This window comes from Python bivittatus, unplaced genomic scaffold (genome assembly GCF_059951505.1).
Source record: "Python bivittatus isolate LINGU-HERP-01145 unplaced genomic scaffold, Pbiv_v1 ctg000650_np1212, whole genome shotgun sequence".
Classification (NCBI taxonomy): Eukaryota; Metazoa; Chordata; class Lepidosauria; order Squamata; family Pythonidae; genus Python; species Python bivittatus.
The window spans coordinates 1,909,976-2,041,009 of NW_028277093.1; the positions used below are offsets into that span (position 1 = coordinate 1,909,976).

The 131,034-nt window shown below is 45.5% G+C and overlaps 6 protein-coding genes across 6 annotated transcripts in view; 2 read left to right on the plus strand and 4 right to left on the minus strand.

Moving 5' to 3' along the window:
- LOC107326789 (vomeronasal type-2 receptor 26-like) overlaps nt 1-3,478 on the minus strand; it is an 8,676-nt gene extending 5,198 nt beyond the window's left edge. Inside the window, exons 1-4 of the mRNA XM_088151204.1 lie at nt 3,240-3,478; nt 2,659-2,950; nt 1,209-2,009; nt 731-961 (exon numbers count right to left, since the gene is read on the minus strand). Of these exons, the coding sequence (XP_088007330.1) occupies nt 731-961; nt 1,209-2,009; nt 2,659-2,950; nt 3,240-3,478 (1,563 nt within the window). The remainder of the gene's footprint in view (nt 1-730; nt 962-1,208; nt 2,010-2,658; nt 2,951-3,239) is intronic.
- An 18,610-nt stretch (nt 3,479-22,088) lies between these two features.
- LOC148214485 (vomeronasal type-2 receptor 26-like) lies at nt 22,089-35,223 on the plus strand. The gene is made up of 5 exons (XM_088151359.1): nt 22,089-22,250; nt 22,954-23,769; nt 31,313-31,537; nt 33,251-33,377; nt 34,298-35,223. The coding sequence occupies exons 1-5, from the start codon at nt 22,089-22,091 to the stop codon at nt 35,221-35,223; spliced, it is 2,256 nt and encodes a 751-aa protein (XP_088007485.1).
- A 3,699-nt stretch (nt 35,224-38,922) lies between these two features.
- On the minus strand, nt 38,923-46,280 carry LOC148214486 (vomeronasal type-2 receptor 26-like). Its single transcript, XM_088151205.1, has 6 exons — nt 46,234-46,280; nt 44,529-44,820; nt 43,079-43,879; nt 42,601-42,831; nt 41,561-41,687; nt 38,923-39,848 (listed from the first exon to the last, which is right to left on the minus strand). The coding sequence occupies exons 1-6, from the start codon at nt 46,278-46,280 to the stop codon at nt 38,923-38,925; spliced, it is 2,424 nt and encodes an 807-aa protein (XP_088007331.1).
- Nucleotides 46,281-52,615: 6,335 nt separating this feature from the next.
- Nucleotides 52,616-60,440, plus strand: LOC103062752 (vomeronasal type-2 receptor 26-like). The gene is made up of 5 exons (XM_088151480.1): nt 52,616-52,949; nt 56,342-57,151; nt 58,069-58,293; nt 58,732-58,858; nt 59,515-60,440. Exons 1-5 carry the CDS (start codon nt 52,788-52,790, stop codon nt 60,438-60,440), a joined length of 2,250 nt encoding a protein of 749 aa, XP_088007606.1. The 5' UTR covers nt 52,616-52,787.
- A 2,416-nt stretch (nt 60,441-62,856) lies between these two features.
- LOC103062992 (uncharacterized) lies at nt 62,857-91,141 on the minus strand. Its single transcript, XM_088151206.1, is given in 11 exon segments — nt 62,857-62,940; nt 62,943-64,564; nt 66,092-66,218; nt 67,130-67,212; nt 68,482-68,977; nt 81,558-82,771; nt 87,232-87,361; nt 88,950-89,017; nt 89,145-89,259; nt 89,569-90,164; nt 90,791-91,141. Coding segments are annotated over 10 exon segments (4,356 nt in total). The 5' UTR covers nt 89,986-90,164; nt 90,791-91,141.
- Nucleotides 91,142-95,411: 4,270 nt separating this feature from the next.
- On the minus strand, nt 95,412-103,513 carry LOC112543022 (vomeronasal type-2 receptor 26-like). Its single transcript, XM_088151207.1, has 7 exons — nt 103,281-103,513; nt 102,624-102,915; nt 101,161-101,961; nt 100,681-100,911; nt 99,284-99,410; nt 98,996-99,003; nt 95,412-96,329 (listed from the first exon to the last, which is right to left on the minus strand). The coding sequence occupies exons 1-7, from the start codon at nt 103,511-103,513 to the stop codon at nt 95,412-95,414; spliced, it is 2,610 nt and encodes an 869-aa protein (XP_088007333.1).
- Between the last annotated feature and the right edge of the window lie 27,521 nt (nt 103,514-131,034).

Sequence of the window (131,034 nt, forward strand, 5' to 3'; positions counted from 1 at the left end):
TAAGTCGTGTCCGACTCTTTGTGTCCCCATGAACCATATTGCGCCAGCCCTTCTTGTCCTTCACTGCCTCCCTGAGTTTGCTCAGTTTCATCCTCATTGCTTCAGCAGTGTGGTACAGTGTTTAATCCATTTTGCTAGGACTAGAGAGAGGGGCTTGAGTTTACCCCATCCATAGGAACATCTGGGGGAAAGATGGAATCAAAGGCCAAATAATGACTACTGGTGTATAAACCACAATAACTGCTTTCCCAATAATCTAACCTTAATCAAATCAATGATCTAATGGCTGTGAAGTGTGAATTCAGCTTCTATATCAGCTCTAGGATTCAATGTCAGTAGGATTCTCCTTTGTATTTCCTGACCTTTGGCCTCACCTAACCTAGCTTTATTGTTTTAACTACTAGCCTACTAGGAGGGGGAATTTTGTTCACAAGCTGTAGACAGCAATCATCCAATCACAACTTGCTCTGTAAAGTAAGAACAGACATATGGAAGAAGGTCCAACTAGCAGTAAAACCTGGCTAATCCATGGTAGTCTTGACCATGGAGTCCCATTCTGTGATCCAATGAACCACATTCTCTGATCCACGGAGCCCAACAATGTCATTGGGAAAGACTGTGACCTCCAGAGAAGCTTCCTCCCAGCCCCACCCATTTTCCATCCCCTTCAAAACTGGTTGGAAAAATGAGATAAAGGTTGGAGGCCTTTAGATAAACAGCCTCAGCTCACCTGATTAAACCGCTGGGACCAATTTATGGCCTCCTGGTCTAAGATGAATTCCAAATCTTTGGACCCCCACGGTCTATCTATCCTCCCAAACTTCACAGCCCCGAAAGACTGATTGGGAAAGGGCATCCAATTCATGCTATTGAATCTGGCAGCCAGGTCCCCTTTCTCATCCAGAAACACTCCATCCATGCAAGTATTGTAGAAATGGGCATCTCTCAGGAAAGGATGAAGCTACAATGGCAGAGAAAAGAACAACATGAGAAAAGAGGAAACCAAAGGATGTTCTATAAATAGAGTTGACACCGTGCCATCTAATTCCAGATCAGGAATCTCCAGAAGGTGGTAGAGTGGGAGATTGCCTGCCCAGAAACTTCACAATGTGGTGGAGGAACATTGAAAGCCTAACCTCACCACTCCATCTAAAATATCCTCCCAGCCCGAAGGCTCATCTTCAGGATTTCTGAAGGAAACCAAATACCTGCCACGTATGAAGCGCCAGCCTGTGACCCCTTTCCTTCATTGCTTTCCTCTTGGACCGGGACAAGTAGGCAGCATGTGAAGCCCGAGCAACTGCCCAGGCAAGGTTGTAAATACTGTAGCCATCCAGAGAGAGGGTTTTTTCCATCACCTCTTCCGGCAGGGTCTCCAGGCCTTCATTCTCCTGGCACCTCATCCTTCCTTTCATGGAGAAGAGGTGTCTGGAATACAAACAATTGAATGCCTTACTGCCAAACCTTTGCATAGGAAGGAAAAATGTTTCATAAACATATTTTGGTCTTTTTTCAGTTGGGATTAAAAAAGAGAAGAAACCATGTTGATGCCGGGGAGACAGGATTTCGTAGGATAAATTCAGGGTGAGGTCCCACATTGCCGTGGTGACCCAAACTTTTGCCAGCAGAGGCTTGACGTGCCTTTCAACAAAGGCTTGCAATACGCTTATTAAGCTGTAGAAGTAGCGAAATTCCCCATAGCATAATAAAACGTTGACACGGTTCCACAAGTTAAATGGTGCACTCTGTGGGGACATCTCGTATGTCGTTGGCATGCTCACTGAGAAGGCAATGCAAATGGTGCTCCTGGTTAATATGGGGTTCAAAATCTGCAGGAATCTTTCTCCGTTGTCAGTGTCTGGCGCAAGGAGGCCTACCCAGTTCCATCCAAAATGGAGGAGCAATTTGGCAATTCCCCAATACAAGTAATCTTCTTTGGGGACCATCCGGTAGAGGAATGGGAACCGAGTTTTGTCATTCAAACTGTTGGACACAAAACCATAACTGACCTAGTAACAGAAAGTGGAAAAATTTTCAGGCAAAAACGTGGAGGGTTTCATCTTATGATGGAAGAAGATAATATTTTTAAAAAACCCTATTGGGAGCTTTATAGGTATTTAAACAGTGTCTTTTCAAGATGCTGGAGTAGTGGTTTCTGCAAAGGGCAGGAGGTGGAGCAGATGGCCTCATGCTCCATTCCACTCCATTCTTACAATCTATGGAAAAGTTATTTCATCAGAGCAGCCAAAGAATGGAAGGGACTGTCTCGGGAAGAGCTGGAGGCATTTTGACATGGGCTGACATGGGTTGACATCTGTTGAGGATGCTGTTCCAGGGGATTCCTGTATTGGCAGGGGTTGGGAAGAAGATCCCCAAACTTTCCATTTTGTGTTTCTAAGACTCTAAGGGATTGTAGAGATCACTTCCCTAGAAGTGTCCAAGGAAGGAAAATTCAGAAATGAGCATCCTTTGGTTTTGAAGGGTAATCAAAGGCCGGGGATAAGCTGAGCTTCACTGCCCTGTCTGACAGAAATGTGTCCTTCACCTTGATGTCTTGGTGGCCAGGACAGCTTCCTGGTGAGGGCGTCTGGATGGTCTCAGCATCTTCCTGCAGAGGACAGATCCAGGCTTGGCTTTTCTCCCCACCCCAATTCATACCTGTGGCATTTTGTAGAGGCTCGACATGGTGGAAATCTGCTCAGAAATGTCAGATTCAGCCCTTTCAATCACAGCCAGCAACCTCTTCTCTCTTCCACATCTGTAGTTTGGAACATTTGCCTGCCCAGTGGAGAGCAAGTCTGCCAGGGCATCAGCAGTTGTTCTTGTATGAAAATAGTTCTCGTAGATGTCATAACCCAGGGTGAGATTGGGCAAAACCCAGGGATTCTGGTTGATCTCATGAATGGCAAAAAGAAAGGACAGAAGGAACCAGCACGAATTATAGCCTTTCCTGCATTAAGAAGAAAACCACAAAGTAACAACACGCCTTTAAGATTGATCTAGTGTTTTAGCTAAGCTGTGTTGGATGAGATAACCACTGTGACCCTTTCTAACTCTACCATTACTACTACTGCTGCTGTACTAGTCATAATAATAATATGGTTTCATATGTGACTTTCCAGAAGGAAAACAGGCAAAAGAGACCACAAAACGTCCCGGAGGATTGTTGATGGTGGAGAAGGAAATGGAAGCAGGTTCTATGCAAAGTGGTACAAAATCCACCCCAGAGATTCACTTACAATACAGGCTGGTTAAAGTTAGGCTTGTTGAAATGTGCTGGCAAAATCCATCCTGTTCTTAGAGACACAATCCCACCCAGGTAGAGATCTCCTGGGCGGTAATAATTGTACACCCCATCCCGATCCTCGTTGAAATCAAGGGGGCATTTCCTCCCACCGGCTCCGCTTGGCAGCAGAAGCAGCAGCAGCAGCAGGAGCAGCAGGAGCAGCTTAGTCCTCGTGGCAGCGCTCGGTGGCATTTCAGGGAACAGAGGCATCTCCAGAAGAGACAGAATCCAATCACAGCTTCACAGGGATGGCAGGGAGTTAATTCTGCATCTCACACGGGTGCGCCTCTCCCTCTCCTCTCCAAACGCTTATCTGAACTTGATAGCTCAAGAGGAAGCATTTATCTGGTCATCTGTCTTTCCAGGCAAGATTCAAGGAGACGCTGCAGCAGGCTGCCCTCCCCGTTGAGGGATTCTGGGATGATGGCTGGGCAGAATCCCTTGAGGTTTGGAGAAGAGAAAGGGGCAGGTTTTTCCCAATTATGAGGTACAGAAGCATCAATTATCTTCAGCTCCAGAAGCAGCTGCAGGGATGGAAAACAGGTTTTGAAGATCTCAGACAAGTCACACACGGCTTATTGGTCTTTGTGAACTTTCCTTGACCTTTGATCACTTCCAGATCCAAGACGTTATTTCAGGATATTATGGCATCATCACACAAGGTGGAGTTCTACCCATTCTGCAGGTAAAGCCCTGCCTTGTGAAACTTTGTGAATCTGTGTAGGCAGATGTGTTCTCCCCTCTGCCAAAGTTGGTGACATCATGAGTACTTTTCGGCAAAAGCAGGAATGCAGGTGATGTCCCTCAAGTTGATTTACGTTTTGATGCCTCCTGTTCTGCAGAGAATCTTCATCAACACTCTCATGTCACCTTTGTGATCCTTGTTGTCTCATTGTGGAGAAATGGTTCAATTGATAGAGTTAGAGTCAAACTGGGGTCATAGACTATTGAGCTAATTCCCCCCTCAACAGAACATGCCAACAAGCTCTGTGGTTAAGTCTGCAAAAGAGTTGGAACAGGAAGATATTGATCAGGTGTGAAGTCAGTGAGCAGAAGAACAGGAACAGAGGTGTAGATGTGTATTCAGATAAAGCCCAAAATAAAGATGTTCTAAAACCACTAAGTGTCCCAGATACAGAAAACCACCAGCTGTCATGGACATCACTACATATGATTGGAAAATGTGTTATGTTATTATGGGATGTTAGTTATTAAGTGCACATGCTCAGCTATGTGACCAATCATGTAACCTCTGATTATGATGCTGTTTTTGAAAAGGTACAAAAGATTTATGCTTTCTATTTTGGGGGCTCTCTTCTTGGGAAGGGGTCCTCACTTACTAAGGTGCATTAATAAATCAGTAACTGAGTTTCTTGAGTCCAGTCTTTTATTGGATTAAAGGGCTGGGCTGAAACCACAATTTGTGGCCAACAGTAAGGAGATCAAACAAGTGAGGTCATTTAAGTATCTGGGTATCCCATTTACTGCAAGACTATCATGGAAAACCCACCAAGCATCAGGAGAACAGCGGCCCTGAGATCAATGAGCCATTTGCTGCTGCTTCTACTCAAAAGGAGGATGGTTAGCACAGTTTGCGCTTGAGATCTTCCAGGGGAAGTTGACATTTGGGGCCCCAATTTGGGGTTTCGGTAAACTAGAAGAATTTAGAAGTGGTCCAGAATAAATTCATGAGATCAATCTTAGCCTTACCCCCATGTATACCAGCAGCAACGCTGAGATGAGAAGTGGGCCTTCCATCAATTAATATAAAGGTAAAGAAAGCAATAATCTTCTATTATAGGAGACTAGTCCTCATGTCCAATGCTTTTTTAGCAAAACAATGCCTCAGCAAATAATTTAACAGTAGTAGATGGGTGAATTTGTGTCTAAAACTATTCTCACAATTATTGCTAGATCAGGAACTGTTGAATGAGATAAATTCTCATATGCCATTGTAGGATGACTTATTTTTTAAAGATTTTAGACACGATAGAGAGTGTAAGGTTTACCCCGTTCAGCTCCAAATAAGCTCTCGTGACATGCAAGTTCAGCAAAGAAGTTTACTAGAGTGTAACGTAGGTAGGTACACACAAAGCCAGGGTTGGCTTGGCATAGCTTACATGGTATTTTATAGGTTCCCGGTTACCATGCTTTATCCCGTTGCCCCATTACCGATTACCTGCAGTAATCCCCCCTTGCCCAAATGGCAGAGTTTGTCCGGTTCTTTTGTGCTGTTGATTGCTATCTATTGTTTGTGAAAACCCTTTGTTGGGTTTTCCTGTTGCGCGTAAAGCTGGGCATTCTTGATTGCGCACTGATTGCTGCGCTTCCAAGCCACTGCGCTTCCCTTTGTAGTGCTTGAGGGAAGCCGGCGGTGATACAATTAAGCCCCGCCACCTGTCAGCAATCAGTTTGCGGTTTGAACTTCCCCTTTCCGCTGCTAGTGCCTGGGGCGGTGAAATTGACTAGGTGAAACTGAGCAGCTGAGCAGTGGTGTTCACTGTGCCGTGCCGGCTGAATCTGACATACTGCCCCCCTGAAGAACCCCCCCACATTGGTTTTCTGGGGTGGCTTTTGTAGAAGTCCTTTACCAGTTCGGGTGCCCTGATGTGGGATTTGCTTACCCACTCACTGTAGGCTTTCGGGAAGTGTTTCCACTGCACCAACAGTTGGATCTGCCCCCTGTGCCTCCTGGCGTCCAAGATTTGTTTCACTTCGAAATGTTGTTCCCCGTTGACCATGATCGGTCCCGGGGCTGGCTCGTCCCTATGCCAGTCATTGGAGGGTCGGTGCGGGTTCAGCAAGCTGCAATGGAAGACTGGGTGGACCTTCCCAAGTGCTTTGGGGAGCTCCAGTCTGACGGTCACAGGGTTTATTATATCTGCAATGGGGAATGGCCCCACGAACTTCGGGCTGAGTTTTTTAGACGCTTGATGCATCTTGAGATTCTTTGTCGACAGGTACACTTGGTCTCCTACCTTCCACTGCCACTCAGGGAGCTGCTTGCGGTCTGCGTATTTTTTGTAGTCCGCTCTGGCTTCCTGCAGCACCGTTTGGACTGCCTGCTGCCTGGCGTCTATTTGGGCGAACCAATTGTCCAATGAGTCTATCCGGGATGCTGGTTGGGGCAGCTCTGGCATGGCTACGAATTCTTGACCAGTAGCCACCTTAAACGGGGTGAAACTGGTGGTCTTGTGGGCCATGTTGTTATCAGCTATCTCTGCAAACGGCAGCAGCTCTGCCCAATCGTCTTGTTGGTAGCCTACATAGCACTGTAAGTACTGTTCCAAGCCCCCGTTAAGGTGTTCCATGGCCCCATCCGTCTGCGGATGCACCCCTGAGGAGAGGGCTTGCTAAGTCCCTACTCGCTTCAGGAACTCTCACCAAAACTTTGCGATGAAGTTCCTGCCCCGATCGCTCACAATTTGTTGAGGGGCGCCATGCAATCGAGACACATGTTGCACGAACATCCGCGCCAGTCTCTCTGCCGTGGGGACCTGCTGGCATGCTACAAAGTGTGCTTGCTTAGAAAACAAGTCCGTCACTACCCAAATAGCCATCTTCCCCTTGCTCTCAGGTAACTCCACAATAAAGTCCATGGCGCCTTCTTGCCAAGGGGGGGTCTGGCATCACTACCAGCTGGAAGAGTCCCGGGGCTACCCCTTGCTCCCTTTGGCCATCGCGCAAGCCAGGCAGCCCGCCATGTACACTTCCACATCCTTCCGAAGGGTCGGCCACCAGAATTGCTTCCATATTGGATGGAGGGTTTTCACGAAGCCATAGTGCCCCGTGTTTTTATTGTCATGGGCTCTCTCCATTACCCCCCTCCAGCACCCCTCCGATACATACAGCTTGCCCTCCTGCCACCACAAGCCCCCATGCCCCGCAAAGAGTCCTTATTTGCCGCCACCCAAGAGTCTTTCTCACCGGCTTCCACGAAAGTCCATTTAAGTTCCGGTTCTGCGTCGCTTGCCCGCCTCCCCGTTGCAAGGTTTACCCCGTTTGTCTCAGAGAAACTCTTGTGACACATGTGTTCAGCAAGAAAGTTTACTCAAGCGTAATGTAAGTAAGTACAGACAAAGCCAGGATTGGCTTGACATAGCTTACATGGGATGCTATAGTTCCCCGTTCCCGTGCTTTACCCTGTTGCTTAGTTACAGATTACCTGCAGTAATCCCCCTCGCCCAAATGGCAGATTCAGCCTGGCGCTTTGTCTTTCTGATTGCCGTCTATGGGTTGTGCTGATATTGTCTTTGTTGGTTTCCCTGGTTGCTTGCAAAGCTGGGAGTTCTCAATCGCTCACTGATGGCTTCGCTTCAGAGTCTCTGCGCATTCCTTTCTCTTCAGCGCTCAAGGGAAACAGGCGCTGATACAAAGTATCCGCTTGCGGTTTGAGTTAAGTGCTGCTGGCTGCCAGTCATTAGTTCATGGTTTCACTTCCCCTTTTTCCCTGCTAGCGCCTACGTGGTGAAACTGGCTAGGCGAAGTTGAGTGGTGCTTTCGTCGTGCCATGCCAGCTGAGTCTGACATACCGCCCCCCTGAAGAGAAACCCCTCCCTTTACCTTGGTTTCCTGGGCTGCATCTTGTAAAAGTCCCTGACTAGTTCGGGCGCACTGACGTGGGACTTGTTTACCCACTCACTGTACACTCTTGGGAAATGTTTCCATTGCACTAGCAGCTGGATATGGCCTTTGTGTTTCCTGGCATCCAGGATTTGTTTTACTTCAAAGTGTCTTTCCCCGTCGACTATGATCGGTGCCAGGGCTGGCTCGTCTCTGTGCCATTCGTTGGACAGTCGGTGTGGCTTCAGTAGGCTGCAGGGGAAGACTGGATGGATCTTCCTGACTGCTTTTGGAAGCTTTAGTTTGATGGTTACTGGGTTTATTATCTCGATAATCGGGAATGGCCCCATGAACTTCGGGCTGAGTTTTTAGACGCTTGGTGTGTTTTCAGTTTTTTTGTGGACAGGTATACTTGATCCCCTACCTTCCACTGCCATTCGGGGAGTCGCTTTTGGTCAGCGTATTTTTTATAGTCCACTCTGGCTTCCCGCAGCGCCGTTTGGATGGCCTGCCTTGTGGCATCTATCTGGGTGAACAAAGCGTCCAATGAGCCAATCAGGGATGGCAGCTGGGGTAGCTCAGGCATAGCTATGAAGTCTTGCCCAGTTGCCACCTTGAATGGGGTGAAGCCAGTGCTTTTGTGGACTGCATTGTTATATGCTAATTCCTCAAACGGCAGCAGCTCTCCCCAGTCATCTTGCTGGTAGTCCATGTAGCACCATAGGTACTGCTCCAATCCCCCGTTGAGACGTTCCGTGGCCCCGTCCGTCTGCGGATGTGCCGCCGAGGAGAGGTGTCAAGGTTCCTGGAAGGTCAGGCTGCAGAATGGGTCGTAGAGATGCAGGAAACCGATGCAGGGGAAGTGAAAAATTTTGTCAATTTCATGAAGGCTTTGAGGGAGCGGTTCGAGGACACTTTCAGTGTTATACGGGCAAAGAAGAGCCTTGAGTGAATTAGACGGGGGCCCAGCCAGTCGTCGAGTATATGTTGGAGTTTAAGAGACTGGCCAGGTAAGCATGGAACTGGCCTGAAGAAGTCAAGATCAGACGTTTTCAACAAGGGCCACAGCCGGAGATCTTGGAGCATGCAGTAGGCAGGGGATGCCCTGAGACCCTGAGACAGTGGATCACCCTTACTGGAAAGGTGGAGACCGACTGGATGGTGGTCAAAAGGAGAAGTGGGAGCATTCAGATGCCACCCCTCCCCCCCGTTGGGCACAGGAACTAGGCAGGTACCTGGGAAGCAGGAGGGCAGCCAAGAGCCGCGACAAGGGACACACACTTGCTTTAAGTGTGGGGCAGAAGGCCACTGTGCAGCAAACTGCCTTCAGAGGTCAGACTGGTGAACTGCGGTGGGGAGCAAGCCAGTGGGGAAATCCACAGGAGGACCCAAACGAGAGAGGAAGGGGAGGGCGGCCTCAGGAAGGGAAGAACCAGTCCAGACCCCGGCGATGATGAAGAGTGACTCATCTGAAGAAGACCTTCTGCTGGTGGGAAACTCCAGCTGCCTGTTTTAAAGCAGGCCCCAGGGCAGGCGGAGAATCGGGCATGAAGAAATGGTGAGTGGGGAGTGTGATCCAATGATGGTTGGGGTAAGACTGAAGGTGTTAGGGACCAACCGCAAGGCAAATTTAACTGCACTAATGGACTCCAGGTGCACCTGTTGCCTGATTAGGCCAGTAATTGTGACTGGACTTGGACTGAGGGTGCAGACATTGGAAACCCCTATCATCTTCATGCAACAGGACGGGTCGACTGCAGGAGGAGGTCCTGTGGAATTTTATACCAAACCCATTGAGATGAAGATTGGAACCCACCGGGAGACTCTGAACTTCCTAGTAACCCAGATTGCCAACCACACTCTAATACTTGGGCTAGTGTGGTTGAAACAGAGGAATCCCAAAGTGAATTGGCAGGTGGGGAGTTTGAGGTTCAAGGATGGGGAATATCAAGCACCGGAGAGGGCTGGAGACCCATCAGAGGCAGCACTGGTGGCGGCGAGCATGAAGGTTCAGAAACCTAATGACACCGGAGATAACCCTTTAATCCCTGAGCAGTACAGGGGCCTGGGGCAGGTATTCAGTGAAGCAGAATCAGTCCAACTCCCTTCGGATTGGCAGGGCCCCCCGGGGTGTTTATGCAGCTGATAAATGAGGTGCTACATGAGTTTTTGTATGGGGGGTGTTGGTATATTTGGACGACATCCTGATTTACTCACAAATGATGGAGGAGCATGTAAAATTGGTCAGAGTGGTGATGAAAAAATTGTGAAAGGTGCAGCTGTATGCAAAGCTCTCCAAATGTGAGTTCCAAAAGGAGCGAATTATTTGGGGTACCGAATATCCAGTAGAGGGGTGGAAATGGATCCAGCTAAAGTGCGGAATGTGGTTGGATGGGAAGCACCGAAAACGCGGAGGCAGTTGCAATGTTTTTTCGGATTTGCCAATTTCTACCACCAGTTCATACCAAATTTTGCCCAGATTGCCCTCCCCTTTATGGGTCTGTTAAACATGAAGGGGAAGGACAATAAAGTGAAAGCCCAAAGACCAGGGTGCTGTTGAATTGGTCTGAGGAGTGCCAACAGGCCTTTGAGCAACTAAAAACCCTCTTTACGGCCAAGACGATCCTGAAGCACCCCGACCCGGAGAAGCTTTTTATAATCCAAGCAGATGCCTCTGAGATGGGGGTGGGGGTGGTTTTACTTCAGAGAATGGCAGGTGGGGTGTTGCATCCTTGTGCTTACATTTCACGGAAGTTTACTGAAACTCCCACTACTGCTGGTTAGTGTGGGAGAAGGAAGCGTTTGCTGTGCAGCGGGCATTGGTAAATTGGAGGCACCTACTGGAGGGGACGGCTCCTCCGTTTGAGGTTTGGACCAATCACAAACATCTGGAGACACTACAGTCGCTGAGGAAACTATCGCCAAAACTCATGAGGTGGGCACAATTCTTCAGTTGATTCATTTTCACAAGGGAAAGAATTTCTTAGCAGATGCCTTAACTAGATTGCCAAAGCATGTCAGCCAGAGGGAGACAGTGATTGCTGCCGTTACAACAGACCCCCAAACAGGACTGATGGTAGTGACCCAGGCAAAAAATAGACACCCAGGGGTTAAACCAGTGGGGACCTTTTGAGCGATCTAAACCACGAGTTGCAAGCCGAGTGGTTCCAAAAAAATAAAGAAGCTTTGGAAAACCACAATGGAGCGTGGTGGAGGGATGGGAGGTTATATGTCCTGACAGAAGCCAGAAAATTGGTGTTAGAGAGGGGCCATGATAGCAAGATGGCGGGCCACTTTGGGTTTGTGAAAACTTTGTACCTTTTACGCTGGCAATTCTGGTGGCCCTCTATGAGGAAAGACGTAGCCAAATATGTGACTGGTTGTCCTACCTGTACTATGGCAAAGAGGGTCAGGGGAAGCTGATGGGACTCCTACCAACCATAGTGAACCCGGAGAGACCTTGGAGTGAAATCACTATGGATTTCATTGTTGTTGTTGTTTAGTCGTTAAGTCGTGTCCGACTCTTCGTGACCCCATGAACCATATTGCGCCAGGCCTTCCTGTCCTTCACTGCCTCCCTGAGTTTGCTCGGTTTCATGCTCATTGTTTCAGTGATGCTATCTAACCATCTCATCCTCTGCCATCCTCTTCTCCTTTTGCCTTCAATCTTTCCCAGCATCAGGGTCTTCTCCAAAGAGATCTCTCTTTGCATTAGGTGACCAAAGTATCCGAGCTTGAGCTTCATTATCGATCCTTCCAATGAGAAATCAGGGTTGATTTCCTTTAAGATTGACTGGTTTGACCTCCTAGCAGTCCAGGGGACTCTCAAGAGTCTTCTCCAGCACCGGAGGGCGGAGCTGGCGTCGCGGCGATACGGCGGGCGATCCTGGGCTCCCAGGATCGCAGCCGATATCTCCCCCCCCGGATGGTCCCGAAGGACCTAAGCCGTCCCGTAGAGACGGTGATTGTAAAGGGCGCGTCCTGTGGATCTCAGGGACACCGCAAGTCCCAGATTGATCCCAGGAGAAGCTCTTGAAGCCGGCGGAGGAGAGGCAGCCATTTAATGACTGCGAAAGCCGGGACAGCTCCAAAGGAACAAGAAGGAGAGGGGTGTCAACTGGGTGAGATGGACCTTTACTATTCAACTATTCTTAGAGAACACCTTAAGTAACTTAAAGATTTTTTAAAAGTGAAGAAAAGTGGATTAAGCGGGGAGATTGAGCCTTATAAAAAAAAAGGGGGAATTTTTTTTTTGTTTTAACTCTCCCTTTTTAGTGGAATTGGCAAGATGTTTTTCTTTTAAAAAAATATATTTTTAACTGGACTGGCTTTTTCTTTTCAATACTCAATAATCTTTTATCTCAAGCTTCTTTTTTGATTAAGATTTTTTTTATTGTTATAAGAAACCTATATTTTTTGTTTTGGAAATGGGGAAAGTGGAGTTAAGAGAAAGTAAATGAAAGAAAGTTGCACTGCCATCTAGAGGCTTGATACAATGTGTTTTTTTTTTCATTGTGACGTATACTCAAGGACTTTGGGCTTTCTAAAAAGATAGTGAGATGTGCATGTTTATACAGGTGCCATCCGAATAACTATAAATAAGAAAGCGGAGTTGAAAGCGATTTTGAAAATATTCAAGATGGAAAGTTTGAGTTAGTCACAAGAGCCTTGTTTAGTGGCAGTAGCTCTTCTTTCTGATAGAAGCTTTGCTTTGCTCTCTATTCCCCCCCCCCCGCAGCTGGACTTTTAAAGAGACCTAGCCTTTCCCCTCCTCTTTTTTTTAATTTTTTTTTCTCTTTTTTTTCTTTCTCTTGGCAAGAACAAAGATAAAGAATCCTTTGACTTAATGAAGGTCTATACAAGGGGTTTGATAATAGACTATACGAGAAACATAATGCAGAAAAAGATTTTTAAACTATCGAGGATGACTATAAAAAACTGGAAGAAGAGCTGCAGAAATTCCCGCAAAAAAAAAAAAAAAGACATCAAAGCTAAAATGGACTAATTAAACATAAAATGGGATCAATGGAAAAGGAAGAAATAGCACAAGTAATTAGAAACACTAAACAGAACTATTTTGAGGCTTATAAACTGAGAATCAAAAAGGGTTAATCAATTGATAAATGAAGAGGGACAGACTTGTTCTTGGTAATGAGGGTGAGAAAAAGATTATACAAGATTATAATGGAAAATTGTACTAAGAGAATACTTAAGAAGAAGAAGTAAAACAATATTGAAAGAAACTACTCCAGTTGCCTAAAGAAAAAACGAGGGGAATACAACAATGATGGAACTGACAGAAGCTTCAAAAAGCAGAATGTTTGAAAGGACATTTATTATTGCTTTCTCTTATCCAATAATATAGAAAAAGGAATAAACAGCTAGATATTTTGGGATATTGAATGAAAAGGGTGAACTTAAAACTATGCAAGCGTTTGAATAAGGTATAAAACTGAGATATATAGTAAAGAATTGTATTTGATTGTAAATGTTTCAAGATATTAGACTAAAATTCATACATGGTTGGACATAGTAACATATAGATTTTAAACTAGAGATATTCTTGTTGAAACATGTAGTGAAGAATGAAGTATGTTTTGATAGTGGTTAGAACTGTAACTTTTAAGAATTGGAAGAATGAAAAAGTATCTATGCAGGAGGAAGTTATTGAAAATTATGGAATGTGCAGAGATGAGTTAAATTGATATTTGAAATTAGAGTAAGAAGATAAGCAATTTTATATGATACGGGATTTGTTTTATTAATGGTTGGATAAAATATAGTAATGTAATGGATTAGGAAATTTTATAATAGAAATTTGATATTAATTACTATATATATATACATATATAATAGATGGATAAAAATGTATTACTAATCCTATAATGAAAGCTAAAATTTCTTGTAATAAATGATTTTATAGACTAGCTACAAATGATTAATAATTGATAATTGATAAGTATACAAGTATATTTTGAATAGATGATATGAGAATTTATATAAATCAGTGAAGATTATGAAAGGGGCACCAATGATTTGGTAACTGGTTGACACACGGTATAAAATGGAAGATGTTTTTTTTTATGCCTTTGTATGTTCTTGTTTATGTATGTTTTGTGTTTGTTGTAAAGAATAAAAAATTTTATTAAAAAAAAAAAGTCTTCTCCAGCACCACAGTTCAAAGGCATCAATTCTTTGGCGCTCAGCCTTCTTTATGGTCCAGCTCTCACAGCCATACATTACTACTGGAAAAACCATAGCTTTGACTATGTGGATCTTTGTCGGCAAGGTGACGTCTCTGCTTTTTAATATGCTATCTAGGCTTGCCATAGCTTTCCTCCCAAGGAGCAAGCGTCTCTTAATTTCATGGCTGCAGTCTCCGTCTGCGGTGATCTTGGAGCCCAAATAAATGAAGTCTGTTACTGCTTCCATTTCTACCCCTTCTATTTGCCAGGAATTGATGGGTCCAGATGCCATGATCTTAGTTTTTTTAATGTTGAGTTTCAAGCCAGCTTTCACACTCTCCTCTTTCTTTAGTTCTTCTTCACTTTCTGCCATTAGGGTGGTATCGTCTGCATATCTGAGGTTGTTGATGATTCTCCCTGCAATCTTAATTCCGGCTTGTGATTCTTCCAACCTGGCATTTCTCATGATGTACTCTGCATATAGGTTAAATAAGCAGGGTGACAGTATACAGCCTTGTCGTACACCTTTCCCTATTTTGAACCAATCGGTTGTTCCATGACCGGTTCTAACTGTTGCTTCTTGGCCCGCATACAGATTTCTCAGGAGACAGGTAAGGTGGTCTGGTACTCCCATCTCTTTAAGAATTTGCCACAGTTTGTTGTGATCCACACAATCAAAGGCTTTTGCATAGTCAATGAAGCAGAAGTAGATATTTTTCTGGAACTCTCATGCTTTTTCCATGATCCAGTGAATGTTGGCGATTTGATCTCTAGTTCCTCTGCCTCTTCGAAACCTAGCTTGTACACGTAGTTCTAGGTTCATGTATTGCTGAAGCCTAGCTTGTAGGATTTTGAGCATAACCTTGCTAGCATGTGAAATGAGTGCAATTGTGCAATAGTTTATGCATTCTTTGGCATTGCCCTTCTTTGGAATTGGAACATAAACTGACCTTTTCCAATCCCGTGGCCACTGTTGCGTTTTCCAAACTTGCTGGCATATTGAGTGCAGCACTTTAACACCATTGTCTTTTAGTATTTTAAATAACTCAGCTGGAATACTGTCATCTCCACTAGCTTTGTTGTTAGCAATGCCTCCTAAGGCCCACTTGACTTCACTCTCTAGGATGTCTGGCTCAAGGTCAGTGATCGCACCAGCGTGGACATCAGGGACATTAGGATCTTTCTTGTATAGTTCTTCTGTGAATTCTTGCCACCTCTTCTTAATCTCGTCTGCTTCTGTTAGGTCCCTGCCTTTTTTGTCCTTTATCATGCCCATCTTTGCACTAAACGTTCCTTTCATATCTCCAATTTTCTTGAAGAGATCTCTAGTCTTCCCCATTCTATTGTTTTCCTCAATTTCTTTGCATTGTTAATTTAAGAAGGCTTTCTTATCTCTTCTTGCTATTCTCTGGAAATCTGCATTCAGTTGCTTATATCTTTCCCTTTCACCCTTGCTTTTCGCATTCCTTCTTTCCACAGCTATTTGTAAAGCCTCATCAGACAGCCATTTTGCTTTCTTGCATTTCTTTTTCTTTGGGATGGTTTTAGTTGCTGCCTCCTGTACAATGTTACGGACCTCCGTCCATAGTTCTTCAGGCACTCCGTCTACCAAATCTAATCCTCTAAATCTATTCATCACCTTCACTGTGTACTCACAAGGAATATGATCTAAGTCATACCTGAGTGGTCTAGTGGTTTTCCCTACATTCTTCAATTTAAGCCTAAATTTTGCAGTAAGAAGCTCATGATCTGAGCCACAGTCAGCTCCTGGTCTTGTTTTTGCTGTCTGTATAGAGCTTCTCCATCTTTGGCTGCAAAGTATGTAATCAATCTGGTTTCGGTATTGACCATCTGGTGATGTCCATGTGTAGAGTCGTCTCTTGTGTTGTTGGAAAAGAGTGTTTGCTATGACTAGCTTGTTCTCTTGACAGAACTCTATTAGCCTTTGCCCTGCTTCATTTTGTACTCCAAGGCCAAACTTGCCTGTTATTCCGATTACTCCTTGACTTCCTACTTTAGCATTCCAATCCCCTATGATGAAAAGGACATCTTTTTTTGGTGCTAGTTCTAGAAGGTGTTGTAGGTCTTCATACAACCAGTCAACTTCAGCTTCTTCAGCATCAGTGGTTGGGGCATAGACTTGGATGACTGTGATATTGAATGGTTTGCCTTGGATACGCACTGAGATCATTCTGTCGTTTTTGAGGTTGTACCCCATTACTGCCTTTCCCACTCTCTTATTCACTATGAGTGCAACTCCATTTTTTCTAAGGGTTTCTTGCCCACAGTAGTAGATATAATGGTCACCCGAATTAAATTCACCCATTCCCGTCCATTTCAGTTCACTGATTCCCAAGATGTCGATGTTCAATCTTGTCATCTCATGTTTGACCACATCCAGCTTGCCTTGGTTCATAGATCTTACATTCCAGGTACCTATACAATATTGTTCTTTACAGCATCGGACCTTCTTTTTGCTTCCAGATACATCCACAGCTGAACGTCCTTTCGGCTTTGGCCCAGCCGCTTCACTCTTTCTGGAGCTACTTGGAATTGCCCTCCACTCTTCCCCAGTAGCATATTGGACACCTTCCGACCTGAGGGGCTCATCTTCCGGCATCATATCTTTTAGCTTTTTAACATTGTCCATGGGGTTTTCTTGGCAAGGATACTGGAGTGGGTTGCCATTTCCTTCTCCAGTGGACCACATTTTGTCAGAACTCTCTCATGACCTGTCCGTCTTGGGTGGCCCTGCACAGTATAGCTCATGGCTTCACTGAGTTACGCAAGCCCCTTCGCCACGACAAGGCAGTGATCTATGAAGGGGGGATTTCATTGTAGACCTACCCAAGAGCAAGAAAAAGACAGTGATTTGGGTGGTAACAGACTTGTTTTCAAAACAAGACCATTTTGTAGCATGTGTCTCCATCCCCACAGTATACAAACTAGCTGAATTATTCATACAACACATTTATAGACTGCATGGAACCCCAACCAAAATAATTAGCGATCGTGGAGTACAGTTTGCCTCAAAGTTCTGGAGGGCGTTCTTAAAGCTAATTGGGTCGAGCCAAGCCCTGAGTTCAAATAACCACCCCCAGACAGATGGAGCCTCTGAACAACTGAACTCCATGTTGGAGCAATATTTAAGATGCTTCCTAAACTACCAGCAAGACAAATGGGCACAGTTGCTCCCATTCGCTGAAGCTGCATATAATAACGCGGTGCATCAGAGCACCAGACCTAGCCCGTTCAAAGTAGCTATCGGTCAGGACTTTGTTGCTTTCCCCAGGCTTCCTCAAGAAACCACCCACATATCTTTGATAGATGAGTGGGTCACACAGATAACAGACCTATGGCCAATAGTTAAATCAGCACTGTAAGATGCCCAGGATAATTATAAGTAGTATGCCGATCGCAAATGCTCCCTGGAGAAACCGTAGAAGTTGGGGGACCAGGTGTACTTGTCCACTAACTATCTTAAAATATTGCAGCCCTCAAAAAAGTTAGGATCCAAGTTTTTTGGTCCCTTTCTGACAGAGCTATTAACCCTGTTATGTTCTGACTCAAATTACCTAAGTCCCTCAGGAGGATTCATCCAGTTTTCCACTGTCGCCTCTTAAAACCATTTAAGAAATCGCCCAGATGGCACCCCATGCAAGGGCAACCAGACCCCACAATAGTTAACGGCCAGCAGCACTTTGAAGTGCAGGAAATTCTGGATGCCAGGATACGTAGAGGGAGATTGCAATTCCTCAAACACTTCCTGGGGGCACAGAGCAAGTTGGTGGCTGAGAGTGATGTCAGTGCCCCAGTTGATCAAAGACTTTTATAGCAAATACCCTGACAAACCTAAATAACAAGCGTGGTGGAATTGTGTATAAGTTTTATCCTCTTTCTCTAGTCTCTTTCCAGATTTGTGCCACGAAGACTGAAGCTGCTCCTCTTTCCGGAGGGGTGGCATGTCAGAATCCTTGTGACCATTACTTCGTACAACTGCTTTGTTTGCTGTGGTTCTACCATTCCAGCAGAATGGGGGGGGGGAGGTCAGAGCGAGGACTGCTAGGAGCTGATGAACCATTTCCAAATGCTCAGGAACAATTAAGGGCACAGGAATGGAAGAAATCTAAGAGTCCCGACAACCTGCTCAGGAAGGATTTGATGATCAGAGGGGAGAGGGCAATGAGAGGACTTTAAATTGGGGTTTAGCACGTGTGGAATTTAGTTCCAGCTATTTCGTTTTGCCTTAGAACTGTATACTACTGTTTTCTCAATACATCTACTTGTCTCTGAACATCCATCAGTTTCGATGAGAGTTGCATTCATTGAGGACTGAGTACAGCGGTTCTTACAGGGGCTAATCCCCAGAACCGCCAGTGCCTCAAAGGAATACGACTATCACATGGGATCTTTGGGAGTCACATCTTTGACCTTTGAAGCTGAGAAGGAGAACGAAACAGAAGAGAGTTGGCCAGTCTAAAATTAGTAGAAATTTCCATGGAAGTTTATTTATTTATTTATTCACTTTCTAAGGCTGCCCATCTCAAGCAAGGGACTCAAGCAAGGGAAAGTCTTTTATCTCAAAGTGTTGTTTGCCTTGAATCATTTAAGGTTCTGGCGTGGGTGGTGTGGGATGCCATTTAGCAGATTCTTTATATGGCTTCAATAAATCACTGTGAAATACAGGATTGATCTTACTTTGGTTTTTTGGTAATTTAAGACGAACCCACACAGGGTTAATTACTTTCTCAATCTCAAATGGCCCTAAATATTTACAGCCTAATTTCTTGGATGCCTGTGAAGATTTTAATTCTTTGTTGATAACCAGACCTTTTCTCCCACCTTCCATTTCTCTTCAGGGACCCTCTTTCTGTTTGCATACTTTTAATAACTTTCTCTCGCTTTAACCAGAGCTTTTTGCGTGACTGGCCACAGGCCTCACATCTATTTAACCCATTCATCCACTGAGGTGACTCCTGTTTCTTCATGAGGCAGTTCCGGGATTGGCACAAAGTCTTGCCCTGTAGCAATTTTGAAAGGCGAAAATCCTGTACTGTCATGAACAGCGTTATTATATGCCACCTCTGCATAAGGTAGCAAGTCCACCCAATTGTCCTGTTGGCAATTTACAAAACACCTCAAATATTGCTCCAGTCCAGCATCCCGTCGTTCACTCGCCCCGTCCGTCTGTGGATGAAAACTCGAACTCAGACCCTGCTTAGTCCCAATCAGCCTCAAGAACGCCCTCCAGAATTTCAAAGTGAACTGTATTCTGCGGTCACTGGCCACCCTTTCGGGACATCCATGAAGTCGATAGATGTGTTGGATGAACAGGCTGCTAATTCAGATGCTGAGGGGATGGCTTTGCAAGCTATAAAGTGCGTCTGTTTGGAAAACACATCCGTAACTGTCCAAATCACTTTTGTTCTTTTTCTACCCTCTGGGAGATCGCAATGAAATCCATTGCAATCTGTTTCCAGGGTCTGGAAACAGTGGAAACACACCTTCCCCACAGCCCGAGAGCTCGTCCCCGCTCTTACGACTCTTATGGTCTGCTTCATTGCTGGTGGACGGGGAGAACTTGCCACCTTCAGTGCTGCTGCTGCACCAGTTCCCCGGAGAGTAGACAGTTGTGACTCTAGTACCAAGACATGAGCGATCCATCCGCTAGTGTGGTCGGGCAGCCTCGCACTACAGCCATTTCGCAGGGCTTTGGGTCCAGCCCTTTTTGGAATCGCTTAACTAGAAATGCCTTGGGCCAGTCATGAAGTTTAGCCGCTAGCCGCTGGAACTCCAGAGTGTATTCAGTCACCGAGCGGGAGCCTTGCTTGAGATCCACGATAGCATCCTCTGCCTGGGCACGGGCACAAGGGTCCTCGAACCGATTTCTCAGTGCTCTGATGAATCCTTGGAAGTCCTCTAACTCGGGCGCTTCTGCCTCCTGCAGGTCGACCACCCACTTGGCTACGCGGCCCACTAGGTATTGTGAGAAGTACAGGACCTGCCACTCATCATTTTGGAACAGCCGGCCACAAGTCCCCATGCAAATCCTGACTTGATTCAGGAAACTAGCCAACTCTCCCGGGTCCCCATTGTATTCTTTCCGCAACCCCCATCTCTTCAACGGGTCACCCTCTTCTCTACTGAAGTGTGGTGGCCATCCTCCGAAATCTTCGGGTTCCCTAGGCACCATCCTAATCTCTGGAGAGAGAATGTTCCAGAGGGCAGGGGCTACAGCAGAAAAGGCACACTTCCTAATTCCCACTAGCCACATTCCTTGGCTGACAGGACCTGGAGCATGCCCATCCTGACTCATTTGGAAGCAAGACAAGGAAAAAGGAATGCTCACGGCAACTCTGCCGAGAGAAAATCAAAGAAGAGATTCCCTGCTATCCTCCTGTGGCCTCCTTGGGCCTGGAGGTTTGGAGCCTGGGAAGTGGAAAATCATTCAAAAGAAGATTGTAAGAACTTTCATGAGGTTCTCCAAAAGTCTAAGACTGTTGAATGTCTTCCTAGATTCTCCTAGAGGAAGAGAAACACCCTGCTTCCCTGATCTTCTGGGATGCAAGCTGAAAGTGGGCATATGCCCTAACTCTTGGACCATGGTATCAGCATCCTTGTCCCACAGTTGCCTAAGGAGAAGCAGCTGAAGACAATCTTGGATGTCATTCAAGGTCATTACAATCTTACACAGATGCACATTTGACTTCTGTATTTTGTGAGTTTTCAAAAACATGTTGTCACCAGTCCTCCACCTGCTTCTGGAGCCACAGGGTAGCAGATGCTTCCTTCCCTTGTAATTAAACTAATTCATGGCCCTCTCATTCCTCCAAAGCTCAAGGGATTTTGGCCAAAGATCCTCCCGGAGTTCCCAAACGTGGAAAGCCATGTGCTGTAGTGTCTTGCCAAACCTTGCCTGGGAAGGCAGATGCCCAGATAAATTCTTCATCTTAGGCCACTGAGAATTCAGGAGGAGATTCGGAGCAGGCAGAGATAGCCTCCCACTTGATCTATTGGCTCCCCACTTTGCTGCCAAGCTGTCGTGGACACCTTCTCTTCTGCTGAGAGACAGAGCCTGCTTTCTCAAATGCCATCAAGTGTTACAATGAGAAAAGGGATTCTGGTGGGTGTAATCAAGACCCAGGAGCATCTTCTGCTGCTGCTGCTGCTGCTGCTGCTGCTTCTGCTGCCGCCCACTGCAACTGGTGGGAGAAGATGTCCCCTCAATTTCATCAAGGACCGGAATGCGATGCACAATTATTATCAGTCAGGAGATCTAAACATTGGTGGGATTGTTTCTGCAACACCAATTAAGTTCCACCCAGCAGTCTTCTATAAGCCTCCCATCACTAGTCTTGTTGGGTATGCCCTGAAAGGTTTTTTTTTAGATTAGATTAGATTAGATTAGATTAGATTAGATTAGATTAGATTTTTTTAGATTTAGATAAGGCAGCAAACTTATATACACCCTCCTCCTATTTTCCCCACAACAACAACCCTGTGCGGTGGGTTGGGCTGAGAGAGAATGACTGACTGGTTCTTTTTTCATAGACATGAACCACCCAGTCCATCAAGGACTATTCCGTTTTCCACTTTTCAGGGCCTACCAAGCTGGGCTCTGAAGGTTTTGGTTTTAGGGTTCCATGAAGTTTTTTACCTCAAAGAACAAGCCCTTCTGCTCCTAAATTAAGCCAAGGCCACACATGCTTTGTTGCCAAGAAGGGTCTGTCTTGGGGTCCTGCAATGCTGGTGAGTTGCCTCCCTCTTCTTGCCCGTAGAGCCAAGATGGCTCACTGTAATTTGCAGAATAAATACGCTGCAGATGTGTATAGGACTGTGCGTTGAAAGAGTGTCAGTGATGTTACAGATGTCATAAGTTGGCTTGCAATGGAAATTACCAGATGACCCCTGTGCTTTACTTCAGGGCGGGGCCATTTGTCTTCTGGTTTCTCCTGTCCTTCCTCTTTGCCACTGAGGAGATCAACCAAAACCCCAGGCTCCTATCCAATGTCACTCTGGGCTACAATTTCTATGATACCTATTATGATGCAAGGATGACCTATGATGCCATGGCAGACCTGCTCTCACCCGGGGAAGCAAGTGTTCCCAACTACAGCTGTGGAAGGAGGAGCAGCCTGGTGGCAGTGATTGAAGGGGCAGAAACTGATGCTTCCAGTCAGATTTCCATCATGTCGAGCATCTACAAAATCCCACAGGTATGAATCAAGGTAGGCTGGAACTGGGGTGTGCTCAGATTGGCCTAGAGAAGCCAAGGGGTGCATGGGAATGGCTAGTTTCCCCTTCTACATAAAGAAGGACAGCGCTGGGGAGGAGTTCCTATATTCTCTGTCTTGTGGACCCCTGGGAAGCCCAGTGTGCTCCTAGGCTGAGTTTGGTTTCTTGAAGTTGTCTCAGTGAAGGATCTTCTTGGTGTCCCTGCTAAGTGCCGGAATGAGAATGAAAGGATCTCCAAAGGATGGGTGTCCAGCGTATGCTTGAACATATATCTTTGTTTTTTAGCATAGCTGTTTTGTAACTTCAGTTCCTTCTTCCACATGTTGTGCTCTGGAACATCATTCCTTTGGCAATCTTCCAATCTATCCAATTCTTCCATTTTTTTCTTCTTTCTACAAAAAAGATGTTAAATTGTGGAAGAATAAATGGGTTCAAACTGAAGTTCTAAACATGTGCTTGGTGTGCTCGGTTTGGTCTTTGTGAATCAGCCCTTCTGTTGCTCTCCCTCTTCTCTCCTTCTCTCTCTTTCTCTTTTGGGAACCCACACCTTTCCCTCCATTCCATTCGCATCTCCTTCTCTCCATCTCCCAAGCTGCCAATATCCGATCTTCCCACGCTGGACCTTCCTGTCTCTCTCACCTGCATCATCTCTCCCCAGGAAATCCTTTTTCTGCTCCTTCTTAGGTCAGCTACGGTTTTGTTTCTGAAGCTCTGAGTGATAAAACTCACTTCCCGTTTGTCTATTGGGTGGTCCCCAAAGAAGAACATCTCTACCAAGTGATTGCCAAATTACTCGTGCACTTTGGGTGGAATTGGGTCAGCCTCGTTTCTCCAGACACTGAAAATGGAGAAAGGTTCACGAGGACTTTGACCCCAATCCTAACCAGGAATGCAATTTGTGTCGCCTTCTCATTGAGGATCCAAGGACTGAAGGTGGCAATCCCATTATTGCCCCTTGAAATATTATTCATGTGGAACAATGTCACTGTCTTCATTTATTATGGGGAGATACATTTCTTTTATGGTGTCATAAAAATTTTACAGATCATGGTCAATATATTCAGTATACCCATTGTGGGGAAAATCTGGATCACAACAGCTTTGTGGGACCTCACTTTGAATTTGTCTTATGACATGTTCTCCAACAAGCAAATCCATGGCTTTTTTTCTTTCTTAATTCATCAGGAGAAAAAGGTTAAAAATGAGAATTCTGAAGCATTTTACGGTGCTATGAACAAGTTTGGACTAGGAGCCTTTAAGTGCTTGCTTTCAAAACATGCTTTGTCAGTAAAATGGCGGAGAAGATGCAAGAAGGAGAGGATTCTGGAGGCCCTGACTGAAGAGTTTATTGACACCACTCTGTCCATGGACAGCCACCGCATTTCCAGTCTTGTGCAGGCTGTGGCAAGGGCCATCGATACAGCCCTCTCTTGGAGAACCCAAAGGATGAGACCTAGATGTGCAGACAGGCTCAGAGCACAAAATATCCCAGCATGGCAGGTACGGATTTTTCCTGAGAAATCATCCTGCTTTCTTGAGGTGCCATCCAAGGGTGGAGAGCAGCTGAGATGTTGTGGTAGGTTAAGCTCCTGAGATATCAAAGAAATCCATTTTGTAATTTCTTGGAGGAAGTTCAGTTTTTGGTGTCTCCTGGGCCTGGTGTCCATGTCATTGAGACAGCACTTGCTCCAAGCCATCCTGCTGATGCTCCTTCCACTCCAAAATCTTTTCCTCTGGGATAGTATTCAGGTTATGGGGAGTTCTGTGTCTCAGCAATTAGGAGGAATGTCACAGTCGTACTTGCCAAACTGCTTTTGTGTCACGGCTCTAACCTTCCCCAAAGTGCTGAATGAGAAGGAAGGGACTTACCCACTATTTGTCTCCAGCTGAAGGCAGAAGGGAAGCTCCTAATATCATAGGAAAGGTCAGAAGGAAAGAGCACAGCACTGAGAAGAAAACACCAACTGTTTATTCAGTGATAGTTGGGCCCCTGTTTTGCATGAAAGAGGACCCTGGAACAATGGGAAAGCAGGATCTGGGAAGCTACACAGGTCCTTGTGGATGTATATGGGCCATTCTCATTGTTAGGGAGAACGCCACGCTTTCAGAAGCAGCCACAGAGTGTGGACCTCCGTTGTTGGGGAGATGGAACCTCGAGATAATCAGGGGCGTGTCCTTGATTGAGGTTGGAATGTTGCGGTTTCTCACCTGGCTGCTGTGTTGTGCTTTCTTTCTTAGTGCTGCCATTGGACTGTGCTAGATGTGGGTGAGCGAGGCTCCTCCTCTCTTGGCCAGATAGGTTTACAGGGGACTTTCTCCACAGGCAGAGATGGTGAGTGTGGGTCTGGTCGGAGTAGGCAAAGAGCGGGTTCTGGGTCACATCAGAGAGGGGGGGAAGGAGTGCAGTCTCCATCTTTGTTACATTACAGGTAGTCCTCGCTGAAAGACCCTAATTGGGACTGGCAACTCTGCCCCTAAGGGAAACAGTCACTAAGTGGGAAATCACGTGACTGAGATTGTGCTTTCTGGCTGGAAAGAGACAACGCTGGTCAGTTTCACACCTTCGGCTTTTGTTTGCCTCCTAACCCTCCTCAGCCCTTCGGAATGCTTGAGTGCCTGCTTACTGTCTTGTACCCATCGAAAGCAATGCGATTGTGCTGGCAGCCCTGGGCTGGGAACTGTGAGCGCACTACACAAACAGCTTGCCTTCTTGAAATCTCTTCTTTTCCACTCTCTCCACTCTGCAAGGGGGAAGGAAGGAAAAAAGCAAGCAATTTCTGTAGGCAATCTCTCCTTTACCTGGCCCTTTCCCACAGGCGGCACGATCACGTTGGTTTGGATGTGTAGAAGAGGAAACAGCTTACTGTCTTGTAATCCCTTCCTCTCCAATCCATCTGATCTGCAAGGGCTGGGGGAGGGGGGGGGAGGAAGAATGACAGGTCAGGCACAGGACAATGCATACTGACTCTAATGGTGAGCATGTGACTGAGGGACATTGCGAAGGTCGTAAATGGTTGTAAAGTTATTTTTTCGGCACTGTCATAACTTCAAACAGTCACTGAATGAGTGGTCAGTAAGTGACAACTGCCTGTATTGTTGTTCTTGTTGGTTTCACAGTCAACCGGATGTTTAGACTGGATTTGGCATTTTTATCCGCCTATCGAGTCCTTCCCAAGGACCTGGGATAGGCAGAAGTTGTTTAATGGTGTTAAAGGTATCCTCACAGGATATTAGCTGTTCCAAGTAAGGCTGCCTTTTGCAATTGACTGATGGCGATTTTGTCAATGCCGATGGTGTTCAAGTGGTGCTCCAGATGTTTTGGGATTGCACCCGGGGCACCTATGACTATTGGTACTACCTTCGCTTTCTTTTGCCATAGTCGTTCTACTTCTATTTGCAGGTCTTTGTATTTCGTGATTTTCTCCCGTTCTTTCTCTTCTCTTCTACTATCTCCAGGTATTGCAAGGTCCACTATCCAGACTTCTTGTCTTTCTTCTCAACAATTGTTAAGTCTGGGTGTTGTGCCGCAGATGCTTGTCTGTCTGAATTCTGAAGTCCCAGAGCACTTTGTCTTCTTCATTTTCTATGACTTTGTCTCTTTTGTGATCCCACCAGTTCTTGCTTGCAGGCAAGTGGTATTTCTTGCAGAGATCCCAATGTGCCATTGTTGCTATTTGTCATGCTGTTGTTTGTCAACAGGCTGTGCGATCTTCTTGCAGCAGCTAACGAGGTGGTCCACTGTCTCTTCAGCTTCTTTGCAGAGGCGGCATTTGCTGCCTTCTCAATTCTGGCTTTGTATGGCGAGGCCTTGTGCAGCCAGAATTAGCCCCTCTGCCTCTTTCTTCAACTTTCCTGCTCTTAGCCGTTGCCAGGTCTTGTGGTTAAGCAGGTAACTGGCCTGTAGTTGCCTGGTGCTGCCTCTTTGCTGGATCTTTCAATATCAGGTAGGTTTTGCCAGATGTTAAGCAATCTTCAATTTCACCTCCTTGCAGTATCTTGTTCAACTGCTTGGCAATGAGTGGGTGCAGAGCAGTCAGATGTTTCAGCCAAAAACCATGCAGTTCATCTGATGAATTCTTGATCTTCCTTGCCCTTTTCTCCACCATTTCTGCTGTTCTTACAAGTTCTTTCATTTCAGCTTCTTTTTATTTTTATCTACCTCCTTTATCCAAGCCACATTCTTGTTGTATTTCTTTGGGTTTCTTTGTTTGTTTATTATTAAATTTGTATGCTGCCCATCTCCCCCAAGCGTGTGACTCTGGGTGGCTGAGTTAAAATCAGAAACCCCATCAACAATCAAAAATCTCTCAGAAATAGTTAAAGTAAATAATCCATTAAAAATCAAATCTAAACAACAAACCCTGTACATAAATGCTAAAAACATTCAAGATGACCGGGGGTGGGGGCAAGGTCAACCACCCCACAAGCCATCTCTGCTGGTGCGAGCCCCCATCTGGCCCCCAGGCCTTCTGGCAGAGCCAGGATTTTACCCCCTTTCTGAAGGCCATGAGGGAGGGGGCACACCGGACCTCTGGAGGCAGAACGTTCCTTAGGGTGGGGGCCACAACAGAAAAGGCCCTCTGCCTAGATCCCACCAGTCAAAATTCCTTGATGGGTGGGGGCTGCAACATGCCCCTTCTGCTGGACCGAGTGGGGTGGGCTGAAGTAACGGGCAATTTGGCTCCTCAGATAACCTGGTCCTGTGCCATGAAGGGCTTTAAAGGTGATGACCAACACCTTGAACTGGGCCTGGAAGCAGACTGGCAACCAATGCAGCTTGCGTAACAGCGGTGTTATATGTGCCCTCCTAGGGGCATTCAGAACTGTCCGCGCCACCGCATTCTGCACCAGCTGTAGCTACCGGATACTCTTCAAGGGTAGCCCCATGTAGAGCGCATTACAGTAATCCAACCAGGAGATGACCAGGGCATGAGTGACCATGCGGAGGGCCTCCTGATCAAGGAAGGGGCATAACTGCGGCACAACGCAAAGTTGCGCAAAGGCCCTTCTAGCCACGACTGCCACCTGCTCTTCGAGCAGGAGTCGTGAGTCCAGGAGAACCCCAGATTATGCACCGGGTCTGTCTGGGGTAGTGCGACCCCATCAAGAACCAAAGATGATAAACTCCTGGATCTTGAGTCTCCCCATACCCACAGCCATTCCATCTTATCAGGGTTCAGTTGAAGATTGTTGGCCCCCATCCAGGGCCCTACAGCCTCCAGGCACCGCAAGAGGGTAGTCACAGCATCACTTAGGTCACCCGGGATGGAGATGTATAATTGGGTATCATCAGCATACTGATGATACCTCATCTCATGGTGCCAGATGATCTCACGCAATGGTTTCATGTAGATGTTAAATAAGGGCGGTGAAAGCACTGAACCCTGAGGCACCCCACAGAGTAGGGGCCGTGGGTTGGACCTCTCGCTCCCTATCAACACCGATTGGGTTTGGCCTTTGAGAAAGGAGCTGAACCAGCACAGCACTGTACCACCCAGCCCCAACTCCTGCAGCCGACCCAAAAGGATACCATGGTGGTATCGAAAGCCACTGAGAGGTCAAGAAGAGCAAGGATGGATGCACTACCCCCATCCTGCTCTTGCCAGAGATCATCCAAAAGTGAGACCAATGCTGTTTCTATCCCATAACCAGGCCTGAACCCTCTGTCAGGATCTACCCAAACCAGAACCTTCAATTGTTTTTATTACTTTGACTTTTATTGCTAAGCATAGATCAATAGTAGAATAGTTGGAATGTTATTTTAAACCGGTTGCTTGACCTGCCATAAAAAGGGGGGAGAGGAGGCCAGGTGCCGTTATCTCTATCTTGAAACAGACAGCCAAGGCCAGGAGGTGTGAGAACTGGGGCAAGGCGCGAAGATTTGTAAGCGGGAAAGGAAACCTAGAAGGGGGGGAATTTGGGCTTAAAAGGACAAGGCCTTGCTTTGTAGATTTAGACTCAACAAACTATGATGCTGTATGCTTCTCCTGAATAAAGAAATCTCTGATGGAACTCTTGGTCTCCAGAGGATTTACTGAACTTTGGGATTGAGGGTGCAGACTCTGACATTTTGTTGAGTCCCACCCCTTTTCGACGGGGGATTTACCTGGGGAAGTATCCACCGTGGAAAACCCTCTTGAAAAACTTCCCGTGGCTGCGGAGATGGAAGAAGAAGGCCCCCTACTTGGAGCAGAAGGGGTGGTGGTGGAGGAAGAAGTAGGAACCCCAACAACCACCTACGCTCAGTTTCCACCACCTCGGAAACCCAACCGGCATGTGACCAAGTTATGGAGCATGGAGGAGTTGGCTGGGGGAATGTCGTTCCTGGATATGGCACCTGAACAACGCTGGGCACTGACTACGGGGAGAATCGAATCCACCCGAGTGGGAGCCCTGGAGGAGTGCGTGCAGATACTACAATCCGAGAACAGCATGATGAGGAGAGAATTGATGGGGATGAGTGACCTAATCCGGTACTCAGGTTTGTTCAGGGGTCCCGAAAGGGAGGGGGAATGCGGAGTAGAAGGGGCGGAAGAATCGCTACTGGCCCCCCACCACCCCAGCGATGGCAACCCCAGTGGCTCCGGCGGTGCAGGGACTCCTGGCTGCCCCAGCCGCGGCACCCACAGCCGCCCCGGGGGTCCAGCGACGAGTCTTCCCGGCCCAGACCAACCTAGATGTCCTCCTAAAATGGTGGGGGCTAACCGAGAAGTTTAGTGGTGAACCGAACAAAGTGCCGAGCTTTATGGCCCAGGTCACCATGTGCATGGAGCAAACGGGCCATCTATTCGCCTCTGACCGAGAGCGCGTGATCTACATTTGCAGAGCGCTCACTGGGAAAGCGGGAGAGTGGCTGATTCAACTTCGGGCAGCGCAAGCACCTGAACTACGCCACCTTGGCCGATTCCTAACTGCTCTGCGGCGGAGATTTGAAGATCCGGGAACAGTCGCCAAGGCCCGCTCAGCGCTGAATAAAGTGCGGCAGGGAAATCGCAGTGTCGGCGAGTACGGCCTGGAATTTCGCAACATTGCGGGGAAACTGCCGGATTGGCCGGAGCAGTTTAAGATCACCTGCTTCCAGCAAGGCATGCGGCGCGACTTGTGGAAATTAGCCTTCGCCCGAGGAAGCCCAAACACCCTAGATGGATGGATTGAGCACGCTGCAGAAGTAGAAGCTGAGTGGAAATCGGTGGATCCGGAGTTTGAGCGCAAAACCGGCGGCATTGCGCAGGCGCCCCGGAAACTGCCAGCGAGAGGAGGAGAGGAGGAGAACTGGGGCAAGGTGCAAAGATTTGCAAGCGGGAAAGGAAACCTAGAAGGGGGGGAATTTGGGCTTAAAAGGACAAGGCCTTGCTTTGTAGATTTAGACTTAACAAACTATGATGCTGTATGCTTCTCCTGAATAAAGAAATCTCTGATGGAACTCTTGGTCTCCAGAGGATTTACTGAACTTTGGGATTGAGGGTGCAGACTCTGACACCCTGACTGATTGGGTTGTCCCATAGCTGTGCCCAGAACTGCACTGTTTCTTCTTTGTCAGGTGTTGACTGCTTCATTGGAGTCTCTCCATTGATGGTTTGGTAGAAATGTTTCTGATTTGACCGAAATTGGAGATTCTGCCTGTAGTGTGCAAGTTGGGCTTCGTATCTGCTGATCTTCCTGGCTACGGCTGTTATTTGCTGCTTTATTATTTCCAGCACTTCCTTGATCTTCCTTGTTTCTAGGTGATATTTCTGGATCAGGTATCCTTTGGTCTTTTTGTTCTTCAGCTTCTTTTCTTTCCTCTGTTCTAGCTTGCTTGCATCTGATCTTAGCATGTGGATTTTAGTTTCCAACCCGAGCTTCCATTTGGGTGGTGCCTTGTTTGGCTTTCTTCCTTGTTTGTTGATTTTGCATCCAAGACATGCAGTTATAACTGCAGCCATGCGGTACATTAGTTGGTTTGTTTCTTGCAGTGAGCTGGTGCTTATATTTGATATTACAGTACTGGCATCTTTTCAAACTTGTGCTAGCTGTTTCTTTGTAACAAGCTTCAGTGCAGGCAACCTTATTCTGTTGTCTTTGTGCTGTTCTAGATGCTCGGTTATTCTTTGTTTCAATTCCTCTTGTTTTTCAGTGAGAGGGCTTTGTTCTTTCTGAGGAGAAGGCTCTACTGTCTGAGCTAATTCTAGCAAGGCTTCCATTTCTTTGCCCTGGGTAAACCTTTGCAGTTCTTCCAATTCCAGTTCTGTAAACACTTCATTTTGTGTTATAAATCAACATTGACCTGCTAGCCTCTCTTCTGTCATTTCTGATTCTGGATGTTCTTTCCAGAAGTGGTGCATTCTCTTCCGATATCCTCTTCTCATTGGACTTGATTTGTAACAGCAGATCATTATTTCTTTCTTTTCAGTCTTTGTATATTTGCGAGGGCTAATCAACTTTTCTTCCAGTAGTTGTGCAGCTGCTGGCCCTGGTTGCCCGGCCAACAGTCTGAGTCCTGTAGCCCACTTGTCACCAGATGTCCAGCAACTAGTACACCTAGCACAGTCCTTGTTGACCCAGGCGGCAGCTGATACAGTATTAGTTTCTGTAAATTACGTCTCACCATGTTGTTTATGGGAGAGACACACTTCGCCTGGCTCCTCTGATGAGATCTTTCCAGTATGCCTGGACCTCTGGCATAGCTCTCATCCTCCTCAGAGTACACAGGCCCCACAACCACGCCAAGGTAGTGCCTTACTGGGGGATGATGATGATGATGATGATGATGATGATTTATTTCTATTTCAAATTTAGTCACCATCCATCTCACTCTTATTATTTGATTTATTCAATTTACATAGATGCCCATCTCACATACCTGTCTCTGGACAGCTCACACAATTAAAAAAAAACATCATAAACGGTTACAAATAAACAACTAAAAATAAAAACTATTGGAAAAACCAATTAAAAGTTATTATCCTTTCCATGAGACCTAAGATGTTACAGTCAGACCAGGGTGGAAATATTAGACCTAGTTTCCTGTTTTCTGGACATTGTTGGTTTTTCTTCTTTGTAGCTTCATTGTTTCCTGGGAAACACCCATTTCTACAATTCCTCTCTGGAAGGAGTGTACTTGGATGAGAAAGGGGAGCTGAGGGCTGAATTTGATATTGTGAAGTGGGAGACATTCCCCAATGAGTCCAGCCATGCTGTGAAGTTTGGGCAGATAGACCAACGTTGGGGTTCCTCAGAGATGGATTTCACCCTGGACCAGGATGGGTGGTCCAGGCATTTTAATCAGGTAGGTATAATTCATTCATCTCACTTGGATGAAATTCTAATCATTGTTTTAATTTGTTAACATTCAAAAAGACTAGAAGGACCATTTTTTTTTTAAATAAGTATTAGTACGTAGTATTATATTTAAAGGAAATAGCAATGTTACTATATTACTATAATACTTCTGTTATATATAGTTTGAGAAAGAAATCTGTTTCACAGCTAGGGCTACATAGGGAAGAGGAAAGAGAAAAGAAAGAAGAACTCTATACTGAACTACCTAGAAAGAAAAATATCTAAGAAATAGGGGAAAAATGACAATCCAATGACAAAAACAACAAAAAGTCACTAAAGAAAACTAGAAACTCAGAAACCCACCCCAAATTCTTTCATATATGTATAGAAATGTCTAGAGTTGTCATAGTTTTTTCTCTCGAGTAGCAGATAGCTCTTTATTTCATGGCTACAGTCACCATCCCTAGCAATTTTTAAGCCAACAACCATCAAATCTGCTTCTTCAGTTTCTTCTCTGTTTATTTCCACTGGATTGGCCTTGCCTACAGATTAATTCTTGGCATTTTAAATACTGAGCAGACCACGTGGTTTACACTCTCTTCTTCCACCTTTAAGAAGAAAGTTCTGAAGTTTTCCTGAAGTCCAGGCGTCCAAGTGAAATCATCCATGTAGCTGTGGCTGATTTTTTTTCCTGGCAAGTTTAATTCCAATGTCTGTTTCTTCTAACCCAACATTTCTCCTGACCTATTCTGCAGAAAAGCTAAGTAAAGAAGGGGAATCCTCCTTTCCCAATTCTGAACTAGTTGCTCCTCCTAGCTAGTTGCTCCTTATTCCATTCCAACTGTTGCTTTGAAGCCATCACAACATTTCTTCAGTATACCCATATTTTAAGGGCCATTCCCAGTTCAGCATGGTCTGCACGCTCAAAAGCCTGTGCGTAATCAGTAAAGCAAAAATAGACGTATTTTGGAAGTCTCCTTCCCTTTGGCATTCCTAATGAACTCCAGGATAGAATTTATTATTATTTTTCCTCACAAAGCAGCCACACTCTGAGTTGATGTTTTTATCAAGCTCTCCTCTATAATGTCAAGGGGATCTTGCTGGATTACCCTGCAAGAGCCTGCAAGACTGGGTATTGAAATCAGAGCCCCATCCCCAGCACAACCTTAAGAGTAAATTGTTTGGAAGTTCTATCAAGTTCCAGTGTGATAGGGTAAAGTTTAAGGAGATTTGAGTGCAAGACCACTCTCAGTTGTGGAAACTCAATGAATTACTGTGGGTCCATCACTAATGCTCAACTTAATCAGCTTCATAGTGTTGTCGTGGGGAAAGCTGGGGAGGGAAGGCCACGTTCACCATCCTGAGATTCTGGAGGAAATGTGGGTTACATATTAAATAGATAAGCAATAAGAGCTATTCTGTTATACAAAGATGATAGTTAATGATGGGTTGAAGAGCCACAAGCATTCATTGGATTTAAAGGGGAGGCAAGAGAGAGCAAAATATATATTCTCAATCCTTGATTGAAATTCCAGCTGGGGATGGCAGAATTCTCTTTCTGTGGTGTCCGGGATTGCAAAAAGCATCCTACAAAAAAAACCCAGAAGAAAAGTGGTTCCCTGTCCTGCTGAATCTTTCCCCAATAAGGGGGGGATTTTCATGGACAGCATCTAGCAGGTGGTGGCAAAGCCTTTCTTGTTTTTTTGGTTCTTGTTGTTAGACATTTCGTCATTCCAGATGTACTGGGAGATGCCATCCTGGAGAGGCCAAGATGGTATTGGAGGGGAAGCCGCTTTGCTGCTACGGCTGCTCCTTGTGCGCAGAAGGGACCATCTCTACTCAGGAAGGTAGGTGTGTCCTGAACAAGGAGCAGGACTTTGTGAACTGGGCCAAGAATCACTGAGATGTATTCTGAGACAACATTCACTGTCTTGACTAATGAACATGTGAAATGTGTGGCCTAAGACATTTACAATTCAAGTATTCAATCCCATTGTTGCACTGAAAAATTTGGCAAGAGGAAATCCATTTACAATGATCAAAATGAAAATTTCACCAGAAGGTTAACAAAACAAAGTCAATATGGTCTCAACATCAGGAAATATTTCCTTAGGTCCCTTTAAACTGATTGAAACACAGTGTTTGAACCCAATGTCAGGGAGAGGCTCATGAAGCAGATAGACAGGGTGACTGCATAGGGGATGGAGGTCCTACACTAGAGAAAGTCCCTTTGTAGTCCACATGCAGCATGCTTCAGTTGACAGGTAAGAACAGTACGACCTCTCTTACTGGAGTGAGCTCTGAAAGAGGAGCTTAAAGCCTCCTGCTCCCAGACCATTGGATTGGGCTCCAAAACAAATTAGTAACTAGTATCTATAGCCCAATCCTCAAATGACACAATCAAAAGTACCCAACCAAAGTTTGCAGACACCATTTGTAGGATTTGGGATTTATAACATCACTGGGACCAAATGAAGCTGAGGACACTAGCCAGCACTTTCTAGCCCTTCTCTCCCTTAAGTCAACTTCTGGGTTTTCTTCATGTACCATTGCTTTGCTAGTGACAAAAGTGTGTTCATTACAATAATTTGATCAAGGTTCCTTGTACTCTGCATTTTCTCAATCAAGGAGCATATGTCAGTCAATGACCTGTCTGGGTTTTGTGCACCAGAACTCACCCAGAGATGGAAAATGTGTAGAGCAAAATACACAATTTATTCCAGAAGGATGGTATTAATCATGCTATGCTCATCTGTTTTCTTTTCAGATGCAGATCATTGCACCAAATGTGCTGATGATCAGCATCCAAATGAGGCCCAATGTCAATGTGTCCCCAAGTTCCATACCTTCCTGTCCTACAAAGAACATCTGGGGATCATCCTGATTTCCCTTGCCCTCTTCTTTGGCTTAATCGCAGCCTTTGTGTTAGTCATCTTCATTAAATTCCTGGAAATTCCTTTAGTCAAAGCCAACAATCAAGATCTCTCCTTTGTCCTCCTCGTGTCCCTCCTCTTTTCCTTCTTGTCCTCCTTCCTTTTCATTGGTCAGCCAAGGACTACCACTTGCCTCCTCCAACAAACTGTCTTTAACATCATCTTCTCAGTTGCTGTCTCTTCTGTCTTGGCCAAAATAGTCACAGTGGTGCTGGCCTTCTTGGAGACAAAGCCCAGGAGCAAGGCGAGGAGATGGCTAGGGAGGAGCTTGGCCAACTCCATTATTCTTTCTTGTTCTGGTATCGAAGTTGTCATCTGCACATTCTGGCTTGGAACTGCTCCTCCATTTCCTGAGTCTGACATGCAGTCCCAGCTCAGAGAGATCATCCTGCAATGCAACGAAGGCTCTGTCCCCATGTTTTATGGGGCCCTCGGCTACATGGGCTTCCTGGCTGCCGTCTGCTTCATGGTGGCTTTCCTGGCCAGGAACCTGCCTGGGGCCTTCAATGAAGCCAAGCTGATCACCTTCAGCATGCTGGTCTTCTGCAGCGTCTGGGTCTCCTTTGTGCCCACCTACCTGAGCACCAAAGGGAAGTTCATGGTGGCTGTGCAGGTCTTCTCCATCTTGGCCTCCAGTGCTGGCCTCCTGGGCTGCATCTTCATCCCCAAGTGCTACATTATCATTCTGAGGCCAGATCTAAATACAAAGGAGCAGCTAACGGCAAAAACTGGAGATGGCTTGAAAGTGAAGGCTAAATAATTGCAGTGGACTTACTGCTGGACATGTGTTAATTTAGCCATTTAATGTCTGCTAGGTATGCATTATTGTACTTGTGGGTGGTGGGGAAGTAGATTTGCTCTATATACTGTAGTGCTTAAAGGAATGACTGCTTCACCCTCCACAATCCATTGTAGCTGCTCCCTTTTTTCCCCAGTGAGAGTGCAAGGGGACCATAGCAAAGTTCCCACTCCAGCTTTGTGGACTGAAGACTTGCAAGGTTTGCTCTGCCAAAACTAAGCAAAGTCTGTGCCACACGGACAATATCTTGGGCAGCCAAGACAGGGCAGATTTTTCACGCAATTCCAGAGGAGCTGAATACAAAGGAGCATCACTATAAGAGAGCTCACTGAGGTTGAGACAGTTGTGACTATTTCCAAACATGACTCATGAAAAGCAGGTGGATGTTTCTGTCATGGGTTGTGAGAATAACCTTGAGAGATCGGAGGAAGATCCGCAGCCTGGAGAACGGTCTGATAAGAGAAATCTGAGTCCAAAGCAAGAATGTAATTGGAGAAACATCTCAGAGCTGACCCTCCCTAGTTCTTTTTAGGTTAAAGGCAGGGAGGGGGGAGACACATTCACAGTTGCAGGATTCTGTTACTGTAACCCTATAATAAAAGTAGTTTTAGTGTTCATGATATTGGTGTTCAAGTCTGGTCTACCTCAAAGGGCCATTTTCAATGCCAGGCTTATTTGTGGAAAAGGCAATTAGCCCTTCAGTTTTCCATACTTTTGTGAGGGGAAAAAATGATTTATTAATACTTAAGGTCTTTGTTAACTGAAACATACTAATAAAACTAGCTGTAAAGCAATAAATGCTAACAACAAATAAAAGAAGCTTACAGAGCAATAAATAAAATTGCTATGTGGACTAAAGTTTTCAGTCATGGACAGGAAGCTGGGAAATAGATGGACAAAGTCAAGTGCTGATAGAAGGTCTGTGGCAGGGGAAAGGAACAGGGAAGGGGTGTAAAATTAGCACCAAGGACGGTAGCTCATCCTGGGTGTCATAATTGTGGTTTATTGTTAAGTAAATTAAATAAATGTTAATGTTTAAAAATAAATATTACTAATAAATTAATCAAAATCTCATGAAATTTTAAATGGGAACATTTTGAACATTTTAGATTTTGTATTTTAGGTCTTACAACCAACCTCAAAGTTGTGTGTAAGTCAGTGCAACTTGACTAAATCCTATTTGCTTTGTTTTACCTGTCCTGCTCTAATGCAACATAAATGCAGTGTACTGTGCCTCGGACCTCACCTAGGATATAAAAAGACCAGGCATGTGCAAATATTCATTCCAAAGATTCATTTCATATTTGATTGAGCACTTGAATCAGACTTCCAAATTGAATAGGATGGCTCTGAATTGATGTGGTCAATTCAGATGATTCTGTCCACGTGCACACATGTTCTTCTCTAAATCTGATCAATTAAATTGAGATTCACTTTGTGGGAGATGAGTGGCCATATAAATTTGATTAATAAATACCTGAATTAAATAAATGAAGATTGGATCATGTGATTAGAATGGCAAGGTCGAATTGGCTCAATATTCCAAATTAAATCAGAAATATGAATCAAAGAGCAATAAAACTGAGAACTAATTACCGTTTCAAGGTAGATTTCACTGATTTGCACATCCCTAATGAATATTCATAGATTCCTTTTACCCCTGAATCTGAAATGCCCTGACATTAAAACAATGGACAGGACTGAGATATGTTGCTTGATTTTATTTAATTGAAAAGAATTTTCTACTGCCCCATCATGTGACATGGGGTGATGGCCGACATCTCCATAGTGTACACCATAACATAGACAAGGTAGTTCCTTAAAATCATCAGCCAGGCATCACCAGCAAAGACCTTTTCTGAAAGAATGTGGTGGGGTGTTCTGCTTAACCCTGGAGGTGAGGGGATCAAGTATCTCCCGGGGGCATCTTGGGGCTGCCACCAATGGAAAGAATTGTATTCTGGGACATGTCCCTCACTTCAGGTAGGGACAGGACACCACGCAGGCCTCCTCTATATGGACTCATATGATGGGCTAATTCTTTCTTGACAAGATACTCCCTAATGTAACAGGGACCCATTCAAATGGAACCGACAAGGCCGTTCCAGTCTGAGGAACCTCAAGGAGGCTGAGGACGTCAAAAGAAGGCTCAGGAACTCAATCTAGACCGGTCACGGGATGGCAGAGAGTTGAGTACCGTACAACAAGGCAGGGCAGTATCCAAAGCCAGAGAAGGACCCAGACTCCAGGGGAGGGGAGGGGAGGGGAGGGAAAGGATCAGCCAAGCTCAGGGGGACAGAAAAGTGAACTAAGAGACACAGAGGAAGGGAAAATTAGAACTACGTGGAGATGCAGAAAAAGAGATTGTTGCATGAGACAGAGTAAGTGGAAAGGATAGAGTAGAGTAGGAGAGGGATATTAGAAGTAATGGATATAATAGTAGGATAGTAGTGGTATAATATAAGGATAAGTAGCATAGTAGACTAGCAGTACAGCCTACATAATATAATAGTATGTCTGTAGTTATAAGAACAGAATAACTGACCCCCAGGAGGCAGGGTGTGACCAGTTTTGAAACATGACCAAGTAGGGTCCACTGATCGATTGATTCTGTGCCATCCTCGGTGTCTATCGTTAAGAACCACAAAGATATATTTTCTCCCTGACAATCTGTCCCCAACCTGGTCCTTCAGCTCTTCCAGCAGTGTACCATCCCCAATCAAAACCAATAATCTCCCTCACCCACATCTCAGAGTCATTGGTGCCGCTGCCCAGCTGCTCTCTCTTAGGAATTTGTTTCCTCCCATTCAACTGGAATCCACCTTCTTCGGCCTGAAATCCATCGTTCTTGGTCAGGATCTCCAAGAAGTAGAGCCAGTCTCTCTTCTTCTATGTGAGGAGAGTGATGTCAACTTCTGTATTTAAGGAGGATCCTTTAGGATCACATTTTACATCCTTAACTACTAAACTAAATATTGAATATCCAAATTTTCGAACATTCTCTGAGGAAACCAATCAACAGGAATCATTTCCCAATGAATGAAGTTTGCCAGAGTGTTTTAATGTTTGAAATTCTTTTTAACATTTCCATGTTGTCTTCAAGGTAAATTATCAGATCATTCTTTGGGCGGAGGGTCAGGAAATAGAGCTCTCGCTCCTCATGGCAACCCTTCCTAGATTACGTGCTTGGGTTGGGAAAAAATGAAGCTTTGATTGTGGGATTTCATGATTAGATGGTTTGTGTTGATAGAAATAATGTGAATTAGGATTAAATAGTGGTAAGGGATTAATTTTTTAAAAAATTGGTACTTATATCTGTATTGGAGATAGTCGGAAGTCACTTTCATCTTTCTACTTGATCTCACTTTCTTAGTTTTTGTCTTTTTCTATTAGTTCTATCTTCTCTCTCTTCTATACTTTCTGATTTGTATTTTAATTGTACTTTTTATATATCTTAATAAAAGTTTTGATCAAAAAAAAAAAGGAAATAGACCTCTCACAATGGTGTATTTCCCCAAGGGATCTAGGCACATTTGGTCCTATGCCCTTTCCCCAGTGGTGGAAGGCATGGGGCACTTCAAACAGATCCACTGAATTGCCTGGAATATCTAATCAAGCTGTGATGTGGTGGCACCTGAGAGGGTTATAACAACTGTAGGATTATTTTGCATTCACTTTCAAGCCATCTTTACTTTTTGCCGTTAGCTGCTCCTTTGTATTCAGGTCAGGTCGTAGCAGAATAATATAGCATTTGGGGAAGAAGATGCAGCCCAGCAGCCCAGCACTGGAGGCCAAGATGGAGAAGACCTGCACAGCCACCATGTATTTTCCCTTGGTGCTCAGGTAGGTGGGCACAAAGGAGACCCAGACACTGCAGAAGACTAGCATGCTGAAGGTGATCAGCTTGGCTTCGTTGAAGGCCCCAGGCAGGTTCCTGGCCAGGAAAGCCACCATGAAGCAGATGGCAGCCAGGAAGCCCATGTAGCCAAGGGCCCCATAAAACATGGTCAGAGAGCCTTCATTGCACTGCAAGACAATCTTTCCTGGCTGGGAGTGCATGTCAGACTCAGGAAATGGGGGAGAAACTCCCAGCCAGATGGTACAGATGAAAGCTTGGAGACCAGAGCAAGAAAGGACAAGAGAGTGGGCCAGAGTCTTTCCCAGCCATCTCCTCGTGGTGTTTCCAGGTTTCGTGGCCAGGAAGGCCAGCACCACCGTGATCGTTTTGGCTAAGAGGGAAGAGACAGCAATGGAGAAGATGACACCGAAGGACGTTTGCCTGAGAAGGCAGGTAGCTGGCCTTGGACGACCAATAAAGAGAAGGGAAGTCAAGAAGGAAAGCAGGAGAGAGACCAGGAGGATGTAGGAGAGGCCCCGGTTGTTGGCCTTGATGATGGGAGTTTCCAAGAATTTGATGAAGATTGCTAACACAAAGGCTGTCACCAGAGACAAGAAGAGGGCCAAGGAAGCCAGGATCATCCCCAAGTCTTCTTTGTAAGACAGGAAGGTTATCTCCTTGGGGATGCATTTGGTTTGGTCCAAATTTGGATGGTGATCTTCTGGACACCTTGTGCACTGCTCTGCATCTGGAGAGAAAACAGTCAAGACTTCTAATATTAATTTGACCAGGCCATAATGAAGCACTCCTTTTGAAGATGCATATAATCAGTTATGGGTAGGGTATTGTGCCTCAAAATCCAGGTCTGTCAAAAGAGAAGGTTTTGCTGAAAACTCCCTAGTAGGGATGAGGAAGGAGAACAGGCAAGATCAACAAAATGATGGGTTGAGTGAAGTCAGGAGCAGAAACAGGCTGGCTGGATTTGAGAGAAATGTCCCAAGGAGGGGAAGAGCCTCCTAGGAGCTATGTCACCAGGTAGGTTAATAGCCAAATTTATATGACTCCAGGTTCTGGTCAATCAGAACTCCATTGTCTCAATCCACGCTCCTTTCTCAATGATGTGGCTAGTGTGCTACTGGGGTCTCTTTCAGGAGAACTGGGTCACACAGGGAAGATATTTCATGCCCTAGCTGAATCAGGTTTCCCTACTGGGATATGTCCCCCTGACGGGATTCAGTTGGCAAAGTTACAGTGAAATCCTGGGATGGTGCAAGGACTTCTGATCAGCAGTGTCTGAGGTATGTGTCATGCCCTTCTGGCAGCCTGTCAAACTGGGCTGTTTAAGAACCCCTGAATGTTGTAGAGCTCCTGGTGCCAGGGATGCTAAAGTTTGTTTGTTTTTTTTACAATTGATTGTAAGCACCTAGCTGGCCTTCTTTCCCTGCAAAGACCAGGCTACACAGTCCTTGAGTGCATTCCTGTGCCAGCTCTTGCCTCAGCATTTACTCTCACATCACAGTCCATTCCCCCTTCCCCCTGGAAGGCAGTCCCCCTGTCTCTCAAGTCATCTCATAATGCCAAGCTCCAGTTAATAAAGCTTGCAAGAAAAAGAGAAAGAAAAATAGAAAGAAAAGGGAAAGAAAAAGAAAAAGAGCAGATCCTCTCCTTTTTGAGTCTCTGCTCCCAATTTTCATAGCCATGAGAGTCCACAACATGACATTGCAATACAAACCACTTATGCCCTTTTCTGCCATATTGCAACACAGCTACAAAAGGCTATGATTTGTGTTGTCATGTCACAATGCATGTTTGATTATTTTGACATCATGGTGATTCATGCCAGATGCCTGTGCTCACCCCTGAAGATCTCGAGGGGTGTTAGGCTGGGCCGATGTTCAACAGACAAGCTTCTGCAGAGACAGCTGGAAGGGCAGTGGTGACTCACCCAGCTTTTCTCCCAAAAGTTGCTTATTGATAAATTATTGTTTATAAATTAGTATTTATCTTATTTTGGAAACTGCCAGATCTGGGATACCTAAATGTAGACAACTACGTGATGGCAGCAAAAAACTCTTGGTGTCCGTCTTGTGATGATCCAGATGTTTGCCATTCAGATCTGGCAGCTTTCCTCTGTTGACTGATCCCATGGGGCTTTCTGGCCTTGCCCATCCCCGCTGATGCCCTGTGACTCCACAAGGTAGACCAGACCAGGAAATCATCTCCACGTGAGGTGTCTGTCTGACTCCTAAACATTATCTGAACGTTGTGGACTTCATAAATGCTTTACCCCTTTTGTCTTGGTAACGGTTCCTGCATACCTCCATCAAGGTCATCTACCTTCCTCTCTATAGACCCTTTGCCCAAGCTTGGCAAGCCTCTTTCTGAAAATGCCTAAACGAAAATGCTTCAGTGACTCTTCTGCTCATCGTAAAGGTCTGTCCCTCCCCTGCTGTCCCCTACCTTCCTGAGTGGAGATGGTGCCTTCTGCACACAAGACACACCCGTGGCAGCAAAGAGGCCTTCCTTCCGGGACCACCTTGGCTTGGCCAGGATGACAGCTTTCGGTACACCTGGAGCGAGGAAGGGACTGACCGAAAAGAGAAGGAGCATCAATCATGGATGAACCGCTTTTGTCACTGTCATGAGACACTCATCTATTCCATGGGCCTGTGTTTCCCTGGCCTGTCTCTCTTTATGTCAAAGGAGAGTTTATGCCTGCAGTGTGTGTGTGTGTGTGTGTGTGTGTCCTGCTTTGTGAAAAGTGTTGGCACTTTTTTCATCTTGTCATCTTCTCACAAGAGGACAAGCATGAAGACTTAAACATTGATGGACAGGTACAAAAATGGGAATTCCTAGCTCAGAAGAAGGCAAGTGAACCATTTTGTTCCTTTGCTGGAAGTTCTCAAAAGGAGGCTGAAAAAAGGAAAAGAAAAAGGAGTATCTGTCATAGATGCTTGAGTGGATCTTGCACTGAGGAAGGGATTGGAGTAGAGGATCCAATCCTTTCCAACTCAAGGATCAAATAATCAAGGAAGAGGCAGCATTGGGTGGGACAGGATGAAGATGTAAACACAATGCCTGATGTAGGGATGGGAGCTCGGCCATCCTAGGTGAACCAGTGGGGAGGCAGGAAGGAGATTCAGGAAGAAACAAAGGAGTGGCATCTTCAGCAGGAGCATCGTTAATCTGTGGAACTTTCTCCCAGAAGACATCTTGATGGACAAGAAGTGAGGTGGTTTTCAAAGTAAGAACAGACATATGGAAGAAGGTCCAACTGGCAGTTAAACCTGGCTAATCCATGGTAGTCTTGACCATGGAGTCCCATTCTGTGATCCAATGAACCACATTCTCTGATCCACGGAGCCCAACAATGTCACTGGGAAAGACTGTGACCCCCAGAGAAGCTTCATCCCAGTCCCACCCATTTTCCATCCCCTCCACAACTGGTTGGAAAAATGAGATAAAGGTTGGAGACCTTAAGATAAACAGCCTCAGCTCACCTGATTAAACCGCTGGGACCAATTTGTGGCCTCCTGGTCTAAGATGAATTCCAGATCTTTCGACCCCCATGGTCTATCTATCCTCCCAAACTTCACAGCCCCAAAAGACTGATTGGGAAAGGGCATCCAATTCATGCTATCGAATTTGGCAGCCAGGTCCCCTTTCTCATCCAGAAACACTCCATCCATGCAAGTATTGTAGAAGTGGGCATCTCTCAGGAAAGGATGAAGCTACAATGGCAGAGAAAAGAACAACATGAGAAAAGAGAAAACCAAAGGATGTTCTACAAGTAGAGTTGACACCATGCCATATAATTCCAGATCAGGAGTCTCCAGAAGGGGGTAGAGTGGGAGATTGCCTGCCCAGAAACTTCACAATGTGGTGGAGGAACATTGAAAGCCTAACCTCACCACTCCATCTAAAATATCCTCCCAGCCCAAAGGCTCATCTTCAGGATTTCTGAAGGAAACCAAATACCTGCCACGTCTGAAGCACCAGCCTGTGACCCCTTTCCTTCATTGCTTTCCTCTTGGACCGGGACAAGTAGGCAGCATGTGAAGCCCGAGCAACTGCCCAGGCAAGGTTGTAAATACCGTAGCCGTCCAGAGACAGGGTTTTTTCCATCATCTCTTCTGGCAGGGTCTCCAGGCCTTCCTTCTCCCGGCACCTCATCTTTCCTTTCACAGAGAAGAGGTGTCTGGAATACAAACAATTGAATGCCTTACTGCCAAACCTTTGCATAGGAAGAAAAAATGTTTCATAAACATATTTTGGTCTTTTTCCAGTCGGGATTAAAAAAGAGAAGAAACCATGTTGATGCCGGGGAGACAGGATTTCGTAGGATAAATTCAGGGTGAGGTCCCACATTGCTGTGGTGACCCAAACTTTTGCCAGCAGAGGCTTGACATGCCTTTCAACATATTCTTGCAATAGGCTTATTAAGCTGTAGAAGTAGCGACATTCCCCATAGTAAATAAAAACACTGACACGGTTCCACAAGTTAAATGGTGCACTCTGTGGGGACATGATATATGACATTGGAATGCTCACTGAGAAGGCAATGCAAATGGTGCTCCTGGTTAATATGGGGTTCAAAGTCTGCAGGAATCTTTCTCCGTTGTCAGTGTCTGGTGCAAGGAGACTGACCCAGTTCCATCCAAAATGGAGGAGCAATTTGGCAATTCCCCAATACAAGTAATCTTCTTTGGGGACCATCCGGTAGAGGAATGGGAACCGACTTTTGTCATTCAGAGTTTCCGACACGAAACCATAGCTGACCTAGTAACAGAAAGCAAAAAGTGGACAATTTTTCAGGCAAAAATGTGGAGGGTTTCATCTTATGATGGAAGAAGATAATATTTTTAAAAAACTATTGGCAACTGTATAGGTGTTTAAACAGAGTCTTTTCAAGATGCTGGAGTAGTGGTTTCTGCAAAGGGCAGGAAGTGGAGCAGATGGCCTCACGCTCCATTCCACTCCATTCTTACAATCTATGGAAGAGTTATCTCATCAGAGCAGCCAAAGAATGGAAGGGACTGTCTCGGGAAGAGCTGGAGGCATTTTGACATGGGCTGGGTGGCCATCTGTTGAGGACGCTGTTCCAGGGGATTCCTGTATTGGCAGGGGTTGGGAAGAAGATCCCCAGACTTTCCATTCTGTGCTTCTAAGACTCTAAGGGATTGTAGAGATCACTTCCCTAGAAGTGTCCAAGGAAGGAAAATTCAGAAATGAGCATCCTTTGGTTTTGAAAGGTAATCAAAGGCCGGGGATAAGGTGAGCTTCATTGCCCTGTCTGACAGAAACGTGTCCTTCAACTTGATGTCTTGGTGGCCAGGACAGCTTCCTGGTGAGGACATCTGGATGGTCATGGCATCTTCCTGCAGAGGAGAGATCCAGGCTTGGCTTTTCTCCCCACCCCAATTCATACCTGTGGCATTTTGTAGAGGCTTGACATGGTGGAAATCTGCTCAGAAATGTCGGATTCAGCCCCTTCAATCACAGCCAGCAACCTCTTCTCTCTTCCACATCTGTAGTTTGGAACATTTGCTTGTCCGATGGAGAGCAAGTCTGCCAGGGCATCAGCGGTTGTTCTTGTATGAAAATAGTTCTCGTAGATGTCATAACCCAGGGTGAGATTGGGCAAAACCCAGGGATTCTGGTTGATCTCATGAATGGCAAAAAGAAAGGACAGAAGGAGCCAGTACGAATTATAGCCTTTCCTGCATTAAGAAGAAAACCACAAAGTAACAACATGCCTTTAACATTGATCCAGTGTTTTAGCTAAGCTGTGTTGGATGAGATAACCACTGTGACCCTTTCTAACTCTACCATTACTACTACTGCTGCTACTACTAGTCATAATAATAATATGGTTTCACATGTTTCTTTCCAGGAGGAAAACAGGCAAAAGAGATCACAAAACGTCCCTGAGGTTTGCTGATGTGGTTCTTCTGGGCTGTGTGGCCGTGTTCTGGAAGTTTTGGCTCCTAACGTTTCGCCAGCATCTGTGACGGGCATCTTCAGAGGACAGGAGTGGTTCTCTTTGCGTCCTGTCTGTGCTACTGTCCTCTGAAGATGCTGGTCACAGATGCTGGCGAAACGTTAGGAACCAAAACTACCAGAACATCCCACACAGCTCGGAAGACCCACATCAGCCATCGTATTCCAGCCATGAAAGCCTTCAAGAATACATTCCCTGAGGATTGTTGATGGTGGAGAAGGAAACGGAAGCAGGTTCTATGCAAAGTGGTACAAAATCCACCCCAGAGATTTACTTACAATACAGTTTGGTTAAAGTTAGGCTTGTTGAAATGTGCTCGCAAAACCCATCCTGTTCTTAAAGGCACAATCCCACCCAGGTAGAGATCTCCTGGGCAGTAATAATTGTACACCCCATCCCGATCCTCATTGAAATCAAGGGGGCATTTCCTCCCACCGGCTCCGCTGGGCAGCAGAAGCAGCAGCAGCAGGAGCAGCTTAGTCCTCGTGGCAGCCCTCGGTGGCATTTCAGGGAACAGAGGCATCTCCAAAAGAGACAGAGTCCAAGCGCAGCTTCACAGGGATGACAGGGAGTTAATTCTGCATCTCACACGGGTGCGCCTCTCCCTCTTCTCTCCAAACGCTTATCTGAACTTGATAGCTCAAGAGGAAGCATTTATCTGGTCATCTGTCTTTCCAGGCAAGATTCAAGAAGACGCTGCAGCAGGCTGCCCTCCCTGTTGAGGGATTCTGGGATGATGGGTGGGCAGAATCCCTTGAGATTTGGAGGAGAGAAAGGGGCAGGTTATTCCCAATTACGAGGTAGAGAAGCATCAATTATCTTCAGCTCCAGAAGCAGCTGCAGGATTGGAAAAACAGGTTTCGAAGATCTCAGACAAGTCACACATGGCTTAGTGGTCTTTGTGAACTTTCCTTGACCTTTGATCACTTCCAGACCCAAGACGTTATTTCAGGATATTATGGCATCATCACACAAGGTGGACATCTACCCATTCTGCAGGTAAAGCCCTGCCTTGTGAACCTTTATGAATCTGTGTAAGCAGATGTGTTCCCCCCTCTGCCAAAGTTGGTGACACCATGAGTCCTTTTCGGCAAAAGCAGGAATGCAGGTGATGTCCCTCAAGTTGATTTACGTTTTGATGCCTCCTGCTCTGCAGAGAATCTCCGTCAACACTCTCATGTCACCTTTGTGATCCTTGTTTTCTCATTGTGGAGAAATGGTTCAATGATGAATTAGATTCACTGCCTGGGCCTTATTTTAGGTAGCTGAACAGCAGATGCAAGAGAAATTCTCCCAACTGCAAATGGAATCAGGAGGCCTTCTGGAGGGCCCTGTGGAGCCTGGCATGGGCCAAAAGATCCCTGCATGGCCCCCTGGAAATCTACCCAAGGACACCTCCAGGTGAGAGACTGTCCCTTTAATCTGGCACACAGCTGCCATCATACACCAAAGAAACATAGATGGACACTAGATGGTAAGGAGATCGAACAAGTGAGGTCATTTAAGTATTTGGGTATCCAGTTTACTACAACACTATCATGGAAAATCCATATAGAACAATGGCCCTGAGATCAATGAGAGCCATTTGCTGCTGCTTCTACTCAAATGGAACATGATTAGCACAGCCTGTCTCGTGGAGTTTCTTGACCTTAACCTGACAAGAATGATCTCAGTGCGAATCCAAAAGATGATGCCGTTGAAGTGCTGCATTCAATGGGCCAGCAAGTTTGGAAAACGCAACAGTGGCCATGGGATTGGACAAGGTCAGTTTATGTTCCAGTTCCAAAGAAGGGCAATGCCAAAAAGTGCTCAAACTACCGCACAATTGCACTCATTTCACATGCTAGCAAGGTTATGCTCAAAATCCTACAAGCTAGGCTTCAGCAGTACGTGAACCGAGAACTACCGGATGTACAAGCTGGGTTTTGAAGAGGCAGAGGAACTAGAGATCAAATTGCCAACGTTCACTGGATCATGGAGAAAGCACGAGAGTTCCAGAAAAACATCTACTTCTGCTTCATTGACTATGCAAAAGCCTTCGATTGTGTGGATCACAACAAACTGTGGCAAATTCTTAAAGAGATGGGGGTACCAGACCACCTCACCTGTCTCCTGAGAAATCCGTATGCGGGCCAAGAAGCAACAATTAGAACCAGTCACGGAACAACCGATTGGTTCAAAATAGGGAAAGGAGTATCACAAGCCTGTATACTGTCACCTTGCTTATTTAACTTATATGCAGAGTACATCATGAGAAATGCCAGGCTGGAAGAATCACAAGCTGGGATTAAGATTGCAGGGAGAAACATCAAAAACCTCAGATATGGGGAGGGCGGAGCTGGTGTCGCGGCGATACGGCGGGCGATCGCAGCCGATATCTCCCCCCCCCGGATGGTCCCGATGGACCTAAGCCGTCCCGTAGAGATGGTGATCGCAAAGGGCGTGTCCTGCGGATCTCAGGGACACCGCAAGTCCCAGATTGATCCCAGGAGAAGCTCTTGAAGCCGGCGGAGGAGAGGCAGCCATTTAATGACTGCGAAAGCCGGGACAGCTCCAAAGGAAGAAGAAAGAGAGGGGTGTCAACCGGGTGAGATGGACCTTTACTACTCAACTATTCTTAGAGAACACCTTAAGTAACTTAAAGAGATTTTTAAAAGTGAAGAAAAGTGGATTAAGCGGGGAGATTGAGCCTTATAAAAAAAAAGGGGGAAATCTTTGTTTTTTAACTTTCCCTTTTTAGTGGAATTGGCATGATGTTTTTCTTTTAAAAAAATATATTTTTAACTGGACTGGCTTTTTCTTTTCAATACTCAATAATCTTTTATCTCAAGCTTCTTTTTTGATTAAGATTTTTTTATTGTTATAAGAAACCTATATTTTTTGTTTTGGAAATGGGGAAAGTGGAGTTAAGAGAAAGTAAATGAAAAAAGTTGCACTGCCATCTAGAGGCTCGATATAGTGTCTTTTTTTTCATTGTGACGTATGCTCAAGGACCTTGGGCTTTCTAAAAAGATAGTGGGATGTGCATGTTTATACAGGTGCCATCCGAATAACTATAAACAAGAAAGCGGAGTTGAAAGCGACTTTGAAAATATTTAAGATGGAAAGTTTGAGTTAGTCACAAGAGCCTTGTTTAGTGGCAGTAGCTCTTCTTTCTGGTAGAAGCTTTGCTTTGCTCTCTATTCCCCCCCCCCCAGTTGGATTTTCAAAGAGACCTAGCCTTTCCCCTCCTCTTCTTTTTTTTTTTCTTTTGCTCTTTTTTTTTCTTTCTCTTGGCAAGAACAGAGATAAAGAATCCTTTGACTTAATGAAGGTTTATACAAGATAATAGACTATACGAGAAACAATGCAGAAAAAGATTTTTAAACTATCGAGGATGACTATAAAAAACTGGAAGAAGAGCTGCAGAAATTCCTGCAAGAAAAAAAAAAAAGATATCAAAGCTAAAATGGACTTAATTAAACATAAAACGGGATCAATGGAAAAGGAAGAAATAGCACAAGAAATCAGAAACAGTAAACAGAACTATTCTGAGGCTTATAAACTGAGAATCAAAAAGGGTTAATCAATTGATAAATGAAGAGGGACAGACTTGTTCTTGGTACTGAGGGTGAGAAAAAGATTATACAAGATTATAATGGAAAATCATACTAAGAGAATACTTAAAAAGAAGAAGTAAAACAATATTGAAAGAAACTACTCTAGATACCTAAAGAAAAAACGAGGGGAATACAACAATGATGGAACTGACAGAAGCTTCAAAAAGCAGAATGCTTGAAAGGACATTTATTATTGCTTTCTCTTATCCAATAATATAGAAAAAGGAATAAACAGCCAGATATTTTGGGATATTGAATGAAAAGGGTGAACTTAAAACTATGCAAGTGTTTGAATAAGGTATAAAACTGAGATATATAGTAAAGAATTGTATTTGATTGTAAATGTTTTAAGATATTAGATTAAAATTCATACATGGTTGGACATAGTAACATATAGATTTTAAACTAGAGATATTTTTGTTGAAACATGTAGTGAAGAATTAAGTATGTTTTGAGAGTGGTTAGAACTGTAACTTTTAAGAATTAGAAGAATGAAAAAGTACCTATGCAGGAGGAAGTTATTGAAAACTATGGAATGTGCAGAGATGAGTTAAATTGATATTTGAAATTAGAGTAAGAAGATAAGCAATTTTATATGACATGGGATTTGTTTTATTAATGATTGGATGAGAAAATATAGTAATGTAATGGATTAGGAAATTTTATAATAGAAATTTGATATTAATTACTATATATATATATACATATATAATCGATGGATAAAAATGTATTACTAATCCTATTGAAAGCTAAAATTTCTTGTAATAAATGATTTTATAGACTAGCTATGAATGATTAATAATTGATAATTGATAAGTATACAAGTATATTTTGAATAGATGATATGAGAATTTATATAAATGAGTGAAGATTATGAAAGGGGCACCAACGATTTGGTAACTGGTTGACACACGGTATAAAATGGAAGAAGTTTTTTTTTTATGCCTTTGTATGTTTTTGTTTGTTTATGTATGTTTTGTGTTTGTTGTAAAGAATAAAAAATTTTATTAAAAAAAAAACCAAAAACCTCAGATATGCAGACGATACCACCCTAATGGCAGAAAGTGAAGAACTAAAGAGCCTCTTGATGTTTTTCTGGAACTCTTGTGCTTTCTCCATGATCCAGTGAACGTTGGCAATTTGAAGAGTGAAAGAGGAGAGTGCAAAAGCTGGCTTGAAACTCAACATTAAAAAAACTAAGATCATGGCATCTGGACCCATTAATTCCTGGCAATTAGAAGGGGTAGAAATGGAAGCAGTAACAGACTTCATTTATTTGGGCTCCAAGATCACCTCAGATGGAGACTGCAGCCATGAAATTAAAAGACGCTTGCTTCTTGGAAGGAAAGCTATGGCAAACCTAAACAGCATATTAAAAAGTGGAGACATCACCTTGCTGACAAAGGTCTGCATAATCAAAGCTATGGTTTTTCCAGTAGTAATGTATGGCTGTGAGAGCTGGACCATAAGGAATGCTGAGTGCCAAAGAATTGATGCCTTTGAACTGTGGTGCTGGGGAAGTCTCTTCAGAGTCCCTTGGACTGCTAGGAGGTCAAACCAGTCAATCTTAAAGGAAATCAACCCTGACTGCTCATTGGAAGGATTGATACTGAAGCTCAAGCTCAGATACTTTGGCCACCTAATGCGAAGAGAGGACTCTGGAAAAGACCCTGATGCTGGGAAAGATTGAAGGCAAAAGGAGAAGGGGACGGCAGAGGATGAGATGGTTAGATAGCATCACTGCAGCAATGAGCATGAAACTGAGCAAACTCAGGGAGGCAGTGAAGGACAGGAAGGCCTGGCATGATATGGTTCATGGGGTCACAAAGAGTTGGACACAACTTAACGACTGAACAACAACAACAACAACAACGTAGTATTGTGTTTAAAGTAAATAGCGATATAACTATATTACTATATTACTACTGAGTTTGAGAAAGAAATCTATTTCACAAAAAGGGCTACATAGGAAAGAGGAAAGAGAAAAGAAAGAAAAACTGGTTCCCGCCAGTCGATATTCCTTGGCTGACAGGACCCAGAGCATGCCCATCCTGCTTTAGTTGGGACCAAGACAAGGAAAAACTCATGCTCAAGGCAACTCTGCAGAGAGGAAATCAAAGAAGAGATTCTCTGCTGTCCTCCTGTGGCCTCCTTGGGCCTGGAGGTTTGGAGCCTGTGAAGGGGAAGAACTTTCATGAGGTTCTCCAAAAGTCTAAGACTGTTGAATGTCTTGCTAGACTCTCCTACAGGAAGAGAAACGCCTTGCTTCCCTGATCTTCTGGGATGCAAGCTGAAAGTGGGCACATGCCCTAACCCTTGGACCATGGTATCAGCATCTGTCAGAGTCTGCACGCTCAGTTCCCAAGTCCAGTAAATCCTCTGGAGCCTGTTTGTTTCCAGCAAAGATTTCTTTATTGAGAAGCAGCATACAGCATTCCATAGATTGCTGAGTCTGACCCTCCCCAGCCAGAGCTCTCCTTTTAACCCCCCTCTATTCTAATTTTCCTGCTTGATTCCTTCACGCCTCTTCTTTGGTCCCACGACATCCGACCTTGCTGGCGCCTCTCAGTGAGATAAGAGTGCACCTGGCCTCTGTTGTTTATTGTCCATCCTCCCTCTTGACTGTTATGGCAGGAACAAGCAAGTGGGTATACAAGTTATGGTTCTTGTCTAGACTAACATTTGAACCTACTAGCTAATCAGCAGCTATTTGTCTACACTGTAAATTTTCTAATGACTTTCTAATAGCCTTTCAATAGTTGCTTGCGTAGATTCTGACAGCATCCTTGTCCCACAGTTGCCTAAGGAGAAGCAGCTGAAGGCAGTCTTGGATGTCATTCAAGGTCATTACAATCTTACACAGATGCACATTTGACTGTATTTTGTGAGTTTTCAAAGACATACTGTCACCAGTCCTCCACCTGCTTCTGGAGCCACAAGGCAGCAGATGCTTCCTTCCCCTGTAATAAACAAAATCATGGCCCTTTCATTCCTCCAAACCTCAAGGGATTTTGCCCAAGGATCCTCCCTGAATTCCCAAATGTGGAAAGCCATGTGCTATAATCTCTTGCCAAGTCTTGCCTGGAAAGGCAGATGCCCAAATAAATTCTTCAGGCCACTGAGAATTCAGGCAGAGATTCGGAGCAGGCAGAGACAGCCTCCCACTTCATTAGTGGCTCCCCACTTTGCTGTCAAGCTGTTGTGGACACCTTCTCTTCTGCTGAGAGACAGAGCCTGCTTTCTCAAATGCCATCAAGTGTTACAATGAGAAAAGGGATTCTGGTGGATGTAATCAAGACCCAGGAGCTGCTGCTGCTGCTGCTTCTTCTGCTGCTGCTCCTTCTGCTGCCCAGTGCAACAGGTGGGAGAACATGTCCCCTCAATTTCATCAAGGATCGGAATGCAATGTACAATTATTATCAGTCAGGAGATCTCAACATTGGTGGGCTTGTTTTTGCAACATCAATTAAGTTCCACCCAGCAGTCTTCTATAAGGCTCCTGTCACTAGTCTTGTTTGGTATGTCCTGAAAGTTCCTCTGCTGGTATTTCTTTCACAGATACTCAACCACCCGGTCTATCAAGGACGATTCCATTTTCCACTTTCCACTGCCTAACAAGCTGGATTCTGGAGGATGTGGTTTTACAGTTCTAGAGAGATTTTTTGACCTGAAAGAACAAGCACTTGTGCTCCTTCTAAATAAAGCCAAGAGCTCATGTGTTGTGTTGCTACGAAGGATCTGCCTTGGTGTCTTGGGTTGCTAGTGAGTTGTGTCCCTCTTCTTGAGAAGATTTCTGTCTCTAATTCTATACTAAGTACCTGGGAGAAAGCTTTATAGTAATCTAAAGATCAGCTTTTGGATAGATTTGTAATTAAAAGAGTGTCCATATTGTTGCAGATATCATGAGTTGGCTTGCAATGAAGGGAAACTGACCAGGTGACCTGTGTTTTGCTTCAGGGCAGGACCATTTATCTTCTGGTTTCTTCTGTCCTTCCTCTTTGCCACTGAGGAGATCAACCAAAACCCCAGGCTCCTATCCAATGTCACTCTGGGCTACAATTTCTATGATACCTATTATGATGCAAGGATGACCTATGATGCCATGGCAGACCTGCTCTCAACCGGGGAAGCAAGTGTTCCCAACTACAGCTGTGGAAGGAGGAGCAACCTGGTGGCAGTGATTGAAGGGGTGGAATCTGATGCTTCCAGTCAGATTTCCATCATGTCGAGCATCTACAAAATCCCACAGGTATGAATCAAGGTAGACTGGAATTAGTGTGTGTGTGTGTGTCTTAGTTTGTTCTAAGGAAGTCAAGGGGTGAATGGAAAAAGCCCCCTTCTGCATAAAGAAGGACAGCACTGGAACCGGCAAGGGAGAGGAAAGGAGTGGGTGTTACCTATGATGTCAGCTCCATCAGGTAAGCTCCATCAATCAACTCCACACAAGAAGTCAAAAACTACTTTTATTGAGATTAACTATAATAACAGAATTCTGCAAGCTTTATTGTGCTGTACCTCCTCCCCCTTCTTACACTCCTGAATTAATTAAGGAGGTATCTGTTTGAGCTTGTTCCACCTAAGTTCTGTCTGTTGTGCACTCAAGATATGTTTCATCCCTTGAGGTTTTGGTAACAGACCTTGCATGTCTCCATCAAAGCCATCTTCTTTACTCTCTTTATCTATTCTCTGCCTTTGGAAAACCCAACATGCACCTAGGTTGAGTTTGGTTTATTGAAGTTGTCCTAATGAAGAGTCTTTATGTGGTCCCTTCTAAGTGCAGGAATGTGAATGAAAGGATCTCCAAAACTGCAGCACAGCCTCTGCTTGACCATATCGCATCCTCGGATAACCCTCCGTTTTGTGCTACCAGGTCCCTCTTGGCCAAGGTGGGCCAGAGGGAGCCCTTGCAGGTTCGCCATGAAAAATGTTCTAGGTATCTGTCAGACAAAGTAGCTCGGCTTTGCTCTGTGTAGGACTCTGGCTTTGCAGATCCTTTGGAAGTGACTGAGACATGTCTGAGCCCTGTTATCTGGGAGGAGTTTGAGATGATTGATCCTAAGAAAGTGGACAGAGTCCTCATTGCTGTGGGTTCGGCAACCTGTGTTCTGGACACATGCCCCTCCTTATTGGTTAAGACCTCCTGGGAGGTAGCATGTGGTTGAGTTCAAGCAGTGGTTAATGCCTTTTTGTGGGAGGTTAATGTCACTTTGTGGGAGAGGGTGGTACCATGTGCTTTGAAGGAGGCAGTGGTGTACCCCCATCTCAAGAGGCCATTGTTAGACCCAACCATGTTAGACAAATTTCATCCAGAGGGTGGTGGGTGCTCAGCTTCAGAGGACCCTGGATGAAGCAGATTATCTGGACCTTTTTCAGTCTGAATTCAGTCCTGTGTACTGTACCAAGATGGCATTGATCGCACTTGTGGATGACCTCTGAAGAGCTCAGGATGGGGTTGGTACAACTGTCCTGGCCCTCCTGGAACTTTCAGTGACTTTTAATATCATCAACCATGGTATCCTTCTGAGCCGGCTTCAGGGAGTGGGAGTGGGAGTGGGAGGCACTGTTTTGTGGTAGTATTCCTCCTTTCTCCACATCTGGTTTCAGTTGGTGTTGGTGGGAAGAGGTCCAACTCTAGGTTCCTGCAATATGGGGTTACTCCCAGCTTGGGTCTCCCTCCTCTCCTTTTAACATTTAATGAAATCACTGGGTGAGGTCATTTGCTGGCATGGGATGTGGTATCATCAGTACGCTGATGATGCCCAGTTATAGATCTCCACACCTACCTGGAAAGGTGATGAGGTTGTGGTGCTGACTGAGGGCCTGGAGGGTACGAGGGTCAGGATCAGGAGGAACCAACTTTGACTCAGCCCTGGCAAGATGGAGTGGGTTTGGGTTTTCAGGGTCTGGTGTTATGTCATCTTTGACTCTGGACAGGGTTGCACTTCCCCAAACTGAGCTGGTGTGCAATTTCAGGGTCCTCCTGGATTCACAGCTCCTGCCCAAAGAGCAGGTGGTAGCTGTGGCTAGGGGGGCATTTGCAGAGATTCATCTTGTTTGCCAATTACATCCTTTCTTGGACTGGAGGCCTTGGTCACTTCCCTTTTGAATAATTGCAATATGCTCTACATGGGGCTACCCAGAAGCTACAACTGGTCAAGAATTCAATGACACGTTCAGTTATGGGCACCTCTAGGTTTGCCCACATTACAAACCTGTTGTGCTAGCTGCACTGGCTCCCAGTTTCCTTCCAGGAGTAATTCAAGGTGCTGATCATGACCTTTAAAGCCCTACATGGCCCAGGACCAGGCTATTTGCAGGACTGCCTTCCTGAGGGGATCTGCCTGCCCCACTAAATCAGATAGGGTGGGCATGCTTCAGGTCCCTTCCCTAAAATATTGCCATCTACAGGTAGTCCGCAACCATTTGTTAACATTAACATTAACAACCATTTGTTCAGTGACCGTTCAAAGCTATGATGGTGTTGAACAAATGGTAGTTACAACTGGTCCTCAAAGTTATGGCTGTTGCAGTGCCCCTGTAGTCATGTGATCAAAATGTGGGCGCTTGGCAGCCTGCCAGCCTTTATAACTGCAGCATGTGCTTCAGGTCCCCCTACCCACCTACCCACCCCCCCATCTCTACACTTTTGGCCAGCCTGAACTCCACCACTGCCGCCTAACCCTGATACCCTTCGCCGCCCCCAGCTGACCTTTGCTGTCTTCTTCCTGCTGCTGATGAAGCATGCCTGGCGTTGTGAGATGTCATGAAAGGCTTGCAAAGGGCCAGCAGCTCCCCCAGCAATCTAGCAGCCCCCTCCCCCCTCCCTTAGCCTTTTGGAAGGCCATTAAAACCTGGCTCTTTACCCAGGCACTGGGGTAGAATGGGGGAGCCTGCAGAGAGTTGTTGGGGCACCCTGGGAAGTTGATTGAGGCACACAGTTTTTGGTTTTTTATGGTTTTTATCGTGTCATTGTTGTGAGCCACCCAGAGTTGTTTTAAGATGGGTGGCCATACAGATCTTTTAAAATAAATGAATCAATAAGTACTCTTTAGGATATGTTCTCACCATTGGGCATCACTAACTGTATTTTTATTCTTAACAGAGGACACTCCCAGGATACTCCTGGGAGGCAACACTTTTATTTGGTACAGATTTTTTTAGCTCCTTGCTTGCAAGTAATTCTGAAGGATTATGATAAATATGAAAAGCCAGATAGAAGGAGCTGATTTCTCCATCAGTGGCTCTCTATCTTCTCTCTTCTTCCCCCCCCCCCACCCCCACCCTCACCCCAATATTTCTCTGCATGTAAAAAAGAAAATTCTGAACTTCTGCTCCTTCTTCCAAGTCTAGTGCTAGAGAACAGCATTCCACTGGCAATCTTCGGGCCTATCCAGTTACTTCTTCCATCTTTGCCTTTTGAATGTGAAATAGGGAAAGAATAAATGCTTTCAAAATGGCCTAGATCACAGGTACCATGAAGCCATAGACCATATGGTTGGCGTGCTTGATTTGAGCTGGGTGAATCCATTACCTCTGGTGCTCCTAGGCTGCCAGTACCTGAACCTCCCCATGCTACACCTTCCTGTCTCTCTCATGTGCAGCCTCATTTCCCCAGAAAATCCCTTTTCTGCTCCTTCTTAGGTCAGCTATGGTTTTGTTTCTGAAGCTCTGAGTGATAAAACTCACTTCCCGTTCATCTATCGGATGGTCCCCAAAGAAGAACATTTGTACCAAGTGATTGTCAAATTGCTCCTGCATTTCAGGTGGAATTGGGTTGGCCTTGTTGCTCCAGACACAGATAACGGAGAAAGGTTCATAAGGACTTTGACCCCAGTCCTAACCAGGAATGAGATTTGTGCTGCCTTTTCACTGAGGATCCAAGGACTGAAGATGGAAATCCCATTATTGCCTTTTGAAATACTAATCATGTGGAATAACGTCACCGTCTTCATTTATTACGGGGAGATACGTTTCTTTACCTCGATTATAAAAACTTTACAGGTCAGCGTCAGTATATATAGTATACCCATTGTGGGGAAAATCTGGATCACAACAGCTTTGTGGGACCTCACTTTGAATTTCTCTTATGACATATTCTCCAACAAGCAAATCCATGGCTTTTTTTCTTTCTTAGTTCATCAGGAGAAAAAGGTTAAAAATGAGAATTTTGAAGCATTTTACGATGCTATGAACGAGTTTGGACTGGGAGCCTTTAAATGCTTGCTTTCAAAACACGATTTGTCAGTAAAATGGCGGAGAAGGTGCAAGAAGGAGAGGATTCTGGAGGCCTTGACCGAAGAGTTTGTTGACACCACTCTGTCCATGGACAGCTACCGCATTTCCAGTCTTGTACAGGCTGTGGCAAGGGCCATCGATACGGCCCTCTCTTGGAGAACCCAAAGGATGAGACGTGCAAACAGGTTCAGATCACAAAATATTCCACCATGGCAGGTGTGAATTTTTCTGTGAGAAATACATTTTGTAATTTCTTGGAGAAAGTTAAATTTTTGGTGTCTCCTGGGCCTGGTCTCCATGTCATTGAGACAGCACTTGCTCCAAACCATCCTGCTGATGCTCCTTCCCCTTCAAAATCCTTTTTTCCTGGACAGTGTTCAGGTTATGGGAGTTCTATGTCTAAGCAATTAGGAGGAATGTCAGAGTTACACCTACTTGTCAAACAGTTTTTGTGTTGCAAAGTGTTCTGGCTCTAATCTTTCCCAAATGCTGATTGAGCAAGAAAGGACTTGCCCACTATCTATCTTCAGTTGAAGGTGGAGGCGAAATTCCTAATATCATAGAAAAGTTTGGAGGGAAGGACTACAACACAGAGGAGAGAGAACCAACCACTTACTCAAGCTAAAGAGGACCCCAGAAGAATGGAAAAACAGGATTTGGGGGAAAGCATTTCCTTGTGGATGTAAATGGGCCATTCTCATTGTTAGGGAAAATGCCATGCTTTCTGAAGCAGCCACCAAGTGGGGAACTAAGTTGTTAGGGAGATGGAACATTGAGATAATTGGGGGCATGTCCTAGATTGAGGATGGAATATTGCAGTTTCTCACCTGTTGTGGTTTCCTTCTTAGTGCTGCCCTTGGGCTGAACTGCAAGTGGCCAATGGAGGCTTGTCTTTTTAACTGGTTAGGCTTATTGGGGGCTTTGTCCACAGGTGGGGATGGTTAATGTGGGGTAATGAGATTAGGCAAAGCTGGGGAGCTGGGTCATGGGGAGGGAAGGAATTCAATCTCCATCTTGCGATGTTACTATTTAATTTTATTTCTTCTATTAGACCTAAGATTTTACGGTCAGACCAGGATGGAAATATTAGACTTTCCTATTTTCTGGACATTGTTGGTTTTTCTTCTCTTTAGCTTCACCCTTTCCTGGGAAACACCCACTTCTACAATTCCTCTCTGGAAGGAGTGTATTTGGATGAAAAAGGGGAGCTGAGTGCTGAATTTGATATTGTGAAGTGGGAGACATTCCCCAATCAGTCCACCCATGCCGTGAAGTTTGGACAAATACACCAATGTCAAGGATCTTCAGAAATGCATTTCACCCTAGACCAAGATGGGTGGTCCAGGCTTTTTAACCAGGTGGGTGCAACCCATTCCTCACACTTGGCTGAAATTCTAATAGATGATAATTATTTAATGTAACGTTGTGGGTAAAGAGTGAAGATTATGTTCACCATCTGAAGGAAAGGCGGGATATAAATCAGAAAATCAACAAGAACTATTCTATTATACAAAGATGATGGTTAATGCTGGATTGAAGAACCAGAACCATTTTAATCATGAGACAGAGAGAGAGAGGGACAGGAAATTAATTTCAATTTGGAATATGTTGAAAAATACCATGCCTGGTGTTCCTTCCATAGCATTAGAAATGGCAAGAAGCATCCTACAAAATGTACAGAATAAAAATGGTTCCATGACAGGATTCAAATGACCTGCTGAACCTTTCTCTTCTAAAGGCTCATTTCCATGGACAGCATCTAATGTTTGGTGGTAATGCTTTTTTGTTGTTGTTAGACATTTTGTCATTCCAGATGTACTGGAAGATGTCACCCTGGAGAGGCCAAGATGGTTCTGGAAGGAATGCCCCTTTGCTGCTACGGCTGTTCCATGTGTGCAGAAGGGACCATTTCCACTCAGGAAGGCAGGTGTCTCCAGAAGGAGCAGGACTTTATGAACTGAGCCCAACTAACTTTTCAGACTGATCAAGGATTCACTGGCTTAACCGATGGACATGTGAACAGAATGTGTGCTCCAAGAGATTTATAATTAAATTATTTCTATCTCATTGTGGGAAAGATTGAAGAAAGAGAAGAAATGAATTTACACTAACGTGAAAATGTCACCCAAAAGTTAACAGAATAAATTCAGTAAAAATGAAATTTAGTCCCAACATCAGGAAATACTTCCTTAGACCCCTTCCAACCAGTTGAAAGCCAAGTATTTAAAGCTAAACGTGGGTGAGAAAGCCATGAAGCATGGAAAAAGGCAGAAGACATGGCTTCTGAGGAGATCTTCTCTAACTTGGTATCTTCCTTTCATCACTAGCCAGCATTTTCTAAGTCAACTTCTGTGCTGTTTTCATCTACCATAGAATTGCTACTGAAAAAAAGTGGGTTCATTATAATAATCTGAGCAAGGTTCCACATACATCATATTTTCTAAATTGAGTAGCATTTGTCAATCAATGACCTCTCTGGGTTTTGTGCACCAGAGTTCACCTGCAGATGGATAATAGCAGAGATTATATCATTGATATTAATACAATTAAACATACTATGCCATCTGTTTTCCTTTCAGATGCAGATTATTGCGCCAACTGTCCAGATGATCAGCATCCAAATAAGGCTCAAGATCGATGTCTCCCCAGGATCCCAAACTTCCTGTCCTACAAAGAACATCTGGGGATCGTCCTGACTTCCCTTGCTCTATTCTTCTGCTTAATTACAGCCTTTGTGTTAGCCATCTTCATTAAATTCTTGGAAACTCCTTTAGTCAAAGCCAACAATCAAGATCTCTCCTTTGTCCTCCTCGTCTTCCTCTTCTTTTCCTTCTTGTCCTCCTTCCTTTTCATTGGTCAGCCAAAGACTACCACTTGCCTCCTCCGACAAACCGTCTTTAGCATCATCTTCTCAGTTGCTGTCTCTTCTGTTTTAGCCAAAACAGTCACGGTGGTGCTGGCCTTCTTGGCAACAAAGCCAGGGAGTAAGGCGAGGAGATGGCTGGGGAAGACCTTGGCCAATTCCATTATTCTTTCTTGTTCTGGTATCCAAGTTGTCATCTGCACATTTTGGCTGGGAACCTCTCCTCCATTTCCTGAGTCTGACATGCACTCCCAGCTCGGAGAGATCATCCTGCAATGCAACGAAGGCTCTGTCCCCATGTTTTATGGGGCCCTTGGCTACATGGGCTTCCTGGCTGCCGTCTGCTTCATGGTGGCTTTCCAGGCCAGGAACCTGCCTGGGGCCTTCAACGAAGCAAAGCTGATCACCTTCAGCATGCTGGTCTTCTGCAGCGTCTGGGTCTCCTTTGTGCCCACCTACCTGAGCACCAAAGGGAAGTACATGGTGGCTGTGCAGGTCTTCTCCATCTTGGCCTCCAATGCTGGGCTGCTGGGCTGCATCTTCTTCCCCAAATGCTATATTATTCTGCTACGACCTGACCTGAATACAAAGGAGCAGCTAACGGCAAAAAGTAAAGGTGTCTTGAAAGTGAAGGCTAAATAACTGCAGTGGACTTATGGCTGGACATGTCTTAATTCATCAGTTTAATTTCTGTTAGATATGCATTTCTGCCTTGGTGGGGGGATGGAGAAATAGATTTGCTTTCTGCTTCACCCTCTGCAAGCCATTTTAGCTGCTCCCCTTTTTTCCCCATGGCGGGTGAAGAACGATCATAACAAAGCCACCATTCCAGTTTTGTGGACTGAAGGCTTGCAAGGGTTGCTCTGCCCAAAGTCAGCAAAGTCTGTCCCATTTGGAGAAGATCTTAGGCAGCCAAGACACAGCTGATTTTGCAGGCAATCCTGCTAGAGCTGAAAGCAAAGGAGTAGGAGAAATCAAGGCTGGAAAAGAACAGTGCTTGCTTGAAAACATCACTGATGAAGAGCAGATGTTTTAATGCAGACTTATTTGGGAAAAAGGCATTTGGACTTTCAGTTTCCCTTTCTTCGGAAAAGAGGTTCAAACAACTCATTAAGATTCTGCCTTAATGAATTCACTCACAAAGGGCAGTTTTGCTTATTCACTTTCCAATATTGTTTATTGTAGCTATTTATTCCATGACATTAAACCTGATTAATGAAACTGTGTGAATCTTGCTTCTCTGGTCATTTGCTCCTGTAAGGGGTTTGACACATAAGCAGGAAACACAACACTTCTTCAAGGGGAGTGTAAACTTTAAAAATCCATTCATCCAGTAATTTATTTATGTACAGTATATACACCGACTTCTGTCAGAAAATCATGTTTATCCGAATCCATAGGCGGGCGGGCAGGCGGGCGGGCGGGCGGGCTATCTAGCTAAAGACTTATATGATCTCCCATCTTATATACAATAGTCCCGGGCATCTCACAACATAACAGTAAAATATAAAAACAAACAATGATCCTAACATAAAAAGCTACAGCTCATGGTCCTCCATACACCTTCTGGGCTCCTGTCTCACCCTTCCCCAATGCTTTTGGGAAAGGCCAGCTCTTCAAAAATGTCCAGATTAGGTGGGGAGAGGCCTGCTGGATCTCAAGGGGAAGGATGTTCCACAAGGCAAGGGCTGCTAGGGAGAAGGTGTGCTTCCTAGATCCCACCAGATGACTATATTTAAGAGAAGGGACCTGGAGCATACTCATCCTATCTGACCTTGAGGGTATCTGCCTGTTCCATCTGAATTGGTGGAATGAGCAGATAACACTCAAGGAACTTGGGTGTTCCATAAAGAACTTGGCCTTGTACTATTCAGGGCTTTAAAAGTGGTAACTGGTCCCTTGATTTGCACCTGGAAAAAAATGAGAAACTGTGCAGCGGTGGTGTAATATAAGCAACTCACAGGATGCCCAGAACCACACACACGGCTATATTCTGAACCAGTTCTAATTTCCAGATGGTCTTTATGGGCAGCCTGATGTAGGGTGCATGGCACTATTACTGCAAGCCTTCCTACTGGGAAGGGACCAAAGCATGAGTGACTGTGGTATCCTGTCAAGAGTCAAATATGACACCACTCTGGATCCAGGGGAGCCAAAAGCACAAAGCCACTCTATCTTGCTCGGGTTCCCATCACAGCCAGAGTGAGCTCCAGAACAGCATTGCCTAACTGGCCAGGGTGAAGATGTATAACTTAGTATCTTTGGCGTACTGGTGATAACACACCCTATGCTGCCAAATGACCTCACCCAGCAATTTCATGTTGTCTCCCTTGTGTGGATTCTCATATGGGAATTAAGTTCACCACTATTACTGCAAGCCTTCCCAAATTCCATACATTTATATGGTTTTAATATAGGATCATATAAAGTTTCTGCTATCACGGAAACCCTTTCCAGTCTACGCGCTTATATGGTTTCTCCCGAGTGAATCCTTCTGTGGATATTAAGTGCACAATTTTGACTAAAGCTTTTTCCATTCACATTTATATGGTTTCTCCCGTGTCGATCCTCTTGTGGTAACTGATGACTGCTGGTTCTGAAATTCTTTCTGCACTCCATGCACTTATATGGTTTCTCTCCAGCGTGAATCCTTTTATGGGAAGTAAGATCCCAAGAATCAGTGAAGCACGTTCCACACTCTGTGCATTTATATGGTTTCTCCTTGGAGTGGATCCTTTTATTTACTTTTTATTAGTCAAATGTATATGGCCACCCATCTCATGAAAAAGCAATTCTGGGCAGTGTACAATAAACTTAAAAAAACAATATATTAAAATATTAGTTAAAAAATTAAACTCAAGGCTAAGAGAGAACAGCAGATGTTAATAACAACGGAGCCACCTCAGTATCTCACCGGTCCCCTGGGGTCCCCAGGCCTGATTGCATAACCAGGTTTTGAGGGACTTTCAGAAAATCAACAGGTACGGAGTCAGCCTCACTTCCCACTTTTACAGGAAGGGAAGCAGATTCAGTGAAGCATTTTCCACACTCAGTGCATTTATATGATTTCTCCCCTGTGTGGATCCTCCTGTGGTGACTAAGCATACTGCTGGTTCTGAAACATTTTCCACACTCCACACACTTATATGGTTTCTCCCCTGTGTGGATCCTTTTATGGGAAGTGAGGGAACCTGACTCAGTGAAGCATTTTCCACACTCCATGCATTTATAGGGTTTCTCCCCAGTGTGGATTCTGTTATGTATAGTATAATGATGTTTTTGAGTGAAGCTCTTTCCACATTCCTTGCATTCAAATGGCTTCTCCCCAGTGTGGATCCTTTTATGGATAGTGAGGGAACCTGAGTTAGTGAAGCAGTTTCCACATTCTGTGCATTTATATGGTTTCTCCTCGGTGTGCAACCTTTTATGGGAAGTAAGGAAAGTTGAAGCTCTGAAACTCTTTCCACAATCCTGGCATTTATATGGTTTCTCCCCAGTGTGGATTCTGTTATGTACAGTATAATTATGTTTTTGACTGAAGCTCTTTCCACATTCCTTGCACTCATACGGTTTCTCCCCGGTGTGGATCCTTTTATGGGAAGTAAGGTGTTTTGCAGAACGGAAGCTCTTTCCACACTCCAGGCATTTATATGGTTTCTCCCCAGTGTGGATTCTGTTATGTTCAGTATAATGGTATTTTTGTCTAAAGCTCTTTGCACACTTCTTGCATTCATAAGGTTTCTCCCCAGTGTGGATCTTTCTATGGGAATTAAGATAACCTGAATCTCTGAAGCTCTTTCCACACTCCTGGCATTTATATGGTTTCTCCCCAGTGTGGTTCCTTTTATGGGAAATGAGGGAACCTGACTCAGTGAAGCGTTTTCCACACTCCTGGCATTCATATGGTTTCTCCCCCGTGTGGTTCCTTTTATGGGAAATAAGGTGTTTTGCAGAACGGAAGCTCTTTCCACATTCCATGCATTTATACGGTTTCTCCCCTGTGTGGATCCTCTTGTGGATACTAAGGTAACTGCTGGTTGTGAAAGTCTTTGCACATTCCATGCACTTATATGGTTTCTCCCCTGTGTGGATCCTTTTATGGGAAGTGAGGGAACCTGACTCAGTGAAGCTCTTTCCACATTCCTTGCATTTATATGGTTTTTCCCCGGTGTGGATCCTTTTATGGGAAGTGAGGGAACCTGACTCAGTGAAGTGTTTTCCACACTCCTCACATTTATATGGTTTCTCCCCAGTGTGGATCCTTTTATGGGAAGTGAGGGAACGCGATTCAGCAAAGTGTTTTCCACACTCCTCACATTTATATGGTTTCTCCCCTGTGTGGGTCCTTTTATGGGAAGTAAGATAACTTGGATTTTTGAAGCACTTTCCACATTCCAGGCATTTATATGGTTTTCCTTCTTCTTGTATTCTCTGACATAAAGTAAGAGGAAAGGTCCTTCTGGAGCGGTTCCCACTTTCATCTTGTTTCTCTACAGCATGGCTTCTGCAACAGTCACATAATCCTGATTCATCTCCGAGTATTTTTCCACACCCTGGACACACTCCTTTTTCTTGGTGATCGTCTTTGGCCCAGAAGACCCTGATATCTGCACACTGAAAAGTAGAGCATTTCCCCAGCCCCCCTTTTAACTGGTTTTCCTCAGCCCTTTGCTTTCCCAACAACCTTTCCACAACTTTCTTCCTGCCTTTTGGCAAAGGTGCTGCTGTCTCACTGCCAGAATCCTCCATCTCCCATCCGTCACCTGCTTGGAACAGAAAAAAAGAAACGTTGACGCAAACCGAGGTGCAAAAGGGATCAAGCTCCATTCTTGCATCCCTTATTTGGACATTATCAAAAGTCCCCCTCCCCCCAGCTCTTCTTCCCTTTATCTTTTTTTGTGATTCTTCTGCCTGCTTCTGTCAGGGTGTGTTCAGAACATGGCGCTATGCTTGGTATCAGGTTGATGTAAGATCTGTGATGGCTTCCCTCTTGCCCTCCATGGTGCAGAAGGCACACCTGAAACCTTTGGGGAAGATAATTTAGAGTCCCAGGGTAGGGCACCGTCAGCTCAACTGCTCCAGATTCAGTTCCAAGGAAGCACGAGGTGAGCATGAACAAGAATGAAGTACCCCACAAATTACTAACCCTTATAAGGATGCTTATAGAAAAATAAAATGACAGAAACTAGAAACTTGAAGGCAAAAGTTAGAAAAGCAGTGCAAAAGGTAAGCTTGCTAAAGGTAACCCCAAATGTATCATGACACAAGGCAAAAAGCTGGTAGACAGGAAACATGAAATGGGAAGTTGTGGTTGGATCAATGCTAGTAGACCACAGATACTGTTGCAATATGGTAAATATAGATTGGTAGAGGCGTTAGAAACGTTTATGTAATCTTAAACATGTCAAATATTGTATTACAAACTACTATATAAGACATAGCAGAAACAGCAGTTAGAGATCATCATCTAAGGGAAAGGTCAAAGTGTGACTGCAATGAGTCAGGTTTGTGGAGGAAAAAAACTATTAAAAATCACTGAACAACAGGGGGTTACAAAAGCTTTGAGGAAGACCTCCTTGCGCCCTTTCTCTGTGCAAAATAAAGTTTGCTTCAATCTCCACCTCGGTGTCTTTCTTTGGGCATCTGGCACACCAGGACTGAACCCAGATTTGGGCTAGGACAACAGAGGGACTCTTGTACACTGCCTCTGTTCTTGGACCTGGGAACTGAGCTTCAGCCTCTTTGCCATGAAGAAGCTCTCCCTTGAAAAAACTGGTTCTCGGTCTGGGTGTGTTCATTCATCCTCGGTTGTCCCTACATTTGCAGGCAGCTCCAAGAAAAGGGAAGCTTTGGAGAAAACGGGAGGAAGAGCCACCTGGGTGGAAGGTCCCATTTCTTGAAAACCCGGCCCATCAGACAGCCCAGTTCTCTAACAGTCACATCCTTGCAATAATCCCTGTGTATTAGGACTTCCAAATGCCACCATTATAGACAGAAAAACACAAAGAGGAAGAGAACACCTAAGGCTATCTACAAAGTGGGACAGGCAGGATGGGAAACTGGCTGGGATGGGAAACTGCACGGGAGGACTTCTCTCCTCTTTCAGGAGACAGCATGATGGTTTTAGCCCTTCTTAACAAAGCGAGTGGGAGGACGAATTCAGATGAGGACACTCTCCTCCGCTACAGGAAAAGAAGAGGCCAGCATTTCCCCTGAGAAACAAATCAGCTGCTTACAACTGGCTAGAAAATAGCTTCCACCACAATTTCAGCCCAGAAAACGGAGTCCCTTACTTAGGGAGGCCACGTTCCTTGCGTTTTCCAGCATAACCTCTCGATACAGGGTTTTTTGCTCAAAATCCAGCAGGGCCCACTCCTCCACAGAGAAAAACACAGCTACATCCTCAAAGGAGATAGAATTCTGAAACAGAAACAACACATTCTACGAATCTCCCTATTAAGAAACAGTTGAATAATGTATATGCAATTTTTTTTCCTTAAAGAACAAATCCTGCTTAGGACAATAAGTGACTTCCCTGGGGAAAGTGGGCTTTGCTCCAAGCCTCTGACTGAAAATACATCTGGGATAAAGTTTTGTTTGTTTGGCTAATTCTAAGCTATGTAATGTGTAGCTATGTAACTTGTTGTACACGCTTCCACAGACTCCAAGGACACAGGTGAAACATCAAACTACCTAGTTATAGTGGAGGCTGAGAAGAAGAAAATTAAATATACTTTTGCATGACTGGTTAAGGATAAAAATGAATCTTGATATGCTTTTACAGATCAAAGCATAGTTCAAGGAAGGACAGACCTGAAGGATGACTAGAAAAAGAGTAGATGTTGACTACATAGTATAAATATAAGCTTAAGAGGAAGCTTATGTGTCCTCTTAAGCAGAACACCTTAAACTACAGTGAATAAGAATTTTAATACGTTACACCACAGAACAATAAACTACAGTAGCCTCACTCACCCCGTCACCCTGATTTCTTTCTAGTTTTAACTTCCATACCTGCATGCAATGTACTGAGACAATTTTTAACCTGTGTTCTTTGAGACTGCTGAAGCAGTAATATTACATGCTCAGATATTACATGGTTGAGACCATAATTACAGTATAAAGTACATCCATTCAGCATCCGGGGGAACAGGGCGGCTTTGTATCGTAAGATGGTTCCTCGTGAAATACTGACCTCCACACATGCAGCCCTAGGTGACTTCCTATCAAAGTACCAGGAAGCTGCTCATGAAAGGGGATCCCCCCGTTTTGGACAGCGCTGGATCTCCCCAAATGACTTTTGCAGTTTGAGGAGGGAAAGATCTTCCTACCTTCATTGGAAGCACAGGAGCTGCTATTCCTCCACTACAGACAATAGATGTTTCAGAAGATACCATCAATGTTGTTCTGGTCACTGGGAGGGAGAAAAAAGCAGAGGAATTGTTTGTTATAAAAGCATCCCTCTATTCTGGAGCCTCAAATTCAGAAAATCCATTCTTGCACACAAATGTGTATGCTGACAAGGGAACAAGCAGGTATGAGTGCCTTGTGGCCAGAGAACAGCCCATCTGGGTTACTGAGATTGATGAAGTTGTGTGAAAGCTGGGAGGTAACAGAAGCCTAGGGATTGGGATTGGGCTGAGAGGCAGTTCTGTGGAGGCAGGAGGGATGGTGGTTACTCAAGTCCAACTCCACACAGGCCAGGTCTATGTACACGACAGAGACTATGAGCTCGGCAGCTTTGCTCATTCTGGAGGTGGCCGGGGAAGAAGGGGGGAACTGGCTGCATCAGGAAGCGAGAAAGGAGGAGTTTCCCCCGTCTTGAAATAGGTGGAGGAATGCTTCCTCTTGAAGAGGACCTCCCTAGAGGTCCTTAGCAGACGATTATTGCCCAGTTCCTACCCATCCCTTCTTAGCAAAGGTCATGGAGGGAGTAGCAGTGTCTCAACTACAAAGTGCTACAGAGGGATTACCTGGTGCCATTTTCATTGGGATTCAGGTGAGACCACTGGAAAGAGCCTGCGTTGGTCTCAATGGTGGATGACCACCACCAGACTTGGACAGCAGAGCGATCCCATTGTGTACTTTTAGATCTCTCAATAGTATGGAATGGAATCGACCATGAGGCCTTCTGGGTTGCCTGCAAAAGTTCCCAGCTGGGGACAGTGAGAGGGTCATGAAGGGGCAACCCCCAACCCAATTTGAGAGTGGAGACCACACAATCTCCTTGAGCAAAGTTTATTAAACTGCAGAGTTAAGAGGCAGCAAGGCAAAAGCTCATATGGTGAACTTGTTTACATAAATGAAAGCAACACCCCTTAGTGACAAATTCCCCCTCTCTAGTAACCCCAATTCCCCCTTTTCATTATTAGCCTTGACTTTGTTTATTCAGCGATCCTGGAGCAGCGATCCGGAATCGAGCCCTTCGGAACCGCCTGAAGGAACGCTCGACTCCGGATCCCCGCAAGCAGATCCCACCCACCCCATGCGGGAGCGCTGAGTCTCCCTCCCCCGTCAGATCCTCGGGGAGACGACCAAGCCTCCGTCGTCCCTCCGCGGGACTCGCCCTTCGGAGACTTTCCGGAGGGTGACGCGAAAACACCGTCAGGAAAAGGCCGCAAAGGGCTCCGGCGGGAGCTCGGGCGACGCGGTCCTGCGGACGGAGGGCGCCGGGGAGCCTCACCTGACGGCCTCTTCCGAGCGGGATCCTCCGGGGAGGGGCCGCCCCCCGCTCCTCCGGGCGGCTCAGCAGCCATGGGGCTCGCCGGCTCCCGGCCCGCGGGAGGGGCCCGCAGAAGACCCTCCCCGGGCAGGAGGCGGAGGCTGGACGCGGAATCTGGGAGCGCCCCCGGAGCAGGGGAGAGGCGGCTCTGCCCCGAGGCTGCCCCGGCCCGACTCCGCCGCCCGAGAGAGGCGCGCGGGGGTTGGGGGGGATGCGCGCCCCGCCTTCCGCGCAGGCCCGCGAGCGCCGCTCTCCCCGCCAGCCGCGCAGCCGCGCAGCCGCAGCCGCGCTCGTGCAGCTCCCGCCCTCCCCGGAAGGGCCTCCGCAAGGCCTCGGAGACTCCGAGGACAGCGAGCCTCTCCCTAGAAGGGCCTCTCGGCCACTTCCGCCCCCCCCCCGCCCAGGTCCTCCAAGAGCCTGGGGACTTTGTACTGCTGACTGGCGAGAGCAGGAGGCGCTTGGCGAGAGGGCGCCAATTCTATTAAGTCTCCCAGTTTCTAGCTTGCTGCCTTAACCACTGTACCAAGCTGGCTCTCATCCTGGTTATATCCTTCTTAAAATGGGCAACTAGAACTTAACAGAGTTCCAGAGATTGTAGATGGATGTAACAATCTTGGCAGTTTGGTTTTCAGGATCCAATCTCCCTCTCAAGTACCAGACACGGAGTTATGCTGCTTTTTTTGGCCCTACGCCAAGATCTTTCTCCAACCCCATCAGTACGTACCTCCATAGAGGGGCTGCTACAACATGCATCGTGTCCCACTTCCTTAATTAGAGCCACATTCTAAGCCCTCTTAGACCTTACAGAAAAGCACAGGAGCAGGGATGAGGCACACTCCCCCAGGTCCAGAGTTAGGATTAAGGATTTGGCTGCGTTCAAATACATTCAGAACCATGCCTGCAGCCATTCATACCTCCCCCCCGGCCCTTCCATTTCAAGTATGGACCCTCTTCTCAGTGAATGCGAGGAAACACCCTTTCTCCAATTTACCGATGATCATCTGGGGGGGGGGAAGTAATCTCCCTCCTTATAACTGGCATTCTTGTCTCACCAGTTTATGTATAAATGTTAGTAAGCTCGAGTTAAGCATGTTGGAGATTTTACACTGCAAAAGTGTATTTAGAGAGAAAGAAGGAGATATGGAGATTGACATTCATATAAAAGATTTCTGGAGACTTGTCCTGGAGAGAAAGGAAAAAAAAGGTAATCTTTACTTAGAAAGTTAACACGGTGATAGCAAAGCCAAGTTTGCCTTAGAGCCGGCATGGTGTTTTCTTCGTCAAGAAGAGTAAATACAAGAGAAGTGGAAATGTTGACACCCATCACAAATAGAGCCTACTCAATAGGAGGCATATTCTTGGAGATACGCACATTAAGCATCTGGATGCAAAGGAAGGTCGGAGCGCAGAGTCCTGGCACTGTCCCTAGTGCCCGTAGTGGTCCAAAATCACTTCGTGATTGCAATGCGAAGTCTTCCAAAAAGGCCACATTCAGCGCAGGGTATGGACAAATCCTTGGCATCCCAGCTTGTTTCAAGTAGCCAGTGGTAGCGAACTCTTGCAAGACTTTTCCTGTCCTCTCCTTGATCCCCTCTGAGGACACCACACTTCTCTCCTCTTGTCCTCACCAGCCAGTTGTTCGTTCCGATCTTCCATCCACCACCAGCAGATTATAATCAACAGCTCAGGACTGCAGTCTTTTCAGTTCCTTTGCGCACTCAATGCATTCGTATGTTTCTACCCTTTGTACATCTTTTTATGCAAAAGATCCCACTGCTTCCAAGGCACTTTTCACACTCCAGGCATTTATATGGTTTCATCCTTCCATGGGTATAAAGTGAATGATTGTGTGAAAATCCCTTCTGCGCTTGAGTCACATACGCAGTTTCTCCCCAGTATGTGTTCCCTTTATCTCTTTTTGTGAATCTTCTGCCTGCTTCTGTCAGGGCATGTTCAAAACATGGTGTTATGCTTGGTATCGGACTGATGTAAGATCTGCCATAGGCTTCCCTTTTGCCCTCCATGGTGCAGAAAGTACACCTGAAACCTTTGGGGAAGATCATTTAGAGTCTCAGGGTGGGGCACCATCAGCTCTACTGCTCCAGATTCAGTTCCAAGGAAACAGGAGGGACTCTTGTACGCTGCCTCTGTTCAATAACAGACTTGATGAGGGAGATCAGGTTCATTTAATTTCGATCTGAGAAGATGGAAGCGCTGATGGACTTGGACCTGGGAACTGAGCTTCAGCCTCCTTTCCATGAGGAAGCTGTCCCTTGAAAAAAAGTGGTTCTCAATCTGGGTGTGTTCATTCATCCTCAGTTGTCCTTGCATTTGCAGACAGCTCTAAGAAAAGGGAAGCCTTGGAGAAAATGGGAGGGAGAGCCATCTGGGTGGAAGGTCCCATCTCTTGAGAACCTGGCCCATCAGACAGCCCAATTCTCTAGCAGTCACATATTTGTGATGATCCCTGTGTGTTTGTTAGGACTTTCAAATGCCATCATTATAGACAGAAAAACATAAAGAGGAGTTAAGGAAGAATTAGGGGAAACATCCAGTTCTTTTATTAATCCTAAACAGCATATTTGCAATGGATCCTTTCTCCAGGATCCTCTGCCCAGTTCTTGCCCAGATCTCCCCACAGCTCCCAGGTTGAACAGCAGAAGGGCCTTTTCCAGTTCCCTCACTTGTGAAAGGTTGTCTCTCCATTCTTTCTCTATCCTGTCACGCAACTCCAAATTGGTCAGAGGAATCTTGTGGATCACCAAATGCCTTTTCATTTATAGGTTTGTTTCTGTAGCTGCAGGAATGACCACAGCAAGCGATTCAGCCCTCTTTGTCCAAGAGACACTTGTCTGTATGCAAGGACGTAGAAATGGCTTCCAGTTTGTGTATCTGAGATGGAAAAGAAAATGAATTCCAAGAATTAGAAAATGGTGGATTTAACCATTGAACAACACTCATCCCCATGGAAGGAACTATTTTTCTGAGCTGGTATAGGATGGCAGTGGCACTGAGCAGATAGGTCCTGTGTGTCTGTGTATGGTGCAAAATATGGAATTCACTTCCATCAAAGACTTGGAATACCCAATAAATGCATTTCAGAGGATTTTCTATTTTTTTTTCTCACAAAGAAGGGCTTGCTTTTTAAAATCCTAGATCTACACTCACCTACAAGCACAGTTCACACAACATGCCAAACACCAAACAGGTTAACAAATCATAAAACTTCAGTCCACATAAAATGAAATGCCAATGAAATCCTGGCTTGGGAGGTTCCATTTCTCTTTTTTCAGGGTTTGCTTTTCAAGAGCCAAGTCACACTATGACACGCAACCAGGTTTATACAACATGCCGTAAGCCCAAACAGATCCACAAACCGCAGGGGCCGAGTTCACACAAAGCCCAGGGCTTGAAAGAATGTAGCTTGAGATGACGTCCTGGTTCACTCACCCTCCTAAGACATGTTGAACTGCAGAGAATCCAACCCTATTTTAGCCCCATCCAGCACATGGCACAATCTCTGGCATCTCCTTCCTTACAAAGCTTTTCTTCTTTCCTGCTGGAGATTTGCAATGCTAACTCTCCCTCTCCCCCCACTCAGGGGCTCTTCCCAGGAAATGGGATGTGAAGGGCTTCTCAGATTTGTTCCTGGAGGCAACACGGTTGGTCTGGAGCTCTGCTTCCCCCCCTGCTGTTCCATGCATGGAAAGGGATGGCAGGGGAACATGGGATCTGGGTTCTCCCAGGACTCAGAAGATTGAACCTGGATGAGGGCTTGGCATGTATCTCTTCCTTCTCCATCATGAGAACCCTCTGCCTCCCTTTGCATCGGAAGAAGCCCCCCACTCATCCAGGGCCACATCTGGATCTCTCCCCGTAAGACTTTCCTGCAGGCTTTTTGCTGCCTGTGAAGCTCAAAAAGTTAAAGAAAGAGAGAGTGCAGCATCCTAGAGAGGCAAGATGTAGTGATGTCACTCCCTTCCCACCCTCCCTGGAAAGCCACCTCTGGCATTCGCCCTCCAGTGGCCCAATGCTGAAGTGCATGGTGTTCCCTTCTGTTTGCAGAAGGAGCCCTCTGGTGGATTCTGTATGCAATACACGTGCTCATGCAAAAAGGGGAGAAGGGGTGCATTTTCCATGGGGGGGCCAGGAGAAAGGAGGCTGTTGTGTCCCCCCTGATCGGGAAGCTTCTCAATCCAGCTATTTACGACAAGTTTAGAATGTCTCCAGCCTTCCATTTTTAAGAAAGGTTCTGGAAGGTTCTGGAGAAAGTCGCATCCCTGTGTACAGGGAGCAGAGGGAACAAAGGAACAGACAGGAAATGGAATTCAGCATTTTTCTTACTCCAGAGACTCAAAATAATCCTGCCTTGATTCTGCAACCTATAAAAGAAGTCAGCGGGAAACTGACAGGCTTTCAAGATTCTGTTCTTGTGCTCCATGACAATATCGTGGAGCTCCAATAGGCTTTGTAGTGTCCAATTCCTGACCTGGCTTGCCTGAAAGGGCTAATGCTCTGCAACTGCAGAGAGTCTTATTGGAAGCAGATGATTTGGCTCCTTGGGAATCAGTTTCCAGATGAGATACAGCATGGAAATTGCACTGGTTGGACTTATGGATGACTTATGGAGAGACTAGGATTGGGGGAGTGCAGCCCTCCTTGATCTCTCAGTGGCTTTCAGTACCCCTGACCATGGCCTTCTTCTGCAACATCTCTGAGGGAATGCACTGTTTTGCAGTGGTTCTCCTCCTTCCTGAGGTTGTGATGGTGGAAGAGAGATCTCTCCAGAGACATCTATTCTGTGCGTGCTCCAGGGATCTCTCCACTTAACACTCCCTTTTAAGATCTACATGGGACTGCTGTGGGAGGTCATCTGTTGGCCTAGAGTCTGGTATCCTCAATATACCCAGTTATTTTTCACATCCCCAGGCCAAACAGGTGAGATGGTGGAAGTGCTGACTTAGAGACTGTCAGAGTCTGAATGGGAAGCAACAGGCTGAGTGAATTTCTGCAAAATGGAGTAGTTCTGGGTTTGTAGATGTTACGATTCCAGGGAAATTCCATCTTTGACTTTGGACAGAGATGTACCAATGAATGATCCACCATTTGGGGTTTCTCCTAGACTCACTGAGAAGCCCTGCTCACAGTCACTCATTACCTAATCACGACAGTGCAGTTCTTGATATAAGAGAGGCTGCAGGAAGGAGGAGGAGGAAATCCATCTGAAGTGAGTCCTCTGCCTTTGCAGATGTAGGCTAAAGAAAACTGGGAGAGAGATTAAACCACCCAGTTGGACAAAAAACCATTTGAAGGGCAAGAAAAACTCCAAGCTGCAGAAAACCTTTGTTCTTGGGTAAGCTTCTCCACATAATTGCACTCTTCAACCTATTACCCGTTATGTGGGGTGCCGCAGGTTCGGTGCTCTCCCCCCTCCTATTTAACATCTACGTGAGGCCGCTGGGCGAGCTCATCCGTCGCCATGGGGTGAGGTATCATCACTATGCTGATGATACCCAATTATACATCTCTGCCCCTGGCAAATTAAGTGATGCTGTGAATGTCTTATCACGGTGCCTGGAGGGTGTGAGGGTTTGGATGGTGTACGAAACAAAGCGTAACAAACTTTTTCTGGGTTGATCAGCAGTAAAACTTTGTTTCAAGCGTTTGCAAAGGCTGGTGGACTCCTCAGCATCAAAGTAGGAAGCCACACCCACCTACAGATCTCAGCATAATTTACACATTTCTATCCCGTCGCTCAATCACTATCCTGTTTTGTTATTGGTCAGGCTTACATTCTTGTCCAGTATTACACATGCAAGACATGTAATTTAATATTCACTAGTTTAGTGCTCATGCTCAGTTCTACTCTTCAGCTGAAGGCTTTGGTTAGTTGATAAAAACTTCATTTAGATACTTTTAGTGAGTTCTAATACAGCGTTCTATTCATCCCTTATCTCTAGCTAGCGTCAACCTACGTTAACTCACCTAGAAGAAGAAGAGGCTTCTTTATTTTAGAAGGAAGACCTTTCTGTTCCAGCTACCTCCTGCTTTTGTTGCAACCAATCTTAAATGTGCTCACACAGCAGGACAAAAGAAAATTATTTCTTTGTCTGTTTAGGTTACATTATGCTCTTTCCCAGAAAGCCCCCCTTTTCTCAGATAGAAATTTTTCTATCTGACCTTTTTATAAAACAATTGAAATTTCCTTGTTAATGTCGGTCAAATAAAAGCTACCTTTTTGTCACTAATAACTATTACTTCTTTTTAGCATTTCTCACAATGGGTAACAACAGGCTTCAACTGAACCCTGGCAAGACTGAGTGGCTGTGGGTTTTGGGGCCTTCTGGTGCTAGGGCTATGCCATCTTTGGTACTGAATGGGGTTGCACTGCCCCAGACAGACCCTGTGCACAATCTGGGGGTCCTCCTGGACTCACGACTCCTGCTTGAAGAGCGGGTGGCAGTAGTGGCTAGGAGGGCCTTTGCACAGCTTCATGTTGTGCACCAGTTGTGCCCATTCCTAGATCAGAGGGACCTGATCACTGTCACTCATGCCCTGGTCACCACCCATTTGGATTTCTGTAATGCAGTCTACATGGGGCTGCCCTTGAAGAGTACTTGGAAGCTTCAGCTGGTGGAAAATGCAGCAGCACAGGCAGTTATGTGTGCCCCTAGGGCGATACATGTTACACCTCTGCTCTGCAAGCTGCACTGGTTGTCAGTTTGCTTCTGGGTCGAATTCAAGGTGCTGGTTTTGACCTTGAAAGCCCTTTATGGCATAGGGCTGGGTTACCTGAGGGACCACCTCTCCCCGATTACATCTGCCCGTCCCATCAGGTCTGGCAGAGAAGGCATGCTGTGGATCCTGTCTGCCAGAGAATTTCATTGGGCAGGTCCCAGGAGGCGGGGCTTCTCTGCCACGGCATCCATCTTGTGGAATCTTCTCCCCCTAGAAGTGAAGTTAGCTCCATCCCTCTTAACGTTCCGCAAGTCCCTCCAGACCTGGCTATGTGATCAGGCCTGGGGCTCCCAGGGGACCGGGGAGATTTTACGATGGCTCCCTTATTCATTTGTATTATTTATTTAATTTTATCCTCCCCTATTTTTATCCTCTCCTATTTTACAGTTTTTTATTTGTAATTATTTTTATGTATTTATTCTTTTTAATTGTTGTACTCCATCCAGAGTCACCTTGTGTGAGGTGAGCTATATAAATACGATAGATGGATGGATGGATGGATGGATGGATGGATGGATGGATGGATGGATGGATGGGCGGGCGGGCGAACGGACAGACAGACAGACAGACAGACAGACATTTGGTTATTGTTTAGTTAAATTATAGTTCTTGAAAGGACTATCCTGTAATCTCCTTGATTCTCTGCATCCATTTCTCTTTTGTTTTCCCTTTCGTCTCCTTCCTTCATCCATGCTGGGCATTAATTATTTTTTTCTAGTTAATCATTTATTCTCGTCACTTTCTGCAGACTGACCATCGCTTCAGAACTGGAGACCCTTCTTGGGCTTTCGAGGTTTAAGCCAATTTAGGATCTTTGTCCCCAGGGGGACAGCCACCACAGAAGACAACCACAGAATGCATTTCAGCAACGACTGCATAGGTTGATGGAGTCCAAGTCCCAGGAGAACGGCCCCTTTAGCGCACGTCTCAGTTCCAGCACCACCTTTGTTTTCTGCTCTGACTCCTTCCGGGCCCTTAGGGTTATTAATAATAATCATTGGCTTATTATTAATAATGAGCTCTGGATCTTTTACGAAGCCTGCTGAGTCTGTGTGTGTACCCATGGATTTTCTGAAACAAACAGCAAGGATCTGTGTCCTGTGGCAGCTACTACAAAGGCATCTTGTTGCCCTCCTGTTTTAGGGAGGCTGTTTAGTATCTGCTATTCACTTGTCATTGTTTGAAGCGTGTGTGTTGTTTTCATGCCATATCAAACAACTTCCCTTCTCTGCCACCCTAAGAAAGCTGCGTGAGGATAAGCGAGAAGCTCTCACCTCTGCTGGCCAGGGTTGTTTGTTTGATTTCTCAGCTGCCTGGGAGGAATTGAAGGCTGCCCATGTCCCAGTGGGCCGTGCTTGTTGGGACTTGCGTGAAATTGTGTCTGTTCTCCTTAACCTGGGATTCTATCTTCTTCTCCTTCTCCTTGTTATTGAATACGCAAGAAAAACGGTAAAGCATGTTGCTTTTGAATTGAAGGAAGCTAATGAATGTCATGGAAAACATTTGTGTGGGGCTTAGGAAAAGGTGTTCAGGAAACTGTGTGAACCCATTGGTTGCAAGCTCGAAAAATGTGGGAAACCCTGCGCTCGGTTTAGATGTGTGGCTCATGAGTGAGTGGCTAGGTGCCTGATGTCTCTCCAGAATAGCTTCAGCACTCAGACAAAAATTTGTGGTGGCATCTGGCTTTGGGCTCCATGTTTACATGCCCTAACTCCAAGCTGAGGCTCTTTGCCCCATCCAATGCCCCCACTTTACCCTTTTCCTGTTGAGACACCTATTTGCCTCAGCTTTTGCAGGATGTGCTCTCATCTTGCATGCTAGTTACATAGTTGGAGGTCAGGACCAATGGGGGAGGAAAATGAATGACAGACAGAGGGAGAATGCAAGGCCTCCACATACAACCGATGGGAGCTGACCTCTCATCCCCCCTTCAGGACATCTGCACTACTATTACAAACGGTGCTTTATGACTTCCTGAGATATGCTCCTTGCTTTGCAAGCCTCGTATTCATCGCAATCCAATCTTTTAAGTTTGCACCAAGATTTCACTGTGAGTCTGTACCTGTGCAGAGCGCAAACCTTGTGAGATTGAGATTCATTGACTTGATACTGGAGCTGCTGCTTCTTGACTGGCTGGGCACCCAGGAGAAACTGACTTGAAATTACAAGGATTAAAAAGGATAATTGGGGTGGGGGGAAAAGGATTGGATGTTGAAGAAACTTCTACATTGAGAAAGACTGGTCCATTGTCTTTAAAGCATGCCTTATTTTTAAGCTCACGACCATTGCAAGTAAATAAAGAAAATATTCCAACAGAAGTAGAAGGAAAGAATCCCTCTAACTTATTGCCTGTCTAAGAAAGGTGGTGGCATCTCCAGGATGTCACAGTTTCTAGATCTTCCTCTTATTAATGTCTAGGAACCATCTGTGAACTTGTGAACATTGAGAAAAATCTTTGTGGGGATCAAAACTCGCTTTCCTCAAGAATAGCCACTCTGGTCACTTCAGGTAAGAAAAGGTGAAGTGACATTCCATGGATCATGGGGGACATTATGGCCAAACAGGCAGCTGGATGCTGGATCCAGACTGCCGAAAATTCTCTCCAGATGTAGGAGAGATATTGAGATTACTCAGATAGGACAACCCCCTCACTCAAGGAAGAATTAACCACTGCTAGAATCCACTCACACAACACCCCCTAGGCCACTAACAAATCAGGAGGGGCATGGATCTAAAGAGCAGGTTGGTGAGCTCATAGTCCTAAGGACCCTGTCTACTTCCTCAGGTCCAACAGGTTCACACCATTCCCAGATAACTTGCCCAGTTATCTGGGAATGGTGTGAATCTGCGTGACTCCCACTACAGGCATCTCCTCTGGACCTGCAACAAGTCCAGCATCCAACTGCGAGCAAATCCAAGTGACTTTGTCAGACAGATCCAGAGCAAATTCCTCCACACGCCCCTGCAAAAGGTTCCCCAAGCACCCTTTACCCAAGAGGGCTCATGTCACCTGAAGCAGGGCTCCGGGGAAGCTATCTGCGGACCCAATAAGGGTGGAGAAGTATTGACTCTTCGCCACCTTTACCGCCACAAGGTAGGCTTTAATAGTGGCTCTAACCAGCGTCTGGTCGAGTTCATTCCCTGTAGAATGCCAGCGACGCTCCAGACATCTCTTCTCGTTTCATCTTCCTCAGCTCCTGTGAACCATAGGTGTGATCTGATCTAAAACCTCAGCCACCTTCTTATTCCAGGTGGCAGCCAAGGCTTTGGATGGACCATGCAGCAGACCAACAGGAACAACCCCCAGCTCCCTCTGAAACCCATCCAGCTCCCTCAGTCCCCAGGGGTAGACCAATCTAATGGGTCCAGCCTCCTTGCAGTGGATAGTGGCACTAGAGAATCCCATGGAAATCAGGGTCCAATCTGACCATAAGGGAGACACCAAAAGCTCCCCCAATTTCAGATCTCATAGCCACTGCTCTGACAGGAACCCCAGATCTGGTGTGTGACGACTGATTTTGTAGATTTTGTATCATTTTGTGTGGAACCTGCATTCATGTCCTTTTCCATCACGATGGCCACAAACTCTCAAGCTACCTCAGATCCCACTTCTAGAGAAGGCAGGTTGAAGTCCCCCAGAACCATAAGTCTGGGTAACCCCACTGCCAACCCAGAAATAGAGTCAAAGAACTCAGGCAGGAAGGTTGCTATGCAGCAATGAGGCTGGTACAACAGCAACAATCCCAACTGATTCCTAGAGCCCAATTTAATGAACAGGATTTCACATCCAGTGACCTGTGGTGCAGCAGATGCTCGCCCTGAAAGAAGAGATTCCCCGATGACAATCACTACACCCCCACCCCTGCCCTGGAGTCTCGGCTGATGCCGTACTGAAACCCAGCTGGGCATACCTACGAAAGGGCAACCCCCTCTTCCAGACCCAGCCAGATCTCGGTGATACACACCAGGTCAGCCCTCTCATCAATCATTAGATCACTGATGAGGGAGGCCTTATTACAGACTGACCTGGCATTCAGAAGCAACAGCCGGAAGCCACTGAAAGTCTGCTGATGTTGGGCAAAATCCTGGGGATTCTGGTTGATCTCATGAATGCCAAAAGCAAGGGCAGAAGGAACCAGCATGAATTATTCCCTTTCTTGCATTAAAAAGAAAACCACAAACCTACAAGTCATCTTTAATACTCATGTTAGTCGATCCTGTGGTTAAGCTGTGTTGGATCAGATAACCTTTGAGATCCCTCCTAATTACATTCTACTACAGCTACTAGTAGTAATAACACAGCTTTTTCTTCCTCTATAACAGGCAAAATAGATGAACTTTCTCTGAGGATTGTTCATCATGGAAAAGGACATGAATGCAGATTCCACACAAAATGATACAAAACCTACCCGAGATCTACTCACAAAGCTGGTTAGTTAAACAGAAGCACCACGAAGCTTGCCGGCAGAATCGAATCTGTTCTTGGTGACACAATCCCACTGAGGTAGAGATAATGGTACACCCCATCCTGATCCTTGGTGAAATCAAGGGGGCATTTTCCCCCACTGACTCCACTGGGAAGCAGAAGCCAAAGACGATGAAGGTGAGGGGTGGAGATCTTAGGAGAGAAGCATGAATAGATCTTTCAGAAAAGCCCTGTCCATGAAAAAAAATAAGATGTTTTTAACTATCTTGAAGGAGAAACAACAGAGAGAAAAAAAAGGAAGACTTGCTGCACTGGAAAAAGGCAAGAACAAAACTTGGCTGGCTGATTTGATTGGATGGAATTTAGTGATTACACGTAGTTCTTGACTTATGACAATTGGGACTGAAACTTCCATTGCTAAGCGATGCAGTCGTTAAGTGAGTCACACCAATTTTACTACCTTTTTACTGGTCATTAAGCAAATCACGTGGTCATTAAGTGAATCTGGCTTCCCCCATTGACATTGCTTGTTGGAAGCTCATTGGAAAGGTCGCAAATGGTGAATATGTGACCCCAGGATGCTGCTACCATTGCAAATACATGCCGTTTGCCAAGTGCCTGATTTTGATCACGTGACAGTGGGGATGGTGCAATGTCATAACTGTGAGGACTGGTCGTCACTTTTTTCGGTACCATCATAAATTTGAATGATTGTTAAATGAATGGCCATAAGTTGAGGACTACGTGTAATTTTTCTGGTTTGTAATGATAATCACAATCATATGTGGTTCAGGTGCTGGACTAGTCTCCCTTAGGCATGGATGTTGGCTGGGAGACTTTGGTCCTGTCATTCTCTCAGCCAACCTACCTCACAGGGCAGTGGTTGTGGGAAAAATAGAGAGGGTATTTACCTTGAGTGCTGATGCCCTTTTTAAAGGGAGGGCTTGCCTTGGCACCCATGGCCGGCTGAGCCAAGTAATCAGCCATCTTTCATCACAAGGTATTTTCTTTTCTAACTCAGAAAAACGTACATTGGATCAATCAGTAATGGTTCATACTCTCCTCTAAATCAGAGAATCTCTGCTTTGGATGGGATTCCTAAGTACTTATGGGGCTGGACTTCAACCCAAACCCTGGACACAACCATGGCTTCATAATTAAGTGGAGAGTATTATTTCGGATCTAGGGAAGAAAACCTTTTATCTCCCCCTTTGTAACTCTGGAACATTGCCGGTATTCCTCTCCTGCCCCACTGAATGTGTTAAAAGTGCATTTAGAGAGAATGATTGAAGATAGGAGACTGACACTTTGTAAAACAATTCTGGAGACTAGTCCATGAAAGAAAGAAAACCAAAAGATACACCTTTATTCAGGAAGTTACATGGCGGCAGCAAAACCGAGGTTGCCCATCTGTGCCTTAGAACCTGCATGGCATTTTCTTCATCCCAAGAGAGCAAGGAAGCCAGAAGAGTAAATACAATACTGAAAGTGCTGACAGCCCTCATAATTAACAGTCTGTTCAAGAGGAGGTGTAATATGAGAGATGAAGATTACACATTTGGCTGCAAAGAGAGCAAAGTCAAAGTGCAGAGTCCCTCTAATGTCTTTATGTTTGGTGCTTCTAGTGGCCAATAAATTGAGAGATGCAAAAAGCGAATGGTGCCAACGTAGGGTCTTCCAAGAAAGACTAGATTCAGGGCACTGTATGGACAAATGCTCAACATCGCTCAGGTAATCAGTTGTAGTTATTCTTCTCCATTCTCTTCGCCATCATTTCTTCTTATCTTCCATTCACTAACATTTCATTTCTCTGTGGTAATAAAAAACTTAGGACTCTAGTTTCCAAAATATTTGACACACAATTTATTTATGCGGTTCTATTCTGTTTTTTATTGGTTTCTCTTGAATGAATTTTTCTATGCTCATAAAGTGATTGATGTTGAGTAAATCTCTTTCCACACACCATACATTTATATGATTTCTCACCTGTGTGGATCTTTTTATGGGAAGTGAGGGAACTTGACTCAGTGAAGCATTTTCCACACTCCATGCATTTATATGGTTTCTCCCCAGTGTGGATTCTGTTATGTGCAGCATAATTATGTTTTTCACTGAAGCTCTTTCCACATTCCTTGCATTCATACGGTTTCTCCCCAGTGTGGATCCTTTTATGGGAAGGAAGGTGTTTTGCAGAACGGAAGCTCTTTCCGCACTCCAGACATTTATATGGTTTCTCCCCAGTGTGGATTCTGTTATGTACAATATACTGATATTTTTGTCTGAAGCGCTTTGCACAGTTCTTGCATTCATATGGTTTCTCCCCAGTATGGATCCTTTTATGGGAATTAAGAGAACTTGAAGCTCTGAAGCTTTTTCCACACTCCAGGCATTTATATGGTTTCTCCCCAGTGTGGATCCTTTTATGGGAAGTGAGGGAACCTGATACAGTGAAGCGTTTTCCACAATCCATGCATTTATATGGTTTCTCCCCAGTGTGGATTCTGTTATGTACAGTATACTGATATTTTTGACTGAAGCTCTTTTGACACTTGAGGCATTCATATGGTTTCTCACCTGTGTGAATCCTATTATGGGAAGTAAGGCTTGTTGCAAATCGGAAGCTCTTTCCACATTCCTTGCATTCATATGGCTTTTCCCCTGTGTGGATCCTTTTATGGGAAGTTAGATAACCTGAATCTCTGAAGCTCTTTCCACACTCTTGGCATTTATATGGTTTTCCTTCCTCTTGTATTCTCTGACATAAAGTAAGAGGAAGGGTCCTTCTGGAGCATTTCCCGCTTTCATTTTGTTTCTCTACAGCATGGCTTCTGCAACACTCGCATAATCCCGATTCATCTCTGAGTATTTTTCTGCGCCCTGTGTACACTCCTTTTTCTTGGTGATCTTCTTTAGCCAAGAAGACACTGACATCTGCACACTGAAAAGTAGAGCATTTTCCTAGCCCCCCTTTTAACTGGATTTCCTCAGGCCTTTGCTTTCCCAACATCCCTTCCGCAACTTCCTTTCCGCCTTTTGGCAAAGGTGCTGCCTCTTGGCCAGAATCCTCCATCTCCCATCCGTCACCTGCTTGGAACAGAAAAAAAGAAAAGGTGACACAAACCGAGGTGCAAAAGGGATCAAGCTCCATTGTTGCATCCCTTATTTTGACATTACCAAAAGTCCCCCCTGAGCTCTTCTTCCCTTTATCTCTTTTTGTGATCCTTCTGCCTGCTTCTGCCAGGGCGTGTTCGAAACACGGTCGGATGCTTGGTATCAGGTTGATGTAAGATCTGCCATAGACTTCCCTCTTGAAACCTTTGGGGAAGATCATTTCGAGTCTCAGGGTGGGGTACCATCAGCTCAACTGCTCCTTCAGATTCAGTTCCAAGGAAGCACGAGGTGATGAACAAGAATGAAGTACCTCCCAAATAACTAAGACTTGTAAGGATGCTTATAGAAAAATAAAATGATGTAGGACTGAACACAGATTTGGGCTAGGACAACAGAGGGACTCTTGTATGTTGCTTCTGTTCAATAATCAACCGTTGCTGGGGAGATGGGTGACATGCAAAATTAATAATAATAATAATAATAATAATAATAATAATAATAAATAAATAAATAAATAAATAAATAAATGACATGATGAGGCAGAACAGGTTCATTTAATTTCGATCTGAGAAGGTGGAAGTACTGATGGACTTGGACCTGGGAACTGAGCTTTAGCCTCCTTGCCATGAGGAAGCTCTCCCTTGAAAAAACTGGTTCTCAGTCTTGGTATGTTCATTCACCCCTTCGTGGATCACTACCTTGTCATGGTGAAGGGGCTTGCATAACACAGTGAAGCCATGAGCTATACTGTGCAGGGCCACCCAAGACGGACAGGTCATGAGAGAGTTCTGACAAAATGTGGTCCACTGGAGAAGGAAATGGCAACCCACTCCAGTATCCTTGCCAAGAAAACCCCATGGACAATGTTAAAAGGCTAAAAGATATGACGCCGGAAGATGAGCCCCTCAGGTCGGAAGGTGTCCAATATGCTACTGGGGAAGAGTGGAGGGCAATTCCAAGTAGCTCCAGAAAGAGTGAAGCGGCTGGGCCAAAGCCGAAAGGACGTTCAGCTGTGGATGTATCTGGAAGCGAACAGAAGGTCCGATGCTGTAAAGAACAATATTGTATAGGTACCTGGAATGTAAGATCTATGAACCAAGGCAAGCTGGATGTGGTCAAACATGAGATGACAAGATTGAACATCGACATCTTGGGAATCAGCAAACTGAAATGGACGGGAATGGGTGAATTTAATTCAGGTGACCATTATATCTACTACTGTGGGCAAGAAACCCTTAGAAGAAATGGAGTTGCACTATTAGTCAATAAGTGAGTGGGAAAGGCAGTAATGGGGTACAACCTCAAAAACGACAGAATGATCTCAGTGCATATCCAAGGCAAACCATTCAACATCACAGTAATCCAAGTCTATGCCCCAACCACTGATGCTGAAGAAGCTGAAGTTGACCGGTTCTATAAAGACCTAGACCTTCTAGGTCTTTATAGAACCTTCTAGAATTAGCACCTTCTAGAACTAGCACCAAAAAAAGATGTCCTTTTCATCATAGGGGATTGGAATGCTAAAGTAGGAAGTCAAGGAGTTTTTGGAATAACAGGCAAGTTTGGCCTTGGAGTACAAAATGAAGCAGGGCAAAGGCTAATAGAGTTCTGTCAAGAGAACAAGCTAGTCATAGCAAACACTCTTTTCCAACAACACAAGAGACGACTCTACACATGGACATCACCAGATGGTCAATACCGAAACCAGACTGATTATATACTTTGCAGCCAAAGATGGAGAAGCTCTATACAGACAGCAAAAATAGGAGCTGACTGTGGCTCAGATCATGAGCTTCTTACTGCAAAATTTAGGCTTAAATTGAAGAACGTAGGGAAAACCACTAGACCACTCAGGCATGACTTAGATCATGTTCCTTATGAGTACACAGTGAAGGTGATGAATAGATTTAGAGGATTAGATTTGGTAGACAGAGTGCCTGAAGAGCTATGGACGGAGGTCCGTAACATTGTACAGGAGGTAGCAACTAAAACCATCCCAAAGAAAAAGAAATGCAAGAAAGCAAAATGGCTATCTGATGAGGCTTTACAAATAGCTGTGGAAAGAAGGAATGTGAAAAGCAAGAGTGAAAGGGAAAGATATAAGCAACTGAATGCAGATTTCCAGAGAATAGCAAGAAGAGATAAGAAAGCCTTCTTAAATGAACAATGCAAAGAAATCGAGGAAAACGATAGAATGGGGAAGACTAGAGATCTCTTCAAGAAAATTGGAGATATCAAAGGAACGTTTAGTGCAAAGATGGACATGATAAAGGACAAAAAAGGCAGGGACCTAACAGAAGCAGAAGAGATTAAGAGGTGGCAAGAATACACAGAAGAACTATACAAGAAAGATCTTAATGTCCCTGATGTCCATGCTGGTGTGGTCACTGACCTTGAGCCAGACATCCTAGAGAGTGAAGTCAAGTGGGCCTTAAGAAGCATTGCTAACAACAAAGCTAGTGGAGATGACAGTATTCCAGCTGAGTTATTTAAAATACTAAAAGATGATGCTGTTAAAGTGCTGCACTCAATATGCCAGCAAGTTTGGAAAATGCAACAGTGGCCACGGGATTGGAAAAGGTCAGTTTATGTTCCAATTCCAAAGAAGGGCAATGCCAAAGAATGCTCAAACTATCGCACAATTGCGCTCATTTCACATGCTAGCAAGGTTATGCTCAAAATCCTACAAGCTAGGCTTCAGCAGGACACGAACCGAGAACTACCGGATGTACAAGCTGGGTTTCGAAGAGGCAGAGGAACTAGAGATCAAATTGCCAACATTCGCTGGATCATGGAGAAAGCACGAGAGTTCCAGAAAAATATCTACTTCTGCTTCATTGACTATGCAAAAGCCTTTGATTGTGTGGATCACAACAAACTGTGGCAAATTCTTAAAGAGATGGGGGTACCAGACCACCTTACCTGTCTCCTGAGAAATCTGTATGCGGGCCAAGAAGCAACAGTTAGAACTGGTCATGGAACAACCGATTGGTTCAAGATAGGGAAAGGAGTACGACAAGGCTGTATACTATCACCCTGCTTATTTAACCTATATGCAGAGTACATCATGAGAAATGCCAGGCTGGAAGAATCACAAGCCGGAATTAAGATTGCAGGGAGAATCATCAATAACCTCAGATATTCAGATGATACCACCCTAATGGCAGAAAGTGAAGAAAAATTAAAGAGCCTCTTGATGAGGGTGAAAGAAGAGAGTGTGAAAGCTGGCTTGAAACTCAACATTAAAAAAACTAAGATCATGGCATCTGGACCCATCAATTCCTGGCAAATAGAAGGGGTAGAAATGGAAGCAGTAACAGACTTCATTTATTTGGGCTCCAAGATCACCGCAGATGGAGACTGCAGCCATGAAATTAAGAGACGCTTGCTCCTTGGGAGGAAACCTATGGCAAACCTAGATAGCATATTAAAAATCAGAGACGTCACCTTGCCGACAAAGATCCGCATAGTCAAAGCTATGGTTTTTCCAGTAGTAATGTATGACTGTGAGAGCTGGACCATAAAGAAGACTGAGCACCAAAGAATTGATGCCTTTGAACTGTGGTGCTGGAGAAGACTCTTGAGAGTCCCCTGGACTGCTAGGAGGTCAAACCAGTCAATCTTAAAGGAAATCAACCCTGATTGCTCATTGGAAGGATCGATAATGAAGCTCAACCTCAGATACTTTGGCCACCTAATGCGAAGAGAGGACTCTTTGGAAAAGACCCTGATGCTGGGAAAGATTGAAGGCAAAATGAGAAGGGGACGGCAGAGGATGAGATGAAGCAATGAGCATGAAACTGAGCAAACTCAGGGAGGCAGTGAAGGACAGGAAGGCCTGGCGCAATATGGTTCATGGGGTCACGAAGAGTCGGACACGACTTAACGACTGAACAACAACAATGTTCATTCATCCCAGTTGTCCCTGCATTTGCAGGCAGCTCTAAGAAAAGAGAAGCCTTGGAGAAAATGGGAAGAAGAGTCATCTGGATGGAAGGTCCCATTTCATGAGAACCTGGCCCATCAGACAGCCCAATTCTCTAGTAGTCACATCCTTGCGATAATCCCTGTATGTCTATTAGGACTTCCAAATGCCATCATTATAGACAGAAAAACATAAAGAGGAGTTAAGGAAGAATCAGGGGAAACACCCAGTTCTTTTATTAATCCTAAACAGCATGTTTGGAATGGAAAACTGGCATCATCTTGCCCCGAATCCCAAGGCTCAGGATAGAAATGAAGAGGAAGAAAAGTCATTAACTCAAGAGCCTGAATAAATGACAGTCCTTCATGGGACAGTTAGGGAAGCATCTTTCTCTTCTCCCTCCCAAGAGATGGCATCTGGTTGGAGATTTTTTAAAATAAGAAATAGCTGATGGCATCTACCTACAAAATGTCCTCCTGAACTCTCCAACTGGAGAGTAGCAAACCCTTACCCAGAGAGGCCACGGTCCTACAATTTTCCAGCATGACTTCCCAATGCAGCGCTTTCTGGTGAGGATCCAGCTGAGACCACTCCTCCTCAGAGAAATACACAGCCACCTCCTCGAAGGACACAACACCCTCCTGAACAAAGAAAAAAGAACAGAAGAAGCCCAGGAGGATTTGCAAGATCTGTCCTATTCTTCACAAATTCCCAAAGCAAAGATATTGTGATGGAATGGTTTGGTGAAGGCCGCGCTTGGGGAGATAAGCATTTCCTTAGCCCCCAGAAAGAGCATGGGAAGGTGAAGAGGATGAGACTGGCACCACCCTAAGGAATTCGCAGTGTTTGCTGGCTGGCTTGGAAAGTTTAGATTCAGTCTGGCGAGACTGATGTCAGGTTCAGCCCAAGGAACTCCACAAGACAGTACAGATATAGTTCTATAGCATTTATTAGCTTTCACCTACAAGACAGAATCTTGTAGGGTGGTGCCAGTCTCATCCTCTTTACCTTCCCACGCTCTTTCTGGGGGCTAAGGAAATGCTTATCTCCCCAAGCGCGGCCTTCACCAAACCATTCCATCACAGATATGCACTAACCTAAATGGTTCTGCTTCATAGGATTCCAAAGTTTAAGTGAGAAAATGGACAGAGCCAAAAGCTTTTGACTGAAGAAATATTTCATGCAGGCTTTATCAACTTGACTGATCCTGCAGGACTTTCAGTGCCATTCAGTGAAAGTGATCCCAGTTTCCTTCTGGATCCACCCATCCAGTAGTCTGAACCATTGGCTGAATGGGAGATAAGAAACTGGAGAAAATTTTCTGGGAAGGACATTTCTCAGCCTTCACAAAGCTGCATTGTTTGGCCGCCAAATCCAGGCCCAAATCAGAGGATTAGAAATTACTTTGCAAGCCAAAAGTGCCTTGATTGTGTGCTCTTTCAGGACAATTTTTATTTAGAGACTTTTCTATCTGGCCACCTTCACTGGATTTTAGTAGTCTGCCTTTTATTTGATGTGCTTATTTCGCTTATCACTGGTTGTAAACAAGGCTTTTTAAAAATGGTAATGTGCCAGTATGGGTATTTACTTACTTTTGAAGAACAATACACAATTCCAAGTCAAAATATTACAAAATGAATGGGTCTCTTTTAGCAGTTGCTACCGCTGTGATAATGTTATTCCTATCTCTTAAAGAACTTTTAAAAAATTAGTTAATGTAATCTAATAGTAGGAAGAATAATTAGCAGAAAATTATTATTTTATTTTATTGATTTTGAATTAATAACAAAAAAGAAAAAACAAAATACAAAAATAATAATACACCATCAAGAAATTTTTTTAAAAAAAACTATTACAAAAAAGTGACAAAAACACAACAAAGGAAAAAAAAGCATGGCATAGTTTATAGATTTGTAACTATTTATTACTATAATGATATCCTTTGCAGAAGAAGAGCTAAGTACTGGTCTTTTAAAAAAAGACTTCCTAATAAGAATCTCAGGGTAGAAATTAAAAACTATTATATCCGAACCACAGACTTCAGAGGAGGCTAAGCTGACTGAGGGCAACTTGAATCTTCCGTTCCCTATTTCCACATTGCTCAGGAACACAAAAATAACTGAGCCCAAACAAGAGGGAAAAATGGAAAGAGAGAGTGCTGTGTATACTACCTTGACCTCCTAAAGAAAGGGAGAATATAATTCTAATACATAAATTTCCTCCTCTTACTTGAGCTGGAGATTCAACCACTGTTTCAGCTCCACCATAAAGAGCAGGCAACTTCATTCGAGTCTTCCCTGTGAGGGAGAGATAATTTTAAAATGCATAATTAATAAAATAGGGGGAGGTATTCTATAGAAGAGAAGACCTAGAGAAGATGAGATGGCTGGGATCTCTCTAGGGAATGGGAGGACCTTCGATTACCTCCTGAGGTGTCCTGACTTGGATCTTCCTGAGAGATCCCTCTGAAAAATAGCTCTTGAGGGGGATTTGATGAATTCCTCCTTCCCTGAGGCTCTCTGATGTCCACAGCGATGGACTTGAAATAGCAGCAGGAGAAAAGCAGAAGAATTAACGGATATCACACAAGATGAAGTGGATTCTTGTTCTCTGAACACAACTTCAAAGCCCCCCAATGTCCATCAGTGAGGCTGGAAAGTAAGAAAGGAACGGCTGTCCCAAATCTATCTTCTAGAATGGATAATAGAACAATGACCTACAAGAATTAGTGAAACATCTCCACATATTATGAATGCCAGAGTACTCTGGTCGGGAGGGGTTAAGAATTCAAACACATTGTTTATTCCATTCAAACCCCTTTTGGGCTCCCAAAATGAAGGTCTCTCACCTGCAACTCGACCTGCTCCTTCTGCTCCTCTGCCTGGCTCAGGAGGAAGCCTTCCACCAAGGCCACCGCCTGGGAGCTGGTCTCTGCCCCACATTCCCGCACCCAGCTCTCCATCTGCAGGGGCAGAAGGGCCAGGAACTGCTCCAGAACAACCAGGTCCAGCATCTGCGCTTTTGTGTGCTTTTCTGCTCTGAACCATTGACTACACAAGTAATAGAGTTGGCTGCAAAGTCCTCGGGGACCCTCAGCCTCCTGGTCGTGGACGCTCCTGAAGTTCTGGGGCTGAACTTCTGAATGGATGGTTTCTTTCTCCAGGATCTTCTGCCCAGTTCTTGCCCAGATTTCCCCACAGCTTCCAGGCTGAACAGCAGAAGGACTTTTTCCAGTTCCCACACCTGCTAAAGGTTCTCTCTCCATTCTTTCTCTATCCTGTCACGCAACTCCAAATTGGTCAGAGGTGGATCTCCAAATGCCTTTTCATTTATAGGTCTGTTTCTGTAGCTGCAGGAATGGCCACAGCAAGCGATTCAGCCCTCTTTGTCCAAGAGACACTTGTCTGTATGCAAGGACGTAGAAATGGCTTCCAGTTTGTGTATCTGAGATGGAAAAGAAAATGAATTCCAAGAATTAGAAAATGGTGGATTTAACCATTGAACAACACTCATCCCCATGGAAGGAACTATTTTTCTGAGCTGGTATAGGATGGCAGTGGCACTGAGCAGATAGGTCCTGTGTGTCTGTGTATGGTGCAAAATATGGAATTCACTTCCATCAAAGACTTGGAATACCCAATAAATGCATTTCAGAGGATTTTCTATTTTTTTTTCTCACAAAGAAGGGCTTGCTTTTTAAAATCCTAGATCTACACTCACCTACAAGCACAGTTCACACAACATGCCAAACACCAAACAGGTTAACAAATCATAAAACTTCAGTCCACATAAAATAAAATGGCAATCTGAACTGGCGCAAAAGCACCAGAGAGCTCGACTCCGGATCCCCGCAAGCAGATCCCACCCACCCCATGCGGGAGCGCTGAGTCTCCCTCCCCCGTCAGATCCTCGGGGAGACGACCAAGCCTCCGTCGTCCCTCCGCGGGACTCGCCCTTCGGAGACTTTCCGGAGGGTGACGCGAAAACACCGTCAGGAAAAGGCCGCAAAGGGCTCCGGCGGGAGCTCGGGCGACGCGGTCCTGCGGACGGAGGGCGCCGGGGAGCCTCACCTGACGGCCTCTTCCGAGCGGGATCCTCCGGGGAGGGGCCGCCCCCCGCTCCTCCGGGCGGCTCAGCAGCCATGGGGCTCGCCGGCTCCCGGCCCGCGGGAGGGGCCCGCAGAAGACCCTCCCCGGGCAGGAGGCGGAGGCTGGACGCGGAATCTGGGAGCGCCCCCGGAGCAGGGGAGAGGCGGCTCTGCCCCGAGGCTGCCCCGGCCCGACTCCGCCGCCCGAGAGAGGCGCGCGGGGGTTGGGGGGGATGCGCGCCCCGCCTTCCGCGCAGGCCCGCGAGCGCCGCTCTCCCCGCCAGCCGCGCAGCCGCAGCCGCAGCCGCGCTCGTGCAGCTCCCGCCCTCCCCGGAAGGGCCTCCGCGAGGCCTCGGAGACTCCGAGGAGAGCGAGCCTCTCCCTAGAGGGGCCCCTCGGCCACTTCCGTACCCCGCCCAGGTCCTCCCAGAGCCTGGGGGTTCCTCGCTGCTGACCGGCGAGAGCAGGAGGCGGTTGGCGGGAGGCGGATCCTGCTTCTCTTGCTGGGAAGGAAAGCGGAGCGCACGCCCAAGATGATCGTGGGGAGGACCGGGGGGGGGGGGAGGTTTGGAGCTTGAGGGGGAAATTTGGACTTTCTGCAGACAATTAGCTTCCCACCTATAGAGTAGGAGAATATAGAACTTGAATAAGACACCACCAGGAAATCCAAGGCGGAACTGGGAAATCAAAAGGACTTCCCAGAATTCTCGAGAGCTACCTATTTCCATGCCCGAGCCAAGGAGACTATATATATAGGGAGATTTCCATATAATGACCAGAAGATGAGCTTTACATTCCTTTAAATACATGTTTTTATCATGAATCTGAGCCATTTTTCACAAAAAAGGCCTGAGATTTGTGCCTCAGGTATCTTTATTAAAACCCCTTGGCCCCTCCAGAATATAGGGAACAGGAGAATTCTCTTTATAGATAATGCAGCAATAAAACGTTGGAAGTAGAATGAAGTTTGAACTTGGGGAACTCGCAAGCCAGGATAATCATCAGTGTTCAAACTCTAATTTCCTTTCTAACTCAGGAAAACTTCTGTCAGCTCAATGAGGAGTGGTTCCAACTCTCTCCTAAATGAGAGGATCTCTGATCTGGATGGGATTCCTTATGGGGCTGGATCACAATTCAACCCAACCCAACCCAGATGCTGGACTGAAATTGTCACATTCCTAACTCGGAAAAGCGCTCAAAAACATAATGTTCTAGAAAAGTTTACTATTTTAATTGCAGGAATGAGAGGGAGCATCAATTTTATGAAGAGTTGACTGGAGAACAATGGCACAATCCTCATAAAGTACGAACAAAAGAGAAAGAGGCCATAGAGGACAAAGGCTGAAGGAAAAAAAAATCATTCCCACATCATTCTGTCTCTTTTCTCTGCCTTTCATTTGGAAAACAACAAGGAATTTTCCTTTTTGTAACATACTTCACCAATTCTTACTTTATGCTTTAACCTTCCTGACTATTACCTATCTGCTGCCTCAGGACTTTTATCGCTCCTGCCTTTTCTACAGTGTCTGCATGGAAAACACCTCATCTGCACTTTCTTGATCCCAGTTGTCTTTCTCTGTGGGTGTGCGTGCCTTCGAGTCAGTGTTTGACTCCTGGTGACTGCCTGGACTGCACTTTTCTTGGCAAGGTTTTTCAGAAGTGGTTTGCCATTGCCTCCTTCCTAGGGCCCAGAGAGCATGACAGGCCCAAGGTCACCCAGCTGGCTTCATGCCTACAGCAGGACTGGAAATCACAGTCTCCCAGTTTCTAGCCTGATGCCTTAACCACTGTACCAAGCTGGCTCTCATCCTGGTCATATCTTTCTTAAAATGGGGAACCAGAACTTAACAAAGTGGTCCAGGTGCAGAAGTCCCATCAATACATACCTCAGTAGAGGGGCTGCTACAACATGCATCTTGTCCCACTTCCTTAATTAGAGCTACGTTCTAAGCCCTCTTAGACCATCAGCCGAAAAGCACAGGAGCAGGGACGAGGCACACTCGCCAGGTCCAGAGTTAGGATTAAGGATTTGCCTGCATTCAAATATGTTCAGATTCATGCCTGCAGCCATGCATACCTCCCCCACCCCCCAGCCCTTCCATTTCAAATAGGGACCTTCTTCTCAGTGACTATGAGGAAACACCCTTTCTCCAATTTACTGATAATCATCTGGGGGGGGAGTAATCTTCCTCCTTATAACTTCCTGGAAAATTGCTGGTATTCTTGTCTCACCAGTTCATGTATAAACATTAGTAAGCTAGAGTTAAGCATGTTGGAGATTTTACATGGTGCAAAAGTGTATTTAGAGAAGAAGAAGGAAATAGATTGACATTCATATAAAAGACTTCTGGAGACTTGTCCTTGAGAGAGAGAAAAAAGGTAATCTTTATTTAGGAAGTTAACACGGCCATAGCAAAGCTGAGTTTGCCTTAGAGCCGGCATGGTGTTTTCTTCGTCAAGAAGAGTAAATACAAGAGAAGTGGAAATGTTGACATCCATCACAAATAAAGCCTACTCAATAGGAGGCATCTTCTTGGAGATACGCACATTAAGCATCTGGATGCAAAGGAAGGTCGGAGCGCAGAGTCCTGGCACTGTCCCTAGTGCCCGTAGTGGTCCAAAATCACTTCGTGATTGCCATGCGAAGTCTTCCAAAAAGGCCACATTCAGCACACGGTATGGACAAATCCTTGGCATCCCAGCTTGTTTCAAGTAGCCAGTGGTAGCGAACTCTTGCAAGACTTTTCCTGTCCTCTCCTTGATCCCCTCTGAGGACACCACACTTCTCTCCTCTTGTCCTCACCAGCCAGTTGTTTGTTCCGATCTTCCATCCACCACCAGCAGATTATAATCAACAGCTCAGGACTGCAGTCTTTTCAGTTCCTTTGCGCACTCAATGCATTCGTATGTTTCTACCCTTTGTACATCTTTTTATGCAAAAACACTGCTTCCAAGGCACTTTTTACACTCCAGGCATTTATATGGTTTCATCCTTCCATTGGTATAAAGTGAATGATTGTGTGCAAATCCCTTCTGCGCTCAAGACATTTACATGGTTCTCCCCAGTATGTGTTCTCTGAATAGGAAACATCCCAGCCCTTGGAGTAGGGTGAATGCGGCCCCTCGTTACAGGTATTTCTTGATGTATTGTGTACTGTTTGCAGTGATGCTATGCTCTTTACTTATATTGTAATCTGTGTTTTTATTGTTGCTTGTTTAAATTCTGAGCTGCCCAGAGTTGTTCTGGAGTTCGGTGGTACTGAAATCTAATAATATCAATAAATCAGGTCACCAGAAACATAAGAAGAGCCTTGCCCAGAGCCCATGGCCAGTTCCTCCACCACATACTTTGATTCACATATTAAACTGACCATCAAGAGGCAGTATGTGACCATTTTTGAAACATGACAGGGGACCGCAGACGGACGGATTCTGTGCCATCAAGTCAGCGAGTACCATTAGCAACTGCAAGGATACATTTTCTCCATAACAATCTGTCCCCAACCTGCCTCCAGGATCTATAAAGAGGGGAAGGGCTGTGGTCCCTCTTTATAGACTTATGCAAATTGGAGTAGAGAAGTGACCAGAAGTCGCAGCAAGGTATTTGGGTACAGACGAAAGCAAGCTTTTGATTGGATATAGTACTTCATGTGTCTAGGGGGGGTCAGTGAGGCCATTCGGGTGTAACTATGAGGTAATGGGGCAGGATTTTTCAGTGAAAAATACAGAAAATTAAAAGAATATTAAAGTAATTGCCATCTTATTCCTTTACCTTTGTCTGTGACCCTTTTTAATCCTCAAATCCATAAATCATCAATTCAGTCTTTTTTCATTCAACAAAAAGTCCATATAAGGCTTCCAGTCTCTTAAAAAAGTCTTTACCCTTTTTTTCCCTGACCAAACTGGTCAGTGTTGCCATTTCTGCAAGCTCCATCAATTTTATAATCCAATCTTCAACTGTGGGTATTTCATTATTCTTCCATCTTTGTGCGTACAATTATCTTGTTGCAGTTACTATACACAATGTGAGTTTCCCATCTTTCTTTTCCAGTTCAGTTTCCATAAACCCCAATAAAAATAATTTCGGTTTCATGTTGATATTAGTGCTCAATACCTTTTGCATCATTGTGTGAATTTGCATCCAAAATTTCTTTGCTTTTTCACAAGTCACCATGCATGGTAAAAAGTCCCCTCTTCCTTTTCACACTTCCAACACTGGTTTGATGCTCCTTTATACATTTTTGATAGTTTAACCGGTGTCATATACCAACAATACATCATTTTATAAAAGTTCCCTCTTAAATTATGACCCAGTGTAAATTTAACACCAGTTCCCCACATTTTCTCCCATATACAGTATCTATATTTATATGATAAGCAAAGTTTCCATTTCACCATACCGTCTTTAACCAATTCATCCTTGGGAGAAGTTAAGCAGATCAGCCCTTGTAGCATTCTAGAGGCATTTTGGTCATCTGCACTTTCCACAGTAAAAAAAGTCATGGAGTGTTTCATATAGCTCCACAAATGTTTCCTCTCCCTGAATATCTAGAAAGAATCCATCTGTGATGAAGTGACACTCGAGGGTTATGGCAATTGCAGGATTACTTTCCATTCACTTTCAAGCCATCTTTAGTTTTTGCCGTTAGCTGCTCCTTTGTATTCAGGTCAGGTCTTAGCAAAACAATGTAGCACTTGGGGATGAAGATGCAGCCCAGCAGGCCCGTGCCAGAGGCCAGGATGGAGAAGACCTGCATGGCCACCATGTACTTGCCCTTGGTGCTCAGGTAGGTGGGCACAAAGGAGATCCAGACACTGCAGAAAACCAGCATGCTGAAGGTGATCAGCTTGGCTTCATTGAAGGCTGCAGGCAGATTCCTGGCCAGGAAAGCCACCGTGAAGCAGATGGTGGACAGGAAGCCCATGTAGGCAAGGGCACCATAAAACATGGCAATGGAGCCTTCATTGCATTGCAAGACAATCTGCTTCAGCTGGGAGTGCATGTCAGCCTCAGGGAATGGGGGAGAAACTTCCAGCCAGATGATACAGATGGTAACTTGGAGACTGGAGCAAGTAAGGACAATGGAGTTGGCCAGAGTTTTTCCCAGCCACCTCCTCGTGGTGTTCCCAGGCTTTGTGGCCAGGAAAGCCAGCACCACCGCGATTGTTTTGGCCAAGACGGAAGAGACGGCAACGGAGAAGATGATGCTGAAGGAGGTTTGTCGGAGAAGGCAGGTGGCTGGCTTTGGACGACCAATGAAAAGCAGGGAAGTCAAGAAGGAAAGCAGGAGAGAGACCAGGATGATGTAGGAGAGGTCCCGGTTATTGGCCTTGATTATGGGAGTGTCTTGAAATTTCATGAAGATTGCTAAAACAAAGGCTGTGACTGAAGACAAGAAGAGGGCAAAGGATGTCAGGATCATCCCCAAGTCGTCTTTGTATGACAGGAAGGTTATCTCCTTTGGGATGCATTTGTTTTGGTCTTTATTTGGATGGTGATCTTCTGGACATGTTCTGCAGTGCTCTGCATATGGGGAGAAGACAGTGAGGAACTTCATGACCCCTTGTATTAATATTACATGATCATAATAAAATGGTCTATTGAATATGGAAATAGTAAGTTTGGGCTAGGATATTGTGCCTCAAAATTCAGGTATGTCAAAGGAGAAGGATGAATTGAAAACTCTCTAGGAGGAAGGAGGACAGCTGGGATCAACAAAAAGAACGAGTTTGTTGAAGCCAAGAATAGAAACAGGCTGGCTGGAGCTGAGAGGAGGGACTCAAGGAGGGAAACAGCCTCTTAGGAGCTATATCACCAGACAGGCTAATCCCAAGAAATTATATGAGTCCAGATCCTGGTCAATTAGAACTCCATTCTCTGATTCCATACTCCTTTCTCAGTGATTTGGTTGGTGTGCTACTGGGGTCCCTTTCTGGAGAACCTGGCCACACAGGGAAGATATTTGATACCCTGGATTCAGCCAGTGGGATCACCCAGGTGGATTGCAGCAGAGAGCAAGGCTATCAGGAAGGAGGGGGTGCATTCCACAGAGGGCAAGGAGACAAAAGACAACACAGTCCAGAGGAGGAGCATGGGAAGCATAAGAGGCTCGGGATAGCCATTCCCTAGAGTCTCCCAGGGTATATCCACTAGTTTCAGTAGTATAGATTTAGTCTGGCAAGATTCCGTCTATAAGGTGTAAGCAAATAAAGGAACTGAACTCAAATGGACTGTTTCACCATTGTTCTTGGGCTGGGCCTGACAGTAGAGCTCCCAGTGCCAAAGATGTTAACATATTTCTTCTACAATAAATTGCAAGCAGCAAGCTGGCCTTCTTTCTCTTCAAAGGCCAGGTTGAAGCTTCCCCAGATCCCCTCTTCCTGCTCCTACTTCAGTTATTTCCTTCCAGGCCACTCTCCCTTCCCCCACTGTCTCCCAAAGACATCTCATAATGCCAAACCCCAGTTAAGAAAGCTTGAAAAAAGAAAAGAAAACAGAAAATGAAGAGGAGAGGAGAGGAGAGGAGAGGAGAGGAGAGGAGAGGAGAGGAGAGGAGAGGAGAGGAGAGGAGAGGAGAGGAGAGGAGAGGAGAGAAGAGAAGAGAAGAGAAGAGAAGAGAAGAGAAGAGAAGAGAAGAGAAGAGAAGAGAAGAGAGCAGGCCCTACCCAGTTTGAGTCTCAACTTCCAGTTCTCACACCCATCATAGTCCACAAGATGACATTGCAAGACAAACCATGTGTCTTATGCACTGGTTTGCAACTTCAAGTCACAAAGACAGAAGGCCAGGATTGGAATTGTGACATTGCAATGCATGTTTCAGCATTTTGACATTGTGGTGATTAGTACCAGATGCCTATGCTCAGCCCTGAAGACATAGAAGGGTGTTGAGCTGGGCTGATCTTCATCCGACAGGCTCCTGCAGAGAGAGCTGGAAGGGCAGTGATGACTCCCCCAGGTTTTCTCCCAAAAGTTTCCTATTTATAAATTAGGGGTGTGGGATGGAGATGGCATTGATTGCACTCTTGGATGAATTCTGGCTGGAGCGGGATGGGGGTAGTGTGTCCATCTTAGCTCTTCCTGACCTCTCAGTGGCTTTGGATAACATTGATCATGATATCTTGTGGACCATCTACGGGAGTTGTGGGTAGCTGGCACTGTGCTGTGTTGGTTCTCCTCCTTTCTCTGGGGCTGGTTCCAGTCAGTCTTGATAGGAGGGGAGAGATCCAGTCCGTGGCCCCTATTTTGTGGGGTGCCACAGGGCTTGGTCCTTTCTCCCTTCCTGTTTAACCTCCACATGAGGCCACCAGGTGAAGTCATCCAACAGTTTGGAGTGAGGTATCACCATTATGCTGATGATGCTCAGCTTTATATCTCCACTCCAGTCCGCCTGAGTGATGCTGTGGACATCCTGTCCCAGGATCTGGAAGCTGTGGGGGCCCTGATGGGGTGCAACAGGCTTCAGCTCACCCAAGCAAGACTGAGTGTCTTTGGGTGTTTGGACCTTCTGATGCTGGGGACCATTCATCATTGCTGTTGGATGAGGTGGCACTGCCTCAAACAGACCTGGTGTGCGGTCTGCAGGTCCTCCTGGACTCATAGTTCCCGCTTGAAGAGCAGGTGGCAGCTGTGGCTAGGAGGGCCTTTCCACACCTTGCCAGTTGCAACTGTTCCTGGAGCGGGAGGCCCTGCTCACTCTCACTCATGCCTGTGTGACTACTGTAATGCACTCTATGTGGTGCTGCCCTTGAACAGCATTTGGAAGCTTTAGCTGGTGCAGTTTCTTGGCTACAATGTATTTTAATTTTTGTATTGTTACAATTGTTTGTCCTTTATTTTAATATTGTTTGCCGCCCAGAGTCACTCGTTGAAATGGGCAGCTATACAAATTGAATTAATGTATGAATAAATTATTATTTATCTTACTGTTGGGACTACCAGATCTGGAATACAGAAATTTAGATAAGTGATGGCAGCAAAGAGATAAGGATACTAACTCTTGATTTCCATTTTGTGATGATTCAAATTTTGCAATCCAGATCTGGCAGCTTTCCTCTGCTTACCAACCCAGTGTGGCTTTCTGGCCCTGCCCATCCCCCATGAGGCCTTGTCTGCCCCACGATGTAGACCAGACCTGGAAATCAACTCCAAAGGAAGGCTAAAACTACTTTTATTGAGATTGGCGCTAACAACTGAATCTTGCAGATCTAATTGTCCTGTACCTCCTCCACCTTCTTATAGTCCAGAGAAGGGAGTTGTCTGTCTGAGCTGCTTCTGAATGTTATCTGCACATTCTAAAAAAAACACTTTAGCCCCTTGTGTCTTCCTGCATATCTCCATCAAGGTCATCTTCCTTCCTCTCTATAGACCCTTTGCCCAAGGTTGGCAAGCCTGTTTCTGAAAATGCCTGAATGGAAATGCTTCAGTGACTCTTCTGCCCATCCTTCAAGGTCTGCCCCTCCCCCTGGTGTCCCCTACCTTCCTGAGTGGAGATGGTGCCTTCTGCACATGAGACGCACGCGTGGCAGCAAAGAGGCCTTCCTTCCAGGACCACCTTGGCTTGGCCAGGATGACAGCTTTCGGTACACCTGGAGCGAGGAAGAGACTGACCAGAAAGAGAAGGGGCATCAGTCATGGATGAACAGGTTTTGCCACTGTCATGAGACACTCATCTATTCCATGGGCCTGGTTATCCCTGGGCTATTTCTCTTTCTGTCAAGGAAGAGCATTTGTCAGGGGTCGTGTGTTTTCTTTTAAGATTATACCTAGCTAAGAGGAAAAGGTTGGCACTTTATCCAGATGTAACATGAAGTGCCTGTTCCACTTTTGCTTCAAGGCGAGCCTGGATGGTCATCTATCAAAGATGATTCAGAGAATCCTGCACAGAGGAGAGGTTTGGAATAGATGAGAAGTCCACTTCCAGCTTTGGGGTTCCATGATTATGGAAGAGGCAGGGCTGGGTGGGACAGGATAAAGCTGTGAACACAATGCCTGATATGGGGATGGGAGCTCAGCCATCCTAGGAGAACCAGTGGGGCTTCCTGAAAGGAGGCAGGAAGGAGATTCAGGAAAAATCAAAGGAGTGGCATCTTCAGTGGGATCATCATTACTCTCTGGAAGATGTGTTGATGGGCAAACATTAGGTAGTTTTCAAAGGAAAAAGATACTAATGACACAGCTTTCAGTAGCTATGGCTGTGGTTGGATTCACTCATTACATGAATCCAAGGATTCTTTAATGATGTTGATTGAATTAACCACAACTGGCAAGATTTCTCCCTGTGGTTAATACATTTCCTAGGTCTGGGGAGAGAGAAGTTCAAGTCTACCCCAACAAGAGGAACTTTGGGAGCAAAGGTGGACTAAAAAACTAAATAATGAGTGCATTAGTTTATAAACCACAGTAACTCATTTACAAATAAGCTAACCCAAATCAAATCAACCATTTTATGGCTGTGAAATGTGAATTTAGCATATATCCCTACCAGGATTAATTGTCAGTAGAATTCTCCACTTTGTTTCCTGACCTTTGGACTCAACTAACCTGGTTTTACTGTTCTGACTGCAGGTCTACCATGAAGGGAAGTTTTCTTCATAAGCTGTCAAGAGCAATCATCCAATCATAGCTTGCTTCATAAAGTAAGAACAGGAATAAGGAAGAAAGTCCAACTAGCATCTGAATCTGGCTAATCCATGGTAGACCTCTTGACCATGGAGTCCCATTCTCTGATCCATGGAGCCCAGCAATGTCATTGGGAAAGACAGTGATCCCAAGAGAAGCTTCATCCCAGCCCCACCCATTTTCCATCCCCTTCACGACTGGTTGGAAGAATGAAAGAAAGGTTGGAGGCCATTTGATAAACAGTCTCAGCTCACCTGGTTAAATCTCTGGGACCAATTCATGGCCTCCTGGTCAAGGATGAATTCCAGATCTTTGGACCCCCATGGTCTATCTATCCTTCCAAACTTCACAGCCCCAAAAGACTGATTGGGAAAGGGCACCCAATTCACGCTATCAAATTTGGCAGCAAGGTCCCCTTTCTCATCCAGATATACTCCATCCATGCAAGTATTGTAGAAATGGGCATCTCCCAGGAAAGGATGAAGCTACAATAGCAGAGAAAAGAATAACATGAGAAAAGAGGAAACCAAAGGATGTCTTACAAGTAGAGTTGATATCATGACCTGTAACTCCAGTCCAGGAGTCACCAAAAAGGAGGTGGAGTGGGGGATTCCTTGCCCTAGAAACCTCACAAAATAGAAGAGCAATACTGAAAGTCTAATCTCACCACTCCATCTAAAATATCTTCCCAGCCTGAAGGCTCACCTTCAGGATTTCTGATGGACACCAAATACCTGCCACGTCTGAAGCACCAGCCTGTGATCCCTTTCCTTCATTGCTTTCCTCTTGGACCGGGACAAGTAAGCAGCGTGTGAAGCCCGAGCAACTGCCCAGGCAAGGTTGTAAATACCGTAGCCATCCAGAGAGAGGGTTTTTTCCATCACCTCTTCCGGCAGGGTCTCCAGGCCTTCCTTCTCCTGGCACCTCATCCTTCCTTTCACGGAGAAGAGGTGTCTGGAATACAGACAATTGAATGCCTTTCTGCCAAACCTTTGCATAGGAAGGAAAAATGTTTCATAAACATATTTTGGTCTTTTTTCAGTCGAGATTAAAAAAGAGAAGAAACTATGTTGATGCCGGGGAGACAGGATTTCGTAGGATAAATTCAGGGTGAGGTCCCACATTGCTGTGGTGACCCAAACTTTTGCCAGCAGAGGCTTGACGTGCCTTTCAACATAGTCTTGCAATAGGCTTATTAAGCTGTAGAAGTAGCGACATTCCCCATAGTAAATAAAAACACTGACATGGTTCCACAAGTTAAATGGTGCACTCTGTGGGGACATGATATATGACGTTGGAATGCTCACTGAGAAGGCAACGCAAATGGTGCTCCTGGTTAATATGGGGTTCAGAGTCTGCAGGAATCTTTCTCCGTTGTCAGTGTCTGGCGCAAGGAGACTGACCCAGTTCCATCCAAAATGGAGGAGCAATTTGGCAATTCCCCAATACAAGTAATCTTCTTTGGGGACCATCCGGTAGAGGAATGGGAACCGAGTTTTGTCATTCAGACTTTTGGACACAAAACCATAACTGACCTAGGAAGAGAAAGCAAAGACTGGGTAATTTTTCAGGCAAAAATTTGGAGGGTTTGATCTTTTGATGGAAGATCATTAATACATACAGATATAGATCTGTATAGGTGGGCCATCTTTCTCAGATGCTGGAGTAGTTGATTTCTGCACTAGGCAGGGTGATGGAGTAGATGGTCTCAAGATCCAATTCACCTCTTACAGGGCATGAACTGGAAGAATTCACTGATAATATGAGAGATCCACAGTGGAACAGACTGCCTTGTGAGTTGGTGGGCTTTCCTTTGCTGGAGCTCTTTTCGCAGGAGCTAAATGGTATTCTTTTGGGGATGCTGTTAGAGTGGATTCCTGTATTGGGGAGAGGTTGGAGTACATGATCTCCAAGACCCCTTCCCAACCTTCCATTCTGTGCTTCTAAGATTCTAAGGAATTATAGAAATAAGTTCCCTCGAAGTGCCCAAGGGATGAAGATTAGGAGATGAGCATCCTTCACTTTTGAAGGCTGATTGAAGGCAGGGGAGAAATTGAGCTCCAGTGCCCTCTCTGACAGAAGTCCAGGACACCTTAAATGCCAAGACAACTTTCTGCTGAGGACATCTGGATGGTCACAGCATCTTCCTGGGCAAGAGAGATCCAGGTTTGCCTTTTCTCCCCATCGCAATTCATACCTGTGGCATTTTATAGAGGCTCGACATGGTGGAAATCTGCTCAGAAATGTCAGATTCAGCCCCTTCAATCACAGCCAGCAACCTCTTCTCTCTTCCACATCTGTAGTTTGGAACATTTGCCTGTCCGGTGGAGAGCAAGTCTGCCAGGGCATCAGCAGTTGTTCTTGCATGATAATAGTTCTCATAGATGTCATAACCCAGGGTGAGATTGGGCAAAACCCAGGGATTCTGGTTGATCTCATGAATGGCAAAAAGGAAGGAGAGAAGGAACCCGTATGAATTATAGCCTTTCCTGCATAAAACAACAAAACAACAACACACCTTTAATATTCATTCAGTGTTTTAGAAGATCTTGCACTTGAGCAGGATGTTGGACTAAATAACTTTGGAGATCCATTCTAACTCTATCTTTACTACTGTTGCTGCTGCTGCTGCTGCTGCTTCTGCTACTACTACTACTACTAGTAATAGTAGTAGTAGTAGTAGTAATAATAATAATAATAATATGGTCTCAGATTTTTCTTCCCAGAAGCAGAAGAGACAAAATACATGAAGAAATTTCTGTTTGGATTGTTCATGGTGGAGAAGAACATTGGGTGTCCTTGAAAGCTGGGTCCATGCAAAATAGGACAAAATCCATGCCAGAGAGCTACTTACGAAGCTGGTTGATTAAAGAGAGGCTCCTGGAAGGTCACTGGCTGAACCTGACCTGGTCTGGGAGACACAATCCCACCCAGGTAGAGATCTCCTGGGTGGTAATAATTGTACACCCCGTCCCGATCCTTGGCGAAATTGAGGGGGCATTTTCTCCCATTGGCTATGCTGGGCAGCAGCAGCAGAAGGAACAGCAGGAGCAGCAGCTTTGTTCTCGTGGCAAAACTTGGTAGCATTTCAGGAAACAGAGCTCTCTCCAAAAGAAGATAGAGTGCAACCACAGCTTTACAGGCAAACCATGATCGTACATCTCTGTGTCCTCTCCAAATCTCCATCTGAACACATTGGCTCCAGAGGAAGCATTTATTTGGGGATCTGCCTTTTCAGGGAAGATTCAAGAAGATGTTGCAGCAGGTGGCTCTCCACGTTTAGGGATTCAGGGATGATGATTGGGCAAAATCCCTTGAGATTTGGAAGAGAGAAAGAACCATGATTTTCACAATTATAAGGCAGAGAAGTATCAGCGGCTCCAGGAGCAGGTGCAGGGGTGGAGGGACCTGGTCTGAAACCTCACAGACATGGAAACAAGACAAACCTGGGTCACTAGTGTTGGTGAATTTCCCTTGAACTTTGATGACTTCTAGAAATAAATTCTTTCAGGACATTTTGGCATCACCCATACGATGGAGTTCTAACTGTTGTGCAGGGAAAACCCTGCCTTGTGAACATCTCTGGATCCATTTAGGCAAATCTGGTCTTCTCTAAGGCCAAAGTTGTTTTTCCCAAAGTCAGGGGCATCTTTGGGCAAAAGTAAGAATCCAGGTGATACCCCTCAAGCTGATTTTCCTGTTGAAGCCTCCTGCTGTGGTGAGAATCTTCTTCAGTGCTCTCATGTCAGCCTTACAATGATCATCTTGTCATTTTGGAGAACTTCTTCAGTATTTCTTGGTGACTTTGAATGACATCGACTGCCCATGCATCATTTTAGGTAGCTGAATGGCAGATCCAATATAAATTCTCCCAAATGCAAGGGGCATCAGGGAATTTTCTGGAGCTCCATGTAGATGCTGGCACGTGCCCAAAGTCCTGTGAGCCATGTTGAATTTTTTATTTTTTATTACATTTGTATGCCGCCCATCTCCCCCAATACTTGATGCGCATGGCATCCTGGAAGTTTACCCAAGACCACCTGCACGTTGAGAGACTCTCTTTAATCTGTTACACAGCTGCCACCACACATTCGCTGGGCCCCATTTTATTCCTACATTCCCCACCTTCTGGTCTTGGAGAAAAGTTTCACAGGGGGAGGCATCCCTCAGTGGACCTGGCTGGCAAGCTGTCATTCTGTTTCTCTGCGACAGATGATCAGGAATTCAGAGCGTGGTGGAACGGAGGTAGTGTGAGACGAGGCTGCAGCTGCCATAACCTAAAGATGAAGCAGGCACGTAAGCAGAGAGGACAAAAGCCAGGAAACTTATCTATGGGATCCCCTCAGGGAGGTAGATAAGAAGGAAGCAAGTCGTTAAGGAAAATTAAGGAAAAAACAAAGGACCTGAACCAGAAAGAGGAGGTTGGGCCTGAGCACATGGAGGCCCTCGCCCCAATCCCATCAACTTGTACTTTTGGGGATAAAAGGGGTCCCAAAGCCCGCCCACTCGGAGTCGTCTGAGTCATCTGACTCTTCTTGGTCATCTGAGTCATCCAGACTTGGTGGCTTCCGTCCCTCTAGCTAGTGCCTGGCAGCCCAGTTGGGAAGGACTTGGGTAAGTGTGTGTGTGAGTGTATGAGGAAGAGCAAATATACCTTGCAACCAGTAAAGTTTTGCTGTTACTTTAAATTCACTGGGTCTCCGTGTATTACAAAGAACCTCTTGTGCCTCAGTGTTCGGTTGGAAGTGATTTGTGTGTATCCCCAATTATTTCCCAGCTGTTGACCAGGGCTGTGTGTCTGTCTGCTCCAGCCACACCTATCTGGAAACTCAGGTAGAAAGCAAGGGGGGCTGACAAGATCCCTGTGCCTCAACAGGCTGTGAGTGTGTGAGTGAGTGACCATAAGCCGAACCTGGGAGCAGCGTCTGTAACATTCTTATTGGTGTCAGGAGTGGGATACATGGTTTGGACCCTTTGAATTTATTATTTGAGGGATTAGTTATGCCTTTGTGGAAATTTGGAGATGCCCAACAAAAGGGTGCTTTGTCACTGCCTGCCTCCCAGGCGACAGCTCCACTGGAGAATCCTGAGGAGGGGGAAATGGGTTTGGTATATTGTGAAGTGATGCAGAAACTTGTTAAGAAGTTGGGATTGCCTCTTGGTGACTTGCAGGAGAAAATGAAGTCAGTGTATTCAGGGAGGGATGTTAGGATAGAATTTGGAAAGCTGTACAAATTAAGAGGAGGGAAGAAACAGAAAGATTTACTTGGAGTGTTGGCAGTAATATTGGGAGTTGGCTTGTCCCAGATGGATCAGCTCCTCACACAATTGCAGTCAGAGAAAATACCCACCATGTTTTGCAGGCTGATTACCAGCTGCAAAAGAGCCAAATGGTGGAACTAAGAGAGACCTTGGCTCAACTGAAGGATAGTGTAGAAAGGGAAGAGGAATGGCACCAAAAGCAGGCTGCGCAAGAACTAAACATTGAAGCTTTAAAGCACCTTGTGCAGACCTCTGCTAAGAATAAGGGCAGAGCATGTGGAGAATGTGGTAAGGTAGAGGAACTACGCAGACAAATAAGGCAGCAATCTTACCAAATTGCCTGCTTAACAGGCTCAGACCTAGATGAAACCCCAGACTTTCCCTTTGATGGGAAGGAGCCTTTTGAGGAATTAAGCCACAACCTCCCTAAGGCTTCAATAGCAGTAGTGGAAACCCGAGCACAAACAAGGCACAGAAATACCCAAAACCAGCAATGGGAAGAGTGGGAACAAGTAGTCACTCATACCCCTTTATCAGGAGGAGAGCTGAAACAGATTGAAGGGCATTATTTTAGTACACAATTTTATATTCTATATATATATATTTTATAGAGATATAGATATGTTTCACATAATGTATAACTATACCTGTAAGAGTGCACTCTATTCTAAAGGGTTAACTTACTTTATAAAGAGCACACCATTCTCCTATCCCATCTCCCTTAAAAGCAATTAACCAGAGGCCTGTAGCCATAAATTAATTCCATACCAGGCTGGTGTTAGGCCGATGTCCGGAGAGAAAGGTTTGGGATTCCAAAGGATAGATAAGAAGGAAAAAAAGTTAAACTTAGATTCAACTTTCAGGGACCACCTCAACCCCTCCTTAGACCATCCCCAAAACCCCATGTATGGATATAGGGGAATGTATCACCTGCATACATTAATGGATGTCTATAAAACTCTGATGTTTGCTTTGTGAGGTGTGATTCCTTCAACATTCCTTTCTAATGGGTGTTGATTGGAGTCACCCAGCTGTGTCTTGATCAATATACATCTGTTATCTTAAAGAAGCCTCGTCTCAAGTCTCTTTATTTGGCTTTATTGGAACTTAGGAAATAAAAGGTGCCATACAAGATTGTTACAGATCTGGGGGCCTTGAGCCCTGACCCCCTCAAATGGACTTTGAGGCTGCATCAACTCAGCCTCCAGTACAATTTGTCTGACCAAGAGATTGAGCGGGTCATATTAACATACCCTGAAGTTTGCACCAAGTGGCACACATACCGGCGACATCCTAATCCCCCCAATCCCGGTGACCGCCTTAGTGTCTTACAGGGGCTCCAAAACATGGTGCAGGACTTAATGACTGGTACCCAATTACGGCTTAAAGCCATTGGGGATCGGCAGGGGAAAGAGGACCCTTTAGAATTTTGCCATCGCTATTTATGGTATCAATTCATAGCCAGAACAGAGCCACCTAATAACAGGGATGAAGGGTGAACGATGGGTGACATCATGCAGCGCCCTTGGAGCAATCCGTCTCTAAAAGGCGTGCTGGGTGGGCTGCAGCGCCCCAAGCGAGCTTGGATCGGGCGAGTGGATGCAGCTTACCCATTAGACTTGGCCACCTTGGAAACAGATCTGCGAGAAGCAAGGAAAGCTGTTGGGAATGTTGGAGAGGAAAGTAAAGTAAAGACTGTGGGGGAGTGCGGTTCTGCTGTCCGCATCAGGGTGGGCCACTCATAGGGTCTCGACAGGCGAGAGTGAAGACAAACACGCAGGTTTTCCTCGAGGTGAGTGAGCCCAGAGCGTGTTCTGAACTACTCTTTTATTGGGTATTACAAATCAGGAAGCAGGTGGTGGGGGCAGGTGGTGGGGGCATATAGCCTTTTATAGTCATGCAACAGCTTTAAGCAACACTATTGGTTTATTCTATGTTTCCTGTATAGCCTGTCATGGTTATACGTTTCCCTACTTGCTTACGTAGCATCAGGTATTTCTCAAGCAGTGATCGCCTTATCGTGCTTTTAGGTGCTTTTATTATCTGGTACCTTCCCTCATCCTAGGTTTCTGGTTCGTGTGCCGGCCACTGGCCTGGCCACACTGCAGAAGCCTGAATCAAGTTTCTGATAAGCAAGCATTTTATTCCAACATCTCCTCCGTTTTTGTTTTAAAAGTAAAACTGGTGGATTCCAACTCTTCGTCAGAGTCTATTATGCGGAGGGATGCTTTTTCCATATTTTCTCCAGACCGTATTGGTTGGTAATGGTGGCGTTCCAGTACCATATTTTCCAAGGCACCTATTTTAGTTTCCACAAATTTTGTTAGGCGAGATAGAATGCAGGGGCCAAATGTACATGCAAGGAGTAGCAATATCAGTGGTCCTGCTATGGTAACTATCAGGGTGGTCAACCATGGGGAAAAGTTGAACCAGGATTGAGACCATCCTTGCTGACCCTCCCTCTCCTTTTTACGTTTATTCAGGCCCTCCCTGAGTTTGGTCATGGAGTCCTGCACTATGCCAGAGTGATCTGCATAGAAGCAACATTCTTCTCTTAAAGCCACACATAACCCCCCCTCTTTTAGAAAAAGTAAATCAAGGCCTCTTCTGTTCTGCAAGACCATTTCTGAGAGGGAGGTTAGGGATTTTTGTAAGTGAGAGATCGAAGTTTCTATTCTCTCTAAGTCTTCATCGATGGCTGCCCTAAGGTGGTGGTATTGGACATACTGATTTGCAAAGGATGCTATCCCAGTTCCTGCTCCTGTTAGGCCAAGTCCTACCAAGAGAGCTACTGTGAGGGTGGAAATGGGTTCACGCTTGTGTCTTGTGAGTTCTGACCCTGAGTGAATGTTGTAAACTTCTTCTTCTGTGTGGTAGTATATGCGTGGCATGACCTGGACAAGGATGCAAAAACCTTTGGTGCTTATTACATGACCATGGGCACAGGCCGTGAGGCCTGTAGAGCAAGCCCACCATCCATCTGTGGGTGGTATGTAAAAGAGTGTTGTATCAACCTCACTATGTGTTGTGTTGCAGTATTGTTCATACTGTGTGGGAACCTGTCCAAGGCAGGTTCCCTTGCCTGAGATTGACTGCAATGTTTGTGAGCCATGTTTCCATCTGCATGCCTTGTCATTCGAGGAAGTGTTGTATGGAGAAACAAGCCCTACAGCCTCATAATATGGGGGTCGAACATCGTAGCAAAACCAGCAGGCTGTAGTAAGGTTGGGATTGGTGTCATTGACCATGTGATAGGTGGCTGTGACGATGTCCCAAAGAGGGTTCCCAGGGCGGCTCTGTGAAGGGGAAAAGAATAACCGATGGAAGTAGGCGAACTTTTCCCGGGAGTGGGGGTGGGTTGTGGGGGTGGCTCCCTGCGGTTGGCTGGTATTGTCTTGGGGCCCACCGGTACCGGGGGTTCTATGGGGGTTTGTGTTAGGCGTATAGTAAAAATATTCCCCGGCTCCCCGGTTTTATCATGAACCTGGCCTCCCCAAGTGACCCCTGACTGCCACCCCGTGTGTCGTTTTCCCTCAGCGGTGAAAGAGATTTTAACCGGATTACAATTAACATATGTTCCAAATTGGTTTTGCTCACATCGAACGTTCTCACCAGTCCGTCTGAGCGTAATAAGATCACCTCTGAAAGGGGGGTTCCATGTTATTTCTCCCGTGGAGACGCAGCTCCAGTCCGCACAAAAGTAATCGTTTTCCCCACCACACTTCTTCCGGTATGTTGTTGCCCTGACATGGCCGGGGCAGACATAAAGGGGCCATCTCTTGATCCATCTGTGGCTAACCATACCCGGTCTGTTGGGAGAAGTGGTGGTGTCCATCATCACACCAAAGTCAAAGTACAGGTCAGGAAACCAGGACCCCGGCACCGCCATAGATGAAGTGGAGTTCAGGATGTCTGCGTGTGCGTCCAATACCGCCCACGTTAGGTTCTGGGGTTGATGGGGATTGTGCTGCGCATAGTTAGGTGCGCAGAGGGCAACGCTCAGTAGCTGAAGGGCAACCGGGAACCACAGTATTCTTCCCAATTGAGGCAGATGTGACATTTTGACTGAGGCCCTTCCCTTGGTCTACCTTCTGTTGTCCCTGCTGTCCTCTTCCTCGGCCGTACGTTGAGGGTCAGCTTCCGGAGTGACACCAGTAAGGCCTCTTATGTGGGGAGGAGGAGGGGCGTCTTGGGCGTCCGGCGAAAGCGGGAGATGACAAGGACGGACGCAGCGACCAGGGACCCACAGAACCTTATCGGGAAGCTGAATGGCCGCGTAACCTCGACCCCAGGTGATGAGTTGCGCAGGCCCTCTCCAGGCGGGGTCTCGCAGGCAACGATAGTAGACAAGTGGTCGTTGGTGGTCAGCGGCAGGTTGTGAGGCAAAGTGATGACAAGCAGCAGAAGTGGCAGGTAGTCCGGTCAAGTTGAGAAAGTTAAGAGTATAGAGGCAAAGGTTGAGAATGTCTTGCACCGCTGGGAGGCTAGGGGCCCTTTCCCCTTTGTTTCTATATATCTGTCAAGAGCATGTTTTAAGGTCTGATTTGCTCTTTCAATTATGGCTTGACCTTTGCTGTTGTATGGTATGCCGAATTTGTGTGTGATTCCCCATTTCTGGCAAAAGGCGGCAAAAGCACTGCCTGTATAGCCAGGCCCATTGTCTGTTTTAAGTTCTTTTGGGCGTCCCAGCGTTGCAAAGGTTCGAATACAATGATTAATAATGTGTTTAGAGGCTTCGCCCCTTTGAGGGGTGGCCATGATGAACCCCAAGTAAGTGTCAATGGAAACGTGTAAGTACTTCCATGGGGAAAAAGAAGCATATTGGGTAACATCCATTTGCCAAATTTGGTTGCACTCTGTCCCCCTGGGGTTAACTCCCATGGGCACAGAGTGCGCTTGTTTGCTACAGGTGGGGCATTGCTGTAAAATTGCAGTGGCCTCTGTAGCAGAAATTTTGAACTGCTTAATGAGCGCCTTTTTAATCTGGTGGAAATAGGAATGACTTTCCCACGGAGTGGGAGAGGAAAAGGCAAAAATGAGTGGGGAGGAGGATGCAGCCGCAGCCGCAGCGTCGGCCACTCTATTTCCTTCCTGGAGGATACCAGGGAACGGTTGGTGGCTACGAATGTGTGCAACATGGAAAGAATGAGTCCTTTTAGAAATGAGGTGTTGTAAGGACAGAAACAAAGATAGAAGAGTTGGTTCAATAGAGGGGGATAAGTAGGCTTGATAAATGGAGGAAATAATTTGGGAAACATAAAGACTGTCAAGAATAAGGTTAAAAGATTGATGAGGAAAGGCCTCAAAAGCAAGGATGGAAGCATAAAGCTCTGCCCGTTGGGCGGAGGATTGTGGAGGGGTGGTTTTTGTGTGCCATTGGCCGTCAATCTGCCAAGCGCAGGCGCCAAATTTTTTGCTGCCGTCGGCAAAGACAGTGACTGCATCATGAATGGGGAAAGGAGACATAGGAGCTTGCCAAATAAAGGGAGTGGTTCTGAGAAGTTGTACCCGAGGGTCTGGTGGTGGATGGCAAGAGACAGTGCCAGGCCAGTCAGCGAGGGCAAACTGAAGGTGGTCGCTGACCGCTAGCAGTGACTCCCATGTGGAGAGAGAGCAAGGAACATAAATGACAGAGGGTTCAACACCAGCTAGGGCCTTAGACCGCAGCCGACCTTTGGTAATAAGGGAAGCAAATTGAGCGGGTTTAGTAGTAAGCGTTGCACGAGGCGTGTGAGACAGGTGGATCCATTCAAGGATTAGCAATGAAGGTGTCACCTGAACCACCGCACCTGTTGGCAGTGTCAGCGTGTTCAGTAGGAGCAAAGAGAAAGGCAAGTTGTCTTTCATGCGATCCACCCATTTGGTACGTAGGGCCTGATTAATTAATTTTACAGCGTCCAATTGTTCCTTTTGCAAAGGGATGACATCTGCAGATTGCTTTCCTTTAGTTAGTGCCGTGAATAAGGGAGAAAGTTGAATGGTGGAAAGACCTATGTAGGGGCGGATCCAGTTGATGGATCCCAAATATTGCTGTAATTGTAGCAAGGTAGGCGCAGGTGGCAATTGAATGTTCGGCAAACAGGGGTTAGCGTGTGATTCAAGCACCTTGTGTCCCAAATAATGAAAAGGTGATGAAAGTTGTACTTTGTCTGGTGCAATATGTAATCCTCCTTGTTGCAATATGTGTTGTAGGTGAGGCAATGTTTTTAAGACAGTACCTTTGGGTCCTGGTGCAGCAACCAGAATGTCATCCATGTAATGATAAACTAAAAATGACGAGTATTTATCCCTATAGGGTTGTAAAACCTGCGATACAAAGTATTGACACATGGTGGGGCTGTTCAGCATTCCCTGTGGCAAAACTTTCCATTGATAGCGAGAAGTTGGTTGAGAATTATTGAGCGCAGGTACAGTAAAGGCAAAGATATGTTTATCTTTAGGATGCAAGGGTATAGAGAAAAAGCAATCTTTAAGATCAATGATCATCATATCGTAATTTTGAGGAATCAAATTTGGATTTGGGAGGCCGCATTGCAGCGCCCCCATTGGTTTGATAATTGCATTCACCGCCCTAAGGTCATGAAGAAATCTCCATTTACCAGATTTCTTTTTAATTACAAAGACTGGAGTGTTATAAGGGCTTAAAGAGGGCTCAAGGTGCCCATTGTCCAATTGTTCATTGACCAATTGTTTTAATACAGTGAGTTTTTCCACTGTGAGCGGCCATTGATCTATCCAGACTGGAGTTTGAGATTGCAATTCCAGCCGCAAAACAGCTGAAACAGCCATTATTGCAAAATAAGCTTGGTTTGGAATTGGGACATCACATCTCGTCCCCACAAGTTAGTATGTAAAGGTAAAACTACAGGCTTAATGAAAGCGGTAACAGGGCTTGTGGCTGACGTGACTGAGATCCAATTGCAGCTGATCTGAGCCGTCTGGATCCCTCCTACCCCTCTGACGGATGGGGCAGGGTCAGTAGGCCAATCGGCAGGCCATTCAGCTGAGCAGATGACCGAGACGTCGGCACCGGTATCTAGAAGACCGGAAAAAGAACGTCCATTGAGTTTAAACTTGGCTACTGGCCTTTTGGAGTTGACGTTTTGCTCTATAGTCATACAGTCAGAAAAAGTCTCAAGGGGGATCATTGTCGCCACCACATCTCCCTGTTTGATGGTTACCGGAGAATTAACCATAATTGCCAAGGCGAAATCAGAAAAGGAGTCAGCACTGCGCAAAAAGGGGGCAGCTATGACTCCTTGAGCGGTAAGGTCCAAGTTAGGGAAAACAAGCACCGGCATTTTGGGGGGCAATGTCAAAGGCAAGCGAGGCGATATAAAAAGATGATAAACATGAGCGGGTAAAGAATAGGTCACGGTCTCGTCCGCAGTCATCTCTACAGAGTGAGGGGACGGGTCCTCATTGGGTAATTCAGCCTTGGGGGTGGGGCTGGCTGCATGCCCCACAATCAGTTTCCCGAATTCTGCTGACTTTGATTAAAGGACCTGCATTGGTTGGCCCAATGAAATCCTTTTTTGCATTTTGGACAAACGGTCTTAGGTTTGACTGCCTGTTGGGAGAAACTGCGATGTGCGCCCCCTCCTGGTGCCCTGCACTGAGATTTGAAATGACCAGGTTTCCCGCAATTGAAGCAATTTCCGGCAGGGCGTGACACAGGAAGTGCATCTCGTGGCGCGAGGGAGGAAGAAGAAGGCGGAAGCAAGGTTGTGGTAATGGCGGAGGCCAGCGCAGCCATTTTGTGGCTGGTGGTTCCGACAATACGACATGCTTGGAGAAAATCAGCCAGGGTGATGCCAGGTTTGTTAGCTATGGGCTGGAGCACCTTTTGACAGTCCGAATTAGCGTTTTCATAAGCCAATTTCATACACAGTTCACCTCTAGCATCTACGTTGTCAATTTGGCGTTCTAATGCAACTTGAAGGCGACTAATAAAGGAAGAATAGTCTTCTGTAGGCGATTGAATTATTTTAGAAAAGGTTTGCAAAGGTTTGCCCTGATTGTCATCAACCTTTCGTAAGGCTGCTAAGGCACAATTTTTAATAATAGGAAAAGCAGCTCTATCGGAGTTTTGCTGTTGTGCAATAGTGCTGATGGTGCCAGTCCCCAGGACATCGTCAGCAGTAACATTTTGAGGGAGTCCAGCATTTATGGCAACGGCAGCCTGTTTGCTGTACTCCGAATTCCAAATTACATATTGAGCAGGGGTTAAAATCATGCCAAAAAGCGACTGCCAATCTGCAAGCAGCATTTCCACAGCAGCAGTAGAAAGCGAAGTAAGCAAGCCCATAACATAATGCGACTGCAGGCCATAATCTCTAACAGCACTTTTAATCTCTTTGATTTGTTTGTAATCTATGTGCGTATGCACCGGCTGGCCGGGAGCGCCTGCAGCAGCTCCGGCGGGCACCACCCAGGTCACCGGAAACATTGCACACGCTTCAAGATCCTCAGCAGAGAGTTGACCTGACTGCTGAGCAGTCTGCATAGCTCTGATTATGTGACCCCCCCTTTGAGGTTTTATAGTCAGGGGGGAGCTTGGAGCCATGGGAGCCGTGGGACCATTGGCTGGATCAAGGCACCCAGAACCTGCTGACATGGGAAGTAAAGTGGCCGGAGAATTTTTAACAGAATCATACGGGGGTGGTATGGGTTCTGCCGGCATTTGGTTTTCGAATTTATGGTGAATCATTAAGCATTCCATGACCACACGCCATGAGGTCAGAATTTGGACCGGGGCCCTAGGGGCCGCGTGGAAGTATTCCCCCAATTTTGTCCATGTGGATATTTTCAGTGACCCTTTTTCAGGGTATGATGGACATTGTTGCCAAATGTAAGACAAAAGGCCAATTAATTCTTTGTTTTTCAAACGGGGGAGGGTTTTGCCTCCGTTTGAAGAAATTTTAGAGGAAGATTCAGTTAATTCCCTCAATTCCTTCAGATGCGCTGTCTGTTGTTGAGAGAATTTTCCGCCCATACTTACGAATATCCAGCCGTGTTTCAGACGGGATGAGTGCACAGCTCCCCTCGAGCGAATAAGTAAGGACGGTCCGAGACGCACCTCGTGAACTCACGCGATCACGTCGGGGTCACCACAATGCGGTTTTGCTGTCCGCATCAGGGTGGGCCACTCATGGGGTCTCGACAGGCGAGAGTGAAGACAAACACGCAGGTTTTCCTCGAGGTGAGTGAGCCCAGAGCGTGTTCTGAACTACTCTTTTATTGGGTATTACAAATCAGGAAGCAGGTGGTGGGGGCAGGTTGTGGGGGCATATAGCCTTTTATAGTCATGCAACAGCTTTAAGCAACACTATTGGTTTACTCTATGTTTCCTGTATAGCCTGTCATGGTTATACGTTTCCCTACTTGCTTACGTAGCATCAGGTATTTCTCAAGCAGTGATCGCCTTATCGTGCTTTTAGGTGCTTTTATTATCTGGTACCTTCCCTCATCCTAGGTTTCTGGTTCGTGTGCCGGCCACTGGCCTGGCCACACTGCAGAATCCTGAATCAAGTTTCTGATAAGCAAGCATTTTATTCCAACAGGGGAGGTGCGAATAATAAAAGATAGGTGGGAAAGAAGTGGGGGAGACAGCAGGAATAGGAATTTGTGGAGTAATCAGGGGCAGAGAGTAGGGAATGGAGAGGAGCCTGTGCAAGTGTGGCGAAAGCTGAAAGACTTAGGAGAAAACATGGAGAGATAGGATGGGGCTCCTACTAGAAGCTTGAAGGAGCGGGTGAAGCAGTTACAGAGAAGTCAGGGAGGAAAGCATGGATCAGAAGAGGAAGATGAAGGGAAAGTTAAGGAGAAAGAGCAGTCTTTTTTGCTGCTCCAGCAGGAACTGAAACAATTAACAGAAGCTTTAAGGAAAGTTTCAGTCCTAGCTGGAAGGGGAGGATATGTGAATTGGAATCCCGAATGGCTTAAAAACCTAGCAGAACTAAGAACAGATATAGCTAAAGCCTTAGAACAAGCTGATGCTGCTTCCAGAGAATTCAAAATTACATTAAACCAGGGGATCAAGTTATGGTGAAAAAAGGAAAACCAGGAGGAGCCCTGGGACCACTATGGAAGGGACCACATACAGTCCTTGATGTAATTTCACCCCATCTAATGTACCTGGACACAAACAGATGGTGGCACCGCTCCCAAGTTAAGCCTGTGTAACCTGTGTAAATAGGCTAGGTTACTTTTGTCTTCTACTCCCTCTTTTGTCCCCCCCTTTCTTTGTTTTCCTTTGCTTTTTGCTTGTTTGTTTTTGTCCCCCCACCCTTTTGATTTTATCCACAGGATCCAAGCATGAAGATCTACATCCAAATTCTCCTGCTGGGACAATGCCTAGAAGCCCTGCAGCACAGTTCTAACAACAATTTTTTTGTAGAACTGGCACAAACAGCTATGAACAGCTCAGTTTTTTGCATAGGGCGACTTTTGACAGTGGGAGGGGTCACATCCACCTGTTTCTTTGGAATACCCTCTAGCCTAGAGACATTAAGAGATGTTACTGCTTTAAAGAATTTCACTAATGACTTGTGGGAGGGAATGTTCTTTCACTTTGGATCTTCTCTAGAACCTGAACCATGGACAGACCAGAGGAGAATGACCCTGAATCTTTTAGGTGTAACCAATGCAACTCAATGTGTATATTTCACTAACTTTGGGAATCATAAGCACCCACTGTCCTCCAATTCTCCTGTTTTTACTTGTGAAAAGGTCTACAATATCTCCTATGCCTCCACCCCTTTATTTTTACCTAAAGGTTTCTTTTTGTTATGTGGGCATGAAGCCTATACTCATGTCCCAGCCTACAGTTCAGGGGGGCCTTGTGCCATTGGGCGCTTGACCTCTCTATATGCCCTGCCTCCAATGCAAGTAAACCCATCAACCCGACTTAAAAGGGAACTATCATCTGATTGTGAGAGTGACATGACTCTCTTATCCAAAACAGAAGTCATGGCTCTGGCCCTCTCCTTAGTGGGGGTCCCTGCCCTAAGCAAAAGAACCTATATGGACCTCAGAAAAGTGGCCTGTATCCTAGCTAAAAGTGTCAACCTCACATCCTCCCTTATTGCAGCTCTAACTGAAGAAGTGACTGATATCAGGGCTGCAGTCCTCCAAAACCATGTGGCTATTGACTATCTACTATTAAGGGCAGGACAGGGCTGAGAATCCTTTCAAGGTCTTTGTTGTTTTAACCTAACCAACAACGAGAACTACACTGAGGCAAAACTAGCCAAGCTGAAAATTCTAGCCTCTCACATCTCCCAAGATCCAGAAGGATGGAACTGGTCATGGCTCACATCTTGGTCACCAGACTTTGGATCCTGGGGAAGGAAAATTGTTCAAACCTTGCTGTTTGTATTATTTGCCTTTATATTAATTTCCTCAATCTTTCAATGTGTTAAATCTGTTTTCCAGAAATGTTGTATCTCCATGTCAACTGGACAGCAAACCTATTGGCAAGAAGACCTAAAAAACCTGTAATGCTCTGAGTGGGTGATGAGTGAGCCCCATTTTGTGGCATCTCCTGTTTAACTCGATGCCAAGGGGAAGAATAGGTGAGACTAGGCTGAAGCTGCCATAACCTAAAGATGAAGCAGGCACGTAAGCAGAGAGGACAAAAGCCAGGAAACTTATCTATGAGAACCCTTCAGGGAGGTAGATAAGAAGGAAGCAAGTCGTTAAGGAAAATTAAGGAAAAAACAAAGGACCTGAACCAGAAAGAGGAAGTTGGGCCTGAGCACATGACCTGAACCAGAAAGAGGAGGTTGGGCCTGAGCACATGGAGGCCCTCGCCCCAATCCCATCAACTTGTACTTTTGGGGATAAAAGGGGTCCCAAAGCCCGCCCACTCGGAGTCGTCTGAGTCCCTCTAGCTAGTGCCTGGCAGCCTAGTTGGGAAGGACGTGGGTAAGTGTGTGTGTGTGTGTGTGTGTGTGTATGAGGAAGAGCAAATATACCTTGCAACCAGTAAAGTTTTGCTGTTACTTTAAATTCACTGGGTCTCTGTGTATTACAAAGAACCTCTTGTGCCTCAGTGTTCAGTTGGAAGTGATTTGTATGTATCCCCAATTATTTCCCGGCTGTTGACCAGGGCTGTGTGTCTGTCTGCTCCAGCCGCACCTATCTGGAAAACCCAGGTAGAAAGCAAAGGGGGCTGACAAGATCCGCGTGCCTCAACAGGCTGTGCGTGTGTGAGTGATTTGTGTGTATCCCCAATTATTTCCCGGCTGTTGACCAGGGCTGTGTGTCTGTCTGCTCCAGCCGCACCTATCTGGAAACCCAGGTAGAAAGCAAAGGGGGCTGACAAGATCCGCGTGCCTCAACAGGCTGTGCGTGTGTGAGTGATTTGTGTGTATCCCCAATTATTTCCCGGCTGTTGACCAGGGCTGTGTGTCTGTCTGCTCCAGCCGCACCTCTCTGGAAAATCCAGGTAGAAAGCAAGGGGGGCTGACAAGATCCGCGTGCCTCAACAGGCTGTGAGTGTGTGAGTGAGTGACCATAAGCCGAACCTGGGAGCAGCGTCTGTAACAGTAGCTCTTCCAGTTTTATTCTATAGACTCACAGCATTGTTCTCCACTTTCTTTCCATCATCTCCCCAGGATGGGGAGTCCAATGGATTCCTAGGCGGTAGCTTTGGTATTAACTTTGGCCTTGTTTGCTCCAGGGCCACTTGTTTTTTCTTTGGAGCAACAGGGGACAGTATCTTATTTTATCATATTTATGTAACATGAAAGTGACTCTTACACCTGAGGGATGATAAATGGATTGGGTGGTCAAAATGAAGTGGGCTGGATCAGGGAAATGGGAGTTTCTCTCCATCCATGATCCTTCAGCAAGACCTTCAGCCTTCACTTGACTCTGGACAATCCCATAAAGATGGTGGCAATGCACTTTTTGAAAATTCCTCAGCATTCCTGGCTCAAAATTGCAAAGCCTTGGGAGATCACGAATCACTCTTGTGTTAAGGCAGAAGCAGTTTAATGTAATGCTATCGTTAGACTCTTTTTTGACAACAGTAATAGCAGCATCGTACTGTATTTGCGTGTATTTTTATTCAGCTGCAAAGATTTAAATGTGTGTTTATTCTTTTTCCTTATAGCTGATCCCCAAAGAGTTAGAGACCCATTGGCCTTTTGACTCTGCCAGGTGGCCTCCTAAAATGACAGGACCCACCATTTTATTTTCCAATTATCCTCATCCAGCTTGGAATACTTCATTTTAGCAGTCTTTCTATGCCTCAGGGTCATTTTAGAGCAAATGTAGAGGGAGAGCGGGCGGGAGTCCTTGAGGAGTGTTTGGGGAAGTTCTTATAGCCCAGCTTCCCATTGGCAAAGTGAGATTTTATGACTGGTCCTGCCCAGCCTGTCAGCCATTTTGCAAACTCCCCTTTTGTGGCCCTTTTGTGAGATTGCCCACAACATGTACCCCAAATGCCCACCAAAACAACAAAGACTGGGAAGGTGTGAAACTTTTTGGAGATGGTTTTCAATGTTTTTCCCAGCCCCTACATTCATTGACTTGCCTCTCATGTCATGAAAACACCCCACTAACCATTTGTAGAAGTCATGTCCCCGTGGCACGGCCTCCATCTCATCACTGTTGAAGCCACTTAAATTTGCTCAAAAGCTGCCAGCCCCACAAGATGGGTCAAACCAGGCAACCAGCTCCACGGGAAGGCTAACTAGTTTGATTGAGATTGGCTCTAATAACAGAATCTTGCAAGTCTGATTTGCTGGATCTCCTCCCGCTTCTTATACTCCAGTGAATTAGGGAGGTTTCAGTCTGAGCCCCTTCCTAACATTATCTGGACATTCTGGACTTAAGAAATGCTTCAGCCCCTTTTGCATAGGCCAGATCCTGCATATCTCTGTCAAAGTGTGTACAGCCTACTTCTGGATGCACATTAAGGGCACACTGTTGGGTCAGCAAAAGCATTCCTTAACTGTGATGTGGGAGGTGAGAGCAAGGGTCTGTGTCAAAATCGACAATAAGTCTGCCGGGCCAGGAAATCAACTCCACAGGAAGGCTAAAACTCCTTTTATTGACATTGGCTCTAATAAAAGAATCTTGCAAGTCTGATTGTGCTGGACTTTCTCTCCTTCTTATACCCCACTAATTAGAGAGACATCTGTCTGATCTGCTTCCAAATGTTATCTCATTGCTCTGGACTTAAAAAATGGTCCAGCCCCTTTTACCTAGGCAACAGTTTATTGATTGATTGATTGATCAAATTTAGATGGCCGCCCATCTCACTTGCGTGTGACTCTGGGCAGCATACATAGTTAAAACTCAACTAACAATTACAACCTATAATTAAGACAGTTAAAAACCAGTTAAACCTACAGTTCAAAAATACAATACCAGACAGACAAGGGGAAGTGCAGTCTCAACTTATACCCAGTGCAACCTTGTAATGGGCTCCACTCTTCCTTGGGATCTCCCAGCCCATGGCACATCCAAGTTTTGAGGGCCTTCCGGAAGGCCAGCAGGGTTGGGACCAATCTCACCTTGGGGGAATGATGTTCCAGAGGGTGGGTCCCACAGCAGAAAAGGCTCTCTTGATGGATCCCGCCAAAGAAAGCTCCTTGGCCAACAGGACCCACAACATCCCCTTTCTGCCAGACCTGATGGGACGAGTTGATGTAACTGGGGAGAGGCGGTCCCTGCATATTTCTGTCAAGATCATCTTCCTGACTCTCTATAATGGCAAATGCAGCATCACGATGAGTGCCCTGCTCCTTTTGAACATGCATGCAAATTTTGCCCCCAGCTTAGGAAGGGTCCCCACTTGCAAGGAGAGAGAACCCCCAGGACATTTCTGGGATCACCCTGACCAATAGGATGAGTGTAAAATAGGGCGTGGGAAGGAAACAAGGCAAAAGGCAATTGTACTTTATTTTAAATTCTGGAATTGGGAGAAGTGTAGCAGAGGTCTTTTTACTTTCCTACACCTTCCTTCCTACAGCATCCTGATACCTCACAGGTTTTTATGCATTTCTTGTACCTGAAGGGCATTATTTTGATACACAATTTTATACTCTCTCATAATGTGTGGGCATACATGTGACAGTGCACTCTATCTTACTTATAAAGGATTAACTTGCTTTGTAAAGAGCACAGCGTTTCTTTCCCCCCACCTTATCTCTTTGTTGAATGCCTGATTGCCTTCCAAGAGAGCCCACCCCATTTCCTTTAGAAGCAATTAGCCAGATGCCTGACTGAACAAGTAAGCTATAAATTAGATTCGTACCGGGCAGGCAGAGACACCAAATTCCAAAGAAGTTACAAAGAAGGCCATAAGAAATTCTACAAGAGATAAGGACCGACTTGGGTGTTTCCTTGGTAACCAGAAGGAAAAAAGTTAAACTTAGATTCACCTCTTTAGGGCCCACTTTACTCCTCCCTGGGTCATCCCAAAATTCCCTTGTATGGGTATGAGAGGATGTACTATCTGATTTACGTTTGTGGATGCCTATAAAATCTTTGTTGCTTGCTTTGCAAGGTGTGGTTCTCAACACGTTGCCATTGTGTTGAATGAGCCATCCAGAATATTTATTGGCCAATAAACTTCTGTTAGCTAAAAATAAGCCTCGTCTCAAGTTAATTTGGTTCTCTAAACTTGGGTAAATGAATAAACAAAGGCTAGTGCCTAACATACCTATAAAAACTTTAAAACAGAGTTTCTCAATCTTGGCAACTTTAAGATGGCTGGGAATTCTGGGAGTTGAAGTCCACACCAATAGGACAATGCAAAGAAGGCAGAGGAAATTCTAGAAACAATGAGAGAGGGAACTTCTAGATGAGATTTAGCAGTCAAGAGATGGAGCTATTAACAGCAACCAGGAACAACGCAATGCAATGATTCGTGGTACTTATTGGGGTCTAGGCCCTTAGCAAAAGCCTTGAGGAGTGTGAACAGGAGGAATTTTAAACAATCCATGCTCATCGTCAGCTAAAAGTCTGTTTCAGTTGAGCTCCATCTGAGAGATTTCATTGCTTCCTTGGCGGTGAAAGATCAAGAAATGCTGAGATGCCCTGGAATAGCAGTGGAAAAGCAGAGAGGGAAATTCAAGGGCAGAGGAACAAGAAGGAAGAAAACCTGGAAGCAGGCCTGTCCTTTCCTGAAAACCAAGAGGGCCAATTTATGAGTAAAACAGGAGGGAAAGAAAAGAGGCCTGTCTTCTTAAAGCTCCAGGAGCATCACCTACAACAAAATATAAGAGAGAAAAGTTCTAGAATATAACATTTCATAGTGGTTGCCTGCAATAGAAAACTCCAAGAGATTTCCAGCCCTCTCGTAAATTAAGATAAGCTACTCAAGAATATGTCTACTTAACTGGTTTTACACGGCTCACTCTGGTCAAGAAGCAGTTCAGACTTAAGGGCATTGTTTTGATACACAATTTTACTCTCATAATGTGTGGGGATGCATGTGATAGTGCATTCTATCTTATTTACAAAGGATTAACTTGCTTTGTAGGACAGGAAGGCCTGGTGCAATATGGTTCATGGGGTCATGAAGAGTCGGACACGACTTAACGACTAAACAACAACAACAACTTGCTTTGTAAAGAGCACAGCGTTTCTTTCCCCCACCCCCACCGTATCTCTTTGTTGAAGGCCTGATTGCCTTCTAAGAGAGCACAGCAGTCCCCCACCCCATTTCCTTAAAAGCAATTAGCCAGATGCCTGAAGCCATAAATTAAATCGGTACCAGGCAAAGAAGTTGCAACGAGAGAGGCCCTAAATTCCAAAGACGTTAGGTATTTAAACTTAGATTCACCTCTTTAGGCCCACCTTTACTTTTCCCTGGGTCATCCCAAAATTCCCTTGTATGGATATGAGGGGATGTACTATCTGAAATATCTGAATATGCCTATAAGATCTTTGTTGCTTGCTTTGCAAGGTGTGGTTCTGGGCAACACTCCTTGAGCCATCCAGGTGGTTTCATTGGCCAATAAAACCTCTGTTAAAAGCCTCATCTCAAGTCGTCTTATTTGGCTTTACTGAAACTTGGGAAATAAAAGGTGCCATACAAGACCAATTTACAATCCTACACTCCATAAATAAAATTAAAACAGCAAAAATCATCAAGAATAAGCAATTATATAATAAAATATTCCTATGCCAAGAAGCCGTAACCTCTGTTAGAAAATAATTATTAAGAAGCTAAACTAATGCCCTGTTAGAAGGGAAGTCTTTGCTATTACACAGAAGCAAGAGAGTCACGTACATAGATTAGGAAGGAATGTAAGCACAAATGTTACACTCATAGCAACAGAGATAAAGCGTACCAATTAAGTAATCTTAATTTCTTTAAGTAAGAGATCAGGCTATTCCTGACTAGGAAAGTAAAACTTGAACATTCTAGAACTAGACACGTGCAGACTAGTCGTTTACACTTGACTATAAAATGACTTTGCACCCCTTGCAAGGGGCCAGCCTCACTCAGTTGAAAATGCTTCTGCCTGATGTGCTAAAGAAAACCTTTGAACTCTGAATTACAGCATCTGGCGTGTTGACGTGAGCAAGGAACGAACCAAGGGAAGGAATTCACATGGTCATATAGTCTTACACAGGAGGAATCTCTCTCAAGTTATCTCCCACTCGAAGAACCAGATTTTAATTGCTTTCCTAACTTTCAGGAAAGTTTGTTACCTGGAATGATTAGCTTTTTAATAAAGGTGATATTAGCATTTTGGCATGGCATCTATGCCTCCTTCTGAAGTTCATGAAACCATGTTTTTCTTTTAGCCAAAGCCATTTCTTTTGATGAGCCAGAACTAGCCAATTCAGAAACTAAACAGCGGGGCTGTATTCCGAAGTCCTTGAGTGTCACAGGTGTTAAAGAAACAAGCCAGGATGGGAAAGGAAGAGATGCAACATATTTTAAGGGTGTCTGTCTTTTCTCATGTTGAATGAAACAAAGCTTTTATTGCACATCAATGTATTTTATTATTTGATTTGCTACTTTCTGATGTGTCACATATATTGAATGTATGTATCATTTCTTTCTATATCCTATATAAACACTTGACCGCCCCGCCTTAATAAATGGTTTTTTGCTTTGCCTGAAGTACTTGTGATTTGTATTGTGGGGCAGGGGAAGGGGGCAGAAAAGCCACTTTGTAAAGATATTGGGTGTTTCTGTCCAAAATTCAGGGAATAGTTCCTCCAGTTCCACACCACTCGGGTGCCTGAGTTTCAAAGGAAATGATTTGGGGGCTCGTCTGGGATCACAGTGTTGCACCCCTCAGGGCTTGGATCAGTCCACCTCAGTCACAGAACATACGACAGCCGGTGCAGGGTGAGTTCACCCTGGCATTTTCGGAAACAGCAGACAACCAAGGAGCCAGGAGGGGTAAGCACTGCCTGGTAGCCCCTTGGGAGAGAACACAAAGTAAGGAAATGGTACGGGAGGAGCGCATCCCTCGGGAGCCCGTTGGGGCTCATGGCCCAATTGTGGGACCAAGTAACTCTGTCCATCCAGCAGGGAGTGGCCAAAGGAGAATGGTCATACTGTGCACAGGGGAGTGGAAAAGCTATACTGGACACTTTTCACGGGAGGAGAGGTGGCTGAAGTGGGGCTCCTTTTGACTCATGACTACTTTGGCCAATCCGAGTACAAATTGAGCAGAACCATCCCCACCCAATGGACTTTTGGGTCCTGTGGGCTGATGCAGCTGAGTGATGAGTTGCTCAGATGATGGTTCAAAAGACTGTGCCCTCCATCCCTTTCCCTGACTTGCTACTCCTGTCCTACTTCTGAAGGGATGAGGATGTCCTGACCCCAGTCTTGTGTCCTCCAAGGAAGAGCCATGGAGGAGCAGAGTGGGAGTGCGGGCCTGCAACTGTGTGAGTACTTTCACCTGTAAAAGCACTGCCCATTGGAGAAAGAGCTGTAATCAGCTCTGACAGAGCAGAGCAAGTGTTGAGAGAGAGGGTGTGGGCATGGAGGGGGAACCCTCAGGCTCCCCGCTTTGTGAGAAAACCAACTAGACTGCAGACAATGGAATCACAAAAAAAACCATGAAAAGCTAGCACAACTGATAATGACCAGCACCATCGCAGAAGCATCTGGACTGTTCCCTCTCAGAAACATACAACAAGTTTACTTAGAAGAATTCCTGCAGGGTTGGCATGCTGGAAACCTCCTGGTTCAACTTGGAATGGGTAAGAAACAAGCTATTTTTCTGAACAGAAACGCCTTCATTCCAGTGTGAGTAAGCCTTGTGTATATTTTGTGCCTTGTGATTTGTGTAAGTTACATGCCCATTAGAGGGAAATTAAGAGGTTTCTGTTGTTTATTGTCTGCTGTTTATTCTTCATTGTTTGAAGTGTGTATGAGTTTCTCCTGTTGGCCTCAGCTTCACCCAGCTCAAGCCCCTTTCCTTCAAACCATACAAGATTTCCTCTCACCATGCCTGTGTCTAGTCTGCTTGTTGCAAGCTGGAAGGTCAGGACGAGGGGGAGGAGGATGAATGAAAGAGGGGGAACACAATGCTTAAACCTGATCAAGATCTAGAAGATCTTGAGGTGGCTCCATTGCTGATCGAATCTCATGTGGGGGTGGGTGGGTGGGTGGGTGGGTGTTTTAACATGACTGTGTTTGACATGTTTATTGTTTTATCCTTTTTTGCTCTACACCACCCAGAATCACTTCTTGTGAGATGGGCAGTTGTATACATTTGATAAATAAATAAATTAAAGCCGCCGCCCCCCCACTTTCAGGACTTTTGCAGAACTTACACACAGAACCCCAGGGACGAAGAAAACCAACAACGGAAGGCTAAATACTATACAAAAGCGGTGAAGGTTGAATTGAAGGAAAAGTTGTCTTCACACAATTTCTTTTCTGCCAAAATACTCCCAGTTGCCTCATGGGAAGGGATTTGTTCTGCTCACTTGAGGGAACCTTGACCTGCTTTCCTGGCAGAGTGGGCTTGATTCACGAGATGTTAGTGGTTTGCCATGGGCCCCTTCTTTCCCTACACCAGGGTTTCTCAACCTTGGCAGCTTTCAGATGGGTGGACTTCAACTCCCAGAATTCCCCAGCCAGCAAGGGTTAGGGTAGGCTGGCTGGGGAATTCTGGGAGTTGAAGTCCACACATCTGAAAGCTGCCAAGGTTGAGAAACCCTGCCTTAGACCCTTCACCCACAAGCAGCCATGTTCCATCAGCTCTCCAATTTCTACCAAATTCGCTATGGGGAAGGGGAGGAAGGCGATGTTGGACTTTTGCTTTCTGCAGACCCAATCAAGATTCAGGTAAAGCCCTCCTTGCCTCCTCCCTCAGTGCCGCAATATCCTCTTTCATTGGAAGCCAAAGAAGGCATCCTCCCAATAGTAACTTCTTTTATGGACAAAGGAGTAATTGTGCCTGCAACACACCACTGGTACCAATTAAGAAGGTACCAACAGCCCAGTCTCTTGCAGACTCATTCAGGATTTGCAGATAATTAATAACTATGTTGTCCTGCTTCACCCAGGGGTACCCAATCCTTCTACAATTATTGTGCCCTTGGGACGTAGAATAGTTCCTGGTGATAGACTTGAAATCAGCATTCTTCTCCATCCTTCTGCTCCCCGACTCTCAATACCTATTTGCTTTTACATGGGAGGGTCAGCAATGGGGCTGAACTAGGTTACCTCAAGGGTTCCATGACTCTGTGAGACTAGGCTGAAGCTGCCATAACCTAAAGATGAAGCAGGCAGGTAACCAGAGAGGACAAAAGCCAGGAAACTTATCTATGAGATCCCTTCAGGGGGGTAGATAAGAAGGAAGCAAGTTGTTAAGGAAAAAACAAAGGACCTGAACCAGAAAGAGGAAGTTGGGCCTGAGCACATGGAAGCCCTCACCCCAATCCCATCAACTTGTAAATCAACCCAGCAAGGACTTTGGGGGATAAAAGGGGTCCCAAAGCCCGCCCACTCTGAGTCGTCTTAGTCATCTGAGTCACCTTTGGATCCAGACTTGGCGGCTTCCGTCCCTCTAGCTAGTGCCTGGCAGCTTAGTTGGGAAGGACATGGGTAAGTGTGGATGAGCGTGTCTGTGTGTGTGAGAAAGAGCAAATGTACCTTGCAACCAGTAAAGTTTTGCTGTTACTTTAAATCCTCTGGGTCTCCGTGTATTCCAAAGAACCTCTTGTGCCTCAGTGTTAGGTTGGAAGTGATTTGTGTGTATCCCCAATTATTTCCCGGCTGTTGACCAGGGCTGTGTGTCTGTCTGCTCCAGCCGCACCTATCTGGAAAACCCAGGTAGAAAGCAAGGGGGGCTGGCAAGATCCGCGTGCCTCAACAGGCTGTGAGTGAGTGACCATAAGCCGAACCTGGGAGCAGCGTGTGTAACAACTCACCATCTATCTTTTCACAATGTTTTCATGAAGATCTTTCAGCCTTTTTCCTTGAACAGAAGTCAGCCCTTGTCCTTTACATTGATGACATACGGATGGCAAATGCGGCCTGTGAAGCCTTAGATGGAGAACAACTATTCCTGTATCTGCCTTTGCAAGGTCATAATGTTGACCCTGGAAAGATCCAATGGTGTTTCCAAGTAGTCAAGGATTTGGGTTTTGAAGTGACACCCAAGGGGTGCCAAATTGACCAGTCTTGAATGTAAGTCATTGCAGCTTGCCCCATACCAAAAACAAAGCATCAACTCTGTACTTTCTTCAGGCAAAATGGCTTCTGCCACCCATGGATCCCTGGATGTGGTGAACTAACAAAACCCTTACATGCAATGACTGCTAAAAACTCCCAGATCCTCTTTCATGGTCTGAAGAGATACCCGAACAGTTTAATTTATTGAAAAACACAGTCTTAGTCCTTCTTTCTCTGTGCTTGCCATGTTACACAAAACCGTTTCCCTTGTTTGTCCATGAAAATAGGGGAGGGGCACGTGGGCTTTTAAGGCGAATGAGTGGACCAACACATTACCCAATAGCCTTTTATTCCATCCAAATAGATTGAGCAGCCCAGGGGACACCGGCATGCACACGTGCTTTGGTAGCAGCATCAAACATTGTGGGAAAAGCCAAAAACTTGACTCTAGGTCACCACACCATTGTATGGGTCCCTCGTGAGCTCGCTGCCCTGTTAAAGCAAGAGAATGCAGCTATTAGAAGCAAAACTAATAGGGGATTCTTCCCTGGAATTTAGAAGCTGTGGCCCCTTAAACCCTGCAATTTTGCTCCCAGAATCCATGAAGCAGGACAACATAGTTATTAATCGTGCACAAGTCCTGAACGAGTCTCCAACTCCAATAAATACATGGCTGGGATCCATGTATTTATTGAGTTTCAAACTCTCTTCCTTTCTGTTGAAGTTGAAATATTTATGGAACTTGATGGCCTCTCTAGGTTTCTCTGTCTAGAAAGCCTACACCAGCATATCATCGTCATCGTGATCATCATCAATCATAATTTTCCAGAGGAGGTCAGCAGCCACTGAGAAGACCCATGTCCCAGAACCCGGTAGATGGCATTCTTAGAAAGAAGGAGCCTGGAGGGAGCTCTTCTTGATCTGTTTGGGTGCCAGACCCCATTGTGAGCAGGTGTTCCATGCTTGCCAGATCCTGTGCTATGAAAGGTGACAACCAGCAGCTTGAATTGCTCCTAGTACCAGTGCTGTGCAGTGTGACCAAGGTGTGCTTATTACTGAACTGCTACATTCTGGATCAGTTGTAGCTTCCGAGCAGTTTTCATGAGTAACACAATTTCCATCACTAAGCAATGCAGCCGTAAAGCACGATGTCACGTGACTGCATCGCTTAGCGACAGTAAACCCAGGCAGGCACAGTTGCTGTCGTAACCCCAAGATGCGCAGGTCATTAAGCAGGAAGAGGCAGGTGTCCCAGGTAAGGAGCCCAGGGATGCCACAGGGGGGTGAGGGAGGCCTGGGAGTTGGGGGACGGAGGTGCTGTGGTGTGACATGAGCTCAGGAACACTGGAGAAAGAATATGCTGTGGCTCAGGGGCTTCCTGCGGTGCTACAGCTCTGGGGCTACAAAAAGCCCCAGAGCCGCAGTGCACCAAGAAGCCCCTTTGTGCTGTGCAAAGCTCAGCCTCTGCAAAAAGCAAAAAGCCCCAGAGACATGGTGTCTCAGGAAGCCCCACTGTACCACACAAAACCCATGCCCAGCCCAGCAGCGTGGCACAAAGTGGCCGCACCCCAGGAAGACCCAGACATCCCAGCCCAGTCCCAGCTGTGGTCGCCCTTGCCACCCTGCACTCCAAGGCCCCTGCTGCTGTGCACTCCGCTGCTCCAGCTGACCTGCAGCATCTTCTTGTTCCTGTTGCTGACTAGGCATGCCCACCCTGGCCCTTTGTGAGCCAGCTGCTGGCCAAGTGATGCCATCTTCCCCAGGTCTTGCAAGGAAACCGCCTTGCGCGACCTTGGGAAGAAAGCCTAGTGCGACCAGCAGCTGCCTCACGAAGGGCCAGGGTGGGCATGCTTGGTCAGCAGCAGGAGCAAGAAGACAGTGAAGGGCAGAGATGGGGGGGAGATAGGTGGGGGGGAGTTGAAGTGCCCCTGCGGTTGTAAGTACAGGCAGGCTGCCAAGCACCTGACTTTTGATCACATGACCATGGGGATACCGCAACAGCTATAATTTTGAGTACCAGCCGTAAGTCCCTTTGTTCAGCTTCGTCGTAACTTTGATCACTCAACAAATGGTCGTAAGTGGAGGATTACATGTAGTTAATATCCTCAGTCCTGGATTTTCTATGGAATCCAGAGTTTACTCAAGTGGGTGACTATAAAACATTAAAACCTTCTTCTTCTCTTCCTCCTGCTCCTCCGCCTCCTTCTCCTCCTCCTCCTCCTCCAAGTAGTACAAGAAGCCAATGTTTACCTGAACAAAGTTTAGAGGTAATAAAGCTGTATCCTCTGATGAAGTGAAAAAATCCAAAATTAATGTACAGGTAGTCCTCACTTAACGACCAAAATAGGGAAAGAAAAATTGGTTGGGTCACCACATGACCTGATCCGATTTTATGACCGTTTTTGCGATGGCCATTAAGTGAATCACTGTGGTTGTTAAGCAAATCACATGGTCGTTAAGCAACTCCAGCTTCCCCAAGGGATGTTTTTTCCTAGAATTCACTAATGATCCAGTGATTCATTTAATGACTATCATAAAATAACTCACAAATCGCAATCACGTGACCATGGGGGAGTACAATAGTTTGCAACAGTTGTAAGTATAGTTTGTAAAGCACTTTTTTTAAGGCCATCATAATTTTGAATCATTGTTAAACAGTCATTAAGCAAGGACTACCTGTATTGGCTTTGGACTTCATTAAAGGCCATGGCAAACTTGCACACATACAGACACACACCCTGTCAGGCTTAACTTTTCAGAAATATACTTTTTTTAGTCACGCACCTGCTTGCAGCCATGAAAAAGTCAATGTTTCTCTCCCTTATAATTATCCAGACCTCAAGGGAGTTTGTCTCAAAATCACACCTGAACATGGAAAGCCCCCTGCTGCAACATCCTCCTGAATCTTCCTTGGGAAAGCAGATGCCCAAATAAATGCTTCCTTTCAGACCACGGAGAGTTCAGACACAGATTCAAAGCAGGCAGACAGACAACTTCTGACTCGAGGTGTGATGTCCCCTCTATCCTTCCCATGAAGCTCTGGGTGATCTCTGCTTTCTGAAGTGCCACCAATGGCTCCCATGAGGAGAGAGCTGCTCCTGCTGTTCCTTCTGCTTCTGCTGCCCGGTGTAGCCAGTGGGAAGAAATGCCCCCTGAATTTCATCAAGGATAGGAATGGGTTGTACAATTATTACCGGCTGGGAGATCTTCACATGGGTGGGATTGTGCCTGCCACCCCTACTGTGTTCAAACCAGCAGTCTTCCACGAGCCTCCCAGGACCAGACTTCTTGTGTAAGTCCTCCCTTTTGGTTATCTTTTCATAGATGCTGAACCTCCCAGTTTTTCAACAATTGTCCCATTTCCTGGTTTTCAGCTAGCAAAAATTGCTTCCACCATGATCCCACTGTCAGAACAATTTATGATCTGGGACTATAAATGAACAATTAAATTCAATAGTCCCTCCTGCTTTCCCTTTGGGGAAGGATCTGATCTTTGGCATTCAATATTGGTCTGCTGTAGAACCTACCATATGAGATCCTGGACGGTTTTTTTTTAGAGTGTGTCGATTTGTTCCACAATGCAGCAAAAGACTGAACACTCTAAGATTTCTATCAGTTATTTACTTTTTCACGTAATTACAGGAAATCTCTTTCAAATCTTGGCAACTTCATGGACACAGCCATGTTGTTTTGTTCATAGAAGTAGAGAAAATATTTGTCATTACTT

What these genes read in the sequence shown, in the direction of transcription:
- LOC148214485 (XM_088151359.1), top strand. Translation starts at nt 22,089, where the DNA reads ATGACCTATGATGCCATGGCAGACCTGCTCTCACCCGGGGAAGCAAGT. An exon ending in GCATCTACAAAATCCCACAG is followed by an intron (nt 22,251 to 22,953) that starts GTATGAATCAAG and finishes GCTCCTTCTTAG; the next exon opens with GTCAGCTACGGTTTTGTTTC. An exon ending in GACCATCTCTACTCAGGAAG is followed by an intron (nt 33,378 to 34,297) that starts GTAGGTGTGTCC and finishes TTTTCTTTTCAG; the next exon opens with ATGCAGATCATTGCACCAAA.
- LOC148214486 (XM_088151205.1), bottom strand. Translation starts at nt 46,280, where the DNA reads ATGAGAGTGTTGACGGAGATTCTCTGCAGAGCAGGAGGCATCAAAAC. An exon ending in GGTCCCAGCGGTTTAATCAG is followed by an intron (nt 41,688 to 42,600) that starts GTGAGCTGAGGC and finishes CTTTTCGGTCAG; the next exon opens with TCCCTTCCTCGCTCCAGGTG. An exon ending in CACCATCTCCACTCAGGAAG is followed by an intron (nt 39,849 to 41,560) that starts GTAGGGGACAGC and finishes TTTTCTCTCCAG; the next exon opens with ATGCAGAGCAGTGCACAAGG.
- LOC103062752 (XM_088151480.1), top strand. Translation starts at nt 52,788, where the DNA reads ATGACCTATGATGCCATGGCAGACCTGCTCTCAACCGGGGAAGCAAGT. An exon ending in AAAATATTCCACCATGGCAG is followed by an intron (nt 57,152 to 58,068) that starts GTGTGAATTTTT and finishes TCTTCTCTTTAG; the next exon opens with CTTCACCCTTTCCTGGGAAA. An exon ending in GACCATTTCCACTCAGGAAG is followed by an intron (nt 58,859 to 59,514) that starts GCAGGTGTCTCC and finishes TTTTCCTTTCAG; the next exon opens with ATGCAGATTATTGCGCCAAC.
- LOC112543022 (XM_088151207.1), bottom strand. Translation starts at nt 103,513, where the DNA reads ATGCTACCAAGTTTTGCCACGAGAACAAAGCTGCTGCTCCTGCTGTTC. An exon ending in TGGTGCTTCAGACGTGGCAG is followed by an intron (nt 100,912 to 101,160) that starts GTATTTGGTGTC and finishes CTGCTATTGTAG; the next exon opens with CTTCATCCTTTCCTGGGAGA. An exon ending in GGTCCCAGAGATTTAACCAG is followed by an intron (nt 99,411 to 100,680) that starts GTGAGCTGAGAC and finishes CTTTCTGGTCAG; the next exon opens with TCTCTTCCTCGCTCCAGGTG.